Raw genomic sequence first — 144179 nt, 5'->3', positions numbered from 1 at the left:
GAACTTATACGGCAGCCCACAGTACACTGCGGCCGAAAGCCGAATCCTTGGCTGCTTGAACATCCACTTGATAAAATTTTATGAATGTATGAGCTGAAGACCAGGTGGCAGCCTTACAAATCTGAGCCACAGATACCTGATGGCAAAAGGCCCAGCAGGTTCCTACACCCCTGGTAGAATGAGCTCTCACCCTAAAGGGAGGAGCTTTATGTTTCAGACCGTAGGCCTGAATAATCAATTGATCAATTGACAGACCCATTTGGCAATGGAAGCCTTGGAAGCTGCCTCCCCCTTCTTGGGTCCTTTTGGTAAAACAAAAAAGGAGTCTGATCCTCGGATCTCCGCAGATCTAGATAATAAATTGACTGCCCGGACAACGTCCAAAGAGTGCAGTCGTCTCTCTTCCGCCGAACGAGGCTGAGAGAAAAAATAAGCCAGAATAATGTCCTGATTTAAATGAAAGGCCGACATCACTTTTGGCAAAAAGGATGGAACAGGTCGTAACATGACCCTGTTGTGGTGAAGGATCAAGTATGGTCTCCTGCATGAAAGGAGCGCCAACTCCGACACCCTTCTAGCAGAGGTGATAGCCTTCAGGAAGGCTAGCTTGCGTGACAGCAAGTCTAATGGAATTTCCTTGATAGGTTTAAATGGCTGTTTCTATAACACAAACAGCACCAACTTCAAGTCCCAAGAACACATAGGTGACCTAATGCGGGGAAGCAAGCGAGTTGCCCCCTGTATAAAGGTTTGGACCACTGTATGGGAGGCTAAAGGCCTTTGGAAGAATACTGATAAGGTCAAAACTTGACCTCTGATTGTACTCAAAGCCAATTTGATTTCCACAGCTGACTGTAGAAAAGAGAGAATTCTCCCAATCACTTATTTCCGAGGATGCCATTTTCTGGCTTCACACCAAGCAATATAAGTCTTCCAGACCTTATGATAAATTTTCCTAGTGACAGCTTTTCTAGCATTCACGAGGGTAGACACAACTGATCCCGAGATGCCATGGTCCTTTAACACCCTGGCATCAATAGCCATGTCATCAAATTTAGAGACTGTAAATTTGGGTGGAATATAGGACCTTGAAACTGCAGATCGGGGTGATGTGGAAGCGTCCATGGCCCGTCTATTGTCAGTCTCACAATCTCCAGGAACCAGGGTCTTCTGGGCCAGGCTGGTGCCACCAGAATGACTGGAACCCCCTCTTTCCAAATCCTGTGCAACAAATGTTGGGCAGGGACCATTCCCCCAGGCAGATCTGGCAGCTGAGATAATCTGCCTTCCAGTTCTCTACTCCCGGGATATGGACTGCCGATATTATCGGCATATGTCCCTCTGCCCAGGCTAGTATGTGGTTCACCTCCTTCAGAGTTGAGCGACTCCTGGTACCGCCTTGGTGGTTTATATAGGCCACTGCAGTAGCATTGTCTGACTGAACCCTGATAGGGCAGTCCAAAAGCTCCACCGTCCAGGACCATAGGGCCAGACGTACTGCCCGTAATTCCTGGACATTATTGGGCAGGATCTGTTCTGTCCCTGACCATTTCCCCTGAGATGTGAGACCTTCTAGGGTCGCCCCCCGCCTAAGAGACTGGCATCTGTAGTCAGTACTCTCCAAGTTACCAGGAGAAAGTATTTTCCCTTTCGCAGGTTCTGATCCTGCAACCACCAGTTTAGGATTAAGCGTGCCTGAGGAGATAAGCACATTGGATAATCCAGGGCTTGTCTTCTTCTGTTCCAGGCCAACAAGATGTCTTGTTGTAAAGGCCTGGAATGGAACTGGGCATAGGGAACTACCTTGAAGGAGGATACCATCCTCCCTACAAGACTTATACAGAGCCGAATGGAGGGTTGTCTGGTGCCCCTTATCTGATGCCCCTAAACCTTCAGGGCACAGAGCCTTACAGGTGGCAGGAATATTCTTGCTTGAACAGCATCTAGGATCAGACCTAAATACTTCCGACTTTTGAGCTGGTTTTAAGGCTGACTTTTAGGTATTTATGATCCAGCCTAAGCTTTTCAAATATCGCACTGTGCATATTATTCTCTGTTCAAAAGCCTGTAATGAGTGATCTCTGATGAGGCTGAAGGTATGTGTAAATACGCGTCTCTTATATCGACGGAGGCTAGAAAGTCTCCCCCCTGAAGTGAGTCTACTACTGAGCGGACAGACTCCATCCAAAAGGACTGTATCAGTAGATACTTGTTCAGGGATCTTAGGTCCAAAAAGGGCCTTGTGTCCCCGTTTGGTTTCTGAACTGTAATCAAGTTTGAGTAAAACCATGTCCCCCTTTCGGATACAGGAACCTCTACAATCACTCCTTGATGCATTAGATGATGTAGTGACTGAAGCAATAAGTTTCTTTTTGGAGGATCTGAGGGAACGCTGTATCTTAAAAACCTCTGAGGGGGAACCCCCCGCAACTCCAGCCTGTAACCACAAGATATAATTGAGGTGACCCAGTCGTGAATTATTGTTCTCCAAATGTCCGCAAAGTGCAGCAGCCTTCCCCCCACTCGATGGAGTGTAAAAAGAGGATTGGGACTTTGAAGGCAACTGAACACAGGTACAAAAAACAATTGTAAAGTAACGTAATTTATTAAATCTTATGATAAGAAGTCAATGTAGATTAAACAATACAATTGACTGATTAAGATCAATATAAAAACATAAATGATAGATACAAAATGACACTGATATTATCTCCAGATAAGAGCTTAGGCTTGACGCGTTTCAGGATTGTGTCCTTTCTTCAGGGGCATTCACTTGTGGAGAACAGTGTGCATCTATGATAAAAACATACATTAACATTGGGACACATAAAAACAAGGAGTAAATGGTAAGCATTGTTAAGGGCGGAACAGCAATCAAAATCTCACACCAACAATGCATGTGTCGTCCAACCATCAATAACAAAAACAAAAAAATAATAAATATAACCTGGTATCAAAAAAGAGGAATATTCACTGCCAGATGTCAACCAGAAGTAGATGGAGATAAGGTCCAAACGCCAAACTTGGATATCTTCTTGTCCAGTTTGCTCAGAAGCACACTCATCTGCCGGGCCCTCCACAGAGTACTGAGCTTTAAGCTCTTCCCTCAACCAATTCCTGCTCCAGGCTAGGAGGCTCCGGGGAGGGGGATCTGTAACGCTTCCTGCTACCTTGCGGAATGGAGGCAATCATGCCAGCAGTCCTGTGCTCTAACCCAGCTAAGGCCGAGGACAGTTCATCCTTAGTGATAAAGGGTGAAGCAGCAGCGTTGACTGTAGGCACAATACCAGATAGGGGCAGCGGCTCAGATTGCCCGGAAGCCATCAGGTTCATCAGGAACTACTGACGACATTGGTGTGCCCTTCCCTGTAGTGTTAGTCCCGCTCCCCTTTTTTGAAGACATTTACCAGCCACAAAAAGAGAGTACTTGGGTGTAATATTAACACACCTCAGAAGGGAGACCCTTTAATAGGGCTCATCAAGCCCCTATGTAACAATCCTGCTAAGCACCTTTAGCTTGCCAAGCAACACTTGGTGACTCACGTGACCCGGGTAAGGAAAAATGAACCGCTGCAAGTGTCTGTTCAGAGCCTTCTCTGTGTCTCACAGCTGCCTTCTAGAAGCACCGCATGCTTGGCCTAGACAGCTTAAATAAGCTAGGCATGTGCCAGAACGTTATGTGCGTATGTGGTCCCGGCGAACGGGCGTAGCTGTATTTGTGTATGACACAAATCCTTGTGCGCCCAGATAAAGGCTACTGCACATGTGCAGCAAAGTCGCGTGCTCCATGGCCACCAAACAAACTGCTATGTACAGCGGCACTCTTGCGGACGCACGTGCGCCCTGGTGAACCAAGGCAAAATGGTGCACCATCGCGTGCCATCATACAGGTAAAAAACAGCCAGACACAAGCAAAAAAGTACACTTTGCAAACACCCACAGCTAACCCAAAACTCCCCCGTATGGTCACCACACATAGGTATCCAGCCTCTAGCTGGCTTGACTGATTGTTACAATCACTGGGACACCCCACAATAATAAGTAAAGGGGTTTCATTTACCCGTCCAGACGCAGGGCAGCTTAGAAACTAAGAGCCCAATCTTCACCCTTCACGGCGGGTTCCTGTCACTTGAGCAAATGCAAGGACTGGGTACCCTTTTCATGTTTAGGGTCCACTCCCTTGGACCTGTACAGCACCCTGCAGGAATGCCTTAGCGCTGTAGTGTCCAGGGTCCAGCGCCCGGAGGCCACATTACAGGCAAAGCCTTGCAGGATCTTGAGTCTTCTTTGCGAGCAGGGCCGGTACTAGAGGTGGGCAGGACAGGCAGCTGCCCTGGGCGGAATGATTTAGTTGGAGGAAGAGGGCGCTGTCTGCCAGGTGTAACCACGCCCAGCACATAATGTTCTGACGAGTGCCGAATCTAACAGGGTAGGAAGAGAGCAGCTTTGTTCCTGCGTGTAGGCTAGATTGTAGCACTACATCTGCCCCTTGCCTGCACAGTGCACTGTACTAGTCCCTGAGCGACAGTAGAGTGGAGTGGGTGGGGCGCATGAGGTTGGGAAAGCATATCAATGCTTCTATGATTCTAGATACATACAGCTTCCTGCTCCTCTGCTTGCCTAGACAGCGGCTTCTCCTTCCCCTCTCCATTCATTTCTGTCACAGAGTATCCCGATGTCTGTGTGACATCACCAGCTCTGCCCCCTAGCCTCCTGTTTTTTCCTCCCTGCTCTGGACAATGTGGAGGTGACTCCTCCTCTGTGTTGTGACCCCTCCCCTCCTGTGCCCTTTCCCTCGGGTCCCCTCCTCTCCAGTCCTATAAGTGAGTGGTGTCTCTCTCCTATGTCTCTGTGCTGTTGAGGCTGCCACTACTCAGCTAACAGGTAACTTTATTTCAGGGATGATATCACAGTTCTAGCTGTGAAGACAACTGTTCTTTCTGATTCTGTTTTTATTAAACAGAAGACCTTTTAAGATGAAGTGCAGTCACTTGGCTCCCATGCAGGGCTGTCTTTAACAGCATGGGGATGCATGAGCATTGTGTGCATTCCTGTGTCAGCACCCCATTCATTTCTACTGGGACAAGAGGTTGCATGCAGGTTTGGGTCCCAAAACAAATGAATAGAACACTGGCACAGGGATGCACACAATGCACAAGAGAGCCCAGCACAGGACACACATGTCTGAATGGGCCTAAACAACTCATGTACATGAATGAGGCTTAGTGATTTCTCCAGCTCCCCAGGGATCAGGAAACAACAAGGATTTTACACAGGAGCTACTAAGTCTGGAAATGAATGGAAATTCAGCTGGTTTACCAAGGACTGGATGAGTTTCAATCCATCTATGGCCATTCCTGCTAAAGAGAAGTCGATCTAAAGCCGCGTACACACGAACGGAATGTCCGACAGAAAAAGTCAGACGGAAGCTTTTCATCGTCTTTTCCGATCGTGTGTATGCCTCATCGGACTTTCTTTTTCGAAAATTCTGACGGACCTAGAAATAGAACATGTTCTAAATATTTCCAATGGAACCAATTCCTATCGGGACAACTGATCGTCTGTATGCTGTTCCGACGGACCAAAAACGGCGCATGCTCCGAAGCAAGTACGAGACGGAAGCTATTGGCTACTGGCTATTGAACTTCCTTTTTCTAGTCCCGTCATACGTGTTGTATGTCACCGCGTTCTGGACGGTCGGACTTTGGTCGGACTTTGGGTTGACCGTGTGTAGGCAAGACCACTTGAATGGAATTCCGTCTGAGTTCCGTTGGAGAAACCTTCGGAGTTTATTCCGACGGCAAAAACGGTCGTGTGTACGCGACATCATATGATCAACTTCTCTCAAACCAGCTTGTTGGAATTTTTTCCTTTGATCTGCAGCGCTAATCAATGTATTCTAACTACTATCACAATGCAATGTCTCAGTGGAGAGGATTCCTCCATCCACCTCGCTTGTGTGGATGAGGAGATCTGCTCATTTTTTTTTCATTCAGACACTAACTGATCAAAATCCACCTATGGCCAGCTTACCATTCACTATACGATCTGATTGTACAATAATTTTGGATCTACCACCAACTATGTAGTACAAGGGCCTGCCTGATTGGATACTACTAATTGGATAATGAATTGTTTAGGTTTGTCCTCATATTACAAAGTTTTAGTAAATCAAAGGGAGATTGTGCAGAAATTGTACAATCAGATTGTAAAATGTATGCTCACCTTTACTGTTCATGTGCGGGAGCACTAAGAATGACAAATGTTTTCCCTGACACATTGTTTAAAGCTGGGTACACACTATTAGTTTTTTTTGTTCAGCCTGCTGGAAGAAATACTAATAGATCCCTTCATGCACACAAACAAGGTAGATTCAGAAAGCCCCCTCTCCCCTCTGTGCTATTGTACTCTGACAGCAGCACGCCTCCACTGATCAGAATACACTGATCAGCGCTGCAGACCGCTGATCAAAAGAGGATTTCCAATAGGACCATTTGACAGAAGCCAAGGTCAGCTTCAGCTAGTTCTTGAGCTCCATTTACAATCTTCAGAAATCACCCTTGGGCAGCCATTATTGCTATTACTCCTTATTGGCTGTAAACCAAGCCATCATCAAAGCAATCGAATTGGCTCTGTGTGTGTGTGTATAATACTGGTGCACCCCGCACCATTACATATGTTTTGGTGCGCTGAACATGCTTCAACTAGCTCCGCCCCCTGCTCGGGAGGGGGGGGGGCACATTTTGGCATCTTCACCCTGGGCACTGAATTACCTTGTCCCACTACTGCTTGCGAGGCTCGGGTACCATTTATCTAAGCATATAAAGCCTGTGTCAAATGGATCCGATTGGTCAATCCTTCGATTCATTTAAGAACCGTTTGTGGGACTAGAGACCTGGAGCTCAGCAAGCTCAAACAAACCATGCCATCCACATTGCAGACATTGTAAAAACGGAAGTACTTCCTGTATGGGAGGGGTTATATAGGGGATCACTTCCTGTCTGAAGACCTTTGGTCTACCAGTGTCCATTCACCTGGAGATGGAGTATAACCCAGCAGGTAATGAATATTAGCCTGACTCTCTGTCCCATGGTGTATGAAAAAGAAAAACTGAATTTCTTCATAAATGTATATTATAATATTTATATTAGATTCAATATGTATTCTGCTACATATTTTTGGCAAAAGTAATAGCGTCTATAAACTATAGGATATTTTTATTTATATATTTATATATATATATTTTTTTTTACTAATAATGGTGGCGACTTATAGTGGGACTGCGATATTGCAGCGAACATTCTGACACTAGCGGACACTTTTCACACTTTTGGGGACCAGTAACACTAATACAGTGATCAGTGCTAAAAATATACACTGTGACTGTACTAAAGACACTGGCTGGGAAGGGGTTAAAGTGGTTGTAAAGCCTCAAGGTTTTTCACCTTATTGTGTTCTATGCATTAAGGTGAAAAATCTTCTGTGCTGCAGCTCCCCCCCTTTTTTCTTACCTGAGCCCGATCCAACGATGTGCACATTGGATAGATTGATAGCAGCAGGAGCCATTGCGGGGGGTCCCGCTGTCTGTCAATGGACACAGCAGTGGGACTCAGGAGTGAGCCTGCACAATGGCCCCATGAAAAGCGGCTTTCCATGGGGGTACCGGATGAAGAGGAGGGGCCAGGAGCGCCGATGGGGCACCCCAGAAGAAGAGGATCGGGGCTGCTCTGTGCAAAACGATTTCACAGAGCAGGTAAGTATAACATGTTACTTATTTTTATGAAAAAACAAAAAACAAAACGAGGGTTTACAACCACTTTAATATCAGGAGTGAACAAAGGGTTAAGGTAATTGTAATGGCAGAAGGTTTTTCACCTGAGCCCCATCTCTATCCAGCGATGTTGTAGGAGTGTCTCAGGCGCCCAGGACTCCCCTCCTCATTGGCTGAGACAGCAGCATGGCGCCATTGGCTCCCACTGCTATCAATCAAGGTCAGTCAGCCAATGAGGAGAGAAAGGGGTGGGGCCTTGCCATGGCCCCCTGGCTGCATGGACACACGGAGCTGTGGTTCAGCTCGGGTGCCCCCATAGCAAGCTGCTTGCTATGGGGGCGCTCAACGGAAGGGAGGAGCCAGGAGTGCGAAGGGACCGGAGAAGAGGAGGATCTGGGCTGCTCTGTGCAAATCCATTGCACAGAGCAGGTATGTATGACATGTTTGTTATTTTTAACTTAACCACTTCAGCCCCGGAAGGATTTACCCCCTTCCTGACCAGAGCACTTTTTACAATTTGGCACTGCGTCGCTTTAACTGCTAATTGCGCGGTCATGCAATGCTGTACCCAAACGAAATTTGCGTCCTTTTCTTCCCACAAATAGAGCTTTCTTTTGATGTTATTTGATCACCTCTGCGGTTTTTATTTTTTGCGCTATAAACAGAAAGAGACCGAAAATTTTGAAAAAAATGACATTTTCTAATTTTTGTTATAAAAAAAATCCAATAAACTCAATTTTAGTCATACATTTAGGCCAAAATGTATTCGGCCACATGTCTTTGGTAAAAAAAATGTCAATAAGCATATATTTATTGGTTTGCGCAAAAGTTATAGTGTCTACAAGCTAGGGTACATTTTCTGGAATTTACACATCTTTTAGTTTATGACTGCCTATGTCATTTCTTGAGGTGCTAAAATGGCAGGGCAGTACAAACCCCCCCAAATGACCCCATTTTGGAAAGTAGACACCCCAAGGAAATTGCTAAGAGGCATGTTGAGCCCATTGAATATTAATTTTTTTTGTCCCAAGTGATTGAATAATGACAACAAAAAAAAAAAATTACAAAAAGTTGTCACTAAATGATATATTGCTCACACAGGCCATGGGCATATGTGGAATTGCACCCCAAAATACATTCAGCTGCTTCTCCTGAGTATGGGGATACCACATGTGTGGGACTTTTTGGGAGCCTAGCCTCGTACGGGGCCCCGAAAACCAATCACCGCCTTCAGGATTTCTAAGGGCGTAAATTTTTGATTTCACTCCTCACTACCTATCACAGTTTTGAAGGCCATAAAATGCCCAGATGGCACAAAACCCCCCCAAATGACCCCATTTTGGAAAGTAGACACCCCAAGCTATTTTCTGAGAGGCATGTTGAGTCCATGGAATATTTTATATTTTGACACAAGTTGCAGGAAAGTGACACTTTTTTTTTTTGCACCCCAAAATACATTCAGCTGCTTCTCCTGAGTATGGGGATACCACATGTGTGGGACTTTTTGGGAGCCTAACTGCGTACGGGGCCCCAAAAACCAATCACGCCTTCAGGATTTCTAAGGGTGTAAATTTTTGATTTCATGCTTTACTGCCTATCACAATTTCGGAGGCCATGGAATGCCCAGGTGGCACAAAACCCCCCCAAATGACCCCATTTTGGAAAGTAGACACCCCAAGCTATTTGCTGAGAGGCATGGTGAGTAATTTGCAGCTCTCGTTTGTTTTTGAAAATGAAGAAAGACAAGAAAAAAACATTTTTTTTTTCTTTTTTCAATTTTCAAAACTTTGTGACAAAAAGTGAGGTCTGCAAAATACTCACTATACCTCTCAGCAAATAGCTTGTGGTGTCTACTTTACAAAATAGGGTCATTTGGGGGGGGTTTGTGCCACCTGGGCATTCCATGGCCTCCGAAACTGTGATAGGCAGTGAAGAGTGAAATCAAAAATTTACACCCTTAGAAAGCCTGAAGGCGGTGCTTGTTTTTCGGGGTCCCGTGCGCGGCTAGGCTCCCAAAAAGTCTCACACATGCGGTATCCGCATACTCAGGAGAAGCAACAGAATGTATTTTGGGGTGTAATTTCACATATTCCCATGGCACGTTTGAGCAATATATCATTTAGTGACAACTTTGTGCAAAAAAAAAAAAATGTTGTCTTTTTCCCGCAACTTGTGTCACAATATAAAATATTTCATGGACTCGACATGCCTCTCAGCAAATAGCTTGGGATGTCTACTTTCCAAAATGGGGTCATTTGGGGGGTTTTGAACTGTCCTGGCATTTTATGCACAACATTTAGAAGCTTATGTCACACAACACCCACTCTTCTAACCACTTAAAGACAAAGCCCTTTCTGACACTTTTTGTTTACATGAAAAAAATGTTTTTTTTTGCAAGAAAATTACTTTGAACCCCCAAACATTATATATTATTATAATATATGTATTTGCGCAGCGATTTTTCAAACGCATTTTTGGGGGAAAAAAACACACTTTTTTAAATTTTAATGCACTAAAACACACTATATTGCCCAAATGTTTGATGAAATAAAAAAGATGATCTTAGACCGAGTATATGGATACCAAACATGACATGCTTTAAAATTGCGCACAAACGTGCAGTGGCAATAAAATAGATACATTTTTAAAAGCCTTTAAAGGTTACCACTTTAGATTTACAGAGGAGGTCTACTGCTAAAATTACTACCCTCGATCTGACCTTCGCGGTGATACCTCACATGCATGGTGCAATTGCTGTTTACGTTTGACGCCAGACCGACGCTTGCGTTTGCCTTAGCGCGAGAGCAGGGGGGGGACAGGGGTGCTTTTTTTTTTTTTTCCTTTATTATTTTTTTGCTTTTTTATCTTATTTTTAAACTGTTCCTTTCATTTTTTTTTTTAATCATTTTTATTGTTATCCCAGGGAATGTAAATATCCCCTATGATAGCAATAGGTAGTGACAGGTACTCTTTTTTGAAAAAATTGGGGTCTATTAGACCCTAGATCTCTCCTCTGCTCTCAAAGCATCTGACCACACCAAGATCGGTGTGATAAAATGCTTTCCCAATTTCCCAATGGCGCTGTTTACATCCGGCAAAATCTAAGTCATGAAATGCTCGTAGCTTCCGGTTTCTTAGGCCATAGAGATGTTTGGAGCCACTCTGGTCTCTGATCAGCTCTATGGTCAGCTGGCTGAATCACCGGCTGCATTCTCAGGTTCCCTGTTGAGACCTGAGAGCCAGAGAAAAACACGGAAGATGGTGGGGGGCATTCCCTCCCACTGCTTGTAAAAGCAGTCTAGAGGCTAATTAGCCGCTAAGATTGCTTTTACATGAAAGCCGACCGCTGGCTGAAAAGAATGATACCAAGATGATACCTAAACCTACAGGCATCATTCTGGTATAACCACTCAAAGTCGTGAATTGCGTACCTGAAGACAAAAAAATGGTTAACAATAAAACACAGTAAACGGTAAAGTATAAAAAATTGCATACCTGAAAAGCAAACATGATAAAACATAATAACAATAAAACATTGAAGAATAGAATACAGTAAAAAAGAGCAGAAAAATAGAGAGAATAGAGAGAGAGAACAATTAAACGACAACTTTTTTTTTATTTATATATTTTTTTGTGTTTTTTTTTTTTTTTTTTTACAATTTTTTTGTAACTGTAACTTTTATAACTGTAACCGGTTCCAGGTTCGGGTCTCTCCAAATGCGATGGCATCTTGGGAGACCCTGTGAAAGTGTGCCTAGTTTGTGCAATGCTGTACCCTACGCTAATATGCAATTAGTGTATGGTAGCGTTCAAAACATTCACCAATGCAAAGACCAGGATTATCAGGACAGGAGGGACAATAATACCGGGTGTCACGCCTATATCCGCGCTTGCTGCAGACACGACATCTTTTTTGGGGGGGGTTCGTTGGGTAGGGGTACTCGGGAGGACATAAAGAAAATGCCTCTTATGCAGCCGACTGCATTTGGTTGGGGATGTGAATGGGGGAATTACGGGCGCTGCAGAAGTGGTGGGTTCCCAATTAGGATTGGCGAATGCAGCAGGAAGGGCATTATGGGCACGACGGGCCTGTGTTTGTCTTCTTCTTGGTGGCAGCGGGACACTATTTGTGCTTGCCACCTCACCAGCTTGAACTGCACTTATGGGACTCGCCACGTCACCAAGTGTTACTGCAGTGCTGGTTTGACTACGACCGGGGTGTACTAGGCCGCTGGTGCTTGCCGGTTCACCAAAACGCTACCAAAAAAACTGTTAGCGATCGCAGGGATCAGGCCTGACTCTGCGAACGCTGCAGGTATGTGTTTAATGTATTGTAAGTGACAGTGATCGATCGAAACTGCACTTGGGTGGGCTGGGCTGGGCTGGGCCAGGCGGAGGGGCAAAACGCAGGTGCTAGCAGGTATCTGGGCTGATCCCGCTAACACTGCGTTTTTGGGAACCCTAAATTGCTGGGGACGCTAGTATAGATCTGATCGGATCAGATATTGATCCGTTCAGATACTATACCACTAAGAGAGGTGTACAGTGCGTGCGTGGGTGTTAGCGGTACTGGCGCTAACCTGACGCTGCTTGGGGCTGGTGCTTGCCAGTTCACCAAAACGCTACCAAAAAAACTGTTAGCGATCGCAGGGATCAGGCCTGACTCTGCGAACGCTGCAGTTATGCGTTTAGTGTTTTGTAAGTGACAGTGATCGATCGATACTGCACTTGGGTGGGCTGGGCTGGGCAGAGGGGCAAAACGCAGGTGTTAGCAGGTATCTGGGCTGATCCCGCTAACACTGCGTTTTTGGGAACCCTAAACTGCTGGGGACGCTAGTATAGATCTGATCGGATCAGATATTGATCCAAACGGATACTATACCACTAAGGGAGGTGTACGGTGCTTGCGTGGGTGTTAGCGCTACTGGCGCTAACCTGACGCTGCCTGGGGCTGGTGCTTGCCAGTTCACCAAAATGCTACAAAAAAACTGTTAGCGATCGCAGGGATCAAGCCTGACTCTGCGAACGCTGCAGTTATGTGTTTAGTGTTTTGTAAGTGACAGTGATCGATCGATCGATACTGCACTTGGGTGGGCTGGGCCGGGCGGAGGGGCAAAACGCAGATGGTAGCAGGTATCAGGGCTGATTCCGCTAACACTGCGTTTTCGGGAACCCTAAACTGCTGGGGACGCTAGTATAGATCTGATCGGATCAGATATCGATCCGTTCAGATACTATACCACTAAGGGAGGCGTATGCTGCGTGCGTGGGTGTTAGTGGTACTGGCGCTAATCTGACGCTGCCTGGGGCGACGCATATCACCGCCGGGCGATCAGGGGGCTAAACCTTTATTAGGTAATAAACGGTGGGTGCCCTAACACTATAAAAAATAAACGAACTAACCAGCGTCACCTGTAACGGTTATGTGGTGATCAGTGGTGAAAGGGTTAACTAGGGGGCCATCAAGGGGTTAAAACATTTATTAGATAGTATATGGGGGTCCCTGACGCTATAAAACGCTCACGGCGAACCTAAATATTTACCTCCCTAACTAGCGTCACCAGTGACACTAATACAGTGATCAGAAAAATGATCGCTTAGCGACACTGGCGACGGGGGGTGATCAAGGGGTAAAACTTTATTAGGGGGGGTTAGGGGGGTACCCAAGACCTAAAGGGGGCCGAACACTAACTGCCCTACCACACTAACTGTCACAAACTGACACCATGCAGTAATCAGAAAAAAAAAAAAACTGTGGGGGATCGGGGGTGTAAAATGTGCCTGGCATGTTCTACTGTGATGTGTAGTGTTGTGCACTCACTTTGAAGACTTCTCTCCTCGGCGCCGGAACGGAAAATACCGAGCCGAGGAGAGATGACATCATTTCCTTTGCTGTTGTTTAGCATACAGCAGCAGAGGAATGATTCTGATTGGCTGGGAGCGATCGCTCGGGGGGGCCACGAATGGATGGTCTCTCCCTCGCCTCTCATCGCTCCCAGACACAAGCCAACCGCCTCGGGCACTGGGGGGGGACCCCCCGCCCGCGGGTGGCAGATCACGTACAGGTACGTGATTCTGCCTGCCCATGCCATTCTGCCGACGTACATCGGCGTGAGGCGGTCGGCAAGTGGTTAACAAAAATGAGACTTTAGTAACACTTTAAATGTGTGCTTAGCCAGTGTTTTACTATACTGTGGGAGGTGCTTTTACTAGGGGAGGAGATGGAATTTATTCCCTGCTTTGCATGGACACAAATCCCATTCCTTCCCTCCTGTCAGAACGGCTATCTGCCTTGTTTACCATTCTGGCTCTCCGCCTAATAATAGGCAGGTGCTGAATGACATCGGTTACCGTGCACTCGCCGATCAGCTTCCCCTGTGTGTAATCACAGCGGAAGCGAGCCGCCGTGGGGGGGGGCACCTACTGTACAATGTACTAATGGCACTGGCTGGGAAGGGGATAACATCAAGGGGCAATCAAGGGGTTAACTGTGTGCCTAACAAGTGTAATGTGTGCTGCTTTTACTAACAGATCTGTCAGAATGGATGTCAGGGAGAAAAAAACAGATTGCTGTCTGCGCACAGAGTTCTGTGTGTTTGTCAACACAGAAGTCTGTGCTCTGATTGGCCACAGCCGATTAACAGGTGTACAGCCATAACTAATGGCTGTACCCTGCTGCAAACTCATGCTATGTCCAATCACAGCACAGGTCAGTAGAGGGCGCGCATGCGCGCTGCCAAACCAGGAAGTACACCTTGACGTACAGGTAGGTTGGAGTGCCTGGCTGTGCTGCTCGATCGCAGAACATCTACTGTGAGCTGGTCGGCAATAGGTTAAAGTGAAACTTAACCACTTGCCGCCCGCCATATAACAGAATGAAGGCGGCAAAGTGGTTTCAATATCCCGACCGGACGTCATATGACGTGATCAGGATATTAAGCTGCTGTGCGCCCACGGGGGCGCGCATCGCGGTGATCGTTCTTGCGGGGTGTCAGTCTGACACCCCGCAGCACTGTTCTAGGTAAAGAGTCTCTGACGGAGACTCTACCACGTGATCAGCTGTGTCCAATCACAGCTGATCACAATGTAAATAGGAAGAGCCGGTGATCGGCTTTGCCTCACTCGCGTCTGACAGACGCGAGTAGAGGAGAGCCAATCGGCTGCTCTCCTGACAGGGGGGGTCTGTGCTGATTGTTTATCAGCAAAGCCCCCCCTCGGATCCTACCCAGGACCACCATCATACCGCCCAGGACCACCAGGATGGCCATCCACACTGGACCACCAGGTATGCCCCCCTAGACCCCCAGGGAAATACTAAGTTGTGCCCAGGCAGCTGCCAATCAATGCCCAGGCAGCTGCCAATCAGTGCCCGCTCACAATGCCTACCACTGCCAGTGCCACTAGGGATGCCTATCAGTGCTCATCAGTGCCATCTATCAATGCCCATCAGTGCCGCCTATCAGTGTCACCCATAAGAACCCATCTTTGCAGCCTTTCAGTGCCCATCAGTGTCGCCTATCAGTGCCCAGCTGTGCCGCCTATCAGTGTCACCCATAAGAACCCATCTTTGCAGCCTTTCAGTGCCCATCAATGTCGCCTATCACTGCCCATCAGTGCCCACCAGTGCCACCCACGAGTGCCCATCAGTGCTGCCTATCAATGCCCATCAGTGCCACCCATCAGTGCCGCCTACCAGTGCCCATCAGTGCCCGCTCAATGGTGCCGCCTTATTAGTGCCTGTCAGTGCAGCCTTATCAGTGCCCATCAATGAAAGAGAAAACTTACCTATTTACAAAATTGTATAACAGAAACAAATGCAAAACTTTTATTTTTTTCAAAATTTTCGGTCTTTTTTTATTTGTTTAGCAAAAAATAAAAACCGCAGAGGTGATCAAATACCACCAAAAGAAAGCTCTATTTGTGGGAACAAAATGATAAAAATTTAGTTTGGGTAGAGTGATGGATGACCGTGCAATTGTCATTCAAGCTGTGACAATACTGAAAGCTGAAAATTGGTCTGGGCAGGAAGGCGTATTACTCAGAAAATGAAGTCCTGTTAGATGACTTCAGGCTGGCCCCTTTTGCAGGTATAACTATGTAAAATATTAAAAATAAGTTTCTATACTGTTTAAAATCCAGTAATAAACTCTCACCCTGCTCTGCACATGCTCAGTTTCTCTCCATTTTTAGGCACTGACAAATTTGTAGAGGCTGATCTGCTGACAGCCTTCTAGCAGAATTAAACCCTCCTATCCTCTAAAGCCAAGGAAGCTGCTTCTGTTTGATCTGCAACTGTCATGGTGCTGCACATGTGATCAGTTATGATACCAGCCATTTGATGGTTTATTTTTATCAAGTTGTTATGGGTAAAGTTCCGCTTTGATTTCACAAGTACCCACCTCCACTCCAATGATCTGATGTCCATGAGGTTTCTCAACAGTATCTTCTCCTCAGCTTCTCTTCCTGGTGCTGGGTCTTTGGCTGTCGTAATTGGCTGGTTAGGGTTGGCATAACTCTATGTATTAGATTGTATTAACCCTCTTGTATGGAATTGTATTTTTGCTATATTGTCTTCCTTTATATTATATTATAAAGTGCTGCACAAACAGCTGGTGCTATATAAATCATGTATAATAATGTATGAGAATTAATTCATCCAGCACACAGACACCATGACAAGAATTTACCCCGTGCTGCGCATACATTTTAAAGGAGACTGCGAACTGGCAGGTAAGTTTATTTTATTGCAGAATACACAATATTAACAAAAGTATTGGGACGCCTGCCTTTACAAACACATGAAATTTAATGGCATCCCAATCTTAGGCTGTAGGGTTCAATATTGACTTGGCCCACCCTTTGCCGCTATAAAAGCTTCATCTCTTCTGGGAAGGCTTTCCACAAGGTTTAGGAGTGTGTCTATGGGAATGTTTGACCATTTTTCCAGAAGCGCATTTGTGAGGTCAGGCACTGATGTGGACAAGAAGGCCTGGCTTCCAGTCTCCACTCTAATTCATCCCAAAGGTGTTCTACCGAATTGAGGTCAGGACTCTGTGCAGACCAGTCAAGTTCCACCACCGCAAACTCGCTCATCCATGTCTTTATGGAACTTGCTTGGTGCACTGGTCCAAATCATTTGGTAGAGGAGGGATTATGGTGTGGGGTTGTTTTTTTCAGGGGTTGGGTTTGGCCCCTTAGTTCCTGTGAAGGGATCTCTTTAAGACATCAGCAGCAAGAGTTTTTTTTTGACAATTTAATGCTCCCAACTTTGTGGGAATAGTTTGGGGATGGCCCTTTCCTGTTCCAACATGACTGCACAGTGTACAAAGCAAGGTCCAAAAAGACATGGATAAGTGAGTTTGGGGTGGAGGAACTTGACTGGCCTGCACAGAGTCCTGACATCAACCCGATAGAAAACCTTTGAGATGATTTAGAGCAGAGATTGCGAGCCAGGCCTTCTCGTCCACATCAGTCCCTGATCTCCCAAATGCACTTCTTGAAGAATGATCAAACATTCCCATAGACACACTCCTAAACCTTGTGGACAGCCTTCCCAGAAGAGTTGAAGCTGTTATAGCAGCAAAGGGTGGGCCAACTCAATATTGAACCCTACAAATTAAAACTGTGATGCCAGTGTTAGTGTAAAGTGTTATGCCTCGTACACACGAGCGGAATGTCCGACAGAAAAAGTCAGATGGGAGCTTTTCATCGTATATTCCGATTGTGTGTATGCCTCATCGGACTTTCTACGTCGAAAATTCCGACGGACCTAGAAAGAGAACATGTTCTAAATATTTCCGACTGAACCAATTCCTGTTGGGAAACCCGCTCGTCTGTATGCTGTTCCGACGGACCAAAAATGATGCATGCTCTGAAGCAAGTACGAGACGGAAGCTATTGGCTACTGGTTATTGAACTTTCTTTTTCTAGACCCGTCGTACGGGTTGTACGTCACCGCGTTCTTGACGATCGGACTTTGGTGTGATCGTGTGTACACAAGACAGTTTCAGCGGAATTCCGTCGGAACTCCGTCAGAAAAACCTTCAGAGTTTATTCCGACGGAAAAACCGGTCGTATGTACAGGGCATAAGTTCACCTTTACAGAAAAATATGTAAGGTGAACTTGGAGGAGGGGGACCTGTGTTAGTTCACCTTATAGAGTTTTAGTAAAGGTGAACTTACCCTTAAAGTCATGTGCGTGTAAGGCAATACTTTTGGTAATATAGTGCATATTCTTTCTACAATTAAGATCCTACCAGTTCTAAATTGTTTTTCTCATAGGGTTAGTTAAGCTTTAAGAAAGTCTATACATCACCCCAGAAAGGAGGACAAGTGTAGAGGAATGAGTGACAGATTGATTAGGTACCAAATGAGGAACAATTGGGAGCTATGCTAATGTAATATAGCCTTGTGCTTAGTTTGCTTTTTTGGGTTGTGGGAAGAAACTATAGCACCTAACTGACATTCACATAAACATGGGCAGAGCATACAAAGTGCTTTGGTAGAATTTCAAGACCTCTGCATGACATTTCCACGAAGACTAATAGCCAGTAAAGAACAGTAAAAGGAAAATATTTTGTGTAATAGAGATGATGCTAGCAGAGGGTATGATAATTATTAAAATACATGTTTTTTATAGTTCCAACATTTTACACTGCTCCTTACAAAATAAAGGTAGACAGTACTGTTATGACACACAACACAACAATGTGTTCAACACAAAGGAGTTTGGAGGGTCTTCTTTGTGAGAGTTTACAGTCTGGGAAGTAAGTGATACAAAAGGTAGGAACTGTGTGAGAATGTAAAGCTGACCATACACAGGTGCTGAGCCTATTGTATTCTGACAGCCTGTGCTGGCGGTTGTCAGAATACCTGAACAGTGGCTGCATCAGATCAGATTTGACCAACAAAACTATTTTTCATCCGGCTCCTTTGATTTTTCAGTTGAAGAATGTTAGATGTGAAAAGGGTGACAAGACCACTCACAGAACAAACTTTGACAGGTTCACAGAGAACTGGGCAAAATTTGCATGGTGTGTGGCCAGCCTAAAATTAATTTGCTAGCTAGAGGCAGGATAGGCTTCACTAAGGAGATGAGTTTTCAGAGATTGCCTAAAGGCAGACAGTGTTGGACAGTGGTCTCCAAACTGCAGCCTGCAGGCCAGATGTGACCCTTTGCTTACCTTTAACTGGCCTTTAGGGTTCTATTCCTCCCACTGATACAAGGCAGTATTCCTCCCACTGACACCAAAGATGGAGTACTATTCATCCTACTGACACCATACATGGGGCACTATTCCATTTACTGACACCATAGATTCGACACTATTCCTTCCACTGACACTATAGATGGGGCACTATTCCTTCCACTGACACCAAAGATGGAGTACTATTCATCCTACTGACACCATACATGGGGCACTATTCCATTTACTGACACCATAGATTCGACACTATTCCTTCCACTGACACTATAGATGGGGCACTATTCCTTCCACTGACACCATAGATGGGGTACTATTCCTCAAACGAAGACCAATGATGGGGCACTATTTCTTCCACTGATACCAATGATAGGGTACTATTCACCCCACTAATAGCAATGCTGGGACACCATTCCTCCTGCTTATATCTCCTAATGCCCACAGACTTTAGCTAATTATTTTACCCCTTTACTGATCACCAATTCTGAGGCATTTTTTTACACCCACTGGCCACAATCCAGCCCTATTAAAGGCTGAAGGACAGTAAACTGGCCCTTTGTTTAGAAAGTTTGGAGACCCATGGTGTAGGAGACAGCCATACAGGCTGGGGTAGCGAGTTCCAGGGGATGGAAAAGGCTCTGGAGAAGTCCTGGATGTAAGCAGGGGAGAAGGTGTCAAGCGAGCTAGAGAGCAGCAGGTTTTGTGAGCAGCTAAGAGGACGGTTTGGTTGAGATTTCAAGTTGAGGTTAGTGATGTATTTAAGGCAGAGTTGTGGATGGCTTTGTGGGTTGGTAATATTTTGAATTGTATTTGTTGGTCGATTTGAAGTCAGTGGAGGGATTGACAAAGAGAAGTAGTAGACACTAAGCCTTTAGCAAGGTGGATGAGTCTTGCAGCAGCATGATTTGGGTACTAAAGCTTAAATGCCTACAAGATCTAGTGAGGGAAAATCCAGCCCTGTTCCTTAACCTCTACTTCTTTGAATTCTTTTAGTAGAGTTGTCCTTTAAAGCTTCTATTAGTGTAACTCACATAACAGAATACTTACCTTTATGCCCTGTACACACGATCAGACTTTCCAACAACAAAACCGTGGATTTTTGTTCGAAGGATGTTGGCTCCAACTTGTCTTGCATACACATGGTCACACAAATGTTGGCCAACATTTATAGACGCAGTGACTTACAAGGCGTACGTGATATCTCCATTATGAATGCTAGTTTTACAAGACCGAGCGCTTCCAGCTCATACTTGATTCCGAGCATGCGTGGACTTTTGTCCGACGGACTTGTGTACACACGAAATTTGGCTGAAAATTTGAGAACCTGCTAGCCAACATTTGTTAGCGGAAAGTCCGACAACAAATGTTCGATGGAGCATACACACAGTCGGACCTTCCGCCAACAAGCTCACATCCAACATTTGTTGTTGGAAAATCTGATCGTGTGTACGGGGCATTAGTCTGCTGCAGAGATCTTCCCACTCCTACAGTGCATGTATGACGCTTACCTAACTTTTTCCTATGACTGGGTCTGCACCCCTCTGGATAGCTTGGGCCATCATGAGTATGGCTCTGGCCATAGGAATGAATGGGGCAGGCAGTGTGTATGTGCAGGACATGACCAGGAGATTTTTCATGTAGAGGCTATACTGAGCTGGGCAGAGCTCCACAGTGAAGAACCCTGGAGAAAAGTAGGTTAAGTATTCTGCCATGTGAGTAACACTTAGACCCCATTCACACCTTTGTGATAAGAAGTCTCTTTCCCAAAACGCTTCAACGCTCAACATCAAGATTCCCATTATTCAGTGGTGTCCGTTCACACCTCACTGTTGTATCACTTGAAGCTTTTTGCTTGAAGCTTGAAAAAGTGCATAAGCTTTTGTGGGGCAGAACTGCACATATGACTTTATTGGGAGGAACTACAAAATGATGAAAAACATGTGTAACACGTGCTTTTTGTTCAATTTAAGTCCCTAAAAACACCTGAAAATGCTCACGCTCAAGTTTGAACAAGGGCTATGGGATGTGGGGGAAGTAAAGTTTTAGTTTTAATTTTTATGTGCCCCCAGGAGGGAGATTTGCCAGTTGACATTGGCACGACTTTGAAGCACCTTCAGGGAATGCCTGTGTAATCTTCCTGTATTATCGGATACAAATCACATCAATTATGATGAGGATCCGACTTGGTTAGAGGCAACTTCCATTAAAGTCTATGAGCACAGGTTGGATAGAAGTCGCCTTGAAGTAATACAGGAGCCTTTTATAAAGTCGGAGCGACTTCAGTAGCACTAATTAAGACAGCTCTCATTGACTAAAATTGGATTTCAAATGTCACTTGACTTGGGGTCTCACAAGTCGGGTCCAAAGACGTGGCAGTGTGAATCGAACTATAAGGGAAATCATTTGAGGTGGGCACCTGTTTTGGTGTCTAAGAACTTGCCTTCACTTTTTGAAGATCTGCTATTAATTATTATCCAAGACAAACAGATGAATTAACCAATTCAAACTAAAAAGAAAAAAAAAAGATTTGTCTTCAGATATTCATTATTTGTGAATGTTGTTGAACTTTTAAAAATATAAAAATCAAAGTGTTTTTTGCATTCACACATTCTTTATATTCTTGATTCGGAATTGTTACCTCTAGCATTGCTGGGGCATAGCACTGAAAATGTGACTGTAAACAAGGATGTATCACTTCTAAATTGGTGTAAAAGCTGAGTGGGTGCTTCTATTCAGGGTGTGGAACTCAGAGGGGACCTAAATATCCTTATTATCTACACTGTATAAATAATGGAAGCTTCAACACTCTGCCAGAATGCGGGGCTTTGAAAAGGGAGTAGCATCATTTGTTCCCTCAATCCAATTTCCTCTTTGTTGTCACTTAACGAATAAACCTGCGGGGACTGAATGCTCAGTGACTCATACATGCACATTGAAACTGGCTGTTTAAAAGAACATTCAGACACTTTGAACTATTTTTATAGTTATTATTTGTAGCCAAAGTATTTTCAGCTTCCAGGGCCAGTATTAGTAGCGGACATATAAGAATAACACCAGAGGAACAAATTTAAAGAGGTGCTGGGAATTTTCAATTTTGTATTTGCAGTCAGATGAAGGCAAACTTCAAAGAGGCCTAACAGCTCTGGCGAGGAAGCTCTCACACAACAAGGCTTTCCCCAATCGATGCCCAATTGTAACTCAAACCATAAAAGTAAAGAAAAGAACACCAGACCAAAAAGGAAGGAACAAATCCATGGTAGCTGTAATTGTTGGTAAATAGATCATATAAACTAGCCAACACGTTTCAGGAGCCAAACCACTCCTCCTCCTCAGGGCTCAACACAGGATAAACTTTCAATGGGCTCAAAACAGTTACCACACATCTATATTAGAATCAAAATACTGCTGTTCTGGATAAGCAGTGTAGTTTCTGAGCAGCAAAACTATTTATATGCAAATTAAAGTTACCTTGGACGCTTTCATTTGTTTTTTGGTCCGGTGTTCTTTTTTATTTCTTTGAGAATAACATACTTCTACAGGATAGGTTGGATTTACTTGCTTTATGTGAATTGTTCATTTATTTTCATACCGATTCCATATGTGAATTTCAATAATAGGGCGTACACACGGTCGGACTTTGTTCGGACATTCCGACAACAAAATCCATGGATTTTTTCCAACGGATGTTGGCTCAAACTTGTCTTGCATACACACGGTCACACAAAGTTGTCGGAAAATCCGATCGTTCTAAACGCGGTGACGTAAAACACGTACGTCGGGACTATAAACGGGGCAGTGGCCAATAGCTTTCATCTCTTTATTTATTCTGAGCATGCGTGGCACTTTGTCCGTCGGATTTGTGTACACACGATCAGAATTTCCGACAGCGGATTTTGTTGTCGGAAAATTTTATCTCCTGCTCTCCAACTTTGTGTGTCGGAAAATCCGATGGAAAATGTCCGATGGAGCCCACACACGGTCGGAATTTCCGACAACACGCTCCGATCGGACATTTTCCATCGGAAAATCCGACCGTGTGTACGGGGCATAAGAGTGGGGATTTTCCTTAATGCTCTATGAACCTGTTGGGATCCTCTACACCAGCCATTCTCAACCAGGGTTCTGTGTGTAGCAAAGTCCCAGGTCTCCTTCGGTCTAATGAGAACCTCCAGGGCCAGAGATAGCTGGCATCCTTCTGTGTATAGTGGGTTGTGAGGCATGGTGGGTGCAAGATGATTGAAGTCATTGTGCGCCAGACACTTCTAATTGCAAAAGAGAGTTTATTTCTTTTAACAAACTTTTGGGGGAGAGAGTGTTAGGGCCAGGACACCCATAGGTAGTTGCAAGTTCAAATGGCAGACTCCGAGACTTCAATAGGAAGACAGACATGCAGGGAAAGGCATCCAGCAAGACATCTGCATGTGCAGGAATGCTGTCTCCTATGGCAACAGTCTAATGCCCCGTACACACGGTCGGATTTTCCGACGGAAAATGTGTGATAGGACCTTGTTGTCGGAAATTCTGACCGTGTGTAGGCTCCATCACACATTTTCCATCATATTTTCCGACACACAAAGTTTGAGAGCAGGCTATAAAATTTTCCGACAACAAAATCCGTGTGTACACAAATCCGACGCACAAAGTGCCATGAATGCTCAGAATAAATAAAGAGATGAAAGCTATTGGTTTATAGTCCCGACGTACGTGTTTTACGTCACCGCGTTCAGAATGATCAGATTTTCCGACAACTTTGTGTGACCGTGTGTATGCAAGACAAGTTTGAGCCAACATCCGTCGGAAAAAATCCTAGGATTTTGTTGTCGGAATGTCCAATCAATGTCCGACCGTGTGTACGGGGCATAACAGTTCCTAACACAAAGCTGAACAGTTCCTTTCTATTCGCTCCTTGTAGTTCTTCAGCCCGCTGAGCTCCCAGTCTTTCACTAGACACGCTGATTCACTGTCACTGAATCCCTTGAGCTCCTCCAATCTTCATGGTGATATCTTCCTCAAGCGTCACCCCCGCTTCTCTGCTGGGTCCCTAGCTTGGCACTCAAGATACCTCTCAAGCTTCACCCCACTGGCCTGCTCGGTCCCTAGCTTGACACACAAGGCTACTCTGCAAGCATCACCTCCACTGGCTGGGTCCCTGGCTTAACACCCGCTGAAGTTTCCCAATACTTATCTGTCCTCCGGTTGGTGAGAATGCTGCTCCGGTACTTGCTTCAGTTACTCACTGTGGTCTCTGGTAATTAGGTGGATAGTCCCAGCTTCCTTTCTACCTCTGACCAGGACAGGTTTTCCGGCTGGCAGAACCGTCACTTTTGGTTGGACTGCAAGCCGCAATTCCAACCCTACACTGCTCTCTTGCTTCTGGATAGGCCCTCAGACAGCCTAGCAGCCAGATGTGCCCGGGATAGGCCCAATCTCTGGCCTAGTGGTCCGGGCAACACAACATGTGTCCACCCAGACAGCCATCCAGGTGGCACAGAACATAGATCACCTGACTCCACCCGAATATATAGGCTCTCACAGCAGGCCAAGGGATTCAAGAATACACCTGCCCATTGGCTGAGATACCCCATAAACCCATAACCTGACCTTGCATTGCCCTTCTCATATCTAGTACCACCAAGTACCCGGCCACCTAGTGGTAGAAGAAAAAAGTGCCAAACTTAGGGAGAAATCAATAGATCTCTAACAATCAACCAGGATAATTATTCCTGGCAGGTAAATTTGTGAGGAGAAATCCTGCCTAAACTCCAGGCTGCTACATGTGGAACCCTAGGGTACCTCCAGAGCTTGCTAGGGGTTCCTTGACCTCCCACCTGGTGGTGCCTACGTAGTTCCAAGGCCAAAGCTACTTGGCCAAACCAGCGGCATGGCCCAATTATCTAAGAGCTCCATTAAAGTGGTAGTAAACTCCCATGCATAATGTTTACCTACAGGTAAGCCTATAATAAGACCTACCTATAGGTACTGTACTGTACTGTAAATATCTCCTAAACGTGCACCGTTTAGGAGATATTTACTGTACATGCAGCCGGTGACATCACCCATGCATGCGTTCTCAAGGAATAAACACTCGGGCCATTCCTTCAGAGTCCTGTGTAGTAAACGGCGGCTCTCATGCGCATGCACGGGAGTGACATAATCGCGGCTCCGGCCACTCAAACAGCTGGAGTCTGTGAACCCAGAAGGAAGACTGGGTGAGGATGGAAGTGCCTTCAGTGCTGACAGCACGGCTCTGGAGGGCTTCATTCTAAGGTAAGTTTCAAATTATGACATTGCCTTGCAGGTTGCAAAAAAATAAAAAAATAACACAGCAGTTTACTACCACCTTAAAGCAATAGTAAACATGGACAAATGAAAAAAAACAACATGCAAGATAAAGGCATAATGTGCTAGTATACATTGCATACTAGCACATTATGAGAGACTTACCTTGATATTAAGCCCTCCAACCACACACTGTCACCACTGCAGAGGCTTCCATCTTCACTCTTCCTTCCGGGTTCGCGGAAAAACAACCCTTGCTAGTTATAGGGTTTTTGCGTCAAATAGAAATACATACAAATACAGAAATTTTCAAAAAGGAGCCATGTGCCCCCGCCTCTTCAGCCAGTCATTGTGTCATTGGTGGGCAGGGGAACAGATACCACCTCTCCTAATGACATGCAAAGAGCACTAAATATTCTGGGTGCTTTCTTTAGGAGGTCAGCTAATTTGTATATTTTTAGCCTTCTCGGACTCACAAACTGAGACAGAATAAGTGGGTTATATTTAGAGATCCAAAGAACTCAGCTCTTAGTAACTATAGAAAATGAAGGATCTTGAGTTTTATGAGAGGAGCCTTGCCTGCTGGATCCAAAGCAACAGTTAGGGGCCATTAACACCATAGCTCCCAACTATCTCTGAATTCAAGGGACTGTCCCTCTTTCCTCTTGATTTGTCAAGAAGTGTTTCTCAGGTACTAAACCTTTCATCCAATTTCTAAATTGCTGCATTTGTGCCAGTTAAAAAAAATCGTAGTGGTAAAAAAGCACTTTAAAAAAAAAAAAAAAAAAAAAACCCGTGATAGTCGCAGCTTGTGCAATTTAAATCAGCATATGCTGCAAATGAGAACAGACTTTGCTGTCTTGTCTTTTATTTTTTCGTATCCACTGTCATCCAGTGAGCTTCCATCCTTAGTGTGGGCATCTGAAGCCTGCTCAGAATGTCTTCCCAGAAGAAACCCATCTTCTTTCTACCCAGCATGCACCTCCCGATCTCATGTCTGCACATTGTGAACAGAATGCGGCGCGCTCAGTGTATTGCAGGTTGCCATAACAAGTTCCCTTCCCTGTTGTTATGGCAACCTGTCAATCAAGGCTGCCCATTGACTTCTGGGATTAATTACACTAATATCCCAGGTTCCAACAGGCAGCAGGAAATTACGTACCTTGCCGTAGTGAGGTACAGCGGAAATGGACATCATTTTGGCCTTTAAAAGGTAATCTGCTTTAAAAAAAAAAAAAAAACATTGCAAACCTTAATCAGCAACTCCAGGGGCCTGTAGTTCTAAAAAGGGGCCGGAGCTCTGCTTTAACTAAATAATTTTTGTATAATAAATAATTTTTGTATAATTCTCTTTTAAGGGGGCGTGGCAGGGGGTGTGTCCTATGCCCACATACTTTTGCTAATAGGTGTCCCTTGTTCCCATCTCAAAAAGTTGGGAGGTATGTTAACACTGCTGTGCTGCATGGGCGCGCATACATTAACTTGTATTTTAGGGCAGCCCGTTCATTTGAATGGGCTGCCTAATGCATCAAAAAAGGCATACACAGCATTTTTAACAGCACAGCACTAACATGCATTGCACTACAACACAAGTGTGTTGAGATGGTGTGCTGAGGTGCCATTCAGAATTAATGGCACCGCATTGCACCAATGCACATAACTCCCATTACCATGCATCGCAGTAATGCACCCATTAATGTGTATGTTAATAGTGTGAAAGGGCCCTTAGGCTGCTTCACTAGTCATGTGGTGGTGGATGCTTGTGGGAGGGATATATGTTAAGTACAGGTGTCGTGAGGTCATTTCAACATAACGTAACTGATTGTGTTACTAAACCCACAACAGTAAAATCAGTCTCTATATGCAGTAAAGCATGCTTGTTATACTCAATGTGGAACCTAAGGGGTTAATCCTCTGCATTGTGTAAAAAGGCTGTTTGATCCTGTCTTCTCTGGTCATCCTCTTCTTCCATTGACTCCAAAATATGTCCAGATAAGACAGAGTTACTGGAGTCAGGCTGCACATGCTCGGTTTGGTGTGCATTGCTAGAGGGTTTTTTTTTTCTTGGGAGGGTGCATGTGATCAGCACAGGGCCAATCAGCACTGTACAGATAGAGAGTCAGGGGTCCTGCATCCTGATAGGACAGCTCAGTGCAGTATGAAAACTCCTCCTACAAGCTTTAATCGAGAAAATAGAGAATAGAGAGAAATGGCACTTGGTGCTTTGGATTCAGGCTAGTATACACTATAGAAAGTAGGGGTGCAGCAATACCAGTTTTTTAAGATCGAATACGCATACCGATACTTTTCCTCAAGTACTCGCCGATACCTATTTTTAAAAAAAAAATGATTTTATTATTACGGTTTTTTTTTTAACACTGTATCTTTAACTTTTTTTTTATCAACTTTATTGCTATTACAAGGGATGAGCAAAATCCCAGGTAATAGCATGGGCTGTGACAGGTCCTCTTTAAGGAGAGATCTGGGGTCTGGCAGACCCCAAATCTCTCCTCTGGCCTGCAATGCAGCCAAGTAAAAAGGGAGAGAGGTTATAGGCGCACTATACCTAATCTGCTATGAACAATGTTCATGAAAGAAGAATACTGTATGTGAGTCCATAATAAGTCAAAGCTGATCCAACACTGGGGCAAGCTTCTTGTAGAGCTGTAGCAGACTCTAAATACATGAAGAAAAAAAACAAAAGGAGAGAAGCGCCTCTAAGTGCAGCAGAATGAAATGCTTTAATTACCCCAATAGAGGGCTACCCACAATTTGACAGTTAAAAACAGGCATATCATGCAGTGTAGGTCCAGAACGCCAGGTGAGCTGAGTCATTGGAGCTGCTGGTGCTGCCCGATGTTAGATGAAAGATGCCCCGGGACTCCTATCTCTACACGCGGCAATGGGGTTTCCTCTCATCATGTCCGATATCGGTTTTTGGTATCGGAGCATTTTCGCGAGCACCGATACTCGCAAAAATGCTTAGTGCCGGCACTGATACCAGTATCAGTATCAGTGCAACCCTAATAGAAAGATGTGCTTTGTTCATTTTTCATGTTAGAGGTTTGCAACCACTTTAACAGGCAAGCTTTAATTATATTGATCATATAAGCTGGTAAAAAAAGAAAGTTTGCAATTTTGCAAAATGAGACTAAGTTCCGGTTCACACTGGGCCACCTGTCAGGCGACTTAGCCGCCTGACAAGTCGCGCTCCATGCAATACAATGGAACCATTCTAATGGGAGCGACTCAAGTCGCTCCAACTTAAAAAAAGGTTCCTGTACTACTTGGGGGTGACTTGCATTGACTTCTATTAAAGAAATTGCAAGTCGCACTATGGTCGCGCTGTGGGTGTGGTGGCTTCAGCGTCAGATGACTTTGAAGCCACCCCAGTGTGAACCAGTATTATAAGATACTGTCGTTTTTTTTATTATTATTATTTTTTTTTTTTTTACTTTAAAATATGTATATATATCAAAATCTTTAAAAAAAAACTAAAATAAATGTGCAAAAACAAAAGAAGTTTCCTAATACAATAAATGGTAAATACAAAAACAATACTGCAAAATCTTAAACATTTAAAAACAAGCGAAAAAGAAGAGAAGTGAGCTAATAAGGGGTTAATTAGGAACAACTTTTGTCTTCACTGTACAGATTTGCTGGCACCGACATTAAATGCAGATCATAGACAAGTCTGCACATAAGAACAATGTATTTATGAATGAAAATTGTTTGCAGGCTTCACATACACTGGGGGCGTATCCTTGTTATTATGCATATACAACCTGCCTAGGAACTCCCACTCCTCCAGGCTGATAACTACCCATCAGGCCATTTTGATATTTGCTAATTCCTCCCAATATCCATTCTACTGATTGCATCAGAGCTGAAGGCTTTTAGGAGGAGAACTGAGGCAGGGTGCTGTGATGTTTTCAGGAAACTGTGTACATTAGTGACATCACTGGCTCTAATGTAGCACCCTCTTAGGTAGGTGCTAGGATTAGATAGATAGAATAAGTATGTGTTTGATAAGTAAATGTAGTTGCCATCCTGTAGCCAGTGTGGCTGTGATTGATTGTTAGGTAAAAGCATAGTTTGCTCACTGTAATCAGTGCAGCTACATTCTACTAGTTAGGTCTGCTTAGTGTGCTGACAGCCTGACAGCTCCCTCTGTCTCCAGTGAGCTTGAGATGTTTCTGGATCATAGGTGTGAAGTTATGCAGGTAGCAGCATGACTATTGATACAGCCCTGTCCAATCCCAGAGAGGCAGGCTCTAAACGCATGCTGGGAGACTGTATATATTCTGTGAGCACACTGAGCTCTGGGTATTTTCTTGGAGAGGATTAGTCCAGTCTGGAGGACATGCTGCCCTTCCAGAAAATGCTGTTGTATGTCTGCTGTCATGAGGCCTCAGGTGGGCGGCCTGAGAGCCTGGGATGCTGAGACCACGTGAGAGCTGACTGAGGGGGCTGTCTGCTGAAGATCTGGTACCATTGGAAGGTGTTGCTTGAAATTTGGAAGGACACAACCAGCTATCCTTGGGTCTTGTGAGTACAGATCGTTCTGAGAGATCTTAGGGACTTTTGGGCTGCTTCCACCCTACCCCCTGGTACAAAGAGTCAGCTGTGGATCTAGTTATGAGTTAGGGGACATCAGCTGGTGTTCTGAAGAGCCTAGTCCATCCATTCGTCTATAATGGGATTCTACTCCTATGGCTCAAAGGAAGAAGATTACAGTTAACTACTGATGTTCCAAAGCTTAAGTCTACTGTTTGTCACAAGCACGGACTTTACTATAGCTTGTCCAGAAAGAAAACACTTAGTCCTCAAATTGTACATAGTTCCTGTTCTTGGAGTATCCCACTCAATTCCCTTAACCCCATCCAAGTTCTCAAAAAATAAAAACAACATCCCTACTCTGGACATTGGAGAAATGTGTGAATGAGCCTGTGTGCCTGGCTGCGGGGCGAAGCATTAGGGAAAACCTGGACAGGATTCCTGTGGCTTCGGTAGTAGCGCTACACTAAAATAAGATATGTAATAAAAACGGAAAGGTTTTATTAAAGAATGTCATTAGCACGATGTTGAAGGCGGGAAGGAGGAAACAGCAAAGGAAAATAATAGCAGATTAAACTTCAGCTTTAAATCAGTTTGTATTTGTTTTTTTTAACAAAAGAAAAGCAAATAAAAACTAAAGTACATAGTGTGCACTGAAATCAACATTTGCCAAACTTGTGCTTGTTCTGGCTGCTGGACATTGAATTATCTTGTGTTAAAAACAATGTGACTCAATATAGCAATGTTTCTCTTTACCAGTAACAAATGTTCTTTTAAAATGTAACTTTATTTTGAATTAGGAGCCATGTTAAGCTTTTCAATTCTTTCTTTAGAAGTAATGTTTTTTTTTTTTTTTACATGATTAAAAATGTACAGTCAATTAAACACATAGAAACACTTGTTATTGCTCCTTAAAAAAGTCCTAGGTGGCCCATTTCTCATCCAAATATTGCTTATTGCTTTCAAGGATCCATCCACATGGTGTTCCTAAACCAACCTTTCTCAACCATGGTTCTATGGAAATCTAGGGTTCCCCAAGCAATTAGCAATTTTACCCCTCTGACCACCAATGTAATGCATTGTTCTTCCCACTAACCTCCAGTGTAAGGGACATTCTTCCCACTGACCACCAATGTAGGGGACATTCTTCCCACTGACCACTAATGTAAGAGAAATTCTTCTTCCCACTGACCACCAATGTAAAGGACATTCTTCTTCTCACTGACCACCAATGTAAAGGACATTCTTCTTCTCACTGACCACCAATGTAAAGGACATTCTTCTTCCCACTGACCACCAATGTAAAGGACATTCTTCTTCTCACTGACCACCAATGTAATAGGACATTCTTCTTCCCACTAACCTCCAATGTAAGGGACAGCCTTTCTACTGACCACCACTATAAAGAGGCGTGCTTCCGCCCACTGACCATCACTATATGAGACATTCTTCTTCCCACCATCCTCCAGCATAAGAGACATTTTTTTCCCACTGACCGCCACTGCAAGGAACATTCTTCCAACTGACCACTGCTCTAAAGGGCAATCCTCTCCAATCTGACCACCAACGTAAGGGGGCATTCTTCTTCCCACTGACCAACAAAGTAAGAAACATTCTTCTGACTGACCATTCATTTAAAGTGGAACTAAAGAAAGGATACGCACCTTCCCAATGCTCCCTTACCAGCATCTTCTCCTGTGTGTAAAAGACATTCTTCCCTCTGACCACAAATGTAAGGGATATTCCTAAATCTGACCACTAATGTAATGAAACATTCTTCTTTCCACTGATCTCCAATGTAATGAGATACTCCTCTTCCCACTGACCACCAATGTAAGAGATATTTTTTCCCACTGACCACCACTGTAAGGAACATTCTTCCCACTGGCCACCACTCTAAAGAGCATTCTTCCCACTGATCACCAGTGTAACGTGGACCTTTTCAACTGAATACTAGTGTAGTGTAAGGGGGGACCTCAAAGACCAAAACATTTCATGCAGATCTCCACACTGAAAACAAACTTTCCTCTTTTCCAACCATGCCACTACTGCATGAAAATGCTCACCCCTTTTATTTTTTTGTTAAACTTTTAAAATAAAATGCATGTTCTGGCCTGCCCCCCTTGGAGAGAATGGAGTGTTGTTCTCCCAGTCCTCCTGGGATATGCACACCACATATTTCTGGAGGCATTGGCTTTCGCTCATGAAAGAAGAAGGGTGGTGGCACACCATTGGGATGTGGTTGCCTGAATCCAGAAAAGACAGCCACCTATTGATGACATCTTGGAGGAAGATGAAGGTGCAGAACCCAAACGGTGGCAGTAGTAAGTAAATATTTTTTTTCTGGAGTTCTCCCTTAACATCACTGATGATCATCACAAAGCCAGTGCAGGCTGAGACAGTCAGGTGCTGATCTTAAAAAAAACTTTTGAAAAGCAACAGGTATCCAAGTCTGTATAATAGAAATGTCCTCCAGAAAGGGAGCTGAAGGCAGCTAAATGCACAGCTTAAAGAAATACATAGGACCAGTTTACCTTCCTAACTATTTGTAACTTTATGTAGCCAGTTTTGGATAGAAGGACCTCTACCAGACAACACATCCAGGTCCTCGAGCACAGCCTAGTCAAAAAAAAAACATGCTCAGTCTGCTGACAAAAGTCACTGATAGATCAATATTCAGCTCACTCTGACATCTCCTTCTATTAGTGTGCTTACTTTCAGCACATGGGTATGGCAGACACAGGGAGAACATGCAAACTAATATTATAATACAGGATTTACACTGTATAGTGCCGTATGTGCAGAGCTTTACAATCTAAAGAGAGACAATACAGTTACAATACAATAAAATACAAGAGGGTAAAGAGAGCCCTGCTCATAAAGCTAACAATCTAAATAGGGTGATGCAATCTGCTACTTTTTTTTATTTGCTATATTTTTTCCCATGAAAGTGGAGTTACCCTTTAAGTCTATCCAGTTCCAGAAAAAGAAAGAAAAAATATCTGCGTCCTCTTCCGTTATTTCGTAAGTAGACATGAGGTAGTCTGATGGAACGGACGCACATTTCCTATCACCTGGCTGCTTATAGATCCAGAAAGAGAAAAAAAAATCATAAATGTCACAAGAATGACTTTGGTCCCGGTGTAGTCGGATCTGGTGGGGTCTGTCCAGGGATGGGGCAGCACAGTGTAAAGGGGGTCTGGGGAATTTTCATTTTCATTTTGTCTTCTCTGAATGAGCCAATAAAAGGATCACCAGGACTCTAAACTTTAAGCAATAAGCAATCTCCTACCCTCAATGAGATCCCTTCCTACTCCAAGGTCAGCTGTACCCCCCCAATCAGATCCAGGGGCATTTATACCCTCCCTCAATCAGATCCAGGGTCAGCTCCCCCCCCCCCCATCAGATCCAGGGTCAGCTGCCCCCCCCCCAATCAGATCCAGGGTCAGCTGTGTCCCCCTCCAATCAGATCCAGGGTCAGCTGTCCCCCCATTAGATTCAGGGTCAGCTGCCCCCCAAATCAGATACAGGGTCAGCTGCCCCCCTCCCACTCAGATCAAGGGTTAGCTGTACCCCCCTACCTCAATCAGTTCCAGGGTTAGCTGTACCCCCCCCCCTCAACACACAATCAGATACAGGGTCAGCTGTACCCCCCCCCCCCCAAAATAATCAGATGCAGGGTCAGCTGTACCCCCCCCAATCAGATCCAGGGTCAGCTGTACCTCCTCCCAATCAAATCTAGGGTCAGCTGTACCCCCTCTAATCAGATCCAGGGTCAGGTGTACCTCTCCCCAATCAGATCCACGGTTATCTGCCTCCCCTCTATCAGATCTGGGGTCAGCTGTACCCCCCCATCAGATCCAGGGTCAGCTGTACCCCCCCTCAATCAGATCCAGGGTCAACTGTACCCCCTTCAACCAGATCCAGGGCTAGTTGTACCCCCCCAATCAGATCCAAAGTCAGCTGTACCCCCCACACACACAGACAGATCCAAGGTCAGCTGTACCCCCCCATCAGATCTAGGGTTAGCTGTACCCCTCCCCCACACACAATCAGATCCAAGGTCAGCTGTACCCCCCCCCCCCCAATCAGATCTAGGGTCAGCGGTCCCTCAATCAGATCCAGGGTTACCTGTACCCCCCCAATCAGATCCAGAGTTGTCTGACCCCCCAATCAGATCCAGGGTTACCTGTACCCCCCATCAGATCCAATGTCAGCTGTACCCCCCCCAATCAGATCCAAGGTCAGCTGTACCCCCCCAATCAGATCCAAGGTCAGCTGTCCCCCCCCCCCCAATCAGATCCAGGGTCAGCTGCCCCCCAATCAGATCCAGGGTTACCTGTACCCCTCCCCCCCCGATCAGATCCAAGGTTACATGTACCCCCACCCAATCAGATCCAGGGTCAGCTGCCCCCCCCAATTAGATTCAGGGTCAGCTGCCCCCCCCCCCCAATCAGATCCAGGGTTACATGTACCCCCCAATCAGATCCAGGGTCAGCTGCCCCCCCCCCAATCAGATCCAGGGTTACCTGTACCCCCCCAATCAGATCCAGGGTTTCCTGTACCCCCCCCCCATCAGATCCAGAGTTACATGTACCCCCCCCCCCCCCCCCATCAGATCCAGGGTTACCTGTACCCCCCCCCATCAGATCCAGGGTTACCTGTACCCCCCCAATCAGATCCAGGGTTAGCTGTACCCCCCCCCAATCAGATCCAGGGTTATCTGTACCCCCCCAATCAGATCCAGGGTTATCTGTACCCCCCCCCAATCAGATCCAGGGTTAGCTGTACCCCCAGGAGAGGTCAGGGGGCTCTGTCCTGTGATGGATGATGATGACCCCAGCACCCTCCATACAGCTGTGTGCGGGGATATCGGTGTTAGTAAACTGGCTGCGGCGGGGGTAGAGGGGGAGAGGGGGGGTCGGGGGTGGAGGGGATGGTAATGACAGGGGGAGGGGTATCACACCAACAACAAGCCCCGCACTATAAAGCCCTCGGCCAGGCTGTACGGAGGAGTAGTGGGTGCAGATCGTGGACTTGGAATGGATACAATGTACGGTGTACAGATCACAGTCCGGTGAAGAGGGATCGGTGTCCCGGGAAGGATCTACACACACACAGCGATCTCCCCATGTGGACGGGCGGACAATAACCCCGAGGATCTCCGGCACAGCGCCCCCCTGTACGATCTGGTGGATCGGGTAGTGCACACCTCTTACCTGTAGACGCGTGGAGGCGGAGGGGGCGGTGATTCCGGGGAAGTATTGGGGTGCACGGAGCGGCCATGTTCACCCCGGATCCCGGCTGGTTGAGGGAAGTCCTGCCTGCCGCTGATCCGCCTCCTCCACCCCCGGCTTGGGGAGACCCCCGCTCGTCCCCTCCCGTGCAGCTTTCCCTCGGGTCTTTGTTCCTTCCTGTCCCGCAGTGGCTCCGAAGTGCTGCGGTGGTGGCGGCGGCTCCCCCGGCTCCTCCACCCGGCCGGACCCCCCCCCTGGACCCGGAGAACGGGGGGGCACCTGGCCCGAGTGAGCGGGCATTGAAAGCCGGGCGGATCAAGAGGATGGTGAGACTGCAGCTGAGCTACTTCTTCTCCTGGGACTTCTACTGCTCACCCTCCACATCACTGTACTAAGGGGGGGCCCTGCCAGTCCGGCCAATGCCAGCCAGGTGAGACACCCCAATACCTACCCCACTATGTCTTCTATTCATCCATATATCATCCACTGGGGGGACATCGATCAATAATTACTATATGAACTATGATCAATAACTGGTATATGATCCACAGGGGACACTGATCAATAACTATTTTATGATCTACAGGGGACACTGATCAATACATGGTGTATGATCTGCAGGGGACACTGATCAATACATGGTGTATGATCTGCAGGGGACACTGATCAATACATGGTGTATGATCTGCAGGTAGCTAAATATAATATTATATATATATATAGTGTGGCGCAACCAAAAACTCATAAATGGAGTCCAAATATTGAAGAGATTCCACCAACTTTTTCAGTGACAGTTCGTTGATATCCAGTGACTTCGGTGACCATCACTGAAAGTTGCACTACGGTGGAATCTCTTCAATATTTGGACTCGATTTTATGAGTTTTTGGTTATAAATCGCATATTATATAAAATTATATATAATCTTACCTATTTAGTGTCACAAGTGGATACACTCTAAGTGGCGCGGGCAGCAATCACATCAAGCCTATTAGTAGGCTATTATATAGATTATTTTATTTTCACATTGTTTATTGTGCTGATTTATATAATATTTTTTTCCTCACTAATTACTTGTATATCATCTTGGGGGGGGGGGGGGACTGATCAATATTTGGTATATGATCTAATGGGGGAGCACTGATCAATAATTGGTATATGAACTATGGAGAAGCACTAATCAATAACTGATTCTGATATGATTTACAGGGACACTGATCAAAAATTGTTATATGATTTTACTGGGGGGAGCACTGATCAATATTTGGTATATGATCTGCTGGGGGGGGGAGCACTGATCAATATTTGGTATATGATCTGCTGGGGGGGGGGCACTGATCAATATTTGGTATATGATCTGCTGGGGGGGGCACTGATCAATATTTGGTATATGATCTGCTGGGGGGGGGGCACTGATCAATATTTGGTATATGATCTGCTGGGGGGGGCACTGATCAATATTTGGTATATGATCTGCTGGGGGGGGGGCACTGATCAATATTTAGTATATGATCTGCTGGGGGGAGGGGGGGGGAGCACTGATCAATATTTGGTATATGATCTGCTGGGGGGGGGGCACTGATCAATATTTAGTATATGATCTGCTGGGGGGGAGGGGGGGGGGAGCACTGATCAATATTTGGCATATGATCTGCTGGGGGGAGGGGGGGAGCACTGATCAATTTTGGTATATGATCTGCTGGGGGGGAGGGGGGGGGCACTGATCAATATTTGGTATATGATCTCCTCGGGGGGGGGGGGGAGCACTGATCAATATTTGGTATATGATCTGCTGGGGGGGAGCACTGATCAATATTTGGTATATGATCTGCTGGGGGGGAGGGGAAGCACTGATCAATATTTGGTATATGATCTGCTGGGGGGAGGGGGGGAAGCACTGATCAATATTTGGTATATGATCTGCTGGGGGGAGGGGGGAAGCACTGATCAATATTTGGTATATGATCTGCTGGACGGGAGGGGAAGCACTGATCAATATTTGGTATATGATCTGCTGGACGGGAGGGGAAGCACTGATCAATATTTGATATATGATCTGCTGGGGGGGAGGGGAAGCACTGATCAATATTTGGTATATGATCTGCTGGGGGGAGCACTGATCAATAATTGTTTATATATATATATATATATATATATATATATATATATATATATATATTTTAATGTGGCATATTTGCACCAGGTAAGAGGCCTGTTGATCAATAATTGTATTCTGATGGTGGCAGTGATCAATAATTGTAATTTGATTTGATGGGGATACAGATCGATAATTGAATTGTATTCGGCTGCGGGGGGGGGGGGGGGGGGGGTTGGGGCTTGCTGTTCTTATCTGGGGGGAGGAGCTGTGACTGTAAAATACATTTTATTGCAGTGATTTCTGATTGTGATAATTGCTCCTGATTGGTTGGTGTATAGAGAGCTCTTATCTTCTAATATTCTGGTGGGAATCGGAGGGATTGTACGCTCCTCGCCCCGTCTACACATTTAGTCTAGGTCCACATTGTGCCTTTGCATTTTTATTATTTTTTGGCCACATTTAGAATACTATTATCAATGGCACCACAATTGCGATCCACATTTATGCGCTACGGGAACAAAATGTGACCTGTTGCCAGTTGTTTTCCAGTCTTTAGATGTAGAATCTGCATTTTTGTCATCTTTATTTTTCTTTAGTTTTTATTGTAAACTTTTTTTTCCTGCAATTCTGCTCACAATCACAAAACGCATGTTCGGGTGCCATTTATTTTCAATGACACTTAAAATGCGGTGCAGTTTTTGCTGCGATTGCCGTGCAGTTTATGACGGCAAAACCGCACCACATTTTAAGTGCCATTGAAAATAAAGGGAACTCGAACAAGTGTTTTTTGTGATTTGCAGTGTGATTTGAAATAGCAAGCAAAATTGCAGCAATCCTCTCCGAGATCCCAAAACGCCAAATGTGAATGGAGCCTTACTCACTGCATCTGTGGGGGGTGCAGCATTGTCACCCTAGGACAGACTACAGAACACTCCCCTCCATAGCACAAGGGGGAGGTGTTCTGTAATTCAGAGTGTAGCTGATCAGAGTGCAGCACAGGAAGTTCTATTTGTACAAGTATTCTGTGAGAATCATTGGATATTTATTGCACTCGTCAGTCGAAGATAACAAAATCTTTACAATGTTCTATTTAACCTTCAGAAGATTTACCCCCTTCCTGACCAGGCCATTTTTTGCGTTCTGGCACTGCATTCCTTTAACTGACAACTGCGCTTTCGTGCGACGCTGTACATCATTGATGATTTCTTTTGGTGGTATTTGATCACCTCTGAGGCTTTTAAATTTTTTTTTTTTTTTTTTTTTTTTTTTTTGTGATATAAACGAAAAAAATAACAACTTTAGAAAAAAAAAACACATTTTGTTTTTGCTTTCTGCTACAAAACATATCCAATTAAAAAAAAAAAAAAAAGATTTTTCTTTTTTTTTACCAAAATGTATTGTACTACATGTCTTTGGTTATATATTTAAAAAAAAAAAAAATCCTATACACTGTCATTTGTACTAATGATTGGCTAGGTTAACATTTAAGGGCGATCAAGGGCTTAAATGTGTTCCTAACAATGTGTATTAGGTGCTGATTTTTACCAAAGCTCTTTGTTTCTTCTCCCTGCTTTGCAGGGAGAAGAAACAGATCATTCCCTGTGTACAGAGCCTTGTGTTGATCCACCCACGTGCAATAGCCCGAAATATACACATAAGGCTGATTTTTGAGGAGACTCCAATTAGCTACTTTCACAATTTTGTAAGACCTTAATACATACCGGTAATAGAAGATTGGGGGAAATTAGTACATCAAACTCCGCACCCAAAGTTTTGAAGGGTCAAAACGTCAGTCAGATTTTTATTGCGGTCTGTGACCCTATTGGAAGATTTCCCTCTGTTGCTTGCTCTGCGACACCCAAATACAAAATATAGGAATGGGTGTCACTCGGACAGGAAGACGCATGACAATGAAAACCTGTTGAAGATTCTGACTCTTCTCACTGTACCCAGTTTGTCTCCACTAGGAGTGATTTCCCCTTACTTCCTGTCCCTGGAAAGGACATTGGTGAAAATCTCCCTAGTGGGGACACCTTGGGAGCAACAGAAAGTTATTAGAAGTGTTCATCCTTCCCCGTTCCCCCACCTTACCCAGATCTGGAAGTTTTTTTAATGGATATTGGTTTGGAATTGGTGGTGTCACATTGTCCACTTCCCAATTTAAGCTGATGAAGTTGCTGATGGTTGACGACAAAAATCCAATGTTTCTTCTAATTTTCTCTTTTGGCAAACTGGGCTACCTTGCATTGAAACCTAAGCTTTTCCCGTATATTGAAATGTAGTCATTAGTGTAATGATGGGCAAATTATTGGAGCCAACCGATCCAATGCGTAAGATCTAGATGGCATTGAGGGTGGCCATGGTTCCCGTCTTTTCCATGTCAGCCATAGAAAGCACTCAGGAAACTTCGGCACCAGCTGTCATGTTTTGGTTGCTCTAATTACTGGCTTCTTTGAATCGTCTGTCCTTATTGTAAACGGTAATCATCTGAAGTAAGTGTCTGTCTATAGTCAAAAAATAGCTCAGACTGTCCAGGAGATAGACATGTCACCAAGAAAGTCACTGCTTTTCAGTTTTTTGGGTAAAGGAAATACCAGATTTTTCATCCCTTCAGACAGAAGACCTTCGTGGCCAGCACAGGGCAGTCTTCATATGGAGCTGTACTACAAAGATCATGCTAAAGTTGGCCATACACAGTTAGATTTTGGTTTTGAGTGTCCACATGGAAGTTCTGAAAAATCATTTGACAGAACATTTTTTTTTTTTCTTGCCATCATTTTTGAAAGCCCTTAATTTTATCTAGACCTGCTGTTTGAATGGCATCCCAGACCTATTAAACAGGTTTCATTACATGATGTACCCCCCCCCCCCCTTCTTTTTTTTTTTTTTTTTCTCCCCAAACGAAAACCACATTTTGCATCCTGCCTTTTTTGGGACAAAATTCTATTGGGCTGAACAAGAGAAATCTAACAGGTTCTACCTTGTAAATGTATACATATAGTGTAGCGCAACTCCACAACTAAAGCCAAATAAAGTGGCCGGTGGGTGTATGAAAGAAATAAAAAAACTAATAGTGCTCTCTTTTTAATTTGAATGATATCAGGAAAAGGATAAACACTTATAAAATCAGATTGCACAAAGTGCTAAATACAACATATCCTAAACTTAATGCGAGTCCTTGTATACCAGGCTCATCACTCAGCAATTTTGATTCCAAAATGGTCGCGGGATGTCATCAGCTAGGCTCCGCCCCCTTTTTTTGCAATGCATCTGGTGAGCCGAATTTCATCAGTATTTAGGTTCTATCCTGTCCATTCTAAACAACATGGGCAGCGGAGGAATCTCTCCTCCCAGCTTTTGTGTTCTGGCAACCTGGCTGTCAGAAAGCTTAAAGAGGAACTGCAGTCTGCTCACATAATTTGTAATAAAAAAATAAAAACCATGGGCATCCGCAGGTAGGGGCAAAGGGGGGTCAAGTGCCGCCCCACCCCCCAGAATCAGGGATCGGATCAGCACTGTTAAATTCAGCACAGTGGCGTCGGCCCCGGGTGCCACCTGCCAGAGAGGTGACACCAGCAAGGTGCTGTCAAGCCCCCCCCCATCAGTGTAGTGTGACTGCGGGCTCTTTTCCCTGCTCAGTCCAGCAGAGAACTCGGCAGTGCTGTGACAGGAGAAAGGTGAGCTGCGGGCTGTCAGAGGTTTCCACCACTTGCCGCCCCCCCCCCCTTTCTCCTGTCAAGGAGAAGAGACAGCGGCTCTCACTAGGTTCCCTGCCCAGCTTCCGTTCCTTCCCCATTGGCCATAACTGAGGGCCAATCAAAGGAGACTAGAGCATCATGGGACATGTAGTCCCAAAGATTGGCAGCCCCATTTTCCACACAGAGGAGGCTACAGCTCGATCAAGGGAGAGATTGAGAGACCTGGAAAAAAGCTGAGGGAGAGAGTGCTACAGGACAAAGAACGTGGAGTGTGCCGGGCGGAAGCCAGAGAGCATGCCACGCTGCCCAGCGCCACCAGAGAGCATGCCACGCTGCCCAGCGCCACCAGAGAGCATGCCACGCTGCCCAGCGCCACCAGAGAGACTAAGCCACTGCCAGGGTACAGACCTGCTACACTACTGACCAGATTCGCCACCAGGGAACCCAGAGTGAGCGATCATCCAGCCGGAGAGATCACTGCTGTAGTTTCGCTGGGTCTGGTAAGAGGACCTATCGGCCATTATCCATTACTTATCATAGGGATTGTACTACGTCTGTAGTCTCTGACCATGATAATGGCATTGTCAAAAAGGGGCGGCGCATGGGTGACCCTAAAATGATTCCCCCCCCCCCCCGCCCATGATAAAAACTCCTTTGCCATTCAGAAGCTTCCCTGCAACCACTTTGCATATTATAATTATTAAAATATATATATATATATATAATAGTGATTCTATACTTGCCAAATATGCTGCAGAAATCTCCCTCCACTGAGTGTGGCTGCAACCATTTTTAACTGGGCAGCTGAAGCTGCTGTCTGTTCTCTTCCTGGATTTACAGCTACAGGCACACCTGCAGCCTTCATTGGCCCTCTAATGACTCAACCCCCATTTTTTTTTTTTTATGTCCAAATTTTTATATTTATTTATTTATTTTTATTTTTATTGTTTGTATTACACTTACAATTAGGTGAACAAATAATGCAGTATAAACTCCGAGCCGGCCGGCTCTCCATTGTAGCCTGTTACTCCAGGACTTGCATAAATGCGGTGATGTCAGCACGTCGCTCCTCCTTATTTGTATTTATTGTATTGGGTGGGGGGGGGGGCAATTTTAAGAACAGTTAGTCTTAGGCCTGAATTCCACTTTAAATGTGGCTGTATGGAAATGTAACAATGGTTATACAATGTAACCTGACAGGCTGTGGCGTGTGGCAAAAAATACATGGTCTATATTCTATAACAATTGTTCTATTTCCAGCAACATTCTACTATACAAGGGCCCTGTTATAGGTGGAGGATCCACACCCCTGGAACGCGTTGGCTTTCTTTTTATTGCTCACTAAGACCCCTTTCACACTGAGGTGGTTTTCAGGTGTTTTAGCACTAGAAATCGCCTCTATATAGCGCCTGAAAACCACCCCCATTAGTTTCAATGTGACTTTTCACATCGGGGCGTTGCACTTGCGGGACATTCTGAAAAGTCCTACAAGCAGCATCTTTGGGGTGGTTTGGGAGCGCTGTATACACTGCTTCCAAAACACCCTGCTCATTGAAAAAGCACCTGAAAAGCGCTTCAGTAGTGCCGCAACACAGGCGTTTTTAACCCCTTCTTTGGAGTATAAGGCGCCCTGCTAGTGACTGAAAAGTGCTGCTTAAACAGCGCTAAAGTACAGACAAAACAAGTGTCGCTTTAGCGCTAACATGGCCGTGGCCCCTGTGTGAAAGGGGTCCAAATTACCATGGATGTAGCACTCCTCCTGCTTCCTATATAGGTGGCCTTTTCTCAAGACCCCCTCATCCTTTTTGGGGGATTTTCTTGTATTTGGGGAGCAGCCTAACTAAAACAAGTTGGCTTGATTAACTACTCGCAGACCGCCCCATGCACAACCGTGACAGGATGGCCACTCTGCGCCAGATCACATACATGATCTGGCATTTCTGGGTAGGGGGTGCATGTACACTGCCCTGTGCTGTGATTCGCTACAGCGTAAGTTGGGTTAGCAGGTCCCAGCCAATGATTTATGGCCAGGATCTTCTGGTTGGTGTAGGGAATCACATTACAGAGCCCCAGAATGGATTTGATTTAAATCACTAGTAAAAAAGGCTTGATTTAAATCAATTTTTAAAGAGCAACTGTCATTTCTGTCCCGCAGGTGCCCTCCGCCGCTTACTGGAGCCATCGGTAGCGGCGGAGGCGATCGCGTCCTACTCCATGCTGTGTTTTTTAAATGACTTTTTTTTTTTTTTTATGGCATTTTAGTGTTAATATGAGAATATGAGATCTGAGGTCTTTTTGACCCCAGATCTCATATTTAAGAGGACCTGTCATGCTTTTTTTCTATTACAAGGGATGTTTACATTCCTTGTAATAGGAATAAAAGTGACGCTTTTTTTTTTTTTTTTAACAGTGTAAAAATATAAAATTAAATAATAATAAAAAAAAAATTTAAACCCCCCCCCCGTCCTGACGAGCTCGTGCGCAGAAGCGAGCGCATACGCGATAAGCGCCCGCATATGAAAACAGTGGTCAAACCACACGTGAGGTATCGCCGCGACCGGTAGAGCGAGAGCAATAATTCTAGCCCTAGACCTCCTCTGTACCACAAAACATGCAACCTGTAGAATTTTTTAAATGTCGCCTATGGAGATTTTTGAGGGTAAAAGTTTGACGCCATTCCACGAGCGGGCGCAATTTTGAAGCATGACATGTTGGGTATCAATTTACTTGGCGTAACATTATATTTCACAATATAAAAAAAAAAATTGGGCTAACTTTACTGTTGTGTTTTTTTTTTTTATTAAAAAAAGTGAATTTTTTCAAAAAAAAAGTGCGCTTATAAGACCTCTGCGCAAATACGGTGCAAAAAAAGTATTGCAACGACCGCCATTTTATTCTCTAGGGTTTTAGAAAAAAAAAACATATATAATGTTTGGGGGTTCTAAGTAATTTTCTAGCAAAAAAAACCTGTTTTTAAACATGTAAACACCTAAAATCCAAAACGAGGCTGGTCCTTAAGTGGTTAATATTTGCAAACAAAATAAAGGTTTCCTATTTAGAATAATAAGCTGTCAGGTTAGTAATACAGCGATATCAGAACCAATTCAATCATGCAGTTTGTAGTGTACATAGATTTGCAAAACAATGGGATAAAGGAATATTCCTGATCTTTGTTTTGTCTCACAGTCACTGTGAAATTGTGTGAATGCATCAATGCAGTGCATGTTATCTCAGCTTGCAGAGCTTGGATTCATTGATTGAGTTTACCACAAATGTAAATATTGCAGAATATACAGCCTCACGCTACATAACTAAGCTCCATTTCATGCTGAATAAACTCGATTATTAATGTATCGATATCGATAGATTTTTACTCCAAAAACATTTTATTAAAATAAATTTCATAAAAATCAAAAAAATTCGAATCAATTTTTTTTTTTTTTTTTATCCACCCTGCAGAGCCCTGTGTTTACGAGCAGAAATGTGGCTGTTGCAAAACACGGGGGAAAAAATCCACCACATCTACTAGCAAAAGCAGCACATATTGCACACATTACACTTGGTTGGCACACAGTTAACCCTTTCATTGCCCCTAGACGTTAACATCCAGCCAGTGTCATTAGTACAGTGACCGTGTATATTAGCACTGATCAGTGTATTGGTGTCACTGATGCCAGTGGCAGTCGGTCAGTTCCCACCCAATGTCAGTTAGTGTTAGATTGTCCCACTATAAGTCACTGATCACTGCCTATACTTGTATAAAAAAATAAAAAGTGTGTTTGTGTGTGTGTGTGTGTGTGTGTGTGTGTGTGTGTGTGTGTGTGTATATATCATAATTTGTAGACACTATAACCTTCATGCAAACCAATCAATCTACAATTTTTGAGATCTATTTATTTTATTTTTTTTCTACCAAAGACATGTAGTACATTTTGACCTACATTTATGAAGTTTTGTTTGTTTTTGGTTTTTTTTTTTTTTTTTTTTTTTTTTTATTGCATAGGTTTTATAGCCATAAAAAATATTATGAATTATGATTATTTTTAAAAATGTTCAGTTTTGTTTCATTTATTTACAAAAAGTGGCGATCAAATGCCACCAAAAGAAAGCTCTATTTGTGTAGAAAAAAAAATACATTTTGTTTTGCGCAGTCATGCAATACTGTACCCAATTATCAGTTAAAGTAGGGCAGTGCTAAATGGCAAAACATGGCCTGGACACGAAGGAGGTAAAAGCTTCTGGAGCTGAAGTGGTTACATGATAAAAAAAAAAGCCGAGGCATTTTGGGGGGTTCACCCCTCACTTCATCAGGGCTTATGTAATGTATATTCTCAAAGGTGGCGGGATCCAAATAAAATGGAACAATAGTTCTAGAATATATAACTATCCCCAATATGACACAGATGGCAAAATCTTTAACTTTACTGGGATTTCAGCATCCCGCTATCCAACATGGGAGGTGGGTTGGCTTTAGATGTGCTTTAATCATTGCCTGCATGTATTGTGATTGTAGTTCCGAATGAGGTTCATCTATACCTTGTTAGTAGAAATGCTCTAAAAAGTAACTTGGCACAAGATTAGAAAAGCAGGACCTACCGTCTGTCACTCTAGAAACGGCTGCCATATGCTTTCTACTTTTCTTTATAGCACAGCAAAATGATGAGATTGTAAAATCTTCCAGGCAGGGACAGATTAGGGCTGAGATTTATACTGTGTAGTGCAGCTCACTCCAAATTCCGAACATATGGACATCAAAGGTGTGTCTGCTCTCCTCTCCTACAGGGTCCGGGGTACTTACTAATGACTGAAAACAAGAGGAGTTTTTAACGTTGGGAAAATGTTTGTGATGCTCAGACCATTTATAACTTGCTTGGCTTGAAGCATGCTATGGCTGGGATACTTAAAGGGTCACTCCTCCTAAAACAACTTAGTGATTTGAGTGCCTAAATTTCTAGCTCTAGCCACGTGTGTGTGTGTGTGTGTGTGTGTGTGTGTGTGTGTGTGTGTGTTTTGCTATTATTATTATTATTATTATTATTATTATTATTATTATTATTATTTTTTATATTTGTTTTTTGTATTGCTTTGCTAAATTTGCAAAGCAAATAATGAATAAACCACTTCAATACTGGGCACCCCCCCCCCCCCCCCCCTTTCTTGCCCAAGCCAATTTTTGGCTTTTAGCGCTGTCGCTTTTTAAATGACAATTGTGCGGTCATGGTACACTGTACCCAAACAAGATGTTTATCATTTTGTTCCTACAGATAGAGCTTTATTTTGGTGGTATTTGATCAGCACTAGGGTTTTTCTTTGCTAAACAAATAAAAAAAGACTGAAAATTGAGAAGGTTTTTCTTTTCTGTTATAAAATTTTGTAAATAAGTAAATTTTTTTTTTTTTTTTTTTTTGTTTTGTTTTTTTTTTCCTCCACTGATGAGGCTGCACTGACGGGCACTTGATAAGGCAGCACTTATGGGTACTGATGAGGTGGCATGGAGGGGCACTGATAGATGGCACTGATTGGCATTAGTGGGCACTGATTTGCATCCCTGGTGGTCCTGGGTGGGCATCTTTAGGGGGGCAGTGCAGAATCCCCCCCCCGTCAGGAGAGCCTCCAATCGGCTCTCCTCTACTCGCATCTGTCCGATACACGGCTTTTCCTGGTTTACTTTGTGATCAGCTGTGATTGGACACAGCTGATCACGTGGTAAAGAGTTTCTATCAGAGGCTCTTTACCGAGATCAGTGTTGCGGTGTGTCAGACTGACACACAGCACCACCGATCGCCGTGCGTCGGCTTGTTATCCTGATCACGTCATATGACGCCCGGTCAGGATAACAAAACCACTTTGCGCACGTCATGTTGCTATATGGCGGGAGGAAGTGGTTTAATTAACCGCTTGCCGGCCAGCGCTTGCCGATTTACATTGGCACTGGCAGGCAAAAGGGCGTACGGGTATGTCCCCTTTAAGAAGCGGTGTTGCGAGCGCGATCTCTGTGACCGCGAGTCCCGCAGACTCTATGTTCTCCGGGTGCCATCGATCGTGTCAGAGTGGAAGAACGGGGAGATGCTTTTGTAAACAAAGCATTTCCCCGTTCTGCCTAGTGATAGGACAGATCACTGCTCTGTCATCGAGAGCAGTGATCACTGTTCTGTGTGTCGCAGTCCAGCCCCCTCAGTTAGAATCACTCCATAGGACACACTTAACCCCTTCACTGCCCCCTAGTAGTTAACCCCTAGCTATCCCCTTTTATAGCACTGATTGCTGTATAAATGACAGTGGTCCCAAAATAGTGTCAAAAATTTTCGATGTGTCTGCCATAATGTCGCAGTCCCGATAAAAATCTCAGATCGCCGCCATTACTAATAGTAAAAAAATAAATAATAATAAAAATGCTATAAATCTATCCCCTATAGTTTGTAGACGCTATAACTTGTGCGCAAACCAATCAATATACGCTTATTGTGATTTTTTTTGTTTTAGTTTTTGTTTATAGCGCAAAAAGTAAAAACCGCCGAGGCGATACAACCAAAAGAAAGCTCTATTTGTGGGGGGGAAAAAAAAGACGTAAATTTTTTTGTTTGGATACAGCATCGCATGACCGCACAATTGTCAGTTAAAGCAACGCAGTGCTGAATTGTGCTGAATAATGCAAAAAGTGCTCTGGTCAGGAAGGGGGAAAATTCTTCCGGTGCTGAAGTGGTAATGAGACCCTTAATTGCTGCAAGGGTTAACTGCTTGTCTATTCTAGGGAAGGGTAAAGGTCCTTTTACTTGCCCAATCCTCCGTTCCCCCAGCAAACTTCACTTCCCTATGCTCTGGCTGTGGACTGTCCCTCAGTATCATCAGGTCCAGCATGAGGCTATGGACTGTCCCTCAGCATCATCACGTCCAATGCAGGGCTTTAGAGCCTACCTTGGTTTTGCTGACGTCAGGACCTTGGACTGCTGGAGCATAGGGGAGATAATTCTGTGGGGACCAGTCTAACAGCACAAAGAATTGGGTAAATCTTCTTTTCTGTGCCCTCTAGATCTAAACAAGCAGTCAATGGAGGGTGAAGACCCATGGCAAGGGAGGGTTTTTGGATTTTCCAGAATTTAACCTTTAAAGTGTTACTAAACTGCTAAATAACTTTTCTCATCAGCAGGTTATAGCGGTCTTGTGACTTCTATCAGTGTCTGACTGAGCACTGGTAAAGGCTTGTAGGAGGAGTTTTAATTCTCCTCTGACTGTCCTATGAGGTTGCATGACCCCTGACTTTGTCTGGACAGTGCTGATCACATGTGCAGAGTGCCCCCAAGGCTCTGTTCTGTCAGCAGATGGATTGGGGACAGTAAAGGAAGGGGAGGATCAGAAGACAGGATCATTACACAACAGAGGATTAACCCATTAGGTTCCACAGTGAGTATAACAAGCATGCTTTAATGCATATACAGGATGATTTTACTGTTGTGCGTTTAGTAACCCTTTAAAGTGAGGCTGTATCTAGTCCAATAATTCAATCCTTGTGCAAGCAAAAAGCTAAGTGCACATACCCTTTAAGCAGCTACTCTTGTAGGCCTCATTCACATAGCCGGTCATGGTCGTAGACTACCCAGAACAGTATTTCTGCTGCAGGTTTGGACTGATGAGTGGTTCTGTATGAAGACTGCATCCAGGGCTGTTCATCTGTCCCTAACCGCAGCTAGTCCCAGCATGTGCAATTCTATGTGGAGAGCCTTTCAGCCTGTCATTGATTTGGTCAGACTGAGTGGCTGCAGCATCTTCAATTGCCTTGTTTCTACATACTAATCTACATACTATCCTCAAATTGTGAATCTTGTGATAGTCAGTCTGTCTATGGCCAGTCTATGACCCTCTTCCACTTGGATGGAGTCGTGTGTTTTTTTTTTTTTTTTGGTTTTTTTTTGTTTATCTTTTTTGGGAGATGGGGTCTGGTGGCACCCATTGATTGTGCCTGCCCATCCAACTAGTCACCATCTGACTGCCTTTTGACACCAGTGCACAAAGACTTTCCTCTGTCCATGTATATACATCTATGTAATGGTATGACCATTTGTTTACTAGCAGACAATTGCAATCTACATGGGTTTTGTAACCTTGTTCTCTTGAGAGAAGGTGGCCAGTCGGCATCATTTTCCCCAATTGACATGCACATCTGTTAGACCATACCTGTTGCTGCTGAAGACCCTCATAAAGTGTATGCTGGTGGGATCCTTCACACTGGATGCATTGTCCATGTGTTTTTTTTTTACATTTTCCAGAGCAAGCAAAATATATGGACAAGAGAAAATGGGTTGTTTTTTAATTGTATTTGTGTGAGCATTGGTAAAAAGTCTTGTGTGCTGCAATTTCTTGCATTGAGTTGCATAATGGCACTTTTGCTCAATTGAAATGAAAATGCAATCCTTCTAAAACCTAAAAATGTGGCAAAACACACATAGCACTTTTCTTGATGGCACTCCAAATGTTGGTAGTAGCTCTACGTTTTTGTTGTGAGAAACACGTCAAAGCGTGCAACGCAAAACCTGCTTGGCTCAGTGCCAAATGCCTCAGTGCTTGAGCTACTTTGGCACTTTTGTTATGAGTAGGGAAGCCCATTCAGGTGAATGTGGGGTTCTGTGTGATGAGCAGAAACATGCAAAAGATGCGCCAAATAAAAAAATAAAAAAAGCACGCTTGTACGTACATTCCAACTACCCCAAGTGTGAATGGGGCCAATGTGTGATCTGTATGTTTAATTGGCAGAGGCAGAAAGAAATTGGACAATCCTACCTACCTAGTTGCTGGCACAGTTGTTTTTCTCAATGTATGTGGTTAGATTGACACGTGATTTAATTGGAATGGTGAGACTATGCAATAGTTTTATTGTAGGCACCACTAAACTTGCTCATAGCATATGACTCAAGACAGACTCATTGGTGATAAATTCCCCCTTCCCAATTCTGTGATGGAGATTTACACATATTGAAACAATTGTAACAAGGAAGTTAAAAGCAACCACAGTGAGGTGCTACTACTAGTGCGCGTCCAATCTAAGCATTATGTAATGTAGAGTCAGAATGCATGGTTTTAAACATAAAAAATGGTTAACTCTTTCAGTCTAGAGTAAGATGAATGGTCTTGAATTATTGGCTGGGTCCCTGGCCATACAAGGTTCTGCTTTAACCAGCAGCATGATCAATTTACATGTGGAAAGTGACAATTGGGCACTAGCGCTGTTTTATTAGTGTAGTGAAGTTTTCTTTGTGGCCAGCTTTTTGTTTGCCATACATGTAACAATGACCAGCCTTATGGATAGGTTAATTCAAAGCAGAAAATCAAATCTAATCAATTTGCTTAAATTCAATCAGATTTTAACCCGTGGCCAATTGTTTAAATGATCGCCTATTAACTGCCTGTTTTATGCAATCAATTTCTGAAAGATCATAATTTTATTGAAATGGTTCTGTGAAACTAAAGCATTGTACAGTAAAAGCAAATTTCCCCATAGGAAATAATGGAAAATCAGATGATTCGTTTCACAACCATATATTCATAGGTCTTTCGGTTTATAGTCCATATGTATCACCCTGATGTTTAGGTAGGGTTGCTAGTAAATTTACCTGCCAGGTATAGTTGCCTTGGCCAATTGATAGATCAATTGATTCTACCCTAGTCCTGGAATTGCTGCACTTCTGTCACTAGATGGCCAGGTATCTGGCGGCATTAGATAAAGACAAGGGCATTGCAAGGACAGATTAGGAATAGATGGGGTATCTCAGCCAATGGGCAGTGATCTTCTTGGGTCCCTTGGCCTGCTGGGAGAGCCTATTTATTTGGGTGAGGTCAGGTGATCTGGGTTCTGTGCCACTTGGACGGCTGCCTGGGTGGACATGTGTTGTGTTGTCCCAGGCTGCTAGGCCAGAGCCTGAGGCCTATCCCGGGGACATCTGGCTGCTAGGCTGTCTAAGGGCCTATCCGGAAGCAAGAAAGCAGCGTAGAGTTGGGATTGCGACTTGCAGTCAACCAGAAGTGATGGTTCTGCCGGCCCGAGAACCTGTCATGGTCAGAGGTAGAGGGGAAGCTGACGCCACTAAGGGACCATCCACCTTTTTTACCAGGGATCACCGTGAGTAGCTGAAACAAGTACCGGAGCAGTGTTCTCACCAACCGGGGACAGTGAAGAATTGGGAAACTTCAGCAGGTGTCAGGCCAGGGACCCAGTCAGCGGAGGTGACGCTTGCAGCCTCATGTGCCAAGCCAGGGACCATGCAGGCCAGTGGGGTGACACTTGAGGAGCATCTTGAATGCCAAGTTAGGGGCCCAGCAGGGAAGCGGGGTTGATGCTTGAGGAAGATACTCAGTGAGAAGGTTGAAAGAGCTCAGGAGATCCAGTGGCAGGTCTAGTGAGAGGCTGGAAGCTCAGTTGAGTGAAGATCTACAAGAAGAGATTGTAGAGGAATTGAAAGAGTTCATTGTATTAGAAACTGTTTAAATATTGTTGCCATAGGAGACAGTGTGTCTACACATGCAGATGTCGTGTCCGGGTGGGTGCCTTTCTCTGCATGGCTGCCTACCAATAGTCTTGAGTCTGCCAATTAACAATGCAACCATTAAGGGTGTCTTGGCAATCAAAAGTGTCTGGCGCCCATGAATCTACCTTGCATTACACCCACCATGCCTCATAACCCACTCTACATAGAACTATGTCAGCTATCCCTAACTCCGGAAGTTCTCATTAGACCAAAGGGGACCCGGGACTTAGCTACACATATAAAAAGATTGTGTAACCATTAAATGTCCATCCACAAATGGCAGCCTCCACGGGGATTAGTAGAAGCAAAATCCAGCAGGCGCTACAGGGTATAAAAGGAGAGGTGCCTCTAAGTGAATGGGGGAATCTAGGATGGAAAAGGACCTGGGGGTCCTAATAGATGATAGCAGCAGCTTGGCATAGCATGCCATTGGTGAGCCTAACAAATCAAACAGAATGTTGGCATGCATTAAAAAGGGGATTAACTCCAGAGATAAAACTATAATTCACCCACTCTACAAGACTCTGGTCCGGCCGCACCTAAAGTATGCTGTCCATTTCTGGGCACCCAACCTCAGGAAGGATGTACTGGAAATGGAGTCGAGTACAAAGGGCAACAAAGCTAATAAAGGGTCTGGAGTATATTGGTTATGAAGAAAGGTTGCGAGCACTGAACTTGTTCTCTCTGGAGAAGAGGTGCTTGAGAGGGGATATTATTTCCATTTACAAATACCATACTGGTGACCCCACAATAGGGATAAAACTTTTTCGCGGAAGAGAGTTTAATAAGACACGTGGCCACTCACTAAAATTAGAAGAAAAGCGGTTTAACCTTAAACTGCGTAAAGGGTCCTTTTCTGTAAGAGGGGCAAGGATGTGGAATTCCCTTCCACAGGCGATGGTCTCAGTGGGGGGCATCGATTCGTTTAAAAAAATTATTAGATAAGCACTTGAACTACCGCAACATACATATACAATGTAATACTGACATATAATAACACACATGGGTTAGACTTGATGGACTTGTGTCTTTTTTTTTTTCCAACCTCACCTACTATGTAACTATAATTGTAGCAATATGGTTACATTTAGCAATAAAACAGGCACATCTAAGTATGCAGGCGTCCGGGGTAAAGCTGTCCACATAGACAATCCCCCACACCACTGGATCTCACCGTTGTCAGTCTGTGATCGTGACCGGGAAGACTACCTTGCAGTAGAGTAATCTGAAACCGAGGTTTGAAGCGCAGGTGGAGCGCAGTGTGGAAAGGATGGCGGTGTGGAGGATGGTCTATGTGAACAGCTTTACCCTAGGTGCCTGCATACATGTCTGTTTTAACCATCAATCATGTGAGTTGCTAAATGTTGTACCTTCATTAACCACTTCACGCAAACCGCCATACCTGTACATCGGTACTTTGATGCTAAATACCATTGTTATGGCAGCAGCTAGCTGCCATAACCCTGGTATTTTCAGGAATGGTGTGCGTTTCTCTTTAAGATAAAAGTGGTCTCAAGATCACTTTTGTCGGTGGGATGTTTACATTCCTTGTAATAGGAGAAAAAGTGGCCCAATTTTTTTTTTTTTTTTTTTTTTTTTAGGACAGTGTAAAAATAAAAAATAAAAGGTAAAATAAATATTTTAAAATGCCCCATCCCGCCGAGATTGCGCGCTGAAGCGAACGCATACAAGTCACACCCGCATATAAAAACGGTGTTCAAACCACACACATGAGGTATTGTCGCGATCATTGGAGCGAGAGCAATAATTCTAGCACTAGACCTTCTCTAACTCAATACTGGTAACCTGTAGACGTTTTTAAACGTTGCCAATGGAGATTTTTAAGTGCCAAAGTTTGTCGCCATTCCACAAGTGGGTGCAATTTTGAAGCGTGACATGTTGGGTATCCATTTACTAACGGCGTAACATTATCTTCACAATATAGAAAAAAATTGGGCTAACATTACTGTTTTATTGTTTAACTCAAAAAAAGTGTATTTTTGCCAAAAAAATTGTGCTTGTAAGACTGCTGCGGAAATACAGTGTGACATAGTATTGTAATGACTGCCATTTTATTCTCTAGGGTGTCTGAAAAAAAAACCTACAGTAGCTCACAAAAGTGAGTACACCCCTCACATTTTTGTAAATATTTTATTATATCTTTTCATGTGACAACACTGAAGAAATGATACTTTGCTACAATGTAAAGTAGTGAGTGTACAGCTTGTATAACAGTGTAAATTTGTTGTCCCCTCAAAATAACTCAACACACAGCCATTAATGTCTAAACTGCTGGCAACAAAAGTGAGTACACACTTAAGTCAAAATGTCCAAATTGGGCCCAAAGTGTCAATATTTTGTGTGGCCACCATTATTTTCCAGCACTGCCTTAACACTCTTGGGCATGGAGTTCACCAGAGCTTCACAGGTTGCCACTGGAGTCCTCTTCCACTCCTCCATTTCTTCAGTGTTGTCACATGAAAAGATATAATAAAATATTTACAAAAATGTGAGGGGTGTACTTACTTCTGTGAGATACTGTATATAATGTGTTTCTAAGTGATTTTCTAGCAAAAAACCTGATTTTAACTTGTAAACAACAAAAATCTCAAAACGAGGCTCGGGGCTGAAGTGATTAAACGTTACCATATCGCTACGGTTGCCTCTCCTCTTTTATAAGAACATGACGCTACTTGTATATCAAGACATCAAGTCAAAATTTATTTAAAAAATTTAGCTTTGTCTTGCAAAATGCTCTTAAACTAAGTTACTCTGAAATCAAGGTTTAACTGTATTTAAATTTTCAGCATTCGTTTAAAAGTGTAAGGCCCCTTTCACACGAGGCGGACTCCGTTTCCACGACAGGTCCCTCTCTGCTCACTTAGCGGGGAGGGGCTTGTCAGGCGCCGCTGCCGCCTATGGAGGGATTGGATGAAAATGGACAGCATGTCCGTTTTCATCAGATCTCACCCGATCCGATCCGCCAGCGACGGACCTGGACGTAGGGCCATCTGTCTCCTTTTAGCGGATCGGACCGGGTCGGATGTCAGCGGACATGTCTCCGCTGACATCCGTCGCTCCATAGGCTAACATGGAGCACCCATTCAGGTCCGCCGTCAAAACTGACAGGCGGACCTGAACGGTCCGATCGTGTGAAAGGGGCCTTACTCCACTTTTGTTGAGAAAAAAAAAAAACATTCTCCCTCCTGGGTGATCTATGTACATTACAAGTATTTTTAACAAACTTTGTTGCAGATTTCTACCTTTTTTGTTATTCTGAAGAAATCACTGTGCGTTTCTCTGTGCCCATGCGCAGTAAGTCTAATGAGAGTGGTTTCATAAATATCATTCAGCTTCTGCACCTGCAGGGCACTAATGAGGAAAGCTGCTGGGCTTGCATTCCTTTAGACGTGATTTCCTATTGGGGAGGGGGGTAGCTCACCAAAAATGACATTTTTGTTGCAGGGGATGCCTGAAATCTGACTTGTATCTTAGTGCAGACTTCTGGGAAAATTGGTGAGCCAATCACACAAGCAGGAATTTGTTTCTCAAGGGGCATTTTGTGTACAGGACACCTCCAGGTAGCCATATTGCATTTTCAAAAAAAATTACAGAGCTGCAGATTGAAAAGGTAATTTTTAATAACATTCAATTACAATATGACGTGTCACAATTGTATACGCTATATTACCTTATTTGCTATTTTTTCCCCCATGGAAGTTGAGCTACCCTTTAAGCCAGGAATTTGGGGGGATGTGGCGAGAGAATCTACCTTTGCAGTGGGCCACACTGCAAGGGTTAAATGGCTGTGTAAAAGTGGAATTAAATTGTATCTGAGCACTACAAACTTAAATTGTTAATGTTCAAGGCAAATTCATTCATTCATTCATTCATTGATCCATCCACCCATCCATCCATCCATCCATGCTTTCATGCTTTATTTGGTTGAGAAATCACTTTCAAAAATACCCCCTAGTAATTCTAGCCATGGCCATCTTGGGTAAGGGCTGACAGTTCATGCAGCATTTACTTCCTGGAATCTATCTGTCCATAGCTGAGGCAGGGGGTTATGCCTGAAGTCCAACCCCCCTCCTCCAGATGAAAGCTGGGGAAAAAAAGCCCATGAAGACTCCTGGGTTTTATGACATTTTTATTTTGGCTTGTGTCAGAAACAACTGAAGAAATGTAAAAGTTTAAAACTAGTAAATATAAAAGACCTTACTATCTATTTACTAGAAGAATAATTATTAAATAATTCATGTTAATTGAGAGTTTAGTTCCACTTTAAAAGCGTACCAAAGTCACTTTTGACAGGAAGTATTGATAGACTACTAAAGACGCTGTATTAGTAAAGTGTGTGTGTGTGTGTGTGTGTGTGTGTGTGGTTTTTTTTTTTTTGGTTTTACTATTTGTGCCTCTTCATAACCAGTAGGGAAAGCCTACATCAACTTCCTGCTGATTGCAGAATTAAAAACCCACCCCTGACCACCCTTTAGATGTGCATGTTCCAGGGAGGAAGGGTATAAACTCTAGCTAACCAGGCTGCCCATACAGAAGTTGTTTGATTACATTCTATCATACCTGCTTCTGGGACAGCAATCAAGCAACTGATCAGCTCAACAGTCTCCACCATCCACTGGCCAGCAGGGAGGAACATGCTCCTCTAAAAGGGTGCCAGAAATGTGTTCCTTCACTATGGTTCATCACTGAAAATCATCTGAATGGGTGTTTGCAAAGGGAGTTATTGAGAGTGCAGAAATAATTTTTAGAAGGAAATAAAGGAAATAAATGCAGATTGGCATCTCTAAGGTATTTATGGGGACTAAAATGTGCACTGAATATTAAAGAAGCAACTGAGAATTGAAACTTGAAGCATATTTGTCACTTTTTGTTTTCTTGACTTTTTTTTTTTCATCTTTCTATCTATTAAATCCTCTGCCCTTGTTTTAACTTTGGATAGTAAAATAATTTTCTGCCAGTTAAATACCTTATACAGCCCACTTCATGTTTCTTGTCTGGTCATTAGCCTAGGGTTATGACATCCCTCTCCCCTGAGATTGCCAGGAAGGGAGGGGGGATGAATCATAAGAGGACCAATAAGAGCTGCAGAGCTGGAGGTGTGCCTCTGTAAATCCAGGAAGTGAACAGGCAGCAGCTTCAGCTGCCCAGTTAAAATTGATGCAGCCAGACTTGGTGGAGGGAGATTTCTGCGGCATATTTGGCAAGCACAGAATCCCAGTATATATAAAATAATATGCAGTGGTTGGAAGGAAGCTTCAGAATGGCAAAGATATTTTTATTACAAATTATGTGAACAGACTGCAGTGCCTCTTTAACTACCTCAATACAGGGCACTTGCACCCCCTTCCTGCCCAAGCCATTTTTCAGCTTTCAGCGGTGTCACACTTTGAATGACAATTGTGCGGTCATGCTACACTGTAACCAAGTGAATTTTTTTTTGCATTTTCTTCAGACAAATAGAGCTTTCTTTTGGTGGTATTTAATCACTTCTGGGTTGACTTTTTTTTTTTTTTCTCCTTCACTGATGGGCACTGAAAGTGGTACTGATGAGGATGCACAAATATGCCGCACTGATGGGTGTCACGGATAGGTGGCACTGGTGGGCATTGATGGGCAGCACTGGTGGGCACTCATTGCTGGCACTGGTGGGGGCTTTATTGTAAACAGGGCACTGGTCAGTGCCCTGATTACATACCTAGATGTCCTCTGCCAGGAGATGCGCTGATTGGCTCTCCTCCGCACTGTCCATGTGAGGCGAGGAGCGTCGATTCCCAGCATCTCCGTGTTTACATGTGACCAGCTGTGATTGGACACAGCCGATCACATAGTTAGAGCCGCAGCTCTTTACAGAGATCGGGGTCGCGCCGTGTTGCTGTTCTGGGAAGCCGTCATATGACGTCCACCCAGAACGAGAGCCACACCATCCAGCCGTCATTTGACAGTGGGCGGGTGGCAAGTGGTTAAAGTGTGTGGGTGTTTTTTTTTTTTTTGTTTTTTTTTTTAAACCCAGGACCCTGCATTCACTATATCTGGTCTCCCACAGTACACAGAACATGGAAATGCTATTATTTTAGTAAATAAAAATGGACAAATACCTGTTATCAGCAGTAGATGGCAGTCTTGTGACTTCTATCAGTTCCTAGTAAAGCTTGTAGGAGGCGTTTTCATTCTCCCCTGATCCTATGTCTGGACAGTGCCGATTGGCCCTGTGCTGATCACATGCACTCTCCTAAGAAAAAAAAAAACTCTTTAGCAATATTATTATTATTATTATACAGGATTTATTTAGCGCCAACAGTTTACGCAGCACTTTATAATATAAAAGGGAGACAATACAGTAATAATACAATAAAATACAAGAGGATCAAGAGGGCCCTGCTCAGAAGAGCTTACAATCTAATAGGGTGGGGCAGGTGGTACAAAAGGTTGTAACTGTGGGGAATGAGCTGGTGGAAGTGGTAGGAGATTAGTTGGAGACGTGATAGGCTTTCCTGAAGAGATGAGTTTTCAGGGATCGCCTAAAGGTAGCAAGAGTAGGGGATAGCCGGATAGATGGAGGTAGCGAGTTCCAGAGGATGGGAGAGGCTCTGGAGAAATCCTGGAGACGAGCATGGGAGGAGGAGATGAGAGAGCTTAAAAGCAGGAGGTCTTGAGAAGAGCGGAGAGGTCGATTTGGGTGATATTTGGAGACAAGATTGGTGATGTAGCTCGGGGCAGAGTTGTGAATGTCTTTGTATGTTGTGGTTAGTATTTTGAATTTAATTTGCTGGGTGATTGGGAGCCAGTGTAGGGATTGGAGGAGAGGGTTGGCAGACACTGAGCGGTTGGTAAGGTGGATAAGTGGCAGCAGCATTCATGACAGACTGAAGAGGGATAGCCTATGGAGAGGTAAGCCAATGAGAAGGGAGTTGCAATAGTCAAGGCGAGAGATAACAAGGGAGTGAATGAGGAGCTTGGTGGTTTCATTTGTTAAAAAGGGGCAAATTTTAGAGATGTTACAGAGGTGAATTCTACAAACTTTTGACAACGATTGGATTTAAGGCTGAAATGAAAAGTCAGAGTCTAGGATTACACCTATTACCCTGGAGTGAGGGGAGGGACTGATAGTTGCATTGTTGATTTTGATGGAAAAGTCATGGAGGGGGGGCACGGGCGGGGGAGAATATTAATAGCTCAGTTTTAGAGATTTAGTTTAAGGAAGTGGTGCGACATCCATGCTGATATGTCAGTTAGTAATGCAAGAGGAGACTGAAGGAGTGAGGTGAGGAGTAGACAGATTTGGGTGTCATCAGCGTATAAGTGGTATTGGAAGCCGTGGGCAGTTATTAAGTGACCAAGGGAGGAGGTGTAGATAGAGAAGGGGTCCAAGAACCGAGCCTTGGGGGACCCCCACAGAGGGGCAATGTAGAGGAGACAGAGTTGTAGGTGACACTGAATGAGCGCTGTGATAAATAGGCAGAGAACCAGGATAGAGCAGAATCTCGGAGGCCAAGGGAATGTAGTTTATTGAGAAGGAGTGGGTGGTCAACTGTATCAAAGGCCGCAGAGAGGTCAAGTAGGAGTATGGAGTACTGGCTGTTGGTTTTAGCAGTTAGTAAATCGTTAGTGAGTTTTAGTAAGGCAGTTTCTGTGGAGTGCTGCGAGCGAAAGCCAGACTGTAAGGGGTCAAGAAGGTTATTTTCATTGAGGTAGGAGCTAAGACAGTTGTAGACTAAGTGTTCTAGAAGTTTAGAGGTGAATGGGAGCAATGAGATGGGTCTTAAGTTGTTCAGGTCGGTAGGGTCCAGTGAGGGCTTTTTAAGAATGGGAGTGATCTGCGCATGTTTTAGAGGGGAGGGGGAGATGCCACTCGCATAGGATAGAAGAAGAGGGTGACCGTAGTAGTTGTGAGGGAACAGGATCCAAGGGACAATTGGTTAGGTGGGCATCCGAGAAATTTTTTGTAGCCTCTTCAGTAGTAGCCAATTCAAAAGAGGAGAGTGTTGAATGTACTGCTAGGCAAGGTATGTTGGGTGGGGAAGACGTACGCACAGTGGAGATGTCCTCACGAATTGCATCGATCTTGTCTTTGAAGTGATTGGCAATCTCTTGGGCAGTGAGTGAGTTAGTGGGTAGAGGGGGTGGGGGACGAAGCAGAGAGTTAAAGGTTGAGAAGAGCCGACGGGAACTGGATGACAAGGAATTAATAAGAGAGACAAAGTGGGCTTGTTTGGCAGCATGGAGGCATGAATTGTATTTTAGAAGGGCAGATTTATATAGGGTGAAGTCTTGCAGGTATTTGGTTTTACGCCACAGTCGTTCAAGAGCACGGCAATGTCTCTTGAGATTTCTAGTGTTGTCAGTTTTTTCAAAAAACAAAAACTCTGCGCTTACTCAATTAGAATAGCAGCTCACACAACAAAACAGGAAATTTGTAAAGGAAACAGATGCATGAAAAGTGTAGCGCTACTTATACAGTTGTAATATTGCATACAGCATAAACATTGAAAACACATAAATGCATGTGTCACACACTTTGTACAACACCAAGTGTGAAATGCTCTGGCAGATATCTGTTAGATGTAAAATAAGTTGTAAAGGAAAAGATCATAAAGTCCCATGCTGTGAATACAATGATTCCGTTCACCGTGTGAGTAGCTGGTAAGACTACGAACAAATATATGGTGAATCCCCCACATGGAAGCAGTGCAGGCTTACCAGATAAGTTGGACTCATACAAACATATGTTTAATGAGTCGATAAGGCTTGTATTACCAGCCGGCAATAGAGTAGAGTGGTTCAGCCAAACAGTGATGTGGTCCGGATTGCATCAAGGACTTCACTAGGGACTCCCCAACTTATAACTTGGTCTCGGTGAAGATAGCCCATAAAGAAAAAAGGGGACCATATAGTGTAATAACGTTTGGTATAACCAATTTATTTAAAAGGTAAAACACTTACATTTTCCAAGATAAAAAAACGCTTGTAATAAAATTGTGGAAGGCAGTGGAGTCTCTAGACGCGTTTCGTCTAATCAGACTTCATCTGGGGTACCCTACCACTGCTGCCAACTCCTTTATAAAGGTACTGTGACCCCCCCATAATGAGAATCCAGCTCGTGTCCATTAGTTGAGTGCACTTCCGGGTATCGCCAAAATGGCGGATCCGCGTGCGTTTCAAGCCTCTTTCCAAGTGTATAGTGTGCCTTCCAGCATTCCTATCTTCGTACTAAATGGTAATATGTATATCAATTTCCCACATAAATGACATTTAGAAGACTCCTTGTGTTTAAAAAAGAAGAAGATGTTCATAAATAGAGCAAAAGGGGCATTTATTTAACTCCGTCTGAGAGGATCCGTCCCGGGTAGTATGCAGGAAGTTAGTGAATATGGGCGGCCCGTTCCAGATGACGTAGAGAACGTCACATTCCGCCGCTTCTTCCGCCTGCATAGTGTTGTCAGTTTGCCAGGGTTGTAACGGTCGGGGCCTGATTCTGCGTGTGGTTAGAGGAGCAAGTGCATCTAGCGATGATGAGAGTGAACTGTTGTAGACAGAGGTGGCCAGGTCAGGACAGGACAGGGGAGAGATTATGTCATATAGGTAGTAGTAGAATAGAGAAGAGAAGGGTTAAAGTGGCAAAGGTTTCTACAAGTAATTGTTTGCTGCTTGGAGGGATGGGTGGTTGGAGGCAAGGATACAGTGAAAGTAATGAGGTTGTGATCAGAGAGAGGAAAGGGGGTGTTGGTGAGGTTGCCAGGGTTGCAGAGATGGGAGAATACAAGGTCAAGGGTATTACCATTGGAGTGAGTGGAAGTATGTGTCCATTGGGTTAGGTCAAAAGATGAGGTTAAGTCGAGAAGTTCAGCTGTAGTTGGGCTGTTAACATTGACAGGAAAGTTAAAGTCACCAAGAATAATGGTGGGTATTTCAGAGGAGAGAAAGTAGGGTAGCCAGGCAGCAAAGTAATCAAGAAAGCGCGATACCGGTCCTGGAGGCCTATAAATTGCTGCAATCCTCAGAAATGGGAGAAAACAGACGAATACAGTGCATCTCGAAAGAGAGGGAGGGACAGGAAGGACTTGGAAGGTGCTTTGTGGGGATAGAAGGAAGACCACTCCACCTCCTTTCTGTCTGTTGGGTCTGGGGGAGTGAGTCCAATGGAGGCCACCATGGGAAAGGGCAGCAGGAGAAGCTGAGTCAAAATTTTGAAGCCAGGTTTCTGTTATGGCGAGTGTGTTCAAGCCATGAGAGATGAAGAGGTCATGTACAGATGTTAGCTTGTTACAGATGGAGCGGGCGTTCCAAAGGGTGCATGAGATTGGTGGGGTGCTTTGAGGAAGCAGGGGGATAGAAATTAAACTGAGTGGATTGCGGTGTTTGCCAGAGTGGGAGGGGTATTGGATATGTGGCTTGCATTTGGAAAATGGTGGACCAGTATTAGGAGAAATGTCACCTGAGACTAGACTAGACAATACACACCAAACTGAGCATGTGCAGTCATCACCTGGCTCTGTACATATGAGGTTATTTTTTAGAGACCATGAAAGAAGAGGCGCATCAGAGGCAGGATCAAACAGCCTTTATACACAATGCAAAGGATTAACCCTTTAGGTTCCACCGTGAGTATAACAAGCATGCTTTACTGCATATACAGACTGATTTTACTGTTGTGGGTTTAGTAACACTTTAAGTTAGGCTTTAACTCTAGGGGATAAGGAATAAGGTGCAATACTTGCCTTTCGCCTTGCTCCAGCAGACTCCCTCAAGCTGTGTGACCAGTCCTCCACAGCCTCCTTTTTTAAGGTCCTCCAGGCCGCAGTCCCATGATAACCTAATCTAGGACTTGATGGCATCAAGTACAATGCAGGACCAATAGCACTGCATTGTAAGGACGGTCCACAAGCCACAGTGGAGGAGAGTGCTGACACAAGGAATAGGACACAACATGGAGTCGTGTGTTACGGTGTGCTGCAATATAGGTTTGCTGGGCTGAATGAGAGAAATCTTGGTATATGTTTCGTCTCATTGTGTTAAACCACAACAGCCAAAAAAGCTTGCACTCCCTACTGATTGGAGAGTTTGTCAGACCTCTGGAGAGAGACCACTGCTTTCCAACATGCTGACAGAGGACAGGCTTTTTTTATTCAAGCTGTGGCTGTTTTCTAAAGAAAGTAACTGTAATGCTTTTGCAAAACCTTTTTTTTTTTTTTTTCTTTTTTTTTTTTTTTTGGTGTGTGATATATATAGATATAATCCCCCCCCCCCCCCCCCCCCCCCCCACTTGGACTATATTTAACTTTTTTAAAGTAAAAATTCAGTTGGACTTTGACATTGTAAATTGTTTTCTGTGGCATTTGTATTTGTTTATTACAAGCGTGTACGGTATTGGAATGTAAATTCCTACGCTTCAAGAGGTCTTCATGGCATTACTGTTACAGCCAAACGTGACACGAATTCTACTGTATATCTCTTCCGAAACTTCCTGACATTCCTGAATCCTGCGTGTCCCCCCTTTACTACCAAATGGTTCAAATTATCCTCCTCAATGTAACAGGATTTGAAAGCTCCAAAATTGTAATTCTATCTCCTGACGGCCTTTCAAGTAAACTATTTTTGTTTAAGCAGCTGTATTTCTGAATGAAAATACCTAGAATAAATATTGGCGTGATCCTATTCGAGCAATTAATATAGTGGGAGCAGATGAAACCTATTCACAGTGGAAAGTGTGTGTGTGTGTGTGTGTGTGTGTGTGTGTGTGTATATATGTAATAATATAAATATATATAATTATTACACACAGCTCAAAATTTCAAGTCCTGAGCTACTAGCCAGGCCTCAAGGGTTACTCGCCACCAGTTGCCCTTCCCCGCCCCTAATTCTGCCCCTAAACACACCCTCATAAATTATCTCATGAAATTACCCTTTAAATGTTTTATGCAGAATTGAGCAACTTTATCCATGCTCACCAATGCAGCCTCGCCCGTGTCCACCAATGCTGCCTTGCCCTTGCCCATTGTACTGCCTACCTGTGTCCATCATGCAGGGGAGCAGAGGAGAAGAGCATTGCTGGCCGGATGATGCAGAGGGACATTACTGGAACAGCTTTGATTTCAATTGCTGTCCCATACAGCCCTGCCCCTTGGTTGGGGAACTTTGATACACATCACTCGTCCCGGGTTGGACGGGTGATCTGTCTATCAAATTCCATGGGACCAGGGGGCGGGGCTGTGTGTGACAGTGAGTGCAGGGAAATGAAAGCCACTAGTGATGTCCCTCGCGCTCTGATCATCCAGCTGGCTATCTCGTCTCTCTTCCCCTCCGAGCACTGGGAGAAGGACTTCCATACAACCCGCCGGTCGGCAGTGCTCGCTCCCAGGCAGCCCTTCCTTGCCAGCCCTCAAAATTCACTCGCAAAATGCGAGCAGGTGAGTGTAATTTTTGAGGTGTGTGTGTGTGTATAGATGTTGTGCTGAGTAAATGGATATCGAACATGTCACAATTTAAAATTGCGTATACTTATGGCATGGCACCAAACTATGGTACTGTAATTAAAAACCACCATAGACAACGCTTTCAATTTTTTTTACAGGTTATCGGTTTAGAGTTGGTGCTAGAATTATTGCTCTCGCTATAACATTTGTGGCGATATCTCACATGTGTGGTGCAAACACAGTTTACATACGCGGGCTTAACCTACCTATGAGTTTTCTTCTGCTTTCCAAGAAAAATAAATGGCAGAGCCAGAAGTGACGTCACTTCCTTCCTCCCAGGGTCATAGAGATGTGGTAACCCGCCACAAAATCGGATCCTGTGCCATCCGATCACACAGAGGCGCAAAGGGAAGGGGGGATGTCCCCTCCCGCTGTTTGTAAATGCCATCCAGCAGCTAATGAGACACTAGGATGGCTTTTGAGTTCGAGGGAATCACCAGCTGAAAAAGATATCTGGATGATGCCTGTAGCTGCAAGCATCATCCATATATCGCCACTTCAAGTCCAGGACATCATACGGGTGGGAAGTGATTAAGAACTTTGTGTTGTGTTAATAGGTTACATGTAACTTTTTAAGGAAATGTAAAGTATACTGTTAGTAAACTTTCACCTGGTTACATACTTGCTCTTCCATATTTTTATTGCCTAAAATTTACTTTGTTAGCCACTGGAGATTTTTGTTTATTACAGTGCAGTCACTCTTCCCTTTGTATTCTGACTGTGAGTAGACTTCCCCACCATTAGAATATATCAGCACAGCGCTGATCAAATGAAAATTTTACAACATACGTTGAGTCCTTCATGTGACAGCACCACAGGCACAGAATGGCCTTGGCCTTCTGTTATTCAGAATACATAGGGCCTAACCAGTTTCACCTTATAACAAAAGGCAAACTTTTTTTTGGGGGGTGGGAGTAGAGCGGGATTAGAACACCTGTCAAGTTTTATTGCTGCCTGTGGCCCTCGTTAGGGAGATTCACCCTCTCGATTTGTCCTGCTTCCCATTATCATTTAGGGTAAAAGAGAATCCTAAATGTTGGGTTGTCCCTAGAAAAGTAATAGTTCTGATGACCTGGGTGGCCCCAAGAGACTCCCTTAATTTGCAGGGATTTTCTGTTTTGGCAATAGGACAGGAAGTGAAGGGTAATGTCCCTAATGGGACACAAATGGCAAAAATGAAGCTTACAGTGGTTATAACCCTCCTTACTCTATCCAAAATGAAGAAAAAATGTCTAGTTCTACTTTAACAATTATCTCTGTTTTTGAAGATGTAGGTGACGGCTGCTAACATCATCCCCTAAACCTGACCTCCAGAAGTATTTTATCTGTATATGCTCCACTTCAGGATCACTGAGAGTGAGCGGTGTCTTAGCCTGTCGCCACCACTGCATCATGATTGATCGACGGTGGGGAGTAGACATGTTGGTTCATGGAAGCATCTTTTTTTTTCTTTCTTCTACGTGTCACCAGTATATTGGTTGCAGCCTGAGGTCTTGAGTGAAGGTTTTCCTTAAAAGAGGTTTTACCAGTAGCTTAAACTTGACTTTTTGGCTGTGATAAATTAGAAAAGAAGAGACACAGCTGGAGAAGTGATAAAGAAATGATGGCACTTCTAAAAAGAAAACCGCTGACCATCTCAAGAACAAAATCCTTCTGTTGAAAAGATCATTGATTTCCCTTGACAATTTAAGAGCACATCTGTGCAGAATTGAAGTGGATTTCTTCTGAGGTAGCATGTGCCGTGTGATATTTGAGATCACAATGCAAAGCCTTCTTTCTGCACCCTATAATGAATATAGCAGGTCTGTTGATATTTCATTATGTCTTGTGTTTCGTTTCATCACTACTTTACGTGCCTGTTCCAGGAAGGATTGCAGGATCTCGTCTCAGCTAAATTTTTTATGTTTTCCTTTCTTTTACAAAAAAAGGCAGTAGCAATCTTTTGCTGCCTCCTGTTTACGTTATACACCGGCCAGTCAGGCATTCTAGAGTAGAGACATCGGGGGGGGGGGGGGGGGGGGGGGGGGGATTGATTTACTCAAGCAATAGAAGCTGTTCACTTAGCAAGTCACATTGGAAAGTGAATGTTGGCGAAGGTCAATCTGTGTTTGCAGTGTATGCATTCAGGCCAGTATTGCAACAATGAGCCTGGTTTTCTAAAAGAGTTGACCTCAGCCTCTTTCAACCTTTTGTACTCTAGGGGAACCCCTGAAGTTTTAAGGAAACTTAAGGATCCAGTTCTCTGCAGGCAACATCAAGTGGAAGGTCAATCGGCCACCACTTAAGAAATCCTTTGCAACCTCTAGAGCAGTGGTCTCCAAACTGCGACTTTATGGGCCACATGCGGCCCATTGCTTGCTTTTATCCTTCACTTGTGGCATTATTCCTCCCCCCCATTATTGCTGACATAGTTACTGACACTAAGAATGGGGCACAGTTCCTCCCACTGACACCACTAATGGAGCATTGTTACTCCCACTGACACTAAGATGACACTAAGAATGGGGCAGAGTTCCTGCCACTGATACCAGTCATGGAACATTATTTACTCCCACTGACGCCAGGACATTTTCTTCTCCCTATAGTGCCTCCCTAAAGTTTTAAGGACCTAAAACTGACCCTTTGTTTAGAAAGTTTGGAGACCCTTGCTCTATAGCAATCACAGGGTTCCAATGTACCCTGGTTGAGAATGTGTACAATAAGATGTATCAATTTTCTGATCATGCTGAAGAAATAAATGATTGGGGATTTTCTTTTTTATATGGTTGAATAGTTAAACGTAAATCCTCAGTTTGTGTAAACATTCTGAACTTCTTTAGTAAAGTGGCCTCAGTTTTTGCTATATCCAGTTTTCTGTTTGGTATCTTAACCCTTCCTATTCATATATGCCTACCTGGGTTCTGTGTTCTATATTTTAAATCTCCCTTTCCTCCAGTGCCTGACATATGAGGCCCAGTTAAACCCTTGTTTCTTACTCTAAAATTGATTAGAGCAGTGTTCAGGGAACTTGTGTTGGACTGTTGGAAGCCCAGCTGCTTAACTGTCATAAATGAGAGTTCAATTGGTCCTAAAAGTCTAGTGTCTATAAAACATCCAGACTGGAATCCAGAGCGATTTCCAATTGATCACATGCCTGTGACCATTTTGACCAATCAGAATTGCTCTGATCCATCCCAGAAGTCCTAACAACGGAAGAGGAAGAAGAGTGTGGCTTTCAAATCTTTGGACCACTGCACCAGCTGAGTGGGCAGTGACCACTAATCAACCACAGAGGTAAGTGCAGTGGGGGGATGTGGAGTGTTAGCTCACCTTTTTTCAATTTTTGTAAAATTACACTTCAACTATACACTGTGGAACTGAAAAACAGGCCATGCAATGGTCAGCTTAGGGGTATCTCGGGGTTTTTTTTTCCAGTCATTTCCTTTTGCTGTAAAAAACAGGCAATGCATGGACAGATTAGGTCACCTTTTTAAAATGTAGAAGGCTTAATTTTCAACAGATTGTCATCCGCACATGAACGTTAATGACATGCCATAGGGTTCAATATTGAGTTGGCCCACCCTTTGCAGCTAGAACAGCTTCAACTCTTCTGGGAAGGCTGTCCACAAGGTTTGTCTATGGGAACGTTTGACCATTTTTCCAGAAGCGCATTTGTGAGGTCAGGTACTGATGTGGACAAGAAGGCCTGGCTCGCAGTCTCCACTCTAATTAATCCCAAAGGTGTTCTATCTGGTTGAGGTCAGGACTCTGTGCAGGCAGTCAAGTTCCTCCACACCAAACTCGCTCCTTCGTGTCTTTATGGCCCTTGCTTTGTGCACTGGTGCGCAGTCCTGTTGGAACAGGAAGGGGCCATCCCCAAACTGTTCCCACAAAGTTGGGAGCATGAGATTGTCCAAAATGATTTGGCATGCTGATGCATTAAGAGTTCCCTTTACTGGAACTAAGGGGCCAAACTCAACCCCTGAAAAACAACCCCACACAATCCCCCCCCCCTCCACCAAATGATTTGGACCAGTGCACAAAGAAAGGTCCATAAAGACATGGATGAGAGAGTTTGGGTGGAGAAACTTGACTGGCCTGCACAGAGTCCTGACCTCAACCAGATAGAACACCTTTTGGGATAGGGGGGATTATGGTGTGGAGTTGGTTTTTCAGGGGTTGGGCTTGGGGCCCCTTAGTTCCAGTGAAGGGAACTCTTAAGGCGTCAGCATACCAAGACTTTTTGGGCCATTTCAGGCTCCCAATTTTGTGTGAGCAGTTTAGGGATGGCCCCTTCCTGTTCCAACAGGACTGCATCAGTGCACAAAGCAAGGTCCATAAAGACATGGATGAGCAAGTTTGGGGTGGAGAGACTTGACTGGCCTGCGCAGAGTCCTCACCTCAAACCGATAGAACACTGTCAGACTCACCCGGGACAGAGGCTATTGGAGGGGACTGAACGCAAGCCTCTTGCCAACAGATTATGGGCCCTAGATTTTAAGGGAACAATACTTTGCAAGGTGAATTAGAAATCCAGTCTGATCTCTACTAATCAGACTCAATTGTGTATATATTTATATCTTGTATGTTGTCTCATTCTGTTGACTCTTTGCTGTGGTCATTTGGGATGTGTGTCCCTGTAGAGGGAGGGGGGATTCCTCCAGCAGCCCCCCTGCTGATAAGACTGATTCATACTGTTGGGACACATCCTGTGAGGAGATGCTGGTGTCATCAACTCCAACTGTCTGTTGCCTGCTAGAATGTGTATTGTAAATAAGTCTAGTATGGGATCTAAGAGTCATTAGATCTCCATTGTTTGTGTTAATTAACTCTGCTATTGTGTGAAGAAGAGTTCGGTGTTGATTTGTGATAATGTTGATTGGGTTTTCTGAGCTACAAGACGGCCAGTCTGGCCTAAAGGTCATGACTGAGTCATCTAGGCTGTCTAAAGGGATTAGTTAATTAGCCCATGTTAATTAGGTTTCTGGTCACAGGTGTATGTTCAGAGTAATATGAGCCGGAGGTATGCACCTCCTCTTCTACTGTATAAAAGAGCCTGTATTTTTCAATAAGAGATTCCTGGTTGAACTTACATACAGCCTGCCTGGTGTTTGTTCTGAGCTACACAGCTGGATTAGAACGGCACATAGCTGTAGTTCTAGTCCCAGAACATCGGATGACCGAACCATCAGATGTTGCAATCTGATTCTATAGCCGCAGAGGAGTGTTGGGAGAGTGGAACCGAGCGAGCAGGGGCTCGTTACAAACACCTTTGAAATTAATTAGCGCAAGACTGCGAGCCAGGCCTTCTCGTCCAACATCAGTTACTGACCTCACTAATGCGCTTCTGGATGAATGGTCAAACCTTCCCATAGACACACTCCTAAACCCTGTGGACAACCTCCCCAAAAGAGTTGAAGCTATTATAGCTTCAAAGGGTGGACAAACTCAATATTGAACCCTATGGACTTATACTTGGATGCCATTTAAGTTTGTGTAAAGAAAAGTGTCCCAATACTTTTGGTAATATAGGGTATATGGCTGCTTGGCACCCAATATGGAGACCATAGAAGTGCACACACAAGAACCACATTCTTAAGACTTTATCTTCTAATACTTCCATTCAGTATTTGAGCAAAAATATGCTGGTCTGGTAGGCTTCTATTCCCTTCCAGTCAGTTGACTCTTACCAATTGGCTGCCATCCATCTGAGAAAGAGAAGCCGATGTACAGTTAACAGTGCTAGATAACTAGATGTCTACAAATAGTAGTATGATAGATATTATTTTTGGTAAAGAAGACTGGGAGTAAACCATTTCGATGCAGGAGGGCTTTGTACAGTAAGCCCATAGCATAAAACAAAACATCTGCTTGTCCGAACCGCTAACCAAACACAGGACCAAAGCTGACTAAGGACCAATTCACACTGCATGCCGTGACAGATGTTTTTATTGCTTCATAAAACGTCTGTCACTGCAGGGACACACAGGAAACTATTGTTTCCTCTGTGTCTCATTCACACTGCAATGCAGCCTAGCAGACATGCTGCATTTTATCGCAGCACACCGGCCTAAATTGCACTGCAATGGTGGGCATCGCAACACATTGCGCCAATCGTCATTGCAGTGAAGGGAAGTGTACATTTTTTACACGTCAAAGTACGTACAACAAAAGGAGCAGTACGATGTGTGCATGTGGAAAACGGGTGGGGGGGGTGGGGTGTTTTTTGTTTTTGTTTTTTTTTTTTCTTCATAGTTTACCACCTCTATTAATATGTCTAGGATTCCTTTAGAGTAGCTCAAGCAGCAGGTCTGGACAAAAATTATAAGGGCTTTTAAACAAAACTAGTTGACTGGTGGCATGATAAAATGCTTTGACAAACAATGATTCATAATTTCCGTATGCACTTCAACTGAAGGCCAGGCCAGCTTAACAGTGTGTCCCCCTCATAGGTCTGTGCCCCCCCCCTAAAAAAACACTTGTACCTTTTTTAGTGTTCTGTCAGCAGTCAGCATTTTCACATATCAGCAGGCTCCTACAGCAGGAGGAGAGCCCTGGGCATTATTCAGCTAATGATGATGATCAGTGCCCTGATTACATACCTAGTTGTCCCCTGTGAGGTGATGCTGCTGATAGGCTCTACTCTCCTCACACACTGTCAGTGTGAGGCAAGGAGCACCGATTACAGGCATCTCCATGTTTACATGTGACCGGCTGTGATTGGACACAGCCCATCACATGGTTAAAGAGCCACGGTTCTTCACACAGATTGGGGTCATGCCATGTCCTAGCAACATGGCGCGGCAGCGATCATCGCGCTGCACTTCCCAGGGAGCACGCGAGAGTGGACGATCTGGGTTGTTGTCATGACATCCACACAGAACGAGAGCCGCACCGCCCAGCTGTCATTTGACGGTGGGTGGGCGGGCGGCAAGGGATTAATCCAGTTTTCCTCTGAAAATGGGATACCAATACAATACATCACTTTTGCATTTTAATTCTGTTGTATGAGAATTTTCGTAAGTTTAGTAACATCTTCATTTTCGATATGGAGACCAGCATGCAAAAAAAGATGATCATTCGTTGGATAATCTTATCGTGTGTATCAAGCTTAAAGCGGAGTATGTATAACTAGAGTTTGACCAATTCTGCAGGAAATTCAAGGCATGGGTGGCCCTGTTGGCACCACCAGGCTTGACAAACTTCCGTAGAAAAACCAAAGGAGCCAGGTGGAAAATTGTTGGCCGAACAGTGAATGCATCCAATCAGATATTCAGACAGCCAATGGCTCTCTCCATACTGTTTGCATGGCTAGCATAAGTCATTTGAAATACAGAAAACCTGTATTATAATGCATTAAAAATGGCCTTTCTGGGTGTTTCTTGCTGATCCAGGTGGTTTAAATTATTGTAATTAATACATTTTCAGCTGCATGCCAATATATCTTAAAGCAGGTGCTGGAAGACCATAAACAATTATGTAAAAGTATAAAATGCACAAAGGAGATTTATTAAAGGGACATTAATTTTTATTTGTGGTAAAAAGTGCTTTTCAGCAAATGTATAATGCTGCTTTACCACCATAAGTTTTTCTTTGCTAGTCATGCTAGAAAGTTAAATTGTGCATATTTTGTTAAATGCATGTGAAACGGTTACCTTTTTTATATATGAGCCATGTATAATGGTTCCCATATTTCACGAGGATTGCTTGATACAGACCCGCATTCACCTGAAAGGACTAAGCCCTGTCTGTTTTAGATTAGATGCTAAATGTAAGCAGTAAAACCGTTCCACACTAACATTTCTTCAGGGCAGGCAATGGCTTTTACTTGGTTTCTGTTGGGTCTCGGGGTGGCTTGTGTTGAGGGTAAACTCTTGTGGGCCAAGCTTTGAGAGCACATACACATTTCCAGTGTCCAGGGAAAGTTTGTATGCAACAAAATTACTACCGGAAATGTAGTTTTCTGGAATTCAGCTCATAAATACAGATTTTTACCACTTAAGGACTGAGCCTCTTTTTGACACACTTGTTTACAAGTTAAAATCCTTTTTCTAGAAAAAAAAAAAATTTACTTAGAAAAAAAATAGCTATAGATCTAGGCATAGCATACACTTACTCACTTCCGCATTCCCCCCTCATTGACCTACTGTAGATCCCTTCATGCATGTAGTACATATGTGACATAATCACCCTGAGGGACACTGTAGAAGTTGAGACAATACCAATTTCCTTGGACTCAGTCCAGGTGTATCTAGCCAACGTGACCACAGCCTTTCAAATCTACCCAGGCATCCCCTGTGTTGGTAGATGTACTGTTCCATAATAAGGGTAGTTCCCATATGTGTTATCCAAGAGGCGGTAGTGGGTGGTGAGATTGATTTCCATCCCATTAAAATACATTTTCTGGCCTGAAATAGTGCCCTAGAGAATGCAATCCTTATTAGTTCCTCAGGGATCACGTCCTCCAGAACCCCCAGTATGCAACATATTGGATCTAATGGTACCTTCGTTTGAAACACCCGGTTGAGTGTTCCAGCCACCTTGCTCTAATATCGGTGGAGCTTTGGGCAGCACCATAGGAGATGTATGAGATCCCCATTGTGTAGCCGGCACCGGCCACATAGAGAATCCGCCAGTCTGCCCATGTTTTGGTGTTTTGTCGGCTTGTAATGCACCCTAAGTATAATATAGAGTTGGGAGACTTTTTGTGCCACATTTAGAGAACAAGTAGATATGGACTGTAGGGCCTCCTCCCACTGATCCTCCCATAAGTGGCCCCAGGTCTATCTCCCATAAAGACACTGCCTTAATGGGGTGCATCCATAAGTAACATTTGGCAACACTGAGATATGATCCCCTTAGTTTTAGTGTTGGATTGTAGCACATGAAAAATGGGAGTGGGAGATAATGCCCACTCTCCTGCAGCCCCCTGCGCACTAACGGCCTGTTGGAACTGAAGATTAGAGTGAAACATGGTGGCGGGTAGGGTAAATTTGGTTTGTAATTCGGGGAAAGACAGCAGTTTGCCATTGCTAAATATGTGGGATAGCAGAGTCGCACAAAGGTGCACCACCTGGGCCCCTGCTGCAACTTGACCAATTCCACATATGAGAGTTTACCCCAAATCGGATTGAATTCTGTAAATCCCAGCACCCTGTGCAGTTGTCTGCCCTTATTCCATATTTTTTGCATTAGTGTGAGTGTTGGCGTCTGTGTTTATTGGATTTATGGAACAGTTGCGCCTCCAGTCCCCTCGGGATGGTTTCAGCCCCTGAGGCAAAAGGCATCAGCCGAGCCGGATGCTGCCCACAGGATGCTGCATCTGGGCAAGTATATAGTACAGCCAAGGGTTGGATACCGCCAAATCTCCACTGTCCTTGGAGTACTGCAACTGCTCCAGTTTAATCTTGGGGGGCTTAGTGTTCCATAATAACCAACAAAAAAGGGTATTGACCACTCTAAAGATTTTAAGATGTTTCATTAAAGGTGAGTTGTGGAAGAAATACAGCAGCTGGGACATAGAGAGCATTTTAATTGAATTGGCTTTGCCCACCGGTGACAGTTTAAGGTTGTTCCATGTATTAATCTTATCCTGAAAGCGGGACAGTACGGGATGCACATCTAGGGAACAATCCATGAGCCTGGGAGAAATCTGTATTCCTAGATACCTAAAGGTGATTACTACTGGAAAGGGACAATAATCGGGCAGTTCCGCTTCCTGCTCCACGTCCAGCATCATAAGGGCTGATATAGACCAGTTTATGATCAGGCCAGAAAAGTAGCCAAACTTGGATATTATGGACATGACCTCCATTTAATGAGTGATTGGAGTCTCCCAAGAAGAGCATCATGTCCGCATATAACATGATTTTTTTCATGCAGAGCACCATACTTGGACCTGTGTGCTAGCCCTCACCAAGGCTGCTAATGGTTCTATATTAATTGCAAAGAGCAGGGGAGACAGCGGACAACCCTGCCTTGTTCCCCTGCCCAGAGCAAATGCAGGTGACATCCTGTCCGCTACTCTGATGGTCGCCTGTGGGGATGCATATAGCAACTTGACCCAGGCTATAAACCTATCCCCAAAGCCAAACTTGGATAACACTGCCCACAGATACCGCCAGCTGACACTGTCAAACGCCTTGTTGGCGTCGAGCGACAAAAGAGCCCTGTGACCCCATTATCTGCCTGCAGTTGCATGTTAAGGAAGAGTCGCCTGAGGTTGGTGGCAGTGGACTTTTGTTGCATAAAGCCAGCCTGATCTGGGTGTATAATGTAGAACTATCCCATTGAAACGAAGCGCCAGGATTTTTACATTGCTCTGAAGCAGTGAAATGGGTCTATAGGAACCTGGGTCAACCGGATCCTTCCCGGCTTAAGCCATAAAATCCCATTCGCTCTGGCCATAGAGGCAGGGAGGTGACCCTCCTCAAGCGATGCATTGAATACCTCTAACAACCTTGGCAGCATTTGTTTGGCAAATTGAGTATACGCTTCCATAGGGAAGCCATCCTCCCCGGGCGCTTTGCATGTGGGAAAAGAGCAGGCTGCCAACTGTAATCCCTCTAATGATAACAGGGCATCTAGTTGTTTAGCCTTATTGGATAAAGAAGGCAAGTCAGTATTGGACATATAATTAGCTAGGTCCTCATCCAAGTAGGCCTCCCGTGCCCCGTATATGTCTACATAGGATGCCAGCTCAGATATGTCCTCTGGAGTGTTGACCACCCTTCCACTGGAAGCCCGTATAGCACCAATAGCCGGGGACTGTTTTTGTGCTCTAACAATTTTGGCAAGTAGGTGGTCCGTCTTCTCCCCTTCTTCATGAAATGCAAGTTTTTTTGTGAAAAATCATTTACGCTCTGCAGCAGAGGATCTCGGGCGGTCCAGTGAGTCCTGGGCCGACATCCATGCCTCCCGTGCAGAATCTGTGGGGTCAGTAACATAGGTCAATTCCAGCTGTCGTACCTGATCACCCACCTGCTCCAGCAGAGCAGAGGAGTTCTGTTTAGCATGTATTTCCGTGATAGATCCACCTATAAGTTATGCTTTGAAGGTCTCCCATTTCTGCAATGTATTGGCAGTGCAATGGGAAGAAGTCCCCAAACTGAGAGGCTATCCGTTCCTGTGAAGTAAATAATTTTGAGCCAAAAGGCGTTAAGTTTCCAGGGTGCCCTGGGTAGAGAATTGGAAGGCTGGGTTAGCAACCAAAAGGCTAAGGGAGAATGATCAGATACTACCCGTGGAAAATATTCCACCTTGGAGGTGTAGTTAACCATATTAGGGGCGCCCACACATAAAGCAATACGTGACAGAGCTATGAGTTTTTGAGAAGCATTATCTGGGTTGCGATTACGCCATATAGCTGTCCAGCCCACCTCCGCAAGTAGGCGACTAAGAGCAGTACCCCTGCCACCCTTAGGGGGTGACACGGGGGGGTCTAATAGAGGAAAACAAATCTGCCTGAGACATCTATGAGGGAATCCAGTTCCTGATAGGCCAGTGCCTTATGTATCAGTACACTCACCCCACCAGAAAAGGTGGAGTGTGTGGAGTGATATGCTTTCCCCACCCAGGAATACCATAAAAACCCAACAGTATCCCCCAGAAGGTGAGTTTACTGTAGGCCAATAATGGCTGGATGCAATCTACACAGACAGGTGGAAATCATAGTTCTCTGCAATAGGTCATTCACCCCCCGACATTCCATGATTCTATAGGTGTAGAAGACATACACAGACATTTACAGGGATGTCCCTTGAGCAGAGACAATGCTCTGGTGAAGCAGCAGCGCCTGGTAGAGTGACAATCTGGAGTGTTCGATGGAAAGTGCAACAAACATAGAGGGGGTTATTTACGAAAGGCAAATCCACTTTGCACTGAAAGTGCACTTGGAAGTGCAGTCGCTCTAAATCTAAGGGGTAGATCTGAAATGAGTGGAAGCTCTGCTGATTTTTTTCATCCAATCATGTCAAAGCTAAAATGCTGTTTTTTATTTTCCTTGCATGTCCCCCTCGGATCTACAGCGACTTTACTTCCAAGTGCACTTGAAGTGCAAAGTGGATTTTCCTTTAGTAAATAACCCCCAGTGTGTCACGTGAGTGGATTGCACATTGGAAAGGCATCTTGAATAGGAAGTAGTTCATCTTGCACAGCAAACTGACTGGCATATACTAGAGTGGTTCACAGCCTGTGGCCCAGTTAACGCCAACTGGGCGGAGCTGGGACCTCCCAAACAACAATGTAGGGCTTGATCAGCAACATCTCTCCTCGTGCCAATGGGGCACCTAAACTCACGCCATGTAAACCATGACAACAGGCAGTGTACACGTTGGCATTGCACATGTACGCCTGTACCGATGCAGTAACCAGTAAAGGGCGAAGAAAAGGGGATTTTCACTCGCTGTGGGTGAATATTGTATAAAGGCCATCTTGAACAAAATGAAAACTTAAAACCCTTTATGCCTTAAATGAATTCCAAACAAAGCATTAACCTTTACCGTCTTTACGTCCACGATGGCGTAGATCCTGTTCGTTCTGATCCAGCCACACTGTGGCATCTTGTGCGTTTTCAAATAAATAATTCTGACCTCTGGCAGTCGCCTGGAGGGGAACATAATCGCATAGGATAACTGTAGACTTTGCAATCTCTTTTTGACGTCAGCAAATTTTGCACCTCTGCAGAAAAGTGTGGGTAGAATGATATTCTGGTGCCATTATATTGTAAAGCACCCTTTTCTCTGGCCAGTCGCAGCACAACTTCCTGGTCTCTGTAATTCAGGAACCTGGCTAGTATTGATCTGAGAGGGTTGCCCGGTGGAAAAGGGCACTGCGGTTCCCCAATGGGCCAGTTCCACTGTGTAGATTGGTGAGAAAACCTCCTTACCAAACACTACTTGCAACCAGCCTTCAATGAATGCAGTGGGGTCCCTGCCCTCCACTTTTTCTGGGAGACCCACAATGCAGACGTTGCTGCGTGTAAGGTTCTCCATGTTGTCAGTTTTATTGAGGGCCTGAAAGGCCTGCTGCGTAGCCATTCTCACATCCCTGTTTAGAGGGGGCATCTGGTCTTCCATATCACTTACTCTGCCTTCCACAGCACTAGTTCTCTCCCTGATCTTCTGAATGTCCTGGCGGAGGAGAGCCACTGTCTCCTTCAGCCCCCAAACTTTTTTCCTTCAAATCATCCACAGAAGCAGTGCATCTTTATACAGCATATAATATTTCACTGAGTGTGGGCTGGGGGGCTATCTTTCCAAGGGCATATCAAACAAGTCAGGCATGGGATCGGGTACAGACTCCATGGGTGCAGTGTCATCAAGCCTGTCTGCATCCTCCCTGTCCGCAAGCTCTGGGGAGAGATCAGAGTGCTGAGCTTTAGCCTGAGAGGACTCAGCAGGACCAGCTAGCTTTTGTGCATAATCCCCTGGGTTGCTCCTTGGTCTTAGGGGGTTTGTTAGACTTATCCCCCTGCTCCATTTTCTTGTCTGTGCCTCAAGGTGTCCTCTGAGGCTGAGAATGCCAGGCGCTATCTTGGAATTTCTGAGGAGCCACAGCCGCGGTGTATCCTCGGTTCCTGCGGGTCAGCATGCTGATTTATCTGCCAGCCAGCGGGTCCTGGAGGGTCAGGGGATCAGCAGGTACTGATATCAGCCTAATCCGGGTGGTAAAAGCGGCGAGGGAAGGATCAACAGCGGGAGCTCTGTGGAACAGGTCTGTTCAGATGCCTTGTCAGGCCACGCCCCCTTAGATACACTTTAATGGGCCTCAGTCTACTTACGCCTGTAATCACAGGCTCTCCAGTAGTTAAGAAAGCCTGTCTGTAAATATCCTATTTCTGTAGGTTTTTGACAGCATACAAGCTGATCCTGATACAAGAGTTCCAACCATTAGTAAACCCACTTGCATCAATTTGTTTAGTAGATTTCTAAACTGTACCTCTGTTTACATGTGTGGCTCCATCTTCCAATTTAAAAAAAAAAAAAGTCAGTCCATGACTAAATATTCTGTACTACCCCCCCCCCCCCCCCCCCTTCTCAGAGGTTAATGTAGTCACTGAGCTGTCTACTCTGAAATGCACCTGCTTGCCTTTTGAACCTTATTTGGAGTTGAAGCCAGTCCTCCAAACTCCACTTATAATGGCAAGCGAGATATTTCTAGGATCCTTCAAGAAGTTTAATATCATTTCAGTTTGTGACTTTACAGCTGAATTCCAGGTAAGGATTTTTATAGATTTTAAAACCTACAGTAGTTACATTTGGTCCAGCTTGGACCAGCATAAGTATGATTATACCATACCTGTGAGACCGCTGTGTAAGCAGAAGATCACTGTAATAGTCCCTGATGCTACATTTTTCTCAGTTAACGTAAAGTATTTTTCTGATTGGGTGAGGTGGGGATTGATTTCCCTGCTCTGCCTTTTCACCTCATCCAATCAGAGAATGCCTTGCATTTAAAAATGCAAGGTGTTTTGTGAATGGTGCCTGTGCCAAGTGAACGCCCCCCTGTGTTGGCACAGGACCTTGAAGACAGCAGAGAACTGTAGTAGCAGCAACTAGTACAGTGATTCTCCACTTCCACAGCAGTCCCATGGGTATGACATACAGTATATGTACTTACATGGTCCAAGCTCGACAAATATAACTAGGCTATAAATTCATACCTAAAATGTTGTCTTTCTTAAAACTGTGGAAACTAGTGTGTGTGTGTGTGTGTGTGTGTGTGTGTGGTTTTTTTTTTTTTTTTTTTTTGTGTCCGTAGCCCATGAGTTCTTCATTGGACTGACTCCTGATATATGTTTAGAGTGCATGTATGGGCAGAATAGAAAAAAAATAAATAAATGTCATTACATCTCCAATAAATGCATATTACCCCATGTTGTATCTCTCTCTTGACAAATGCTGCAGGTCAAAAAAAAAAAAAACTGTTGATCTGCCAGAAATCCAGTGTGCTCCTTAAAGCGGAGTTCCACCCATATAAAAGTCAGCAGCTGCAAAAATTGTAGCTGCTGACCTTTTTTATTAATCGGACACTCACCTGTCCCATGGTCCAGCGATACGGGCGACCGAAGCCCCGCTCCTCTCTCCCTCCTCTCTGCGGCACCGGTATTGTGACTGTGGGCACGCGCTGTGCATGCGCGAGCCACACTGTGAATGGCCGGGCAATTTTCTGGGACCTGTGACGTGTCCCAGATGATTGCCGGGAGGGGGGAGAGGTGAACTTCCTTCCGGTGCCCCGGTAGGAAGTGGGAGCTGGATGCCATGCCACCAAATGTGGCATGTCAGGGTGTCACCTGCACTTAAAGCAGCAGTTTCATTTTGGGGTGGAACTCCACTTTAATTCCTGTAGTAAGCTGACACACGGCCTCTGCTGCACTGAAATACCACTTTCGATGCCCCTCCAGAGGCTGCACCATGCAGACTTTTCTTTAGGGTTTGATGACTGTGACTGTCCTATTTAAAGGGAATGAAGTCAAGCAGTAAATTCACCACTCACCCTTTTCACATTGACCATGTCTCTCTCACAGTAGGGACCCTTTGATGTTGTAACAATAGAACATTGACATAGTAGAAGATTAGGGCCCTTGAGGAATGAAAAGAAAGCATGGTGCCATTAACCCGTGCTTGGTTTGAGAACTTGATATACTGTTTTAGACATGCACCTTGTTGTTTTTGTGGCAACACAGTGATATACTTTACAGTATAGTCTCCTCACCTACAAGATGCCCCCGCGGCTGCCCAGCATGAGGTGGTATGAGAAGTTTTTTAAAAATGTTGGAAGGTTAAAAGTTTAGTAACAAGGATTAAACTTGTGACATTGTAGAAGAGGAAAATAAACAAAGAGGTTTTGGCACCAAACAATCGGCACATAAGAACGTTGTTTATGGCTGTTAAATATGTGACCTCCTGAGGTCAGGGTTCAGAAAAGGGGCCAATATTACTGCAGTGTTGACTATACATTTTATAATCCAGTTGTTTAAAGGCTTCATATAATGTAATTACATGTAATCCTACACAGCTTTAAAAAAAAAAAATAAACTGATTTTATATAATTTTAAAGTAATCCCAATAAATTCTTGAATGTACAGAACTTTGACCATCAATAGAACATATTCAACCGCTAGTTGTCAATTCTGTCACTTCTCACATGCATGTAAAAATCAGGATTTTTTTTTTGCCACAAAATGACTTTACCCCTAAACCTGATATATTAAGCCGTGGCCCTAGAGAATAAAATGGTGGGTGTCATTTTATGTCACACAGGGTTTGTGCAGCAGTTTTTCAAATGTAAATTTTTTGGGGGGGAAAAATACACTTTAATAAATTTTAATTCACAAAAACACCATCTCATACCCAATTGTTATGCCAAGTAAATAGATACCTAACATGTCACACTTTAAAATTGCATACACCTGTAGAATGGCAACAAACTATGGTACTTAAAAATCTCCATAGACAACACTTCAAAAGCCTTTACAGATTACCAGCTTAGAGATAAAAAGAAGGTCTGGTGCTAAAATGATTGCTTGCTCTCTGACGTTCGTGACAATACCTCACATGTGTGGTGCAATCACAATTTGCATGTGCATGCAGGGCCTACTTATGCGTTTGCATGTGAGCATAGGGGGTGGGAGCACGTGCATTTATTTATTTTTTTAAATATTTTTATTTACACTGTCTGTAAAAAAAAAAAAAAAAAAAAAAAAAAAAAAAATCTTGACCAACTTTATTTCTATCACGAGGGATTAACAACATCCCTTGTGATAGCATGAGTAGTGACAGGTACTCTTTACTGTGATATTTGGGGTCTATTAGACCCAACATCTCTCCTCTGCTCTGATCCAAGACCGGTTTGATCATATGCTGTTACAAGCCAGTAACGGCTTGTAAACCACAGACCGGAAGTGACAAAATCCTAAGCCCCGGTTCACACAGGGGCGGCACGACTTGCAGGTCGCTTCACCGAGGTGACCTGCACACGACTGCCACGGCGACTTGCAAAACGACTTCTGTATACAAGTCTATGCAAGTCGCCCCCAAAGTAGTACAGGAACCTTTTTCTAAGTCGGAGCGACTCGCGTCGCTCCTATTAGAACGGTTCCATTGTACAGAATGGGAGGCGACTTGTCAGGCATTTTTCAGTTTTATATCATGTTAACATCTGCCTAGATATAATAATTGATTTTTTTTTTTTCCCAGCTCTTCCAATCACTGTTCATGCTTACTGTAGGAACAGTGAGTATTTAAGGGAGCCTTTCCCAGCCAGGGTTCCTCCTGCGGTTCCTTAATGATTTTGTATATAATTTTTAACATAATCCCAATAAAAGATTCTTGACTGTACAGACCTTTGACTCCCAAAGCAAACATTTTATGTAATCCTGCAATCATATTGTGTTAAAATCTGCCTAAATATGAGTTGCTTTTTACAGCTCTTCCAAACACTGTTCATCCTTGCCTTGGAACTTTAAAAAGGTATCTAAAGCAGATTTTCTCAAACATGGTTCCTCCAGGGTTCCTAAAACTGCAAGCGACTGAATATTGATCTCCAACCTACACTGACCATTAGTGTAAGGGGACAATTTTCCACTGACCTGTAAGGAGTCACTTCCAAAATGACCAGTCATGTAAGGGGGCTCTTCTTCACTGGCCAGTTTTTAGTTTGTTCTTCTCTTCTGGCTATTGTTCATTTCATGATTATTGAAGATCATGCCATATAGAGCTAATGTGCTATGAACAGTTACTATCATTTTTAGAATGGGTTCCCATGGAGGTGAAATTGTTCTCAGTGGTCCCTAAGGTAAAAAAGTTTTAAGAGGACATTACAATTTTTCAGTTTGATTTTCTGGCCATTGTTACTTATTTCATAATTATTAGTGAAGATAATGTTCTATAGCGCTAATGTACCATGAACTGTTAAAAGAAACTTCAGGTCCTACGGAACCCCATACGTTAAAATTACAAGGGTCCCGCTAGAGTAATGTTGAGTAAGCCCAAACGTTTTGGGGGTGTGTGTGTGTGTGTGTGGGTGGGGGGGTTAGGACTTTAAAACCTCTAGATGTTAGAGGTTTATTGATGTCTGAGTTTACACCAGGGAGATGCATTCTGCATTTTCTTGGTTTGTCCAGGTGACCACTGCCCCTGTATTAAAAGTGAGGACAAAACCCAAAATTATGAGTTGTCTCATAAACCGGAATAGAGGTAAATTCTTCCAATGTGGCTACTCACTTTTCTTACATTGGAGAGCTTTCCTCAGACCTATGTTGTGTCAATGTGACGGGAAGTAAAGGAAAATGTCCCCACTGATATACAGATGGCAAAACAAACTGGTCAACGTGGGTTTTAACCCTTACTCTATCCAAAAAAAACTGGGGTTTAGGTGCACTTTAAATTTTATTGAGAAATGTGGGCCTGCAATTAATGACCTTTATCTAACAATGCTAGTTGCCTGCTTGTTTTGCTAACCCACTGGCTTTAAAGTGGTTGTAAACCTGACATGAAATATGAACAAAACCTATTCCTCTAGTCTAGTGTATACTTGTTTCCAGAGCACTAAGTGTAATTTCTGTCCCCTACCTCATTTCTCTGCAATGAGCATGAGTCACTTCTGGCAAGAGAAAAATGGTGACAGGGGAGGGAGCTCCAGCTGTTTGACAGCCTTAGCGCTGTTTCTGTGTGCTGCAACTACTTAGTATGCTCGTAACTTGTCTAACCCACCAACACATATTTAGACCTCTTGGCAAAAATGCTCCAGTTCCTTTTTAGGTTGTATAATGATCATGAGTGAAGAGTCTTCAAGTCCAGCCAAAGATTTTCTATTGCATCAAGGTGAAGCGCCCATTCACACTCCAGTTTTCCATTGGAGTGTGTTACTGCACATGAGTTAAACGTTTTTTGCATTAGACAGACCACCCTAATGGATGAAAAGTACACCCCCATTCAACAATGCAGTGCATCAGTGTATGTGGTGGTGTGCTGCAGTTCATTGGGTTCTACTGTACAATTCATTGGAGTACCATTTACAGGTTCAGGTTCGTTGCTGTGTGGTGTGGCAAGGCATGTTAATTCTCATTGCCACAATGTGCAAGTGTAAATGGGCCCTAAGATTCCGACTTTGCCATTCTAAGATGTTAACACTACTTTTACATCCTCTGATTTAATGTCAGTAAATTATGAAAATTGTTGGAGAGTGTGTATGTATATGTACGTCTATAAAATGTGTTAAAAAGCCTTCAGTTTCTTAATGGTCATGTACATGGAGTCTTCTAAAGGCCAAAAACAAACTTGCAGTTCTGTAAGGGCCAGTTGGTGTAAAATCTTGTGCTGTTGAGAATATTGTTTGTTTCATAGGGGCTACCTGTGTGTTCTGTGTATTCATAGTAACTATTCACCCATTTCCTTCTCTTGCTTTTTAAACTTGGAGGAAAAGTTGCCAGAGGTTACTATACTGTTTACATAATCCTTGCTCTTGGAATTACTTTACGGGGCAAGCACATATGGCATGCATCCTTATTGGGCCAACAGAATAAATAAAAATATCTGAAGGAAGACTGTATATTTTATAGGAGCCTATTCTGTTCTTCCTTAATGCATCGTAACCTTCAAAGGAAGGCTTGAAAGTCCTAAAGACCAATGACCTATTCATAAGCCACTATTGTTAAACGGGTTCCATATTTGTATACCCACTCCTTTATTCAGAGGGATCATTCTGTGAGCCTGGAAAAAGACTCACAATTGTAATTGTGTTTTCTTAACTCAATTCAAGAAAAAATGTATTGAAACCGAAACCTGCACAGGAAGAGTCTGCTTACTGAGAGGAGAAAATTGTTTTCTGAACACTTTTTTTTTAATTTTATTTTTTTTTACAAATAAGCCCTGTTTCCGTGTGATCATTGTAGAAGGGGTGTGGAAGGAAGGTGTTGTAATGGGTACACCAAAGCTGAGAACAAGCTGAATAATAACAGAACTGTGAACCACTGAAACCCATCCCAGAGAAACTCAATCTGAAAAATATTCAACATTTGATACCCCCAAAGATAGTTTGGTTGTTAGTAGCTTAAAGGCTTTAGAAAATTCTGGAAATGGGTTGGGTTGTAGAATTGTGAAGCCAGTCTCTGACTTCAAATTGTTTCCCATTGGGGAAAATAAATTCCTGTTTCCTTATCTTAATAGAAAAGTATTTTATACACTCTTCTAATAATTTGTTTGACTGCTCTTGAATCTTAGAACATAAGCATTTATGAACGGCTGATTGGAACTTTTGATTTATGGATAAATTTATTGCGGACACTCAGGTGCAGAAAGTGACCGCAGTATGTAAGGGACAATCTAGTTTTTGGTTTTTTTGTTTTTTCACCGTGAAGGAGGAAATATAACAAGCTCCGTTTTAGGAAGATTAAGTTTGAGGAAGTGGTGTGACATCCATACTGATATGTCATTCAGTAAGTGTGAGATCAAGGGGGTGAGTTGAGGAGTGGAGAGATAGATCTGGGTATCATCGGCATAGAGATGGTATTGGAAGCCATGTGAGGTTATCAGCTGGCCCAGGGAAGATTATAAAAATTATATATAATTTCTGATTAGTAGCTTAAAGTATTTTGTAAAGGTTTGTTTGGTATATATAAATAAAAATGCCATACTTGCCTGCTCTGTGCAAGGGTTTTGCACAGAGCAGCCCCGATTTCACCCCCCTCCGCGGTGCTCCTGACTCCTCCAAGTATCCCATGGAGATCCCCATTCCCTGGGGGCGCTCCTGAATCCTGCTGCTGCGTCCATTGACAGACAGCAGGTCTCAGCCCCGCCCCCGGTTCCCGTGTCACTGGATTTGATTGAGAGCAGCAGGAGCCATTGGCTCCTGCTGCCATCAATCTGTCCAATGAGGACTGGAGACAGCGGCTGGAGCTGCTGGGCTCGCTCTCGTCGCTGGAACGATTGGGTTCAGGTAAGAAAAAGGGGGGCTCTGGGGGGCTACTGCAGCACAGAGTGTTTTTCACCTTAATGCATAGATTGCATTAAAGGAAAAGTCCAGCCTGAGCTCATTTGGCTGGGCTTCTCCTCTGGGTCACAGGAGTGCCAGGCACTGCATCATCCTGACTTCAGAAGTCTGGATCCGCTAGGTGCATGGACTGATGGCAGTCTCAGCCGCTCCCCGTCCCTCCATAGCTCAGCGCTCCAGTGAGCGAGGAGGAACAGAGAAGGAGAGCTGCTGATTGACAGTCAGCAGCTCTCCATTTGGGGAGGCGAGAGAATCAATGCTGCATCCACCTAGGGGTAAGTATGATTGGCTAATAAAAAAATAAAAAAAAACTTCACAAAAACCTTGAGGCTTTACAACCTTTTTAATTTTACTGCTTTCTCTGTTCAGTTTGGGAAAGTCTGTATCTTCTTCCTCCTTTTTTCTTCTTTCTTTCTTCTCTCTTCTCATGTGCTTCTGTTGGGAAACTGCAAGTAGACATGCAGAGACTGTACTAGACTATTTTGCACCCTAGGCAAGACCAGCTACTTGTGCATGTCCACCCCCCCAACAAAGTCATGATTATAACATTTTATATTAAAAAAAAACTATGATTTGAAGTCCATGTCCAACTTCTGATACATTTCTTTACATATGGGCAAATGCAGCCTGTGCGGGGATGCTTTCTCACCTCCTTGCCAACGTAGGCTCCGTGTGGAGATTGACTGGGGAGCTGGGAGAAGGTGATGTTGCGCGCACAGCACGGCTTGTGCAGCACCTCATTGGCTGGATACTGCTTCTTCACGAATTGGCTGAAGTTTGCAGGGAGACGGCTTTGTCTCCAGCTAACCTCATCCAATCCTGCAGTGGTATGCGGAATACCATCACTCTAGGGGGCTGCCTAGTTCACCTAGCAGTAGCACCGGCTCTGCAGACATGTAAAGCATAGCATAACTGAAGGCTTTGCCATTAGCCCAGAATCACGCCACCCTGTACTGCCCAATAATGTAAAACCCTTACAGGTTCTATCTTCAGCTTGTTCAGTTAAGCTTTGAAAATGAAAGTGTCACGGAACGCCCCACACTCCGCTTGAGTGCTTCCGTCATATACCGCTTCCTAAGTTCTGGAACACGAGTCCAATGGATCTGGCCATAGGAACCCCAAGAACTAGACAACACCAGTCTTGGAGTACATCAGAACTACTCTTTATTTGAGATCTCCCACACATTTATACACCAGGATGACTCAAAGCTAACCTAATTAACATGAGCTCCAATAGGAGTTGTCCCGTCTCCTACATTGTATAGAGGACAATGTGATCAGCTCATTCAATTTACACACATTACCATAAACATCAACACAGGGTTAATTAGAACAAACAACAATGAGTTGAATACCCTTAGAACCTAGACTAAACTTATTTACATTAAACACATTATAGCTGACATCAGACAGGTGAGTGGAGTTGATGACATTAGCATCTCCTCACAGGATGTGTCCCAACAGTATAATTCAGTCTTATCATTCTAATATGGCATATAACGGGTTCCAGAGTCTGTGTGTTTTGGGGGGACATGGAGCTGAATCCAAAGTAACACCAACCCCAGGGTCCCTAGGCATACAGCTCACAGAGAGTACCATTCCCCCAAATGCTAGGGCCCATAATCGGTGGGCAACAGGCTTGCATACAGTCCTCTCCAACAGCCTCTGTTCTGGCTAGGTCTGTGACAGAAAGCTAGAAGCTGATTGGGTGCCATGCACAGTTGCTTCAAATTCTGGCTGGTCCAGGCTAAGTAAATTTCCCTCATTGTGGTCTGCCTGGAGCCAGTGCCCAATCTTTTCACAATTCTAGCACCAGAAACAAGAATGAAGCTGTTCACCTTTTTATAAGCCCAAATTACATTTTATTAAAGTAGTTAGTTACAGGGGTGATCCACCTCCTTCTTTCCAATTTCTTTTTTTTTTTTTTATAAGCTTAATCATCAAGTCTGACCAAGCTCCTAACAGGTAAACACATAGGAGGGGCAAGTGGATCATCCCTGTATTTATCGGACTACATCAATAAAATTCAGTTTGGGCTTCGAGAAGACCAGCTTCATTCTTGTTTCTGGTGATTAAATTGTGTTTTATCCCTGCTGAATTAGCTGAAATTTGAGCTATTGGTGGCCCCATCAGAATCGCCTGGCTTGACAAACTGATACTGAAAATTTAGAGAAGCAGGGTGGAAAATTGACAGTTGAACAGTGATTGTAGGCAGTCAGCTGGCTGTTTGAATACAATAACCAGCAGGGGAGATTCCCCTCTGAAATTTTGTGTTGTCAGAACAGAAATGGACGGGAAATCTTTTAATGGAGACACTGGTTTTATTGACCTCTAAAAGTAGCTTTCCCTCATTTTGAAAAGCTATCCTTCTACTTAGTGTGGTATCTGTAGAACATAAAGTGAAGGGAAATGTCCTCAATGGGACACAGACAGCAAAACAATCCAACAGGGGTTATAACCCCCCTATTAAAAATAAAAAAATGTTTGTGCTTTAGTTTTACATTAAAATGCAGGCAGTGTGGAGTAATCCTTGTGATATCACCGTGAAAATGGTATTCATTCTCTGATATAAATCTGCAGCTTCATGCACACAGATGGTGAGAGACCTAAAATTGCTGGGTATAAAAATCTGGGCATTTTGTTGCACCTCAAGGGCCACAACCGGCCTGCCATACAAGTGAACGGCTGTATTGCAACAGTACTCTTATGCTTCTTTGCTTTGGCCACGCACGTTTGCTGAATGGGAAAGTTTCACATCTGGAAAATACTCCTTCTGTGTGGGTAAATGCTGATGCAAACCAGCATTAGCGTTTACAAGAGTACAGCTGCATACAACCATTCAATTGTAGGGCAAGCTGTACATTGCACCGTCCCCCCCCCCCCCCAAAGGCGTGGGAAAACACCCAGATTTTTAAGGCCAGAAATTTTGTCTCTTGCTGTCCAGATTCATAAGGGCTAAAAGATAAGAATACCAGCTGGTAGACTGGTCCTCCCCAATTTATTGTAATGCAAATTTTTTTTATTGTAAAGCAAAGTTTGGCTGGAAACTAGATTTGTTAGACTTGTAAGAGATGCATTTTATGCTTCTGCAAATTTAAAGTGTACAGTGTAAAGTGTTCTAAAGACCTTTTCATTTTACGTTCTATAGAATGCTGAGGCCTTCTCTGATGGCAGCTTTCAATTTCCCCACGGTGAAAGACCAGAGTATCTGGATGACCAAGCAGCACACAGGTCTCTCCCAAAACATCGTTTTATGACCGATGGACACTCCCCTTTACAAAGAGATGGAACAGGCTCTTTCCTTCTGGATCTTCCAAACTTTCCTGACCTCTCCAAAGCAGACATTAATGGTCAGAATCCAAACATTCAGGTAAAATTCAGGCATCATTTTCTGAAACTGTCCTAGTGATTTTTTTTTTTTTTTTCTCCATACATAGGGTGATGACACACAAGCAACTCTCCTGCTGGTGATTCTGCTGCTGAAAATTTGATGAAATTGACAGCGGCAGGATGGCTAAAGTCAGCCATAGATGGATCGAATCTTGGCCAGTCCAGCAGGGACCAGCTGAGATTCAATCCATCTATGGGCAGACTGTTCCCAAGTTGATTCATGGATCAGCATGTCATATTTTGAGCATGCAATATTTTCCTGCTGCTAGCAGTAATCACTGTATTCTCACTGTAGGCACAGCTCCTCGCACTGGCCGACCCCCCCCCCCCAATTGGAAGAACACAATATGGGGGAATCAAGCAACCCGTGGTTGCAGAAAAGAAAATCGATGGCTGGCTTAAAAGGCTACCTGTTTCATCCCTATGAAGTTGATCCCTCTGTAGCTGAGACCATTTCCATAGGGACACACAAGCATCCTTTTTGACAATCCTGCCACTGGCAATTTGTTGCTAGTGAAAGCATCACTCGTGTGTCATCAGTCTAAGTTTATTGATGTCAAAATGCAGCAGAGAGTACAGTTATGCAAATCTAGACTTACCAGTCTAGAAAACTGTTGTGCGACACAAGACATTGCCAGATCACATTGTCCACATAGTAGTCATATCTCATAACCGCATGCATAAGAGGGCTCATCTAAAATGATCTGTTTGTATAGGTTACCTGGAAATGGATCTAAGGTGCTAGTAGAGTCGCAGTATACTCCCATGCGTTCTAACATTTTGTTTTGACATTTCCTGTTCTTGATTATGTTTTGATAGGGAATTATTTGATTAACAAATTTCTTCCAGAACGTGAGTGTAGGCGGTCTAGGGTTCATCTCAAAACTATGGCTCACAGGCATGGAAAAGTACTTCTTGAAGAACAGCTCTAATATAATGAGACCATTGCTCCTCATCTAGACATCAAAATAAACAATATCCAAGAGTTAGAAACTTCCAGCTCTAGAAGGGGAACTTGCTTGATGCAGGTTGTCAAATATATGTGAGCATTCCCAAAAGGTCTGGAAAAACTAACAATTTCATTCCAGTTATATGAAAATGTGGGTATGAGTCTCTCATTTTTCTCTATACCTTGAGAAGTTGTTTCCATCTCAAACAGTATTGCATACAAGTATTTTGAAATCCCAGGACCTTGGTGTCTAAGCAAATCCTATCAATTGAAGATACCGTTTCTCATTTCTGTAAGAAATACCCAGGTCTGTAGTCTTCAATGTGATGAGTCTCTCCTCTGATTAAACACACACACAAATTAATTTTCAGCTTGAGCCTCTGAGTTCTGTAAACAGGTTTTGCATCAGAAAGAAGGGAAGGCCTGATAAATGTTAAAAGTATGCATGTGTAAAGGCAAATCCTTTCACATCTGTTACATGACTTATTTTGCTTTTTTAGCAAAGCCCCCATATACCTTCTCCCTTCTCCTGCAGCTTTTAGACTCTGAAGAAACATGACAAGTCAAGGTTGTAAAGTACCCAGGATGTTCCCTGTTTTATGTCTGACCTCTAGGACATGAAAAGATCAGTAGTAATTATTCTCTGTCACCCAGCAGTGGATTGCCAAATGTCTGCTACTGAAACTGAACATGAAAGGAGACGGAGGTGTGATTTATCTGTTGTTCATAATCTCTTCTGACTCTTGGCATAATTATTGAACTATAAACATTCCACAATACTCTCATATGTTAATGAGAAAATGAATAAAATGCAAACATTCTCAACCTGTTTGGGGGAAAATAAATATTAAACTGCAGATTAAAAAAATGTGTTAAACGCATCATGTAGAAAGAGAATGCAAAATGTATTGAAAAGTTATTTTACATGTCAGTTTTTGTATAATATTCTTGTCATACTGTTTTTTTCTTTTCTTTTCTTTTCTTTTTTTTTTTTTTTTTTTTTTTTTATTATAATTTTCAGGGTGCATCCATTAATTTAATATTTACTTAACATATTACCATAATTAAAATTATAATCCTACTGGGATTCTAAGCAGATAAAAATACATCTTTTTCATGTTGAACCCAACAAACAATTACAAAAGGAAATTTTTTGTTTTTTAATAGTTTGAAATAAATTTTCTGTTCTTAAAACCACTTGTTAAAGCCTGGCAATGCCCGCATAGCTTTTTTTTAAATGCTTCTTGTCTGAGCCGTGTCACCTACTTGGTTTGAAACAGGAAGTGGCCAAAAACTGCCTTTTTTTTTTTTTTTGTTTTGTTTTGTTTTTCCCTACTTACTAGTATGAATGTCAATATGTATATTGGATGAACGTTGGGTAAAAGAAAAAAGGAAATGGAGCACACTGGATAGTGCAGATAAAACCAGATAAATTAAAATTGAACTTGCATCAAACTTGATCAAGGAGTAGTTTTAAAAAAAAAAGAAAAAACACTTATCAAGAGGAATACCAAGTCCCTGGATGAGCTGGTTTTTGGTGATACGCATTAATCAAGTTGCTTATATGCAAGTTCAATTCGAATTTTTAATTTATCACCATTAGAGTGGTTTTATTTGCACTATCCAGTCCTTGGAAATGTATACAGAGCCAGCAAGGCTTTACAGTACCTGCTGGGAACCAGTGTAGCAAGATTCATTTTCTGTTTGAAGATTTTATGGATGACCATGAATATATAAACTTCTTTTTACTGAAAACATTAAAGTAAAGAAAATGTCTTCGGCAAAGATGAGTGGCATTGTCCTACATAATAGTAAAACGTTTGCTGAAATATATCACATAAATGTGGTGATTACTCTTATTCATAGGGCTATAACAAATGACCAATGTTTTGGGACTGCATAAGGTCTCCTGCTTTTTTTTTTTTTTTTTTTTTTTTAAATCACACAGTTCTTCTGCTGTGTGGAGGAGGGGGGTGTTCCTGTCCTCCAATTGGCTTTCACACACTGTTACTACAGTTTCTCCACCCCCTCCACTGTGCTCCTGACAGATGAAGAAAGATTTTAACACTTTTGAAGGGTTGTAGAGAAGGGAAGACTGCAGATAAACAAGTAAAACCTATCTAGGAGGATTTGTGTCATGTCTGTGTATCATCTGCAACTGTTCACTTCACCAGGTGTATGTGAGGGTTTACACCCACTTTTAAGGCAAAACACTAAATCGGTGGTTCTCAACCTGGGGGTCGGGACCCCCTCGAGGGTCAAATGATGATTTTGCCAGGGGTCACCGAATCCTGGGCTGTTCCTGAAGCCCGCACCTCTCTTCCAGCCTTCTGCCCAGCAGGGCTATGCCTGGAGCCTGTGGCCGCCCAGCTGGGCTGTTCCTGGAGCCCGTGGCTGCCCATCAGCCTCTTTGCAGGCGTCCATTCAGTTCACGGCATGGCTGGGGTGGCAGAGACTAGAGGTCAGCTGACTGGTGAGGAATGTGAAGTGGGAGGGGCTGGAGGAGACCCCATCTCCTGATTTCATCATAGGTGTCACTGCTATGAGACATCACAAATTGGGAGACACAGTGAGTTACACTACCTGTGATTATAGTTGCCATTAAAAGGACTCAGGGAGCGCTAAATGTCCATGGGTTAGGGGTGCAAATTACTTGTCTTGCCTTGGGTGCTGACAACCCACGCTACGAAAATAATTTTACTGTTAGGGGTCCCCACAATTTGGGAAATTTTATCAAGGGGTCAAGGCACTAGGAAGGTTGAGAACCACTGCACTAAATAAACAGATAAAATACATGCATTGGAACATATATATTATTTTTTTTTATCTGCCAAATACAAAAATAAAATGCATATGTAGCAGAGGTGTCCATTGACTCCTTGTGCTCAGATGCAGGTGTGTGTGCTTTCTGTAACTTTTTCCCATCTGCCAGGTAATGTCTCCACCCACTGTATCTAAGTGGGACTGCACCTGATAAGACTGAGGTGGCTGGGTATGATCCGCAGCCAGGTGTACAATCCTCCACTGTTAGTCCTGGCATATGGCAGCTGGGCAGGATCTCAGTAGCATGCAGCTCCCATGGAGACCCAACAGCTATGGTGAGCAATGATCCAAATGCTACCAGCGTACTGCACTGCAAGTGGGGGGGGGGGGGTCTACCTCCTTCAGCTGCCCACCTGTGATACAAGCCCTCCATCTTCATTTTACTACCTATGGTACCAGTCCTGTGTCATTAGGTTCCCATCCGTGATGCCTGCCCAGAGATCAAGGCGCCCCCCAGCTGTTTGTCTGTGTATCTAGACCTACCCTGAATTTCCTGAAATAGTAGTCTTCCCTGGTAGCGCTACCCTCCTCCTACCTGTTACACATAATACAAAAAGATTTGTATTTCTGTCCCTGTTTTGAGATTTACAAAAGGGCATTGGTCACTATGCTATCTTGTTGTTGGCATGCTCCTTGTTGGTATGAGTACTGCAGTAGCTCCTTGTCTCTTCTCCCTCTACCAAGCTAATACCTGGTCATGTTTTGGAAATATAAGGATTTCATATTTAAAAAAAAAAAAAAAAAGTTTAACCTCTTGCTTACCGGGCACTTAAACCCCCCTCCTGCCCAGGCCAATATTTCAGCTTTCAGCACTCTCACACTTTGAATGACAGTTGCGCGGTCATGCTACACTGTACCCATATGAAATTTGTATCATTTTTTTTTGTATCACCACACAAGCGGTGAATTGGTTGTATTTAATCACAGCTGGGGTTTTTATTTTTTGCTAAACAGACAGAAATTTTTGGAAAAAAAAGTTTCATAGTTTGTTATAAAATTTTGCAAACGGGTAATCTTTCTCCTTGATATTCGCTGATAAGACGACACTAATGGGCACTGATAAGACGGCACTGGGTGGCACTGGTAGGTGGTATTGATAGGCAGCACTGGTGATGATGCACTGATTGGCGATTTATAGGTGGCACTGTGGGCACTGATGGGTGACGCTGCGGGCACTGGTAGGTGGCGCTGGTGGGCACAGAAGCCTCTCCGTGATCAGGACCGATGTCCCTCTCGCAGCCGCCGGTGATCGGCTTTTTTTTCTTTTTTCTCCTCAAGCTACCAGCGTGAGGAAAAAAATAGCCAATTACCGGCTCTGCTTACGTCACATGATCAGCTGTCATTGGCTGACAGCTGATCACGTGGTAAGGGGTTGGGATCGACCCCTTACTCTGATCTATGATCAGCCGAGTCTCATAGACTCGCTGATCACAGAGCGTGCCCCGCGGGGGGGCACGCAGGCCGCTCAAGCACGGGAGGACGTCCAGGGACGCCCTCTCGGCAAATAGCACGAACGGGAAGTGGTTAAAAACTGAGCTGCTCTGTGTCTTTAATTATTGCCTAAAGTTTAGCATTACAAGTCCTTTTATTCTATATGTAGTGTGCAAACAACTCTTTACTCTGGGCCAATTCAGAACACAGGACTTGTGTCTCCTTCTGTCTGTGGGGAACAAGAGCCTGATGGATTGACATGCATGGACAACTATGGGCTGTTGCAGTTCTGTGTCCATACATGGTCAAATTCTCATGACACAACTGGCTTTAAGAATTGGGTTGATCTACTGGACACTCCTGCCTATTGCATCATGTTGTCTTTGCGCCCCCAGGTGACATCTTGAAATGTTGCGTTCCCCAGGTGTGCATAATGTATGTGCTTGAATAATGGTTTCAGAGCTTGTCAATCTGGCTGTCGGCCTTTCTGCTGGTCTGGCTGCTGTTTTTTTCCAAATTCTGTACAGACTGCTTGTTTACTTCCACTGACGTCAGTAACAGGTCATTTGTGATCTGTGTGGGATACCAGTTACAACAGCTGTCTTGAGTCTGTTTGCAGTACAGAGCTCCTTGCTAAATGGTTAATAGAAGTAGAATGCCTTGCTTAAGATCTTTATACTGACATAGGCCTTGTATCATTTCTTATCATTATTTATTTATTTATTTTTTTAATTTCATGTTCGTTAACTTTGTAAATATGGGAGCTAATTGTTAAGAGATGCTGAATTTGTAACATCTGTTGCATTGGCATAGAATCCATCCACAAAGAATGGCTTTTTTTGGGGGGGGGGTTCTAGTGTGCAGTAAATTGTATTCTTTGGTGGTCCTTAAAAATGCCATACCATGGGACTTCACAACTCTTTTCTATAGTTCATGGTTGTATGTGTTTCCATCTGACTATAAAGCCCATGGGGGAGGTTATTGACTTGGTCAGCAGTAAAAATATATTTATTTATAATTTTTTTTTTTTTGGTCAAATGTGACATTTTGCATCTCCTTTATCAGCGATCAGTTGGAGCTTTAGCTCCCCTTTTCACATGACTTCCAGTATCTCCTTACCACCTGTTTATGAAAGCCTCTTGCTTATAGCAGTCAATAGCTCAAGCTGCAATTTACACAAGTGAATGAGACGCGGGGCTCCTCCACTTTACTTTTCATGTGGCTTAATGTGAGGTTTGCATGATGCCATCTCTGAAAGGAAATGGCTACTGCTGTGCTCAGTTCAGATAACCCATAGTGCTTTGTTATCCATTGTCTTGCATTGAATGTTTAAAATAAAGATAGAATCAGGATTATTTAATAGGTAAAAAATGTATTTGTTACAAAAATAGTTTTAGACAAACTTGACACTAAAAATGTGCACTCACTGAAAATATAATATTTCCTACAACTTGAAGCTTTAGGCATTAGGTAGGTGTAGTGTATTTTGTTTTTTTTTGTTTTTTTGTTTTTAATCAGTTTCTTTGTTAGTTTTGTATAATGGTGGCGTTAATTTTGGTGTCAAATTTCATTTTTAGTTCTAGTTTTTTGACTAAAATGCTATAATTTTTTTATTTTTTTTGTTGTTTTTGTTTTAGTTTTAGTCGTATTTTAGTCATCTGCATTTGATTTAGTCAACTAAAATCTGCAGTTCATTTTAGTCGACTAAAATCTAATGGATTTAGTTAAATTGTAATGTATTATTTAAAGAAGAGTTCCACCCATTTAAAAGTCAGCAGCTACAAAGTGTAGCTGCTGACTTTTAATAATCACTCACCTGTCCCACGGTCCAGCGATGCCAGCTCACGCAGCTCCGCTCCTCTGCCCCCTCCTCTTCTAGGTGCCGACATTCTAACTCTGGGCGCCCGGCTGTGGCTTCACAGCCAGGTTCACACTGCACATGCGCGAGCTGTGAATGGCTGGGCAATCTTTTGGGACCTGTGACGTGTCCCAGAAGATTGCAGGGAGGGAGAGGGGAAGAGGTGAACTTCCTTCCAGCGCCAGGGAGGAAGTAGGAGCTGGGTGCCCATAAAAACTGGGTATCCGCCCCCCTCCAAAAAAATGACACGCCAAATGTGGCATGTCAGGAGGTCACCATCACTTAAAGCGGAAGTTCCATTTTTGGGTGGAACTCTGCTTTAAGCATTTATCTAGAATTTCCGAACTCATATTCTATACACCTTGAGTAAAAAAAAAGTCTAATAAGGAGGCCTGTAATGCACAGTGAAGAGTGCACCAGTTGGTCTGAGGAGGCCTGTAATGCTTGCACACAGTGCTCTTCACGGTGGTCTGAGGAGGTCTGAAACACACAGTGCTCTGGACGGTTGTCTGAGGGGGCTCCACAGTGCACACCACACTACTAAGCACGCTACTGTCGCTACCTTGCTTGCTGGGAGGATAAGCACTCAAGGCTTTACAGGCAGAGCTCAGAGGAAACCAGAATTTCACGTGGGTAAATGTCCCGGCCTCACATTTTAGTTTGACAAAAATGGAATTGATTTTCATCAGTTTTCTTCAATTGATGAAAATGTGGGATAATCATTTAATTTTTGTCACTGGAAATATGCCACGGATGAGAATTACGACAAATGTTTTTGTTAACAAAATTACCACTGCATGATAGTATTATATTGAGCAACATGTACTTTAGATGCCCCCTTTATTACCTCTGTTTTAAAGGCAATATTGCATATGGTGTTGGAGTCCATAATTTCTGGTAATCTCAAATACTGACTTGCAAGGTTGATGGAGCAAAGTCTGGTGCATCAACATCCAATAGATGTGCTGAAAACAAACCCAATCCCTTGCCACTAATCCCTATAAGATTATGTAAAAATGACCACACTTGATGATTCTTGAGTATGAAATTGTATCTTTTGTGGGATTTTTACAGTTTCTGTTCAACATTGGTTTTATATAGAGTTTCTTAGTGTGCATTTCTCTATAATCCACTTGATAGCTTACATTGTACATGCAGTTCTAATGAAAGGAGGATCTGACAGTCCTGGACTTCTACAACCCATGTAGGATTTGATAGTTGATAGACCTTATTTGGCATCTCATGTCAACTTTCCATGTTTGCATTTAAACATAACTGAATCACTGGTCTGCTCACTAGATAATAAATAACCATGATTACACAGCTTGGGCCCTGCCTGTGCTCCTTCCTTCACCCCAGGTGCTGTCTGTCAGTGCCTGAAAATATTTTAGGTTAAAGTAGCACTAAGGCCCCATTCACACCTGAGCTTTTCTGCTTGAAACTTGTAGCTCTAAAGTGCTCAACAAGCCAATTTCCATTTGTTTCAATGGCCCCGTTCACATCTGAGCGTTCTGTCGCCTGAAGCAAAATGCCTGTTGCTCAAAAAAGTATATGAGCTTCTTTTTGGCAGATTACAAGCAATTTTGGCCCTATAGACTTCATTAGAAGAAAACGTGACCTTGAGCGTTTTTCCAAGCATTTTGTTGCTCATTTTCTGCTCATACAGCAGCTTGCTCTCCCTAATTAAACCTGTGCAGAACTGAAACCTTTGTTTAGTTTTGTTGTCATTAAATTTCGTTTCATTTATTCATTTTCTAACACATTCCAAATTTTCGGAATGATTGGAATTCAATCAGTCAAACACTTATCGACCAATCCGAATTTCACATGTCTACCCCTAGCTAAATATAAAAATGCCTGAAGCCTTAAATACTCGTAAAAGCGAAGCCCGCTGAAGTCAGAGCCGGTCCAGGCTCGGGCAAGAGCGCGACCATATGGTTGGGATGCGCCCACATGCCTGGATTGGCACCCAGCTCGGCCTCTCACTGCTTTTGAGCTTGAACTGGCCGCTCCCGCCCCTTCCACAGCCCAGCCCAGTGCCTCTGCTCAGGGAGATCTGAGAACTGAGCGATCGGCGGTGTTTGATTTTGCAGTTCTCAGTGTTGGAGGTGGCGGGACAGATTCAGCATCGATGCTGCATCTACCTAGGTAAGTATGAATCTGCAAAAAAAAATCAAACCTATACTTTTAATTGCTACACAATAACAATGTGCCATATAACAACCTTTATTGATGTAGAGTGTAAAAATTTTATAGAAGGTAAATACATTTTGTGGATGGTGTGTGTGAATCACATTTAGCAAATGGGCACCCTTAGTTGGATAATAGTAATAATCCTTCTGTGCTGTCCCTGTATTTTACTAATTGAGTTATGTAAAATGCATATTGATTTCTGAACCATTGATTTGCTATAGAAGTCCCTCGTCGCATCTGTGCAGTTTGTCAGGCTTTGGCTGTTGCGTGACGCGGCATTACAAAAGGATGAATTTCATTGTCTGTAGGGCCGATTTACATAATGCAACATGCTTCCATATGACTTGGAAAGAGGTTCAGGTGCTTCATTTGTGTGTTTTGGCAACATGGACACATAAAAACACATCAAAAAAATGAACTAAAGTGCAAAAAAAACACAAGGGATTGCAGACACAAAAACCTAAAAGGTTGTCTGTGATGTTTGGAGTTTTTTGGGGTTTTCCCCCAACACAATTGCTTCATAATGTAACTTTGTCTGAAAATACTACTTAGCAAAATGTAAGCCCAGCATACTCCACTCAGATCCTGAACACTAGACAGAGCTGAATTTAAGTGGTAGTTCTAAATACAGATGTTAACAATTTCAGTGTCTTGTTTTGAGTGCAATTTCCTACCTTTAATAATCTAAACAGTTATTTCAGTAATGCCTGTAATTTCTTTAATCGGGTCAGTTTATCTTGAATGAAAATAAAGTGGCTTCTTTCAAAATGCCATTGTAGTGGGATTAGAAATTCTGCAATTTTGTAGGGCTAGTCAAGCTTTCATAGTATCGCAGGCTGTGCCGGTCCCTAGAGGTAGGAAGCCATTGCTGCCTATTTTACTACTGCTTGTATAAAAATACTATGCATTCCACCCAGTTCTAACCCATCTATTCTAGTTACTCTAAAGTATGTATATATACATTGCATGTGTGTGTGCTAAAATACAACTCAATAGACCTTTTTAATGGGTTTGTATTGGCAAAATGTAAAAGTAGTCAGCAGGGAAAATATTGAAATTTTCTAAGTGAGGTCTTTAAAATCTGTACCCACTCATTTCCAGGCTTGCATCCTGCCAAGTGTGCTGTTGACAAATGGGGATGGACTGAGCAACCCCCCCCCCCCCCCAGAAAATGCCAAACGTTCTAGCAAACATACAAACCCTATTAAAGTCTATGGGACACAAACCTGAAAAGACAAAAGTGCTAATTTTAAAGGCTTGTATTCAAGTTATTGCCATAAAAAGTGTATGAGGACCTGGGTACTGCCCCAGGGGACATGTATCAATGCAAAAAAAGTTTTTAAAACAACCATTTTTTCAGGAGCAGTGATTTTAATGATGCTTAAAGTGAAACAAAAAAATGAAATATTCCTTTTAAATATTGTGTCTGGGGTATCCCCTTGGTCTGCCTGTAAAGTGGCACACCTGTGTGATGTGTAGAACGGTGCCGCAGCAAAATGACATTTTGCAAAGGAAAAAATTTAATTTAAACTTGCTCGCAGCTGTAATGTATTGCCAGCTCCTGGCAATATAGATGAAAAATCAAGGAGAAAATTGGTGTGGGTTTCCCAACCCCCCCCCCCCCCCCCCCCAAAAAAAAATCCATACCAGACCCTTATCTGAGCATGCAGCCTGGAGGACAGGATGAGGGGGTGAGCGAATTCTGCAGCACTCAGGACAGGAAGCAGCAAAATCTGGAGTGCTTCCTGTCCTGAGTGCTGCAGCCAGGTGTGTGAGTGCAAATACTGCTGTCCATGTCCTTGAGCTCTGGTTGGTGTACCATCCATTTGCACGTTCGCAGTCACGCTGTACACAGAGAAGCTTCAATAGTAGCTGCATACCTGGACTTGGGTCTGTATACAAGCTTGAATTGCTTGCTTTCTGGTAATCGTGAATTTTATATGGTGGAGGATCACTTGCAGTGGTGTTTATTTCCAGCTTTTTCACACTGGCTTTCACTGAGAAGCATCAGGGGACTTTTCTCATTTCCATATAAGAATTTTTTGATTTTCCACCCTATGGACTTTGTTATACACTATTCATTTTGTGCACTCATGATTTCATGTATTCATATATTATTATATTTTCTCACAATATTTTTAGCATTTTTTGTTTTTTATTCACTTTGATATACATCAATTGATTTTTATGTACTCACATATTCTTATGGTATAGCACAGTTTTTTTTCTTTGTTTTCCCCCTCAAAGCACCTTGTCCCTATGTTGATGGGGACAAGAGCCTCTTCCCGACAACTCCAGGCCATTGGTTGTCAAGGCCTGCGGGCAGGGGGCTTATTGGAATCTGGAAGCCCACTTTAAAAGGGGGGCCTCCAGATTCCACCCCCCTATGTGAATGGATATTGGGTACATTGTACCCCTACCCATTCACCAAAAAGTGTCAAAGTAAAAACCACAATAGACAGTTTTTGACAATTCCTTTTATTAAAAAAGAAACGTGTCCCGCGATGTACATCAATCGCTGATCATGCCGCCCGACGGACCAGAAATAATAGAAAAAAACAAAAGTATATAGTAGCGTATATAACACTTTGAATTGAAGTGGTTAAGGGGAACTCTATGATCGAATGGAAAAAAAATTAAATTAGGAATAAGGAAAAAGAAAAAAAGAAACTGTCCCATGACATCCATCCATCTTCAATCACCCCGCCCGGATGGACCTGAAAAAAAAACTAAAAAAACAAAAAAACTCTGCCTCCATGAGAGGCCTCCCGGCGACTGCTGTCTTTTGGCTTTAACAGCTGTTATATAGGCAAGGGCAGGGCCACCCGCTGACATAACCAGATGACCCCCCACCCCTTCTGATGTCAGAAGGGTGGCCCTGCCCTTGCCTATATAACAGCTATAACAGCCAAGAGATAGCAGTTGCCAGGAGGCCTCCCATTGAGGCAAAGTTAAAAATTATTGAAACTACATGCACCTGTTAAACAGGTGCAGAAAAATTGGGCCTTGGGTGTTGGTGGCACCCTAAACCAAAAGTATTGCTGGAAGTTAGCATCTAGATTTGGGAATATGATTCAAAGGATCCCAGATTCCTAGCAAATTCAATCAGTTACATGAGCATCAGGGGCTTGATAGCTGCTGATCCAGGACTGATTCATTTTTTATAAATGTGACTCTATGAACAGTCTGTAGACAGGCGCACTCTTTGAGCCGTTACAAACCCTCCAGCAGCACTGAATGTGCATTCAGAAAGCACGCTGGATGCAGGACAGGCCAGTAGCTCGATTGCATATTGAGCAAGTTCTGGCCAGTGGTCCATCCTCAAGACCCAGTGGATGCTCAGTTGGAAAGGTCTCCAAGGTCTCTAAGTCTGCTCTTGCCCCTAGATATTCCTGCACCACATGATGCAGACCCTGCCAATCGGTTGCTTGAATCAGCCCTGGGCGCTGAGGACTAAATTGTTAAAAGGCATTGGTCATCCGTCCACCTTCTCCATCGCTCTTCCTCTGACAAATGAAGCCTCAAACACATTGACCAGCACCAGAAAATGATAACCTCCCCAGGGTCTAGAAAGACGTTTACACAAACTTTTCTTCAGGGCGTCCTGAAGATGTTTCATCCTCTGCTCCCTCTGCGAAGGCAGGATGAGCTCTACAACTTTACCATTGTAACGTGGATCAAGAAGGGTTGCCAGCCAGTAATGATCCCTCTCCTTGATACCATGAATCCTTTTGCAGCTTAAGTTTGAAGAGGCATGAGATTCTGAGTCCTCTGGGTCATTATGGATGGCATCCTCAGGAACTACCTCTTCCCAGCCACGTACAACTCCTTGGGTTTCTGGGGACTGAAAACCATCCCTTGAAGACTGCTGCGTGTTATCCTCTACATCCATGCTGACACAATCCTCCTCCTCTTCCTGTGTGTTTGGCGGCCCCACAGGAATGCTATCTGCATAAAGGGGGGCCTTGAGAGGAAAGGAAGTGCTCAAGTGCCCTGTCCATGATTCCACAAAGCATGTGCTCCAGGAGGAAGACTAGAGGGACAGTGTCACTGATGCATGCATTGTCGCTGCTCACCATCCTTGTAGCCTCCTCAAATGGTGACGGGACAGTGCATGCATCCTTGATCAGTAGCCACTGGAATGGCGAAAAGAAGCCAAGCTTCCCCGAGCCTGTCCTGGTGCCATACTCACACAGGTACTCATTGATGGCCCACTGCTGTGTGTGTGTGAAGCCACTGCAGCATTGCCAATGTTGAGTTCCACCTGGAGAGCATGTCACAAATGAGGCGGTTCGTGTGCAGGTTGAATTCCCATTGAATGTCAGCCAGCCAAGCACTGGCATTGTATGACCGTCAGAAATAACCACAGGCTTTTCTGGCCTGCCTCAGCAGATCTTGTAAGCCTGGGTACCTGGTCAAGAAACACTGCACCACCAAATTCAGGATGTGTGCCAAGCATTGAACATGTGCCAAGCCTGTCTAGAGAGTGGAGAGAAGGTTGGTGCCATTGTCGCATACAACCATTCCTGGCTCAAGCTGCTGTGGTGTCAACCAACTCTGAGCCTGCCCCTGCAGAGCTGACAGAATCTCTGCCCCAGTGTGGCTCCTGTCCCCTAGACAGACCAACTGAAGCAATGCATAGCATCTTTTAGCCTGACTGCTTACGTAGCCCCTTGAACGCTTAGGGAGCACTGCTGGTTCAGAGGATAATTCTGCAGAAGAGGCCATAGAAAAAGAGAGGGGGGGGAGCAGACATATGTGGCAGAATCGCCACCAGCTTTTTATAGGTGTGGTGGCGGAACAAGCTCCAACATTGAACCCTGTCCCGTGAAGGAAAGGTAATGTCCCTGACCATGCCTGCTGGACCATGAGTCAGCGGTAATTTGAACCTTGCTGCTGACCGCCCTGTCCAATGAGACCAAAACATTGCCTTCCACATTACGACAGAGGGCTGGAATGGCCCTACGTGAAAAGTAATTTCTTTTTGGAACCTGCCACTGTGGTACAGCACATTCCACAAATTCACAAAAGAGCGCAGAGTCTACCAACTGAAAAGACAGCAGGTTGTAGTGCTAGCAATTTTGACGCTGAGCATGTGGATGGCTGGGCCTTTTTTTTATGATGTGAGTCTTTCAGGTGCTGTTGCCAATGGACTGCATGGCAGGTCATGATCTGTCTTGTCAAGCATATGGTACCCATGCGGGTGCTGTTCTGGCCATGCTTGATCTGCTTCAGACATAGATTGCAAACAGCAACAGTGCGATCTACTGCACATGTGTCAAAAAGCCCACACTAGTGAACTTTTGGCAAATAATTCTGGTGACTCCTCCATGCATGATGGTGGGGCTATGGAAGGAGTAACTGTGGACAAGGAGCCGGTGGAATAGTTCACTTTGGTAGCTGCGTTGGATGGCAAACTAGTATGAGTGACAGAGGATGAGGAAGATTAGGACGGCTTAGTTATCCACTCCACCATCTCTTCTGCATGTTGTGGCTCAATAACACGGCCAGCAGCAGGAAAAAAAGGACAAGCATGACCCGCCTGCAGAGGATGCATCATGTCCGCGACCACCATTTTTCACTGTAGACACAGAGGCTGCTTGCCCTCTTTTAGTGGCCTGTGAGCGTCTGCCTCTCCTTTGTGGCCTTCCGGATATGATGAGGATTTTTCTTTTTCACACTGCACTGTATTATATGCTGTACATGGACTGCACTGTATTATATACTGTACATGGACTGCACTGTATTATATACTGTACATGGCCTGCACTGTATATACTGTACACTGACTGCACTGTTTTATATACTGTACACCGCCCGAAGTGTATTTATTATACACACTGTATTATATACTGTACACTGACTGCACTGATCTGCCATCGCATTTTGAGAGACCCGAACCTGGACCTACAGTTGGAAATAAAAGTTTAAAATATATATTATATATATATATACATTCTTCCAGAAGTGCATTTGTGAGATCAGGCACTGATGTGGATGAGAAGGCCTGGCTCCCAGTCTCCACTCTAACTCTTCCCAAAGGTGATCTATCGGGTTAAGGGCAGGACTGTGTGCAGGCCAGTCAAGTTCCTCCACCTCTATGTCTTTATGGACCTTGCTTTTGTGCACTGGTCCAAATCATTTGGAGGGGGATTATGGTGTGGGGGGGTTGTTCAGGGGTTGGGCTTGGTCCCTTAATTCCAGTGAAGGGAACGCTTAAGTGTTGGCATACTAAGACATTTTGGACAATTTCATGCTCCCAACTTTGTGGAAACAGTTTGGGGATGGCCTCTTCCTGTTCCAACATGACTGCTTACTAGTGCACAAAGCAGGGTCCATAAAGACATGGCTGAGCGAGTTTGGGGTGAAGGAACTTGACTGACCTCAACCTGATAGAACACCTATTTGGAATGAATTAGAGTGGAGACTGCGAGCCAGGCTTTCTCGTCCACTTCAGTGCCTAACCTCACAAATGCGCATCTGGAATAGGTATGGGCTGTCTGTTCGAGTTGAACATGAGTTTGACTCGAACATTGGCTGTTCGCCGAATAGCGAACAATTTGGGGTGTTCGTGGCAAATTCGAAAGCCGCTGAACACCCTTTAAATGTCTATGGGAGAAATCAAAAGTGCTAAATTTTAAAGTGATTGTAAACCCTACCAGAGCACTTTGACCTACAGGTAAGCCTAGATTAAGGCTTACCTGTAGGTCCAAGAAATATCTCCTACACGGTTTAGGAGATATTTGCAAAAATACAGGCACCGCTGTCTACAGCGCATGCGCACTGATATGCCGTTAGTGGCGGCACCCGTGCGCATGCGCAGGAGTGAAGTCATCATGGCTCAGGCCAATCACAGCGCCAGAGCCACAATACCCGGAAAGAAGATGGACGCTCCGTAGCAGAGAGGACAGCGGTGACATCGCAGGCTCCTGTGTCAGGTAAGTGACACATAATGGGCTACTATGCGATGCATAGTAGCCCATTATGCTTTACCTTTGCAGGGAAACAAAAAAGGCTAATATGCAAGGTATTGTCATAAAAAGTGTTTGGGGACCTGGGTCCTGCCCCAGGGGACATGTATCAATGCAAAAAAAAAAGTTTTAAAAACTGCTGTTTTTTTTGGGAGCAGTGATTTTAATAATGCTTAAAGTGAAATATTCCTTTAAATTTCGTACCTGGGGGGTGTCTGTAGTATGCCTGTAAAGTAGCGCATGTTTCCCGTGTTTATAACAGTCTGAGAGCAAAATTACATTTCTAAAGGAAAAAAAGTAATTTAAAAGTGCTAGCGCTAGTGCCGGCTGTTAATGAATTGTCGGTCCCGACAATACACATAAGTCATTGAAATTCATATTTTAAAAAAATGCGTGGGGGTCCCCCAAAATTCCATTACCAGGCTCTTCAGGTCTGGTATGAATATTAAAAGGAACGCCGTGCCAAAATAAAAAAAAAAAAAAATAAATGGCGTGGGGTTCCCCCAAAAATCCACACCAGACACTTATCCAAGCACGCAGCCTGGCAGGCCGCAGGAAAAGAGGGGGGACGAGAGAGCGCCTCCTGAACTGTACCAGGCCAAATGCCCTCAACATTGGGAGGGTGCTTTGGGGTAGCCCCCCCAAAGCACCTTGTCCCCATGTTGATGGGGAGAAGGGTCTCATCCCCACAACCCTTGCCCGGTGGTTGTGGGAGTCTGTGGGCAGGGGGCTTATCAGAATCTGGAAGCCCCCTTTAACAAAGGGGACTCCCAGATCCCGCCCCCCCATGTGAAATGGTAATGGGGTACATTGTACACCTACCATTTCACCCAAAAAAGTGACAAAAGGTAAAAAAAACACACAGCTTGCCACAAGTCCTTTAATTTAAAAAAAATAATAATTCCAGCGATGTAATCCTTCTACGATCCATGAACGATACAGCCTCCTCCATAGGAGGCGCCTGGCAGAATGACGTGCGACTCGGATGACAGTTCTTAAATAACCGAGGGCGGGGCCACCTGTAAAGTGAACGGGTGACCCCGCCCCCCTGGCTGCCCCAAAGCACCCTCCCAATGTTGAGGGCATGTGGCCTGGTACGGTTCAGGGGGAGGGCGCTTTCTTGTCCCCCCTCTTTTCCTGCGGCCTGCCAGGTTGCGTGCTCGGATAAGGGTCTAATGTGGATTTTTGGGGGACCCCCATGCATTTTTTTTTTTCAATGACTTTTATGTGTATTGTCGGGACCGACATTTCATTAATAGCTGGCACTAGCACTAGCACTTTTTTAAATGACTTTTTTTTTTTTTCCCTTTTTAGAAATGTAATTACCCTATGGACTAAGACTGGAATGTCATTAAAGGTCATGTGCGTGTAAAGGCAAGTGTCCCAATACTTTTGGTAATATAGTGTATATTTCTACTTCAATGTGAAAGTGGAAACTCCTGCGCTGTCGGGGGGGGGGGGGCTACGCTAAAAGGACACTGCTGCAACACCTAAGTACTGATCCAAGGCAGGAAAAATAAGACAAAAGTGGGGGAAGATGGTAGTTGCGCTGTGATGAAGGGGGGGGGGGGGGGGGGGAGCTACAAAGATGACTACAGTGGCAAAGTGAACTAAAAAAGCAGAAACGAGCCAATGCATGAATGGATCCTACATGCTAAAAGAACATGGTGGGGATGCAGTGCAGTGCAACGTAGCTGATCAACATGACTATAATGTTGCAGGCAGACAAAGCCTAATATATAAAGGTAATTGTGAAACAGTGACTGCTTGAATATAGCAAAGCAAAAATGCATATACTAACACAAATAGGATGAATAATGACACAATGCAAAAAAAAAAATATGTGGGCTAGTGCCCCATTAGCAAAAACGTGCCAAATCCTGGTGAACTACAAGTGACAAATCCCTAGGACAAACATGAATATTAGTTCTATCATCCAGTCCAAAAAACAAAAACTCGTGATGAGAGACACAAAACAATTCCAATCGTGAAGGGAAGGGGGATCTTCAGTGAAGACACCTCCGTGTTTGCAAGCCGCTTACCTTACAGCTGTAAGGTGTACAGCCTGTGTTGCAAATGACCCGCAGGTGTAGACGTTCCGTGTATACAGGTAGTGACAATGATGAACATGCCAAGCGAAATATAAAAAATAAAAAGTATACAGCATGTAAAATAACTCTGCGACGACCACAGTGGAGGGGGGGCAAGACACACACGGGGGGAGGTTGCACTCACTTTCATGAAGTGAGTGTGGGCATCAATCCACGAGCGCCGAGCTCTTATGCCTCCAGGGGTATCACTAATCTGGAATCTGTCCCCGTGCCTGGAAACTGGAATATGTCCCCGTGCCTCTCTCCTCATTGTTCGTCAGGTAGAGTAGTGATGTACAGTGTGAGTGGGAAAGAGACGCACATAGCGTGATCCCATATAAAAGGTATATTTATTTAATAAAACAAGTCCAATCAACTTACATTTAAAACAATGCTGCAGTGTGTAGTAACTACGAGCGCCGAGCTCGTCTCCTGTTGTTTGTCTGTGGCAGCGTCCCGTGCTCCAATCCTAATGCATATCGTCATGTCACGTGACTTCTTCAGAGGATAACCTCAGTATTGTGTCATTAACTACCTGTATGCGCTCTGAGTGGGAAGGGGGAAAATGGTGCCAACCATCTCCTGGGCATTTTGTTTCCTAGCCTGGAAAAGGCGGCAAAGTACTGGGAGCTGTGTGGAATGTGGGACCATTTCCTCGTCCAAGTAGCCTAGTGGAAATAATAATGGGCCTGAAGCATTGGGTAGCATAAAAACTGTATTTAATGTATGAAGAATCACCTCCCAGTATCTTTGCAATTTTGGTCACATCCACATGTGGATACCAAGGGGGTCGACTCTAGAATGTATTGCCAGTGCTCCCCTGTAAGATCACCCAAGTCTTCTAACCAGTGTTTCTTACAGGGCAGATCCACCTTACCATCCAAAGCTACCAAATGTATACTACCATAAAGATCTGAAATCAAACCTATTAGAGATGACCCCTTTTTTTTCAGTTTCATCAAACACGAACTCCAAGAAGGTCGAGTCTACCAGATGCAGGGACGAGCAATTGCTCTGTGATCGGATTGCATGGCTCAACCAAATATACTGATAGTGGAAATCGCCTAATAGTGGGAACTCCTCTCTGTTTCGTGTATGATTTCAAGCCTGTCTCATCAAAAATTTGGGATAAGTATTTAACCCCTGCCCCCTCCACCCTGTGTGACCACCAAGTTTAGCCAGTTCGGTGTAAAATCTGTTCTGCCAAATTGGTGTACTAGGTAGGAAGCCATTTATTCCCAATCTCCGCTTGATACTACTTCAGAGTTTTTTTTAGGAGACAGACCGTTGGGCATAATGAAGGAACCATGGGGAAACCCATCTCCATATGAGATAATGCAGAGTATGTCGTAGTAGGGCTTATGAGTAAGGATTTAGAGGGATCTGAAGCACCAGGCAGATTCCATCCTGTAAAGTGTTGTATCTGCGCGGCATAGAAATTATTATTTATTATTATACAGGATTTATATAGCGCCAACAGTTTACGAAGCGCTTTACAATATAAAAGGGAGACAATACAGTTATAATACAATAAGATGCAAGAGAATTAAAAAGGCCCTGCTCAGAAGAGCTTACAATCTAATAAGTATGTCTGGGCGTGGGGAATAGCCATTCCTCCTTGGTCTTTAGGGTACTGTAGGGTGGTAAGTTTTTTTTCCTGGCAACCTTATTTTTCCAGATTAGAGATCTAAATTGGGAGTCGATACGACGGAACCAGTATTTCCGTATCCACACTGGGACATTGTGCAAGATGTATAACATCTTAGTCAAATTAGCTCTTCCAGTGACTGACAACGGCAATTTACACCATGCAGTACATTTATTTTTAAATTTCTGTAGTAGGGGTTTTAGATTAAAGGCTATATAGTCCATAGGGTCTTTTGTCACCATAATTCCTAAGTACTTAAAGGACTCTACCACCTGTATCCGGGCCACACTGTCTGGGATCACTGAGGGGAGATCATCCAGCAGGAGGAGCACTGATTTGTGGCAGTTAATGGCAAAACCAGAAAACCCTCCAAGCTGCTCGATGAGTTGCATTGCAGCGACTAGGGAACCATTCATATCCCGCAAGTACAGCAAGGCATCATCAGCATATAACGAAAGTTTATCTTCTCTATGGTTCCGTCTAAAGCCCACAATATCCGGTGAGTCTCTGATCCTAGCTGGCAAAGGTTCCAACGCAAGGGCAAAAAGCAGAGGCGACAGTGGACACCCCTGCCTAGTACCCCGGCATAATGGAAAGGCCTCCGATAACATATCATTTATTCTAATCCTCGCTGTTGGTGCTGAATACAAGAGTTTAATCCAGGTTATAAACCCCTCTCCCAGGCCGAATTTGGCCAGCACCGCCCACAGATAGTTCCACTCGACGCTGTCAAATGCCTTGGCAGCGTTGAGGGAAAGAATTATTCTATTTCCCGAGTTCTCCAATGGGAGCTGAATATTCAGAAAGAGCCTCCTAATATTTAGTGTCGTGGATCGCGCTGGGACAAATCCCGACTGGTCTACGTGGACCAGTCTAGAAATAACCGTAGCCAGTCTAGTTGCCAGCACTCGTGCCAAAATCTTGACATCCGTATTTACCAACGATATGGGTCTGTAGGAGTCTGGCTTTAGAGGGTCCTTACCCGGCTTAGGAAGCACCACCACCACAGCCTCCCCCATAGATTCCGGTAGGCGACCAGTTTTAAAGGAGTCGTTCAATACCTCTAGCAGACCTGGTAGTAGGATTCCACCATACTGTTTATATGTTTCTATCGGCAGTCCGTCAGTGCCAGGAGCCTTATTTGCCATTTGTGACACAGCCAGCGAGAGTTCCTCCAGTTTAAGTGGATCATTCAGCATTTCAACCTCCTGTAATGTAGCTTTTGTTACACTACATTGGTCTAAAAAGTGGGAGAGAGCCTCCTTTTGTAGGGTTCACCTTAGAGATATACACATCCCTAAAGAATTCCGTAAACACCGTTGCAATTTGGGCCTGCTCGCCGACTGTGTCTCCAAGTGGGGTCTGAATGGCTTCTATATGCATAGTGCTCTGTTGTACTTTTGCAATAACTGCCAAAAGGTGACCCGTATTTTCCCCCTCATTGAAATAATTTTGTTTAATGAAGAATCTCTTATTCTCAGCTGCGTTCAGCGAGACCTGTTTTATACAGGGCTTGGGCCTCCAACCATCTACGCTCTGTGTTATCAGTGGGATCCTGTATATATATCGTGCCTCTGCTTCACTAGCTTCCTGCATAACAGTATTTTTCCAATCCTTCATTTTAGTTTTAATTTTGGAGATCTGTCTAATGATTAGTTCCCACATATGAGCCTTCAATGTATCCCATACCACTGTGGGCTTGGTAGTACCCCTGTTAATATGCAAAAACTCAGTGATCGCCTGAGGGATGGGATCAGGTGTTGCGAATAACGCAAACCAGAAAGGGTTAACCTTCCAGAGTTTGTTCTGCTTCTGCTGGAAAAAATTAATTCCTACGATAAGGGGTGAGTGGTCTGATATATTCCTAGGGGCATAGATTACAGAAACTACTCTGTCCTGAGCCGCAATGTTTCCCAGGCACATATCAATACGTGACAAACAGCGATATGAAGCTTAGTAACACGTAAAGTTACTTACCCCCTGGATTTCTTTCTCTCCAGACATCCCGTAGCCCCAATTCATAGATCAATTTGGCCCACCCTGGCCCGTTCCACCTCTGGAGTGAGACGAGAATTTATCCAGTTTCGTGTCAAGCACATTGTCTTCCATTACCCATAGAGGAATGTTAGTGTGGGGCCATAAACTGGGCCAGTTTGGTCAAACTGTCAGGAGTGAATGGTGGAGGGATATATAAATTGGCAATGATGCAGGGAATACCTGCCACCTTACAAAGTAAAAAAAAAATACCGTCCTTGGTCATCGATCAGGGATTGCAATAATGTAAAAGCACTGTGTTGGCTATTAAGATTCTATCTCCTCTAGAATAGGTAGTGTGAGTGGAGTGAAACTGGGTTTGGTAACTGCCGTGTTTAAGGGCAGTCAACGTATCAATTTGCAAATGATTTTCTTGCAGGCATACCACTGCCGCAGCATATTTTTTCAGAGTGGTAAATAAGGCCACCCATTTCACTCCATCACCCAGGCCTCTCACATTCCATGAAAGAATATTAAGTGCATTAGCCATAGGACATATATATAACATCAATGAACACGTTTTATAGTGTACTATCATCTGTTTTACTGTTGCGGTAATACACCAAGCAATAGGAATCAGCACTGTGGTCAGAAAATTGCTCCTAGGTTCCCAGTATCTAAAGGCTATTATAGCAAGTGGTGTCAACCAGGCTTCCCTTAATAAGGCAGTTGTCAGGTATGCAAATATACGGAAGAACAGTTCGCTCCCTGCAACAGGCAGGGGTTAGTAAAAACTGAAAGCAAATTAAACAAGAAAAAAAAGGAAAAGAATACTTGAAAAAGGACTGATGGTCTTGTGTCGCAGAAAAAGCCCAGCCTCTCAAAACCATTGTAAAGGCGTAGGAGAAACGCGTCCTTGTGGGACAAAAGGGGAACGGGGGGGGGCGCAACTTCTTGGTTTAGTCTACAAATCGAAGGAACTTACATTTTTGTGCTCTTCATCGGGACGCTGCCTGGTGTTGTCTTCTAGAGTCTCATTGGGTCGCCTTTACAAAAGTATCATCAATCTGTAAGAATGTAGGTAACTCGATCAAAGCCTGTGTCTAAGGATCGATGGTCAACCAAAGGAAGGACAGCCACATCTAATCCGCAGGGGAGGGTGCTCTTTGCAAAGAATGTTCCACTCTGTCCAACTAGGCAGAGGCAGTAGCAGGATTTTCAAAAAAGTGAGTCTCGTCATTGGCCACCCGGAGTTTAGCTGGGTAAAGCATGGCATAGGTAGCAGCATATTTTCTGAGGCGTTTTTTCATCTCAGTGAATTTAGCCCGTCGGCGCTGCACATCCGCAAAAAAATCTGAGTAAAAGGATATTCTAGCATTATCAATTTTCATGAGGTCGCCTTTGGTTCTGGCATGGTGCAATATTGTATCTCTGTCCTTAAAGTTGAGCAATTTGAAGAGGAACGGATGTGGGGGTTCACCAGGTCTGGGCGGTTTTGCTGGGACCCTGTGAGCCCTCTCTACTGCAAACATTTTAGAGAATGATTGTTCCCCAAAGGTGGTAGTCAGCCACTGTTCTATGAAAGCCACGGGATTCTTCCCTTCTGTTCCTTATGGAATCCCCACTGCTCTCACGTTGTTACGCCTGAGTCTATTTTCCATATCTTCTAAGCGAGCAGTGTGGCCAGAGGAGTGAGACTGCAGGTGATGCACTTCCCTCAGCAATGGCACCACTTCATGCTCCACATTGCTCAGCCTCCCCTCCAATGCAGTGGTGCGGTCACGCAGCTTCTGCATATCATGCCTGACTAAATTAATCTCCAGTTTGACCCCTTTGATTTCAGTGGTCAGGGCTTTAATTGCTGTATTGCAAGAAGTGACTGCAGTCAGAATATCCCTCAGCGTGGGTTCAGTGGGAGGCTCTTCAGGACTAGCTGCGCTCATGGCTGCAGGGAGAGGGGCCTGTGTCCCACACTGTATCTGCATGATCTTCCTGCCAGGCCGCCCCTGGGACCTCCATATCCTCCTGCTCGTCCAGATCTGAGGGTAGGGAATCATTCTTAGGAGGATTGTCCTTGGTTCCTGGCATGCTGAAAAGCCTGATAGTTGCTTCCTTTGCCGAGCGCATGGAGCGGGCGCCATCTTGCCCCACATGCTCTACCACAGATAGGGAGTCTTTTCCCCGCTGGGACATCTCCGTACAAGTTTTTCCAGGTTGCGGTGTATAAGGCTGGCTGTCGGGGCTTTGTACAGTCATCAGGCAGTCTTTGGTAGGATGTTCGGCGGAGCTAGAGTTCTGTGCGTCCTACTCCATTAGCTGCAAGCCACGCCGATATCAAACACTTAGTGGATGTGGCAAAGGTTAGGGAATGTATCAGTTGTGCCTGACTCCACCCTAAGGGGACTTAATTGAACTGGACAAATCCTTGCTAATTTTAGATAAGGACTTGGATGTTGCCTAACAATCAGCATTTTCATGGACGTTAAAGTAGCTCTGTCAGGGTTAAAACCTTTACATTTACAGAACTGGGGGATGAAAACCAACTTCATACCTACCTGTCCCACAGCCCATTTTGCAGAAACTTTACTTTGTAGCAGAGCTCCTGGCACTGAACTCATCTCATTTTATGGGTGTGTAGTTCCTCACTACAACGCCTACATCGCTATTGTATCCGTGGAGTCAGCAAGAGGAACTAAGCCAGCCAGCAAAGAGCCCACTCTTCAACCAGCCTCAGGAGTTGCATAGGATAATCACAGGGTTACGTTTCCACAATCAAGCCACCAGACAGGCAAGTATGCAGCTTTTATCACATGGTTCTGCAGTTTTTTTTTTTTTTTTCTTAACCCACTGACAAGGTTACTTTAATAAACTTAGGGCTGTAAACGGCAGAACAGTTTCACTCCTTAAATAAAGCAGCTGTAAATACAGATTATGTTGTAGAGAAGGTCTAAACCTTTTTTCTTTAGAAAATCTGCCCACGTTATCTCACATTAAAGGAACTTTGATTTTGCAACACCAGAATAATTGCTTTACTTGACCATGCAGATATTCCCCTGTCCCATTTTTAAATTAGAGTTGGAGATCCTCTTCAAAAGCCTTCAAAGCAGCTGTAGCATCACAGGTTGTTTAACTCCATTAGGTTATCCAGATGATAAATGTTGTGAAAATTTCCAACACCGATTTCAGCGATCGAGAAGTCATCTGGCTTGCCATCAAAGACTGAAGTAACTATCTTCAAACTCTACAGTTGGCAACAAATACTGCAAATTATGCCGTGTCTTGTTTTTGCTCTGACATACAAATCCCCAGCCATATTCTTCAGGATAACTCCCCAAAAAAGGAAGTATTAACCTGCTATGTCTGCTTTTGTGATATCCAAAACCTTGTTTTATTAGTAAGAGAACTGTCTGGCCTCTAGGTGTATGAGCACATATATTAAAAATCCTGAGCTTAAAGCAGATGTTACTGTCCTTGACTGTGCCGGTGTTTTCAAACATCTGTGTAGCACATGTCTTTTTCCTCTGTAGAAACTATTGCTTAATGGCTGTAATGATCAAAATGTGACCCCCATGTATGCCTTAAAGTCTTAAAACTGGAAATAATAAAGTTATACCTCATTATAAACTGAAAGTTTGCCATGTAAAGCAACATGGGGACTGTCTGTGCAAAGCTTCTGATAATAATTCTGACATTTTATTCTGTATACCATTTTCCTTCTGCTTTTCTGGAACCTCCTGTCCAGCCCTTGTTAGTAGGCAGGCCAGGTAGTTCAAGGTGCTGACCTCCACCAACTCACGCCAGTCAAAAGTTAGCAATGGCAAGATGTTGGTTGTCGTACTCCCTCCTGCAGCTCCCATAAGATCACTCACCCCATGGTGGCTTACTCAGTTAAATTGCTATCTTGTAACTGAAGGTCTTGAGCTCAATTGTTCTAGGGTACCACCTGTGTTAATCTCCTGTGGGCCATCTAAATGGAAATCAAAATTTGCTTGCTTCTGTGTCCAGGACGCTGGCCCCTCGGCCCCCTCCTAATTATATATTATACTTACCTGAGCCCAACCTCGATCCAGTGATGCACATGGCTCTCTCCCTCAACATTTGCTCAGACACAGCTGTGGGAGTCATTGACTCTCACTGCTGTCCATCACAGCCTGTGAGGAAGGAGCAGGGGTGCTGTTGGTGGTTAAAGAATGTTACCCCAACCATTTCATATTCCTGATATGTGTTCTGTCTCAAGGAGCAGATAGCTAAACCTTCTTATCCCAATAACTGTAGATATCATATTTCTTTGATCTCAGTTTTATTAAAACAAGCCAGGTGAAACTACAAAATAACAGAAATGGACCTCAATGTATAATATTGCATACAATACAGCATACATTGCATAAACAACAAGATAAGATAATAAAAACTTACTTTTTAAGTTCTCTAAGGGGTGATGGTGATAGAGAAATACATGACTTGCTTCTTGCAATGTGTTGAAAAGAATGGTGGATGGTTGACTTCCTGTTAAGATTCTACCCAGAATTCCCTGCTTGCTGACCACTTCCTCAACTACACATACAAATAAACAGAACTGCAGCAATACCAAAAGAACGCTAGATGGAGCCTGCACACCACATATGATTGTCTTAATCAATGGGGCACTTTATGTGTAATTTACTTATCAACACAGAGCTCTGGGCTGTGATTTGACACAGCCGATCAGCAGGTCCCAGTCATGAATCATTGGCTGGGATCTGCTGACAGTCTCCTGCTGTGTCAAATCACAGGGGAGTAGGTGGGTGGGAGCATGCGCCCAATACCCTAAAACGGGCAGCGTCATGCGCCTGTAGCTGCCACCCCATAGCAGTATATGTACTGTGACGGGTTGTCTTTTTTTCAAGTGGTAAATACCAATGGTATTTGTAATATGCAGCATGGGGGGTTAATGTACTGCCACTGCTGGTCCACTGATGCATCAGTGGCTGACCAGTGGCAGTTAATTAACCCCTTTCTGCTGCCTTAGTGACACCAGTGTCAGGGTTATTTAACCCCCCCATGCTGCTTATTGCAGTAATTAAAAATAACATCGGTAATTAACCTTCCCTCAGCCTCCTTCCCTCCCCTCCCCCAATTGGATCCAGACAGTTTATTTATGAATCTGCTGCAGATTCATAAATGGACTGTCTGGATCTGTTTGGGGAGGGTAGGAGGCTGAGGGGACATTAATTATCAATGCTATATTTTAATTTCTGTAATATGCAGCATGGAGTGGGGGTTAATGGCATGGCATTTGGCAATCATTAGCAGTTATTACTTTTTGTGTGATATACACACGTTGTTGGTTCCTCCTTTTGTGGCTCCTCTAGGTTGCAGCTCTCTACGCTCCTCCCATCTTGCCTCAGGCCGCGATTGACGTCACGCCGCCGGGACGGGACTACGAAGCAGCGACTTCATAGAGGCAGTAAAGCACTGACAGGGAAGGGCGTGTGCGGTGACTTTCTGTTTAGGCTTTTGCCGGGTGCAGAAGCGCGCTCAGCACATTACAGTAAAAGGGACAGAGACGATTAGCGGCGCCGGCTAGTGCGTATTGTGAAGCACACTGTCAGCACTTCACCTGTGCTTCCTCCCCCCCCCCCCCCCCTCCAGCAAATTGTACCGCCCAGGGCATCTGCCCCTTCTGCCCCTGCCTTGTACCGGCCCTGATGTGATCACTTATAAAGAAGGTATTTTATAATGTGTTTTTGGTTCTATATGTTTTGCTTTTCATTTTTTATTTTAGACTACTACATAAATTGTAGTCTCTCACCTTGTAAAACAATCACTTTTAAGGGAGATGATTTTCAATATCGATTGTGTCAATGACCTGAAACATATGCAGCCTGTGAATTTGAATTCTGGATGCCATCTATGTGTCAGACCCATAGCTCTGCAATTGGAAAAAAAACAAAACTGTAAGACTGAACAACTTTTTTATGAACCTGGGATGCATTTAAAGTGTTCAGTTGGGCCTTTGGGTTGACAGAAATGTCTGCACCTTATTTTGGACACCAAGTTTATTTTAGACACCCAGACTCAACTATATCCTCCCAGCTAAATGTATAAGTGAAAAGTTATGGGGGGAGGGGTACCTCCCTGTCTGGCTATATGGATCAGATGTGTGAACTTTGAATCACAAAATGGTCAGCCATGAAGACCATATGCATTTGGCTGCTTTGTTTTTATTTAGTCGGTAACCAGGGGTGTAAAAAGTCTGAGTCTTGGTTCATATCTGAAGAAGGAAAGTAGTGGGAGCACTTCCTTTTGGCTCTAGGTGCTTGTTTTGTCCTGAATTGTTCCAGGATTGACTTGTTGGCAAAGACCTACTTGCTGTTGTGTGTGTGTGTGTGTGTGTGTGTGTGTGTTTCTCTCTAACCTGTGCCTGGAAACTTAGCATATGTGTATGATTCTTTTGATATAATGTATATGGTGTATTGTTGCAGATTCCTACCTGTTTGTGTTCTGAAGAAAACCCTGTGTGTCTGTGTCCATGTGGAAAGTGAATCTAATGGGAGTGGTTTCATAATTTTCAATCAGCTGCTGAACTTTCAGGGCTCTAATGAGGAAAACTGCACGGTCTGCATCACGTTAGACGTGATTTCCCATTGGGAGTATCTCGCCCAAAATTTTTTTGTTGCAGGGGGTGCCTGAAATCTGACTTGAATCTTAGTGTAGACTTCTTTGAAATAGTGAGCCAATCACACAAGAAGGAAATTATGTTTCTGGGGGGCATTCTGTACACATTCTGCGTACATAAGCCCTCCAGGTAGCCATGTTGCATTGCATTTTACCAAAAATGACATTGCTGCAAGATTGTAAAGGAAAGGTAATTTTTAATAAACTTCAATTACAATATGACTTGAGTCGCAATTGTATATAATTGTATGTAATTATTTTTTTTGCTGTATTTTTTATTTATTTTCCCCACGAAAGTGGAGTTGCCCTTTAAAAATAGAAGGGGAAAAAAAACTGATTACAGAGAGATTTCCCACTTTCCAGGATATCCTCTTTAAACCAGTTTGGGATCTTGGTTCTATTGTTTGTTTTATCCATTTTAATATTCAAAGTCATTCTTTCCACAAATTTTGAACCTCAAAACCCCACCAGTCAATTGCAGTAATTTGTAATGTTTTTCCCCTGTGTTTGTACAGGTTACCATTGAAGTAGTCGACAGTGCTGACACAGATCCAGAAAATGAAATGCAAAAGGAGAGCAAGGCCAGCTGGCCGGTTCCATCACCAGACTGGAGGAGCTGGTGGCAGAGGTCGTCAACATTACCCAGGATAAATTATGGAGGCCAAGATTACAAATATGACAGCACCACTGAGGACAGCAACTTTTTAAATCCTTTGGGTGGATGGAACAGACAAGGGCTCGGCCACCGCACATTTGATCTGAAAGAACAGCCAGAATATGGTAAGTTCATGTTACACATCATGAATGCCACATACACTGTGCATTGATCACTGGACACTAAGAGCTTGCTGATTTAAGATACAGGAGGGTCAATGATATACAGTGGTATTTATGTTAAAAAAAAAAAACAGAAAGGGAAGTCAAGCTGTTGCCTAATAGGATGCTGGATGACATTTATTCTATTTATTTAATACTTCCTTTCATGGTTTGGTGTAGCTCTATGCTGTTGATCTCCTGCAGTCTCTTTGCCGTCACCTCCTGCATCCATCCTTGCCTACTATGAAATGTCACTCCCACCTGCTACAACAGGACAGTTTGAAAATGTTCATCACCTCCTGTTGCAATTCCCTTTTTTTTTTTTTTTTTTTTATATTATGCTAAGGAGACTACAACGGTAGGTGTACAGATCTGGAAACTCCAGCCCAGAGACTACCTGGGTCCTTTGGGAGACGTAGCCAAACCCTTGGACACAGTCAAGAGAATTTCAGTTTGGCATTGGGCTGGGGATGGGTTCCCACCAGAAATATATGCTTAAAAGTACATCAAAATGACTTATTGATTTCAGTTTATATAACTTGAATGGCAACATTCTAGTCAAGGCACCCACAATTTCACACGCAGGTCTTTAATTTCTACAATACAATGCAAAGCATCGTTGGTGTGAACAGGTCTTGTTCTCAAACCAATGTAATATGCTTGTATGGGGAAATGAATAACTCCTTTCACACAGCAGAAAATTGATTTCCTCTACAACCAAGTTATGGACACCTGACCATCAGACCTGTACAAGTTTTGAACATCCCATTCTAAAACCATGGGGATTAATCTGGAGTTCCCCTCTTCTAGGAAGACTTTCCATGAGAGATTTGTTTTTAGTGTCTATTCATCCAAAGGTGCATGTATGAGGTCAGGTTCTGATGTTGGACAAAGAGACCATCTCCATACCAAGCTCATTAAGCCCTGTATTGAGCTGGCTTTGTAAACAGGAACAGTCATACTGGAACCGAAAAGTGTTGCCTCAAGGTAGGGACTGCATAGTTGTCTAAAATGTCTTTGCATGCTGTTGGATTAATTGTACCATCACCTGAATGCTGTAATTTAGAGCATTTTTATTAATTTTTCAGGCACTAAAATGTGGCCATATAGACATTCCCCATGAGTGTCTTGTGTATGTCGAGGTTTAGGTGTTTACAGAAAACAGAAGTGCAACTCTTGTTTTTCCTGCCCACCAATTAGACCAATTAGATTTCTGCTTTCATTCTAGTAACAAATCCTAGTTTCTTCATCCATTTTCCATTCCATATATCTGGTAAAACAAAATTTTTGTACATACAGTGTGTGTGTGTGTGTGTGTGTGTGTGTGTGTGTGTATATGTGTGTATATATGTATGTGTGTGTATTTAACTCAGGTGCTATCCATTTCTTCTGATCATCCTTGAGATGGTTCTATGCCCTCATTTGAGTCCAGCTATTGTTTGATTATACTGATTGGACTTGATTAGGAAAGCCACACACCTGTCTATATAAGACCTTACAGCTCACAGTGCATGTCAGAGCCCTTGCACACTGGGGCGGGGGCGGCGTCGGCAGTAAAACGCCGCTATTAATAGCGGCGTTTTACCGTCGGTATGCGGCCGCTAGCGGGGCAGTTTTACCCCCCGCTAGCGGCCGAGAAAGGGTTAAAAACCACCGCAAAGCGCCTCTGCAGAGGCGCATTGCCGGCGGTATAGCCGCGCCGTCCCATTGATTTCAATGGGCAGGAGCGGTAAAGGAGCGGTATACACACCGCTCCTTCACCGCTCCGAAGATGCTGCTAGCAGGACTTTTATTACCGTCCTGCCAGCGCATCGCTCCAGTGTGCAAGCCCTCGGGGCTTTCACACAGGAATACATGCAGCGGCACTTTCGGGGCGGTTTGCAGGCGCTATTATTAGCGCAATAGCGCCTGCAAACCGCCCCAGTGTGCAAGGGCTCTCAGAGCAAATGAAAATCATGAGGTCAAAGGAACTGCCTGAAGAGCTCAGACAGAATTGTGGCAAAGCACAGATCTGGTCAAGGTTACAAAAAAAAATTCTGCTGCACTTAAGGTTCCTAAGAGCACAGTGGTCTCCATAATCCTTAAATGGAAGATGTTTGGGATGACCAGAACCCTTCCTAGAGCTGGCCGTACGGCCAAACTGAGCTATCGGGGGAGAAGAGCCTTGGTGAGAGAGGTAAAGAAGAACCCTAAGATCACTGTGGCTGAGCTACCGAGATGCAGTCGGGAGATGGGAGAAAGTTGTAGAAAGTCAACCATCACTTCAGCCCTCCACCAGTCGGGGCTTTATGGCATAGTGGCCTGACGGATGCCTCCTCACTGCAAGACACATGAAAGCCCGCATGGAGTTTGCTAAAAAAACACCTGAAGGACTCCAAGATGGTGAGAAATAAGATTCTTTGGTCTGATGAGACCAAGATAGAACTTTTTGGCCTTAATTCTAAGCGGTATGTGTGGAAAAAAAAATCAGGCACTGCTCATCACCTGTCCAATACAGTCCCAACAGTGAAGCATGGTGGTGGCATGCTGTGGGGGTGTTTTTCAGCTGCAGGGACAGGACGACTGGTTGCAATTGAGAGAAAGATGAAGTACAGGGATATCCTGGACGAAAACTTTCTCCAGAGTGCTCAGGACCTCAGACTGGGCCGAAGGTTTACCTTCCAACAAGACAATGACCCTAAGCACACAGCTAAAATAACGAAGGAGTGGCTTCACAACAACTCTGTGACTGTTCTTGAATGGCCCAGCCAGAGCTCTGACTTAAACCCAATTGAGCATCTCTAGAGAGACCTAAAAATGGCTGTCCACCAACATTTACCATCCAACCTGACAGAACTGCAGAGGATCTGCAAGGAGGAATGGCAGAGGATCCCCAAATCCAGGTGTGAAAAACTTGTTGTATCTTTCCCAAAAAGACTCATGGCTGTATTAGATTAAAAGGGTGCTTCTACTAAATACTGAGCAAAGGGTCCGAATACTTAGGACCATGTGATATTTCAGTTTTCCTTTTTTAATAAATCTGCAAAAATGTCAACAATTCTGTGTTTTTCTGTCAATATGAAGTGCTGTGTATACATTAACCACTAGCTGCCTGGCCACTGTCATATGACTGTGGGACGAGGCAGCTCTCGTTCTGGGCGGACGTCATATGACGTGATCGCCCTCCCGAGCCACTAGGGGGCGCACGAGCGCCGCCGGCGTCACTCATGACCTGATGCGCGTGCCTGGCGGCCGCAATTCCGTGTCACAGAGCAGGACCGTGGATGTGTGTGTGTGTGTGTGTGTGTGTGTAAACACACAGATCCACGTCCTGTCAGAGGAGACCAATGGTGTGTCCCTTGTACATAGGGACACCGATCGGTCACCTCCCCCAGTCATTCCCCTCCCCCACAGTTAGAATCACCTCCCTAGGAGGGGGTGGATAGTGAGGGAGCTGATCTAGATGAGGGGGAGGCGAGGGCGGATAAATGGGCTGTATGGCGGAATTATAAAAGCTCTTGGAGCTATTTGGAGGAGATCACAAGGAGGGACTGATGGGGAGGGGATTTCTGTTAACCCAGCTATTAATAAGAGTACCCTACTCAGCACTATGACGTCCATCTGCAGAAGGGGGGCGGGGGAGGGATAGAGAAGGGGGGGGGGGGAAATGTAAGGGGGCATATAATGAAATAATTTTGTAAGAAATGTCAATGTAGACTCTCTGTCAGAGGAGAGCTATTTTATTTTTTTTGTACATGAAAATTTTAATAAATTAATTTAAAAAAAAAAAAATCACCTCCCTAGGACACACATTTAACCCAATTACCCCCTAGTGTTAACCCCTTCCCTGACAGTCACATTTACACAGTAATCAATGTATTTTTATAGCACGGATCGCTGTATGTGAATGGTTTCAAAAATGTGTCAAAAGTGTCCGATATGTCCACCGCAATATGGCAGCCACAATAAAAATCGCAGATCGCCGCCATGACTAGTAAAAAAAAAAAAAAAAAAAAAAATTAAATAAAAATGCTATAAATCTATCCCCTATTTTGTAGAAGCTATAACTTTTGTGCAAACCAATCAATATACGCTTATTGTGATCTTTTTTTTTTTTTTACCAAAAATATGTAGAAGAACACATATCGGCCTAAACTGAGGAAAAAATTTGTTTTAAAAAAAAAAAAATGGATATTTATTATAGCAAAAAGTAAAAAATATTGTGTTTTTTCAAACTTGTCCCTCTTCTTTTGTTTATAGCGCAATAAATAAAAACCACAGAGGTGATCAAATACCACAAAAGCTCTATTTGTGGGAAAAAAATGCTAAAAATGTCATTAGGGTGCAGTGTTGCATGACCGCGCAATTGTCATTCAAAGTGCGACAGCGCTGACAACTGATAAATGGATTGGGCAGGAAGGGGGTGAAAGTGCCCTGTATTAAGGTGGTTAATGAGGAAAAAAATGAACTTAAATGATTTTAGCAAATGGCTGCAACATAACAAAGAGTAAAACATTTAAGGGGGTCTGAATACTTTCCGTCCCCACTGCGTGTGTGTATGTATGTATGTATGTATGTATGTATGTATATACCGTATTTATCGGCGTATAACACGCACTTTTTTTCCCTTAAAATAAGGGGAAAATCGTGGGTGCGTGTTATACGCCGATCCCCGCTATTTTGTGATCTGTCGAGCGATCGCCGCCGACATTCACATAGCTTGTATTTTTAAACATGGCGCTGCGGAGTTTGGAGGGACTCGGGGGCGCTCGTTCAGCTGAACGAGCGCCGCCGAGGACACAGTGACTGGGCGGAGCTGAGATACACATAGCCGAGGGTTCTCGGCTTTTCTCGGCGCCGTTCACAGTCACGCCCAGTCCCGCCATTGGACCTCTGTTATGTCCATCATAGGGACTGGGCGTGACTGTGAACGGCGCCGAGAATAGCTGAGAACCCTCGGATATGTGTATCTCGGCTCCGCCCAGTCACTGTGTCCTCGGCGGCGCTCGTTCAGCTGAACGAGCGCCCCCCGATTCCCTCCGAACTCCGCGGCGCCATGTTTAAAAATACAAGCTAAACGTTTGTATGTCGGCGGCGACAAGGCTGCACGGACCACTGGGGACAAGGCTGCACTGGGGACAAGGCTGAACTGGGGCAAAGCTGCACTGGGGACAAGGCTGAACTGGGGCAAAGCTGCACTGGGGCAAAGCTGCACTGGGGACAAGGCTGCACTGGGGACAAGGCTGCACTGGGGACAAGGCTGAACTGGGGCAAAGCTGCACTGGGGACAAGGCTGCACTGGGGACAAGGCTGAACTGGGGCAAAGCTGCACTGGGGACAAGGCTGCACTGGGGACAAGGCTGCACTGGGGACAAGGCTGCACTGGGGGCAAGGCTGCACTGACAAGGCTGCACTGGACACTGGGGAAAGGCTGCAGATGAACACTGATGAGGCTGGATTGATGGGCATTTAAATGTAAGTTTTTTTTTTTTTCCTTAAACTTCCCTCCTAAAAGTTTTTTTCCTTAAAATTCCCTCCTAAACTTGGGGTGCGTGTTATACGCCGGCGCGTGTTATACGCTGATAAATACGGTATATAGGTTTTTCTCAATGCAAATTTTAAATCCTTTCCTTATTCAATTCCTCACATGGCTTTTTAAATTCAAAGTAAAAATCAAATTTAAATTCATATTTTACCATTCAGATGACCTTTAGCTTTGATTGAAAAAAACAAATTGAAAGGTCAGATCAAAAAAAAAAAAAAAAAAAATTATACCAGATGCTTCAAAAACACAAACTATTTACTTTGATTTCAAAGAATTCCACTCACATTCCATTCACATTCAGTCAAAATATTAAGAATTGTGTTTGTTAGAATGAACACGGTAGGATGCTGTGTAACCAGGACCTCATGGTCCAATCTGCAGAACATTTGTTTTGGAAACAGGCACATGACACAGGATTGTGGGTTATTGGCACCATAAAATATTGTTGCAGACATTTGGCCCACTTTTGTGGGTTAACCTAGAGTTAGGGAGTCATTTGATGGTGAAGTTTTTTTTTTTGTGACTGTGGACAGTTGTATTGCCAACAGTTTCTTGTGCCTCTCAATGACCTTGGTTGTGAAATCACTGTACTCTGGTTGTCAGGACCGCATGCACTCCACAGCAACAATGGGGCTTATTTACAACAACTGGAGAGTGCATAATCTGGTGCAGCTGTGTATGGAAACCAGTCAGCTTTGTGTGTGTGTGTGTTTGTGTTTGTGTTTGTGTTTGTGTGTGTTTGTGTTTGTGTTTGTTTTTTTTTTTTTTTTTTTTTTTTTGTTTTTTTTTTTTTGTCAAAGCTAAGTGTCCATTTACACTTGTGCGACATTGGATCAGTGCAACTTTGTTACGACTTTGACCAGTGTGATTGTTTTGTTTGTGCTCTAGTACCTAGACCTGTGCAGAACAGAAAAAAATTGTTTGGTTTCATTTTGGTTTCTTCATTTTCTAACCAAATCTAAATTTTCAGAACGATTTAAATTAAAATCAGTAAAAAAAAATGATCAACTAATCCAAATTCTGTGTGACGAATACAGTGAGGGGGAAAAAAGTATTTGATCCTCTGCTGATTTTGTACGTTTGCCCACTGACAAATGATCAGTCTAGACAGAATATCAAAAAAAACCCAGAAAAACTCATTTCAAAAAAGTTATAAATTGCTATGCATTTTAATGAATGAAATAAGTATGTGACCCCTTTGCAAAACATAACTTGGTACGTGGTGGCAAAACCCTTGTCGGCAATCGTAAGTCCAGTAGTTTCTTGTAAATGAACATAGGTTTGCACACCTCTCAGGAGGGATTTTATTCCACTCCTCTTTGCAGATACTCTCCAAGTCATTAATGTTTTGAGGCTGATGTTTGGCAACTCAAACCTTCAGCTCCCTCCACATAGTTTCTATGGGATTAAGGTCTGGAGACTGGCTAGGCCACTTCAGGACCTTAATGTGCTTCTTCTTGAGCCACTTCTCTGTTGCCTTGGCCATGTATTTTGGGTCAATTTCATGCTGGAATACCCATCCACAACCCATTTTCAATGCCCTGGCTGAGGGAAAGAGGTTCTCGCTCAAGATTTGACGGTACGTGGACCCATTCATTGTCCCTTTGATGCAGTGAAGTTGTCCTGTCCACTTAGCAGAAAAACACCCTCAAAGCATAATGTTTCCACCTGGATGTTTGATGGTGGGGATGGTGTTCTTTGTGTCATAGGCAGCATTTCTGCAAATACGGCGTGTTGAGCTGATGCCAAAGAGCTTGATTTTGGTCTCCTCTGACCACAACACTTTCACCCAGTTCTCCTCTGAATCATTCAGATGTTCATTAGCAAACTTCAGACGGGTCTGTACATGTGCTTTCTTCAGCTGACGGACCTTCCGGGCACTGCAGTATTTCAGCATAGTGTTACCAATTGTTTTCTTAGTGACTATGGTCCCAGTTGCCTTGAGATCATTGACAAGATTCTCCCGTGTAATTCTGTTCTCATGATCATTGAAACTCCACGAGGTGAGATCTTGCATGGAGCCCCAGACCGAGGGAGATTGACAGTTATTTTGTGTTTCTTCCATTTGCGAATAATCACACCAACTGTTGTCACCCTCTCACCAAGCTGCTTGGCAATGGTCTTGTTGCCTATTCCAGCCTTGTGTAGGTCTACAGTCTTGTCCCTGACATACTTGGACAGCTCTTTGGTCTTGGCCTTGGTGGAGAGATTGGTATCTGCTTCTGGCTCCCGGGTGTCTTTTATTCAGGTAACAAGCTGAGATTAGGAGCACTCCCTTTTAAGAAAGTGCTCCTAATCTCAACTCATTACCTGTATAGAAGACACCTGGGAGCCAGAAATCTTGCTGATTGATGGGAGATCAAATACTTATTTCACTTATTAAAATGTAAATCAATTTATAACTTTTTTGAAATGCGTTTTTCTGGATTTTTTTTTTGTTCTGTCTCTAACTGTTAAAATAAAGCTACCATTAAAATTATAGATTGCTGATGTACAAAATCAGCAGGGGATCACTTTTTTCCTCCTCACTGTAGCTGGTTGTTAAGGAGCAGGACGGGAATCTGGCTGCCGCATCCTTAATAACCAATGACGCGATGAAAAATTAATGGGGGGGGGGACCAGCGTGGGGTCCCCCCCATCATAGGGGTCTGGTATAGATTTTAAGGAGAACCGCGCTCAAAAAAAGGCATGCCCCCCAAATCCATACCAGACCCTTATCCGAGCATGCAGGTCAGGAAAGGGGAGCGTGCACTGCTTTGGGACGGGGGCCTTGTCAAAAACTTGTTTGCTTCTATTTATTTTTTACCCTTTTTTTGGTACCCCTACTCATTCACATGGGGGGGCAGGATCTGAGGGCCTTGTCCTTGTCAACATAGGGACAAGGTGCTTTGGGGGTGTGTGGCCTGGTATGGTTTAGGAGTGGGGGGGGCGCTCGTTTTGTCCCCTCCCTTTCCTGACCCTACTATCACAGTCCTGCTATAAGTCACTGATTACCACCATTACTAGTATAAAACTAAAAGATTTTTTTTCAGTATCTCTACCAGACGCTACTATAACTGTCACGCAGTCCAAATAATTTACACATAATAATTTTTTCTACCAAAGACATGTAGCAGAATACATTTTGGCCTGAATTCATGCAGAAATTTTAGATTTTTGTGGTGTTTGTGTGTTGTGTGTTTTTTTTTTTTAACTTATCCAATAATTTTATATTTTTTTTCCAAATTTTGTCTTTTTTTCATTTATATCGCAAATGCTAAAAAAAAAAACAGTGGCAATCAAATACCACCAAACAAGCTCTATTTTTGTGAAAAAAATGCTTAAAATGTAATTTGCGTACAGTGTTGCATGACCACACAATTACCAGTTCAAATAACGCAGTGCAGAATGGCAAAAAAATGGTCTGGTCATGAAGGGGGGGGGGTAAAATCTTCCAGAGGTCAAGTAGTTAAAGATGAATTTTGGGTATGAATATTTTATCCCCATTTATTTTGGTCCATCTTGTACCAAACTATGTATATACCATGCCTGGCTGCTGTCCCTGGAAGCTGGAAATCACTAAAGTAGACACCACTACCCCAGTCCTGTGTGAAGCAGCTGGCCCAATGCATTCTGAACACAGGAGGTCAGCTGCTCATCACAGGGGATATTCAGAGAATGCTTTGCATTTTCTGAATTAATGCAAAGTGTTTTCTGATTGGACGAGGTGGAGAGCATAAGATCACTGCTCCACTCCAAGCCATACGTGTATATATACATTGTGGCTTTGAAGTGGTTTACTGGGGGTTATGGCTGAAGCTGCCAGTTCATAACCCCATTATTTTTTTTAATTCAGCCAGCAGTTATTTCTCATAAAATCGATCCGAGCAGCTGATTAGCCACTGGATCGCTTTTAGAAGCAGTGGGAGGTGTCCATCTGAAACCCCGCCCCCCTCATGGCCGCTCACCGCTGTTTCTCTTTGGGCGGCTGGCCACAGAGGTGAGGAGACCAGATTCTCTCTCCCCACCTCTGTGATTTAGGAGGACCAGAATGACACTGTCACTTCTAGTCTGAGGTGGAAATAAACCAATTTATTTTTATTTTTTGATCTGATGCTTTTAAAGGTAGAGGAGAGATTTGGGGTCTTATAGACTCCAAATCTCTTCATTAAGAGGACCTGTCATCCCTTATTTCTTTTACAAGGGATGTTTAGAAATAAAAGTGGTTAAAAAAAAATTAAAGGGACCGTGTAAAAATAATATAAACATTTTTTTAAAGCGCCCCCATCCCACTGTGCTTGCTCGCAGAACATATACGTAGAACGCATACATAAGTCGCTCATGCATAAGTAAACGGTGTTCGCACCACACATTATAGCATGTGCAATAATTCTAGCTCTAGACCTCCACCTCTTTTTATTCCCTAGGGCAGTAATGGCGAACCTTGGCACCCCAGATGTTTTCAAACTACATTTCCCATGATGCTAAACTACACTGCAGAGTGCATGAGCATCATGGGAAATGTAGTTCCAAAACATCTGGGGTGCCAAGGTTCGCCATCACTGCCCTAGGGTCTCTACTAAAAAAAAAAAGTGTGTGTTTGGAGGTTCTAAGTAATTTTCTATCAAAAAATACTGTGTTTACAAGTTAAAAAAAAAAGTGCCATAAAAGGCCTGGTCTTTAAGTTGATTGTACATCCATTCAGAGAGCACTTTGTATTCATTCAGAAAATGCAGAGCATTCTCTGAACGACACCTGTGTTGAACAGTCCACCTTCTGTGTTCAGAATGCAGCAGGGCAGGACCTGGAAGCAAGTGGAGATCACTGGAGTAGCGGTGTCTACTTTAGTAGTTTCCATCTTCCAGGGGCATTGGCCAGGTTTGGTATATACATAGTCAGTCAGGTCTGAAGCAAGGATTTTTCACACCCTAGGCGAAACCCAATTTGGCCAAGCCCGGCTCCACCCCTGACCCCACCCCCTTTTCCCTGACCATGTATACCCCACCTTTTTAATGAAGCGCCCATCGAAACGTAGCCTCCACCAGCGCCCATCGAAACGTAGCCTCCACCAGCGCCCATCGAAACGTAGCCTCCACCAGCGCCCATCGAAACGTAGCCTCCACCAGCGCCCATCAAACGTAGCCTCCACCAGCGCCCATCGAAACGTAGCCTCCACCAGCGCCCATCGAAACGTAGCCTCCACCAGCGCCCATCAAACGTAGCCTCCACCAGCGCCCATCAAACGTAGCCTCCACCAGCGCCCATCAAACGTAGCCTCCACCAGCGCCCATCAAACGTAGCCTCCACCAGCGCCCATCAAACGTAGCCTCCACCAGCACCCATCAAACGTAGCCTCACCAGCGCTCATCAATGCATGTTTGCTTGCTTCCATTCATTCGGGAGTTGGGACACAGTCCTCTGCAGCCACTGCACCTCTGACACTATGTTCGAATGGAGTGGCCGCTGCCTGCTAATGCTGAGACTTAGTTGCTTGTTGAAGAGAGTAGGAACACCAGTGGCCGAGCGCCCTAGGTAGCAGAGCGCCCTAGGCGGCTTCCTAGTTTGCCTAGTGGTAGCACCGGCCCTGTACATAGTTACACTGGTCCAAGCTGGATCAATGTAACTATGTATAAAATATCCATACCTGGAATTCTTATTTAAGTGCTAGAGAATTAGCTCCTGACCTGACCGTTTCCAACAATCCTTTGGTGCTGTAAAAAAATAAATAAAAATAAAGTTTGGCTGAAGGTTTAACTTTGAACAATCATACATATGAATGCAATGTTCTCTATAGTGACAGTTATGTATAAAACTTATTTTATAGACTATGCTGATGGAGAAGGGGATTGGAGCGCTTGGTCGGTCTGCAGTGTCAGTTGCGGCAGCGGAAATCAGAAACGTACGAGGTCTTGCGGATACGCCTGCACCGCCACAGAATCCAGGACGTGCGATATGCCAAACTGCCCAGGTGTGTAAAATGACTCCAGAGAAATGCAAACCAAAGAGAGCTGTGCGTGCTGCTGGGAGCCTTTCCTTCTCACCACATCAAAACCACCCTGAAACCATCAACGCGCTGCCTTTAAAATATAAAGTGGGTGTTCTGTGGATAAATGTGTGCACATATAATGACTAATGGATTTTAAAAGAGGAGAAAAAAAATAAGACTGGTAATTTGGCCGCTTCTCCGAGGTAGCTGCAGAACACCTGGTAAAATGAACAGGCTGACTTTGGCTCACAATACACATTCCTGATGCCCTGATAATGCATTTGTTACATACTCCAGTTCCCCGAGAGAGGAGAAGAGAAAGCTTGTGACTTTATATTACGAGATCCCGCAGTCACTAACAGAGGAATTTTAGAATATTTGACAGCTCTACATTCTTGGCTTGATAAATTCATTATTTCTGTAGAGCCAAAACTAAATTCAGCTATTGTCACTGTACGTGTTGGCAAAACGACCAAGGCCCTGAAAAGTATAAGGGAAAGTGCACCCACCATGTTTATTTCAATCCTCTGAAGAAATCGTTGCTTTTTTTTTTTTTTTTCTCCCCTCCCAGGCTAGCTGTGTTTGCCTTCAGATTTTAGTAAATTGGACCCACTAGTAATTTGCCCGCTTGTTTCTGCAAGCTTTTCATTAGTTGGTTTGTATTTGCTCTGTATAACAAATGTTCAAACCGCTTAAAAAGTTCTGATCAAAGGTATTGGCTTTTGTGGGCCAATTGAGATCGCAATAAAGGGTAGCTATAGGGGCTCATTTACATTGTTGCTGCTTTGTGCATTGTGTTAATGCAGCCTATTTAATCAATTGACCTCCTGAAGATTTACCCCCCCCCCCCCTCATGACCAGACCATTTTGTCGCGGAACGGCACTGCGTTACTTTAACTGACAATTGCACAGTTTTGCAACGCTGTACCCCAATAAAATGTTTTTTTTTTTTTTTTTTTGTTTTTTTGCTTTTTTCCCCACAAATAGAGCTTTCTTTTGGTGGTATTTGATCATTTTTTTGCACCATAAACAAAAGACCAACCATTTTTGAAAAATGTTTTTACGTTTTGCTATAAAACCTATCCAATGCATTTTTTTTTAAATGTAATTTCTTCATAAATTTAGGCCAATATGTATTCTGCTTCATATTTTTGGTAGAAAAAAACCCCCAATAAGTGTATACAACTTTGTGCAAAACTTGTAACGTCTACAAATGATGGTAGGTGTGTGTATGTATGTATGTATGTATGTATGTATGCATGTGTAGATATATACTGGAATTTTTAATACTAGTAATTGCAGCGATCAGCGACTTATAGCAGGACTGCAATATTGCGGCGGATAATTGGACACTGACACTTTGTGGGAACCAGTGACACTAATACAGTGATCAGTGCTAAAAAAAAAATGCACTGTCACTGTACTAATGACACTGGCTCGGAAGCGGTTAAACATCTAGGGTGATCAAAGGGTTAACTGTGTGCCTAGCCAGTGTTTTTGTGAACTGTTGGGTGCTTTTACTAAGGGAAATTATGTATTTTATTCTCTGCTTTGCAGGGACACAAAATCTATCCCCAATCAGAACGAAGCTCTGCCTTGTTTACGCTTGCGTGACGATCGATGGGTGCTGGAGGACAGAAGTGATATATATATTACAGTATCTCACAAAGTGAGCACACCCCTCCAATTTTTGTAAATATTTTATTATATCTTTTCATGTGACAACACTGAGGAAATGACACTTTGCTACAATGTAAAGTAATGAGTGTACAGCTTGTATAACAGTGTAAATGTGCTGTCCCCTCAAAATAACTCAACACACGGCCGTTAATGTCTAAACCGCTGGCAGCAGAAGTGAGTACACCCCTAAGTGAAAATGTCCAAATTGGGTCCAAAGTGTCAATACTTTGTGTGGCCACCATTATTTTCCAGCACTGCCTTAACCCTCTTGGGCTTGGAGTTCACCAGAGCTTCACAGGTTGCCACTGAAGTCCTCTTCCACTCCTCCATGACGAGATCACAGAGCTGGTGGATGTTAGAGACCTTGTGCTCCTCCTTCTGTTTGAGGATGCCCCACAGATGCTCAATAAGGTTTAGATCTGGAGACATGCTTGGCCAGTCCATCACCTTTACCCTCAGCTTCTTTAGCAAGGCAGTGGTCGTCTTGGAGGTGTGTTTGGGGTCCTTATCATGTTGGAATACTGCCCTGTGGCCCAGTCTCTGAAGGGAGGGAATCATGCTCTGCTTCAGTATGTCACAGTACATGTTGGTAGTCATGGTTCCCGCAATGAAATGTAGCTCCCTAGTGCCAGCAGCACTCATGCAGCCCCAGACCATGACACTCCCACCACCATGCTTGAATGTAGACTGTAGGTTCCAGAAATCAATGTCCTTAGTCTACTTGTCTTCAGCAAACTGTTTGCAGGCTTTCTTGTGCATCATTTTTAGAAGAGGCTTCCTTCTGGGATGACAGCCATGCAGACCAATTTGATGCAGTGTGCGGCGTATGGTCTGAGCACTGACAGGCTGATCCCCCACCCCTTCAACCTCTGCAGCACCTCTGGCAGCACTCATACGTCTATTTCCCAAAGACAACCTCTGGATATGACGCTGAGCACGTGTACTCAACTTCTTTGGTGGACCATGGCGAGGCCTGTTCTGAGTGGAACCTGTCCTGTTAAACCACTGTATGGTCTTGGCCACCGTGCTGCAGCTCAGTTTCAGGGTCTTGGCAATCTTCTTATAGCCTAGGCCATCTTTATGCTGAGCAACAGTTCTTCTTTTTTTCAGATTCTCAGAAAGTTCTTTGCCATGAGGTGCCATGTTGAACTTCCAGTGACCAGTATGAGAGAGTGAGAGCGATAACACCAAGTTTAACACACCTGCTCCCCATTCACACCTGAGACCTTGTAACACTAACGAGTCACATGACACTGGGGAGGGAAAATGGCTAATTGGGCCCTATTTGGACATTTTCACTTAGGGGTGCTTGTTGCCAGCAGTTTAGACATTAATGGCCGTGTGGTGAGATTTTTTGAGGGGAAAGCAAATTTACACTGTTATACAAGCTGTACACTCACTACTTTACATTGCAGCAAAGTGTCATTTCTTCAGTGTTGTCACATGAAAAGATATAATAAAATATTTACAAAAATGAGGGTTGTACTCACTTTTGTGAGATAATAACCCCTTCCCGCCGACCGTACCACATATGCGTACTCGGCTTTCCGGGGTTATACCGGCATGATGCCCGCAGCTGCAGGCATCATCCCGGTACCGTTGTTTTCAGCGGGCGATCGGCTACCCGAGTATAACAACCGATGCGGCTAAAAGGCGCTCGGCTGTTATACCGGAGGAGCGGGAGGGGACATCCGCCGCCTCCCGCCGCTGTTTCCGGGCCTCCCGTGCGATCGGGAGGCCCGGTGTCCAATCGGGAATCTTCGGCGGCTGGGGGCGGGCTGGAACGAAGCTGTGAGCGGCTTCGTTCCAGCCTCCTTGTTGTAAACACGGAAGCGACGTCACTTCCCGTTTACTCGGCTGCCAATGGCGCCGAATTTAAAAAAGTACACAGTATTCAGAATCGCCGTTTTCGGCGATCTGAATACTTTGAAGTGTAAAGGAGGGATGGGGGGTCTTTTAGACCCCCCATCCCTCCATAAAGAGTACCTGTCACCACCTATTACTGTCACAAGAGATGTTTACATTGCTTGTGACAGCAATAACAGTAAAAAAAAAAAATTTAAACACAATTTATAAAAGTACAAAAATAAATAAAATAAATAAGAAAAAAAAAAGATTTTTAAAGTGCCCCTGTCCCCGCGAGCTCGCGCAGCGAAGAAAACGCATACGGAAGTCGCGCCCGCATATGTAAACGGTGTTCAAACCACACATGTGAGGTATCGCCGTGATCGTCAGAGCGAGAGCAATAATTCTAGCCCTAGACCTCCTCTGTAGCTCAAACCTGGTAACCGTAAAAAAATTTTAAAGCGTCGCCTATGGAAATTCATAGGTACCGTAGTTCGTCGCCATTCCACGAGTGCGTGCAATTATAAAGGGTGACATGTTTGGTATCTATTTACTCGGCGTAACATCATCTTTCACATTATACAAAAAAATTGGGGTAACTTTACTGTTTGGATTTTTTAAAATTCATGAAAGTGTCACTTTTCCAAAAATTTGCGTTTAAAACACCACTGCACAAATACCGTGTGATAAAAAATATTGCAACAATCGCCATTTTATTCTCTAGATTCTCTTCTAAAAAATATATATATAATGTTTGGGGGTTCTAAGTAATTTTCTAGCAAAAAATACGGATTTTAACTTGTAAACACCAAATTTCAAAAATAGGCTTAGTCATGGAAGGGATAAATAAATCTGTGTGTGTGTGTGTGTGTGTGTGTGTGTGTGTGTGTGTATATATATATATAATATCGATTCTGCACAAGAGGGCCGCCTGGTAGCAATCTATCTATCTGCTATGGAGTAGTCTTTAAGTGGTTGAATGAGCTGGCATCTCTGTAAGACATCTCAGATGGAAGCTGCTGCATTCTGCATCTGTATACTGTAGTTGTCCTGATCCTGTGAAACAGAATTGAGCAAGCTTGCTTCAATGTCACTGTGCAAAGACTAATGTACAGCCCAGGAGTCAGAATGGCAGCTTCCATCTGAGTGTTCTCAAGAGGACAGTTTATTTCATAACATTCTTCCAAGCAAAGGCATCCTTGTCAAAGATTGGTCAACACTGTAAAATGCCAGTGTCGTTATTTTTGTGTTCAAGCCACCCACAAAAAAAGAAGGAACACAATTTTGTCCTTGTAACTGGTGTTTATAAAGTAGAGCAACTGCATAACTGTAGCCAGAATTGTCCAGTCATTAGCCAAAGACAGCAATATGTGTATTCGTATAAATATCAAATCTTAAACTGGCTTCCTGTAAGCCATAATAAAATCTGACTTACTGTAAATGTATTGTGCTGGAAATGGCAGCTTTGTACAAGGCCTAAGAGGCTCATGGACCACACAGTCAGCTCATTACAAACACCTCATTGGTTCTGAAATGCTACACTTTTTTTCTCACCAACTTTAGGAAACACCCAGAGCTGCCAAAAATGACTTATTTGAAAGGGATTAAGTGGTACTGGACTTTTTAAGTGAACAAATAAAATAAATTTTTATTTAAATCCTCCATTACGCCTGCTGCTGTATAAGATACCACCTGTGCTCTGAAGGTTAAGTAAACAAAATGGCCGTCTCTGATGAGAAACCACCCGAGGCCTCTTACAGAACTGGAGCACAACTAGACAGGTGTCACTTTTGTGACATACTTGCCCGTTCAAGTTTTTTTTTTTTTTTTTTCTGCATTTACAAAGCTGGTGAAAATGGACTTGCATCCATTTACATCACACTACCTCCAACGCAGACCTTTTCCCTTAATTTTTTTTTTTTTTTTCAGTCCAGGATGGACTCTGAAGTAAGCAGACGAACATCCATTTACAGTATATCCACCTGCCCATAGACTTGTGTGGAGCTTCCAATCAAGTCCACCTGAAACACTGACCTGAACATTCCTTTTTTATTTATTTTTTTTATTCTATATTAAGATAAAAAGGACAGCGCTCACTCACCTTACTGTATCTGTAGCACTGCTGCCACTCTAGGACAGTAAGTATTAGGACTACAGAACACCTTCATCTCATAACATAGGGGAAGGTGTTCTGTATTCCTCACAGAAGGCAGGGCTGATAAACCTCGCTGCAGATTTCAGTGCAGCATTATCAACTTAATACTGGAAATTAGAAGCTCACTGCATTTCTGGCAGAATAAAAGTGTGTGTGTGTGTGTGTGTGTGTGTGTGTGTGTGTGTGTGTGTGTTTTTTTTTGTTTTTGCTTTTTGTACTTATCGAATAGATGTAACAAAACACACTTTGTGACAGATTGCTTTTAACTTCCAATATATTCTGGTTTCAAAAAAATGAAATCTAGGACCAACACTTGAAGTCAAAAATCCTGCAGACTAAATGTTTAGTAGAGAATTGGTAGGCTACAGATGCTTAAAATTGTATTTTAGGCATTTAAACCTTTGCATCAAGCAGTGAAAGTACTAGTGGTGTGCGGAGTGTGATGTATTAAAGCTGACCTCCAAAACCCTTGTAGTGGGGCCTCCAACACAGAGTTAAATGCTTGTTTTAGACAAATGGTGTTAGGATAGGGTGTATAAGTTAGCTTGTACTTTCCTCCATCCATGTGACTGGTCCACGGCTCCTGCCGCACTGTAAGTGATGAGGCCGAGGGACCAGAGAGAACAGAGCAGGGTTCTGCTGGACCGAGGGATAGGGAAAGTTATACACCTTATCCCTGCACCGCTAGACTATATTAACTCTGGATGCATATTTAACCATTGTAGTGCAGGGCGTAGTGTGTTACCAATTGTTTTCTTAGGGACTATGGTCCCAACTGCCTTGAGATCATTAACAAGATTCTCCTGTGTAGTTCTGGGCTGATTCCTCACCGTTCTCATGATGATTGAAACTCCACGAGGTGAGATCTTGCATGGAGCCCCAGACAGAGGGAGATTGACAGTTATTTTGTGTGTCTCCCATTTGTGAATAATCTCACCAGCTATTCTCACCCTCTCTCCAAGCTGCTTGGCGATGGTCTTGTAGCCCATTCCAGCCTTGTGTAGGTCTACAATCTTGTCCCTGACATCCTTGGACAGCTCTTTGGTCTTGGCCATGGTGAATAGATTAGAATCTGATTTTGCTTCTGTGAACAGGTGCTTTTTATACAGGTAACAAGCTGAGATTAGGAACACTCCCTTGAAGAGAGTGCACCTAATCTCAGCTCATTACCTGTATAGAAGACACCTGGGAGCCAGAAATCTTGCTGATTGATAGGATCAAATACTTATTTCACTCATTAAAATGCAAATTAATTTAGAACTTTTGAAATGCGTTCTTCTGGATATTTTGTTGTTCTGTCTCACTGTTAAAACAAACCTACCACTAAAATTAAAGACTGATCATTTCTTTGTCAGTGGGCAACCATACAAAATCACCGGGGGATCAAATACTTTCTTTCCTCACTGTACCTTTTTTTTTTTTTTTTTTTTTTTTGACTGGCTTTTCTACACAGCCCACTGAAGAGTCTTTTGAAATGACTAGAATAAACATGGCCTATTGGATGTTACCAGTATAACTAATGCACTTTAGGTGGCCTGTAATTTTAAACAATAGATCACCTGTAATATTAAGCATTATTATGAATGGCAGCTGTAAATCTGAAAAAGCAAGCATTTTGGTGCACGCAAAAGATAGTTAATGCCGCGTACACACGGTCGGAATTTCCGACAATAAATGTTCGATGTGAGCTTGTCAGAAATTCCGACCGTGTAGGCTCCATCGGACATTTGTTGTCGAAATTTGAGAGCTGGATCTCAAATTTTCCGACGAAAAAAAATCCATTGTCGTAAATTCAGATTGTGTGTACGCAATTCCGACGCACAAAATTCCACGCATGCTCGGAATTGAGCAGAAGAGCCGCACTGGCTATTGAACTTCATTTTTCTCGGCTTGTCATATGTGTTGTACGTCACCGCATTCTTGGCGATCGGAATTTCCGACAACATTTGTGCGACCGTGTGTATGCAAGACAAGTTTGAGCCAACATTCGTCGGAAATAAATCCAGGTTTTTGTTGTCGGAATGTCTGATCATCCGTATGCGGCATAAGAGAATCATGTGATCTCTAAGCCAGGGGTGAGCAACTGCAGCCATCCAGCCGTTGTGGAACTACATGTGGCATTGCAGGACTGACAATTACAAGCATGACTCCCAGGGGCAGAGGTATGATGGTTCGACTGACAGTTACTCCCTGAGCCAGAGTCACGATGGGACTTGTAGTCCCACAACAGTTGGAGGGCCGCAGTTTGCCCAGCCCTGCTTTAGGTGGCCATTTTGGCATGGCTTCTTGAACCCCTTACGTTGTACTAATCTGAGCTAATTTTTAATTTCATTGTAGAGTAAGTGGCATCTACAATACATATATGTAGAAAATGCATAACTTGTACAGCTGTTTTTATCAGCAATCAATTGTAAACTGTTTACATGTGTAAACTTTTCATTCATTCAGAGTTTTTATTCTCACCAGGCATTGAAGACACATTCAAAACTGCAGCAACAGAAGTGAGTCTACTTGCAGGAAATGATGAATTTAATGCTACAAAGTTGTTTGGAGTTGGTAAGTGTACTTTTTGTTATTGCATGAGTGATTTTTTTTTTTTTTTTTTTTTTAATGCACTCAGAAACCAGAGCCTAGTTAAGATATTGAAGTCTCTCATATTAAACCATCTTCCTGTCCAGTTCATTTTTCTGTTTTGAGCACTATTATAAATTGAATGAATTACTCGGTCATGCAAAACTATACCTAAATAAACTTTATCATATGTATGTCAGTGTTTTTGGTAGCGGTGGCAGTTTATCTTTACTGTGTTTTGGCTGGGATCAGGAACTTCCCTTTCATCTCGTACGATTGCTTTGTGAAATTAAAGTGAAAACTGCTCCTAACCACAGACAGTTTAACCACCAAAGCTTTCTGAGCTTTGGTGCTTACAAGTTAAAATCTGTTTTTTTTTTTGTTTTTTTTGCTGGAAAATTACTTGGATCCCCCAAACCTTATATTTCTTTTTTTTCCTAACATCCTAGAGAATAAAATGGTGGGCGTTGCAATACTTTCTGTCATACCGTATTTGTGCAGCGGTCTTACAAGCGCACATTTTTTTTTTGGAAAAAATACTCTTTTTTGAATTAAAGAAAAATAAGACCACAGTAAAGTTGGCCCAGTTAGCTTTTTTTATTTTTTTTTATATTGTGAAATATGATGTTACGCTGAGTAAATTGATACCCAACATGTCACATTTCAAAATTGCACCCGCTCGTGGACTGGCGACAACCTTTTACCCTTAAAAATCGCTACAGGCGATGTTTAAATTTCTACAGGTTATCAGTTTTAAGTTAGAGAAGTTTTGGGCTAAAACTATTGCTCTCACTGTAATGATCGCGGCGATACCTCACATGTGTGGTTTGAACACCGTTTTCATATGCGGGCGCTACTCACATATGCGTTCGCTTCTGCGCGCGAGCTCGACGGGATGGGGTGTGTGTGTGTATATATGTGTGTATATATATATATATATATATATATGTGTATGTGTGTGTGTGTGTGTGTATGTGTGTATATATATATATATATATATATATATATATATATATATATATATATATATATATAAATTTTTCTTATTTAATGACATCCCTTGTAATAGAAAAAAGCATGACAGGACCTATTAAATATGAGATCTGGGGTCAAAACCTCAGATCTCATATTTACACTAAAATGCAATAAAAAAAAAAAAAAATGTCCCTTTTTAAGAGCTATGGGCGGAAGTGACGTTTTGATGTCTCTTCCGCCCTGCAATGGTATGGAGCTGTGGGAGCGCCATCTTCCCCCTCACTCAGCTACATATCACAAAGGGGACAGGACCCATTCGCCTCCGCCGCTGCTGGCGGCTCCGGTAAGCAGTGGAGGGCATCAGAGCATGGTAGGAGAGGAGCCCTCTCCTGCCACCGATAAAAGTGATCTTGCGGCAAATCCACTGCAGAGACCACTTTTATCTGAAACAGGAACGCTCACTGAAGTAGGGGATACCGGGGTTATGGCAGCTAGCTGCTGCCATAACAACGATATTCCTCTTCAAAGTGCCAACATATATAATCGTGAGCCGGTCTGGAAGTGGTTAAACAATGTGTGATTGGTCACAGCGATCACTTGATACCGATCCGCTCTCATTGGCTCCGTGTTCATTCAGCACGTTGCACTGTCCAATGGATAGTGCTCTCACATTGTGGTGTTCTTGCACACTGGAGGGTGCGCATGAGCACCTAAAAGTAGAGGCCGTTTTAAAGATTAGCTGCATCTTTATGTGCAATGGCTGGACAGCAAGTGATTAAATCAATGTAAGACATCATTTGCATTGGCATTGAAACCAGGAAGTTGCTGAAGAAATGTAAAAAAAATGGTTAAACAAGTAAATCTGATATATTTTGACTATTTTTAATCCTTATGCTTGCTAGCATTAGTAAATAGGAAAGTTGATTGAGAGAAGTTCCACTTTAACTGTACCAAGTGGTGTCATTTGCCTGGTTGTATTGTAGACTAGAAGTAAAGAAATACAAATCCTTTGACAGGTAAAACAGCGTTGATGTGCATTTCATCAAGCTGTTTGTCTTGAGTTCAGCTTGAACATTTGCAATAAAAATTTCAAGAGCTTCACAATGTTGAAAATAGTTTAAATAAATAGACGCCAACACAAATGCACGACCTTCTGTTCTAAATGTCATTATTGCCTGGATAGTATTTATGTATAAACTGTTAATGAGCAGTAAGATGAGTCATGTAAGATTTCTGCGTTTCCTTGTAGATACAGACAGTTGTGAACGTTGGATGAACTGCAAAAGTGAATTTCTCAAAAAGTATATGCATAAAGTTGCCAACGATCTCCCAAGCTGTCCTTGCTCCTACCCAACTGAAGTAGCTTACAGCACTGCTGATGTCTATGATCGTATTAAAAGGAAAGAGTTTCGATGGAAGGATGCAAGTGGTCCAAAGGAGAAACTCGAGATCTATAAGCCCACAGCAAGATACTGCATTCGATCAATGCTGTCTTTGGAAAGTACTACTTTAGCAGCTCAGCACTGCTGTTTTGATGACAGCATGCAGTTGATCACAAGGGGTAAGGGAGCGGGTTCCCCTAATCTCATCAGCATTGACTTTTCTGCAGAACTTCATTACAAAGTAGACATCTTACCCTGGATCATGTGCAAAGGAGACTGGAGTCGATACAATGAGATTCGCCCACCAAACAATGGGCAAAAATGTACTGATAACCCCTCAGAAGAAGACTTTTTAAAGCAGTTTCAAGAAGCTAGAGAGTTCTAAGTACTGGACTTCATGTAAAGGAGTGTTGAAGGACTTGGTGGTTCACCGCAGGATCTGCTGGAAACAGGGTCATGCAGTTTTTGACTTATGTTGGTGTCTGCAAAGCTGATTCCAACCTTCCTATGTGTTGTAACCAATGCAGTGTACACTTCTTTATCTAGAGTACTATATACATCTGTATAAATATTGGCAGACAGAAATTAATTGATCCTGTGAAATAATTTCTTTGTTTTTAAAGAAGGTGGGCAATTCTTTGCTTGATTCGCACAGTTTATATTAAATCTGAAGCCCAAACCCATTGGAGTTTTTTTAAAAGTCTTGAAGGACATCTCCAACAACTGTGGGTTATCTGTTTCAGATCACTTTATGGTTTCAGTGAAGAGATCAGAAGTTGATGATCTAATTTTATGCGTCTATCTCATTGGTTTTATTGGGCTATGGCTCTTTATCTGGGATTGGCTAACCTTTACATTTCTTACACGGTGAAGGTGTAGCAGGAATATAGAACTGGGAGTTACTTGGTGTAGCTGGTAAAATCTGCAAAATTGGGTCAACTGAAGTGAGTGAGATGGACACAACAGATTTGCCTAATACACTAAACAATACAGTTTGTTGGAATTGCTCTATAAGAGAAGATGGGTGATATAAAAAAAACTCAATTTTTCTGGATTCCTTGGGAGAAATAATTTTGCTGTTTAGAATAGTTTTTTCTTTTGTTAATATTTATAATAAAAATGAAGGAAGATTGGTTAAAGTTATTAATGCAAAACCCGAAAGGTTTTGGCTGGAGTGGAGAAGGGTTAAAACCTAAATTATATATTATTTTTTCTGCTGCTGTTTCCAATTGGAAAGATTTCTTATTTCCTGTCCCGGTGATTAGATAGCATTAGGAGGGACACAAACAACAATAAAAATCAGAGGTTTGGATCCTCCCCCACTCTATCCAAAAAAAAAGCTTTGGCTGGAGATTTATTTTAAGGCAAAGTCTACCAGAAACTGATATTTACAAATCCTCTTACATAAATTGTACCTGTCCATCTGCAATCTTCTTCTCTACATCTGTCAGAATTGATAAGCTTGTCTGAGACTTAAAAAAAAAAAAAAAAAAGGGGTGGTGGTGGTGGAGTGCTGTAGTCACTCTGCAGAGCTTAGTGGGGAGAGCTCTGAGAGCTGATTGGAGAGAAAAGAATCACCCCCTTTCACAAAGGAACAGAGCTAAGGCTGTCAATCTGCTGGAGGTCCCTCCCCTGTCACCTTTTTTTTTCTCTTGGTGTCAGTAAAAATTGTCAAAAGTGATTCATGCTAATAGCAGAGGAAAAATTAAAAGCACCGTTATACAGGATTTATATTCTATATCTACTATAGAGGGATATGCTTTCAGTTTTAAATGGATATGGCTGGCATATAAAGTGGTTGTAAACCTCAGTCATGAAACATGAACTACCCAATCAGTATTGGTTTTCAAATGGAATTAAAAAAATAACCCCACCCTAGTAAAAAGTAGCCAACAAATTCTCAAAAATGGCTAAAAAAGGAAAATATTTTAAAAACTAAAAAAATCTATTGTGTATCTCCATCTCTATCATCACCACCATCTCCATCTCTATCATCACCACCATCTCCATCTCTATCATCACCACCATCTCCATCTCTATCATCACCACCATCTCCATCTCTATACCAGTCCCAGAGCTCTTACTGCAAGTTTTTGCTCTCTTGAAAAACCTAAGCATTTTGAAAGAATCTGGGAGTGTCTACTTGTCCACCTCTGTGTTGAATGGTTCTCTACAGGCCTGTACATAGCCATAGGGCACACTAATCATTAGTGGCAAAGGGGCCCATGGAAGAACCACATTTCATAGCATAGTTTGGCTCTTCAAAACAGTGAAAATCTGCAGCATGGGCAGCGGTACAGGCAAGTATTCTTATACTGGATTCAGATAAAGAATTCATGGGTTAGTTTAAGTGTTGGCTCTAAAGTTAAGGTGATCATTACATTTATTATAAAGTGTTAATTTATTGTTAAAGGATAAGTTTGCCTTTTTATAAATAAATGCACTTTTTTTGCAAGTGAAAAATGTGCATTTTTTTTTCTTCTAAGGGGCCTGCAGAACATTGCACCTGTGATCTGCCAGGCTCCTGCAGACTTTTTAGGATCGCGTTTTGCCCGTACCTTTTGATACAGGCAGGCAGTTACTTGAGTGCAGGAAGATTAATGAACTACGAGAGCATTCACCAGCGCCCTCGCAGTTTATTGTCAGCTGCAGGGGATGATGATACTTCTAGTCTGTTCATTCAGAGGAAACTGTTAATGGATGATGTGGGCGGAGCCCCGCAGGGCTGCTCTGTTTTCAAATTGTGACGGCAGGTGCACGGAGAGGATCCCTCACCCACTGTCATAGGTAGGGGGAAGAATGCTGAATTTGTTACATGTTACACCCTAAATATGGGTGTAACTTGTTCAGAAGGGTGAACTTGGCCTTTAAGGTCTTATTTTATGGTTCTGTTTTAAAATGACAGGGGTTCCACACTCTTTGTTTTTGGGGCTGCTGGCACTTGGCATCTAAAAACATTTACCAGGCCAGGTAATCTGACCAATGCCATATCTTTCTACTGTAGCTCCTGACTTTTTTCCCAGGCCATTATTACAAAGCCAAGTACTGGTGTTTTTAGGCCAGTTTTGTAAAGCTCAATTAAGGAAAGTCAGTTTTAGTGCTGTCATCAATGGACCATTTAGAGATGCGAACGGTTCCTATTGTACAAATAGATAATCCAACATGTTTCAAAAATGTTGGGGGGAAATCATTAAGCTTTTATTTTGCATGGCCTACCATCCATCTTCCTATCCATTAGCTACACGAGGGAATATTGTAGAGGGTCCTGTGCAAAGTATTTGAGAACATGTAGATGGTTTATTATTGCTCCTGCTGAGACGATTATGCCTTTCCTCCCTCCTTTTGACCAATTCTTCATCATACTAAGGTGAGGGTCAAGCAGCAAGATTGTCATCTTATTTAGTGGCTTTGAATGGTGGACAGACCTGGGAACTCTGGGGCCTGGTTTACCCAAAAATGACAAGTAGAGCATTTCACCCATGAACCATCACTAAGTTTCTAGAAAATAAAACAGCCAACGGGTATTTCAAAATTGCAATCAGTTTTTGGTGGACTTAGCCTTTTTATTAAATTAAAAATGTTAAACCCTGCTCTTATTAAAATTGGTGACATGAGCCATGCTACCCTTTTTTTTCACTTTATAGTATTTTCTTAAGATTAACACTACACAACCAGGGAATTCAGGGTAGCTAATTACATGCGACTTTTCAGGGACTAAAATGATTAAGAAATGTGGCACTTTCTCAAAAAGACAATATATTCAGTGTTTTTTGTCTTGTTTTTACATAAATATGGTGTTTAGGGCCTCACATTTATTTTAGAAATATATATTTTTGTTGGGCATAAACCAAATGCAGTTAAAAAAAAATTATTTGAAGAGTGTGTGGGGTTCATACATTATTGCTGTATACAAATACTTCAATATTTTTGTAAAGTATTTATTATGTTGTAGTTATATATCATGCATCATGCATGTCTGTTTTTTATTGTGTTTTTTTTGTTTTTGTTTTTTTTGTTTTTCTTCATCTGGAATGTGTTCTCAAATGTGGGACATTACCCCCAAGGTTAAAGCTGTTTAATTTGTTTTAATATCCGTGAAAAAAAGCAAAGTTTAATAAATCGCCCCAAAAAGCTTCCTCTCATCACCCAGTCTTGTATTGGCATACAAATGGAAAACCCTTTTATTATGTTTATGTTACTTGCAATGTTTGTTAATGCAGATGTTTAGAACATCGTGCTATTATAGACTTTTTTTTATCTTTTTTTATAGAATACCTTGCAGTTGAAATTTATGAGTGTATGCCACTGAATCAAATTCAATGGCATCGGACGAAAACCGACGCTAGGGCAGCTATTGGCTACTGGCTATGAACTTCCTTATTCTAGTCCGGTTGTACGCCATCACGGTCGAATCCGTTGGACTTTGGTGTGATTGTGTGTAGACAAGTCCGATTCGACGGAA

At 43.5% G+C, this 144179-nt stretch overlaps 1 protein-coding gene across 2 annotated transcripts; it reads left to right on the top strand.

Annotated features, from left to right (window-relative positions):
- The first annotated feature begins 34770 nt into the window (after positions 1-34770).
- Positions 34771-143978, top strand: ISM1 (isthmin 1). 2 transcript variants are annotated; one of them, XM_073628258.1, is made up of 6 exons: positions 34775-35478; positions 87969-88190; positions 117320-117584; positions 128948-129091; positions 137256-137345; positions 139585-143978. In XM_073628258.1, the coding sequence occupies exons 2-6, from the start codon at positions 88074-88076 to the stop codon at positions 140100-140102; spliced, it is 1134 nt and encodes a 377-aa protein (XP_073484359.1). In that variant the 5' UTR covers positions 34775-35478; positions 87969-88073; the 3' UTR covers positions 140103-143978. The 2 variants fall into 2 exon arrangements, with proteins under 2 accessions (XP_073484360.1, XP_073484359.1); XM_073628259.1 differs by lacking the exon at positions 128948-129091 and having other exon boundaries at positions 34771-35478.
- Positions 143979-144179: the final 201 nt, after the last annotated feature.

This window comes from Aquarana catesbeiana, linkage group LG04 (genome assembly GCF_042186555.1).
Source record: "Aquarana catesbeiana isolate 2022-GZ linkage group LG04, ASM4218655v1, whole genome shotgun sequence".
Lineage (NCBI taxonomy): Eukaryota > Metazoa > Chordata > Amphibia > Anura > Ranidae > Aquarana > Aquarana catesbeiana.
This window is presented reverse-complemented; position numbering and strand designations above follow the sequence as displayed.

Coding starts and splice junctions, on each gene's coding strand:
- ISM1 (XM_073628258.1), top strand. CDS start 88,074: ATGACCGATGGACACTCCCCTTTACAAAGAGATGGAACAGGCTCTTTC. Junction 117,585..128,947: donor GAAAGAACAGCCAGAATATG/GTAAGTTCATGT, acceptor CTTATTTTATAG/ACTATGCTGATGGAGAAGGG. Junction 129,092..137,255: donor CGATATGCCAAACTGCCCAG/GTGTGTAAAATG, acceptor TATTCTCACCAG/GCATTGAAGACACATTCAAA.